The sequence below is a fragment of the Lolium perenne genome, chromosome 3 (assembly GCF_019359855.2).
Source record: "Lolium perenne isolate Kyuss_39 chromosome 3, Kyuss_2.0, whole genome shotgun sequence".
Taxonomy (NCBI): domain Eukaryota; kingdom Viridiplantae; phylum Streptophyta; class Magnoliopsida; order Poales; family Poaceae; genus Lolium; species Lolium perenne.
The window spans coordinates 330,335,253-330,479,099 of record NC_067246.2 but is presented as its reverse complement, the minus strand read 5'-3'; the positions used below and the strand labels follow the sequence as shown (position 1 = coordinate 330,479,099).

Below are 143,847 nucleotides of genomic sequence, written 5' to 3'. Positions count from 1 at the left end.
TGAAAACTCTCATAATATTGATAATGTTTCTGCTGTGCTTGATGATAGTGGTTCTTTGGGATCTTTTCTAGATGCTACAATTGCTAGGTCTAGACAAATTGAAAATACTGAAACTCCTAATGCTACTACACCTGTTAATTCACCTGAACTTGATTATTTTAGTGATGATCCTGATGAAGATTATGTGGAGATTAATGATGATTTTATTGAAAAATGCAATGCTACTACTGATGCAAGAAAAATTAAAAAGTTGCTTGCAGAACATGCTGTTAGATATAAACTGTCTCCTGATCCAAAATTTGCCACATCTCCCATAAACATTAGGGATAAAGATTATGATTTTTCTCTTGATCTATCTCATATAGCTATTGTTGAGAAAACACCCTTTTGTGGTACTGAAAAAGAAAGTGCTGTTGAACACATGACTGAGTTATCTACTCTAAGTAGCTTGTTTTCTGATGATGTCAAGATGCGTACTTACTTTGTTGCTAAAATCTTTCCATTCTCATTAAAGGATGACGCTAAAACTTGGTATAATAATTTGCCACCTAATTCTATTAGAAGTCCAAAAGAATTGCTTGATGTTTTCTTCCGCAAATACTTTCCTGCTAGTGCTCAACATATTGCTTTGTAGAGAATTTATAATTTTGACCAGGGAGATGAAGAGAAATTGCCTGAGGCTTGGGCGAGATTTTGCTCTCTTATTAGAGCTCGGCCTGATCATGATTTGGAAAAGCATGATTTACTTGATATATTTTATAGTGGACTAACCATTGAGTCTAGGGCATACCTGGATAGTTGTGCTGGTTGTGTTTTCAGGAAAAGAACTCCGGATGACGCTGAAGAATTATTGGCTAAAATAAGCCGGAATCATGATGATTGGACTACGCCTGAACCAACTCCAACGCCAATACTGAAGAAGAAGGGGAAGAAGAGGGGTTTAATTAAATTGAATGATGAAGATATGAGGGAAGCCAAGAAGTCTCTCAAGGAGAAAGGTATTAAATCTGAAGATGTGAAGAATCTTCCTCCCATAGAAGATATATGTGAGATAATTCCCCCTTCATCCATGATTGAGGTAAACTCCCTTCAACGCTTTACTAGGGAAGATATTCCGTATTCGAAACCTCCTGCACAATGCTTAGATGAGTTTGATAATTATATTGTTAAGCAAGAAAATTTTAATATGAGAGTAGAGAATCATTTAATGGAAAATTCTCGAGCTATTAGTGAATTGCATGATATTGTGGAGAGAACCTCCAATGATGTTAAGATGCTTGTTAAACATTTTCATATGATTCAAACTCAAATTGATCAACTCACTAAAGTGCAAAATGACTTGTTAGGGAATAATTCTAAAGAGAAACATGCTTATGAAGTAACAACTAGAGGTGGTGTCTCTACCCAGGATCCTCTATATCCTGAAGGGCATCCCAAAAGAATTGAACAAGATTCTCAACACATTGAACCTAGTGCTCATTCTAAGAAGAAAAAGAAGAAGAAACATAAAAATGTTGTAGAATCCTCTGAACCTGTTAATGATCCTAATAGTATTTCTATTTCTGATGCTGAAACTGAAAGTGGTAATGAACATGATAAAGATAATGATAAGAATGATATTCCTGATAAAGAAGAGGTTGAAGAAGAACCCGAAAAGCATGCTAAAAATAAAAAGTACACTAAAGAAGACTTTATTGCTGAGAAACATGGTAATGAAAGAGAACCTTGGGTGCAAAAGCAAATGCCTTTTCCTGCTAAGAAACTAAAATCAAAGGAAGAAGAACACTATAATAAATTTTGCGATTGGATGAAACCTTTATTCTTGCAAATCCCTTTGGTCGATGCTATTAAATTGCCTCCTTATTCAAAGTATATGAAAGATATTGTTACTAACAAAAGGAAAATCCCCAATGAGGAAATTTCCACTATGCTTGCTAATTACTCTTTCAATGGCAAAATTCCAAAGAAGTTGGGCGACCCAGGTATACCTACTATTCCTTGTTCTATTAAGAATAATTATGTTAAAACTGCTCTATGTGACTTGGGAGCCGGTGTTAGTGTTATGCCTTTTTCTCTTTATAAGAGACTTTACTTAGATAAGTTGATACCTACCGATATATCTTTGCAAATGGCTGATAAATCTACTGCTATTCCTGTTGGTATATGTGAGAATGTTCCTGTTCAAGTTACTACTAACTGCTTGATATTAACTGATTTTGTTGTGTTGGAAATGCCTGAAGATGATAATATGTCTATTATTCTTGGGAGACCTTTTCTTAACACCGCAGGGGCTGTTATTGATTGCAATAAAGGAAAGGTTACTTTCAATGTTGATGATAGGGAGCATACCGTTTATTTTCCCAAGAGGATTGAGAAAGCGTGTGGAGTTAATACTATTTCTAATGTGAGAACTATCAAAGTGGGAACTATTGATTGTCCTATATATAAGCCTAAGGAAGAATATCAAACTCTCGTGATTGGATCCATATCAATACAATTCAAGGTAACATGATTGATTTGAGGTTTATTTCTTCTTATGCTATGTAAAAGTTATTTGGTGACAAGACTTGATCAACCTTGTTAACGAATACTTTTTATATGCATAGAGGAGGTAAACAACATATCTTTCTCCCTCCATTTGCTCTAGTTGCTGTAGCATTTTTAATTTGCAAGGTTCCTTAGTTATTTGAAGATTTCAAAATTTTTCCTGGCCAGTAATAATAAACTAAATATCCAGAAATGTGCGTTTTTCAAAGTTTTCAAAAATTCGCAAAAATTATACCGTTGGTCCTATTTTTCAACGAGGCACCTGGGAGCACCAGAGGATGACCTGTGGGGCACCAGAGGGCGCCAAACCACAGGCCGGCGCGGCCAAGGAGGTGGCAGCGCCACCATGTGGTGTGGGCCCCCCTTTGCCCCACTTTGTCATCTCTCTCTCCCAGCACCTTCTCTCTCCCGAAAAAACTCGTACCAAGTTCCTCTCTCTAGCGTTTTTGCTCCAGAGCTCCAGATTTCTCGATCTCTTTGCTCAGCCCAGATTTCCTGCTAAAATTTGGCACATTTGCTCCTTGGTATGTGACTCCTCCACCCATCCAAGTAGAATTTTGTTTGGTTGAGTATATCTTGAATATTTTGTTGCTGTAGGTAACATGTTTAGTGAGCTTGCATGCTTGTTCTAAGTGGTAGAAACTAGTTTTGATGCATGATTAGTACTCTAGCAAGTTCCTATGGTAGTTTCCCCTTGATTATATGTCACCGAATCAAATTTCATATCATTTGTTAAAAATTTCAGAGAAGCTATGAAGAAGTTCAACTTTGGAGAGTTGTTCAAGAAAGGGACAACCAGCACCGGGAGGCCTTCTAGGGCCGCCACCCGGATTAGGCGATCATACAATGAAGACATCATCACGCCTAGCTTCGCGCCCGAAGAGGACAACGGGGCTCCTAATGCTTCGTCTTTTCCATGCTATGATTTTCTTAGGAATGCAGGGATATTGGAGGATTTCTTCACCCTTGTCAACAGGGCAGGGTTAACCACCTATGTGGGAGATGAAAGGGAGCAATACTACATGCTCACCAAAATCTTCGTCGAGAGTTTCCAGTTCAACAACAAACAATATGAGCCGACGGTTGCATTCAGGATCTATGGTAATCCTGTTACTATGAAATTGGAGGATTTTTGTCGTGCATTGGATATTGTCCCTGTAGGTACAGCAAGAAGGATTGATGACAACCCCCGGGACTTGTTGGAGCTCTATCGAGGGATTACCGATGATGATTGTCGCACCATTCAGCGTGGCAAGATAAGGAACATTCAACTCCCCGCCATTAAGTATTTTGCATACTACATTGCTACTAGCATTCTTGGTAGGGAGAACACTAGCAACATTTCTAGTTACCATCTTGCTTTCTTGAATATTGCACTTACTGGTCAGACATCTTATCACCTTGGTGCTCTTATCGCTCGCCGCCTGACTAACAGGGGGCCTATTTTTGGAGGAACTATTGCACCGCGCGTTTTAACATATCTAAATCTTCCTATTGATCCTAATGATGTGCCATTGGCCCCTAGGAGACTCGATATTGCTGCTATGAAGAGTCATCATTTTGTTACCACTGATTCTACTTTAGATAATATGGTCTATAGAATGTTGTTTTCTGACGGGGATGAGAAGGAAATTCCTCTTCCCCAACCAGGTTTGTTCAGTATTGACAGGCAATCATGGTCGTGCACTAAGGAGGAAGTGGATGAACATTTGAAGATAAAAGACTTCCACCAGCAACATGACTCCGAGGACACCGGGGCCTCCTACGACCACACCGTCACGTATCCGGGTGCTTCTTCTAGCACATACCCGGAATACGATCCATCTTCGTCATACTACGGAGACACTACCTCATGGGATCGATGGGATTGAACTCCACTTAGGCCAAAAGCCTAAGCTTGGGGGGAGGTATACCGGCATCACTCATTCTTTGCATATTATGGTTGCTGGATACTTGCACATACTTGTTTTGTTCGTTTGAGTGGTTTTCTAATGAGAGGAAGATGATATTTGGGGAAGTGCTGCCTGAAAACAGATTCTGGAACGTTACCGTAAAAATTCTAAAAAATAGCCAGAGCGTCATTTTGAGCTGCCAATTTTTGAGCAGGTTCCCCAGGTTGTTATCTAACTTTCATTAGTTTAACACTTTTCGATCTGAGCAACGTAAGATTTTTGTAAAAATCGATTTCTGTACTGCTGTCAGGTTGTGGCAGATTTCTGCCATCTCGCTTTTCTGTGTTTCTTTTAGTTTGCTATTTCTTGTTTTTGTTTTGTTTCTTTCCCAAAACACAAAAAGACCAAAAATATTTCTGTTGTTTCTCTTCACCATTTGTTTGCTTTGGTTTCTTGCATTTGTTTCACTTTATTTGCTATTGCCAGTTTGCTATAAGAAAACCCAAAAAGATTTTGCTTTGTTTGTTTGTTTCCTCTTGTTCTTATTTGCAATTTGAAAACACCAAAAATATTTGCTGTTCTTCTTTGGTTTGTAAAGTTCTTTATGAGTTCAATGGTCTTCGGTGGCTGGAGCGTGGTTTTCATTTCATATTATCCAAGCTACACAAGTGAAAAGGCAATAATGACGATCTACGACAATCTGATTGTGGTGAGAGGCTGGTATGAACTCTATTTGTTTTCATTTTTGTACATATACTCATCCATGTGAGCATGCTTAGTTGGTTCATGCGAGGTATATGTTATTTGAGAAAGTCTAGTAGTTTATGATCTCTCATGTTTAGCTCCAATCTATTAATATGAGTAGCATGTCATGGATGTTTGCTTGCATTGTTTTATTCATAAGTAAGTATGGCATTGTGGTATCCTCCTCTGAATAATTCATTTATATCGACTTGGCACATGCTCACGCATGCATATGACTGAACAAAAAGTCAATTAAGCCTCGATGATCTATATTGCTTCAGAGTTCTTGTATCACTTTTATGCCTCCGTTAATTTATTTTGCCGCAAGCATGATTATGACAGTTACTGCTCTCTTGATTTGTCGCTCCCTAGTCTATTGCTAGCCTTCACTTGTACTGAGCGGGAACGCTGCTCGTGCTTCCAAACACCTGAAAACCAAGTTGTTCCAAAAGTGTCCACCATAAATACCTATGCATGGCATTTCAAACCATTCCAAGTAAATTCTCATGCGCTACCTTCAAAACCTTCAAAATGCTTCTCAATTTGTGTTTATGTTTCATAGCTCATGAGGAAGTATGTGGTGTTTAGCTTTCAACCTTGTCATTTACTTTTGACAGACTCTCATATGGACTAGTGGCACATCCGCTTATCCAATAATTTTGCAAAAAGAGCTGGCAATGGGATTCCCAGTCCCGAATTAATTAACTTAAATAGACACTCCTCCATGGTTTGTGATTGTTGGACGGCACCCGAGGGATTCGGTTAGCCATGGCTTGTGTAAGCAAAGGTTGGGGGGAGTGTCATCATCATAATGAAAATAAAATAAAAGGGCACTCCTTCATGGTCTGAGATTGTTGGCAGGCACCCGAGGATTCGGTTAGCCATGGTTTGTGTAAGAAAGGTTGGAAGGAGTGCCAAATAAATATGCAATAATTCATGGGAGCCGCTCTTGAAAGTCCGGTTGGTGAGGTAGTTGGTGTACCCATTACCATTCGTTGACAACAACAAACACCTCTCAAAATAATTTTACTCCTGTCTTTATAAAAATGAAAAGCTCTAGCGCATGTTAATTCCTGCTTCCCTCTGCGAAGGGTCAATCTTTTACTTTTATGTTGTGTCTCCATTATTTCTTTGAGCACTATCTTGAGAGCACAACTGTCATTCTTAGTATAATATGCTTGTCTCAAAATATGATTGATTGTGGTATAACTTTGATGCATTTATCTTTTGACAATCACTACTTCTAGTCTTTCTATGAACTCCAGAGGTGCCCGGGCATTTATGTTTTGCCAACCAAATACAGGCAAGCGAGATACCACTTTATCATACTCTCTTATGAACATTGCAATCCTGCTTATATACATGATTCATGATGCTTATTATTAATTGTTGGTACCTCTCCATGATTGACATAGCTGTTAGATGATCTTATTTACATGTATCTCATTATGAATTGCTTAAGTATTAGCCATAGCATGAGAATATATACATCATATGAGCAAATGTGTTCATTAAAGTTCTTTTATCGCTCAGTTGTTAACTGAATTGCTTGAGGACAAGCAATAAGCTAAGCTTGGGGGGAGTTGATACGTCCAAAACGTATCTACTTTCCCGAACACTTTTGCTATTGTTTTGCCTCTAATTTGTGTATTTTGGATGCAACTAACACGGACTAACGCTGTTTTCAGCAGAACTGTTCTGGTGTCTCGTTTTTGTGCAGAAATCCAACTTTCGGGAAAATCCTCGGAATTTATGCAGAAGGCCCTATTTTCCCAGATTAATGACGGAGCCAGAAGGACAATTAAGGTGGAGGCCCGAGGGCCCCACACCATAGGGCGGCGCGGCCCAGGGGGGGCCCGCGCGGCCCTGTGGTGTGGCCCCCTCGGCCGGCCTCCGACGCCCTCCTTCGGACTATTTATCGGCCTCGACCTAAAAACGCACAGAGAGAAGTCGAAGTCGCCAGAAACCCTCCAGAACGCCGCCACATCGCGAAACTCCGTCGCGGGAGCCAGAAGTCTCCGTTCTGGCACTCCGCCGGGGCGGGGAATTGGAGGAGATCATCGCCGCCATCACCGCCAACGCCTCTACATCAACCAGCCATGTTTCCCCCATCCATGTGTGAGTAATTCCCCCGCTGTAGGCCGAAGGGGATGGTAGGGATTGGATGAGATTGGTCATGTAATAGCATAAGATTGTTAGGGCATAGTGCCTAGTGTCCGTAATTGGTACTTTGATGATATTGTTGCAACTTGTTATGCTTAATGCTTGTCACTAGGGCCCGAGTGCCATGATCTCAGATCTGAACATGTTATTGTTTCATCATGATATTCATTGTTTATGGTCTTACCTATAAGTTGTATACACATGTCGCTGTCCGGAACCGATGGCCCCGAAGTGACAGAAATCGGGACAACCGGAGGGAATGGTAGCGATGTGAGGATCCCATGTGTTCACGGAGTGTTAATGCTTTGCTCCGGTACTCTATTAAAAGGAGTACCTTAATATCCAGTAGTTTCCCTTGAGGCCCGGCTGCCACCGGCTGGTAGGACAAAAGATGTTGTGCAAGTTTCTCATTGCGAGCACGCACGACTATATATGGAACACATGCCTATTGATTGCTTTGTACTTGGACACCGTTTTATTATTATCTGCAAATGCCCTGCTATGATTGTTACATGAGTTTCTCTCATCCATGCAACGCCCATCATCCGTCCCCGTGCCTACAGTATTTTAATCCTGCTGTTTACTAAAATCACTACTGCTGTCTCCGTTATTCTGCTGCTGTTATTTCACTACTGCTACTGCTATAAAACTGTTACTACTGATAAACTCTTGCGAGCAAGTCTGTTTCCAGGTGCAGCTGAATTGACAACTCCGCTGTTAAGGCTTCCAAGTGTTCTTTGTCTCCCCTTGTGTCGAATCAATAAATTGGGTTTTACTTCCCTCGAAGACTGTTGCGATCCCCTATACTTGTGGGTCATCAGCCACCAGCATGACAAAGAAATCGGAAGATGCTTCTGAAGAAGAGAAGAACCCCTTCCTTGATAAAACACTCCCTTAGTTTTTAAATTTTTCCTTTACTTTACACAGGGCCTCTTGTTTTCGCCCTCTAGTTTCGTATTTACCCTATCAATAAGCACTTAAGTTTCGATTCTTGTTAAAGTATTGCAGTAATCTAAAGCATCTATGACCGTGCTGCCGCCAAGTAATGGCATAACGTAATGCACGACAGAAGATAGCGCCCAGGGCAAAAGCCCCTACAAGCACTGCAAAGAAGAATAAGGACATTAATCCTTCCCTTTGCTTCAGATGCCTCTACGAGTGCCGTACAAAGCAAGAGTTTGGGAAACTTACACACAACCCACGCTCGATATTTCACTTATGGAAATATCAGAGAGCAACGGGCTCATCGGCAGAATCATTACACCTGAAATATTTGGGAATGACTGTCGAAATTTACAATCGGTTGAAAGCAAAGTTGCGCATACAACAGGTTTAGCAAAACCTGCAACACGAGCTGATCACTCATAATGATTTGCTGACCAACTAGTACACATACATCCAACGGGCAATTAAGCTTTGCTCCTCTGAATATTTGCCAACGGCATGGTAAAAGTACATATTCATGTATTAACCAGACAAAAAGTTTCGGCTCAACAATCCTAACACTCGGATGGACTAGCCAATATATTTACAAAAGTAACTTTACACCTTCACATCACCCTTGCGGAGTTTCCCTTTCCTCAGGTACCTTTGACTCCTCCTCAAGCCTGTCGACAATTATATGGGCGGGTACTAAAACCTTCGGGTACAGCTCTTCAAAATCACCAGTTGCATTGGCGATAGATAACAAGCAAGCTGAAGGATAACAAGCAAGCACAAGGGCAAGCGTACACTTGGCCCCTGCAAAAAATTGAGATCTTACTAGCTCCCGAACCTTCTTGGCATTTCCAAACTCAGACATCAAAGTCAAAAGAGTAGGAGGAACTGCATTCAAAGGAAACATCGTCTTCCAAACTACCCTCATAGCCTTGTAGCACTTGTCGAAGAACTGGTGGACCTGTTGCACTCGATCCTGAAATTTGACGACAGCCGAGGCCTTCGAGTGTTCCCGCTAGAAAATCTCTTCGGATGAGGAAAGCTGAGTCAGAGCATGCACTCGCTCGTGTATCCGCTTGTTCTCTTCCGCGTGGTTCAAAGCTATGACTGGCAAAAGAATCAGTAAAGACTTAGACAAGAAGTTGCTAGCAAACAGGCAAAGGGATCAGGAAACTTACAATTTAAACTTTCAGTAGCCTTATGAAGCTCGCTGAGAATGTACCGCTCCACGTCGGCTGCAATCTCGCTCTTTTTATTAACGATGGCAGCTAATGCATAAGTGCTGCGTAAGTCCTTTTCCATCTGCGTGACCTGGTCCTTCATACGCTGGATCCGATCACTTTCAGGAAGGGCACCCGACGAGTCGTCAACAAACGAGTGCACTGGGAAAACCTGCAGGAAATACCGTTATAAAAGGATGATGGATATGGTACAGCCGAAAATCCAAAATAACTCCCATCGGGAGAAGTGCAAGAAAGTGATATCATAACAAAAGTATGCTAACAACACTGCTAGCACGGAGTTTATTACAAGCATAAGTTTTGCGGCAGAACAATGTTCCGCATCAGCTCAAGGCACAAGTTTGTTACAAAAATCAAGGGAGTTGGGTCTGACTTGATGAACTGGGTCCAGCCGACGACTTCCTTGATGAAACCAGTTCAAGGAGCTGACGGGCACAAGTAAGAGCGGACGCCTTAAAGGTGCTCAAATCAACAAGCTGCCCGTCTCGCTCTTTCGGAAGCCCCTTAGTCATTTCCTCGATGTCACCCTTAAAGCCGTAACCCATCGTAAGCTGGAAGGCAAGGACAGCACCAAAAGTGCGCGATGTACGCTTGAATACCTAGATGACCTCCTTGGTGTCAACCGCGAAGGTATCGATCAGCTGTCCCAGGGTCTTCTCTTGCTTGATCTTGGGGAAGATCATCGAGTGCATCCGCGTCAGGGAACCCTTCCCCTTCACAAGAAGCTCTTGTGTAAGCTGGTGAGAAGCAAGAATCGTTGATACAGCATTCGCTGGGGAGTTATTTGGAACTCTCTCCAGGGCATCGACAGGGATGTTCGCTGCCTCTGCAGTAAAAAGGAAGGAAAAAATTCAGTCATTGACAAAAAGTTTGAATCCATAAGTACGTCATTCGACAGAAGTATGTTAGAAATTACCAAGCAAGGCCAAAGAAGACTGACGAAGGACTTCATCCTTTTCGGCTGCTCGAGCCTCAGCCACCAGCCTGGATGCTTCCTCCTCCTTCAGCTTCTCTTTCAGCCTGACCAGTTCCTCCTTCAGAGAATCGATCTCTTGGCGAGCCGCAGCAGCTATCTTGACTGCGCCATCCAATTTTGAGGAAGAGGATTCGACTTCCTCTTATAGCCGAGCCTTGTCAGCTTCTAGAGAGGTGAATCGGGAGGCGAAAACCTCCAGAGAAGAGATAACACCTCGCAGGTCCTTAAGAGAGAAAGAAAAACAGTTAAACAAGGCACGCTCCAAGAAATCTGTTTTGCAATCAGAAGAGGACTTACAAAAAAAGGAGCCGCAGTAGCAGCAGTTGGAGAAATATCCTTCCCTTTGGAAAGGGAAGAAGCAGTCGATGCTTGAGCCATGGGGGCAGCCTTCGGAGCCGAAGCTTCGGAAGCCACCACGACCGGCGAGGCAGCATCAGATTTGGCCTTTTTAGGCGGAGGCTCGATAAAGCCCTCGTCGCTGCAAAGGTGAATGGTCGACTATGATTATAAAAGGGGTATGAAAAGTAAAAAGGCACAGTATAACTTTTGGAAAAGAACTACTTACATGTCGAAGAGATCATCTTCATCGGCAAAGCCGCCGGTTGATCTCTTCGCAGGTGAAGCTCTGACCCCTTCCGCAGCTGCATCAACAAAAGTATCACGATCAGTGTCATCATTGCGCACTGATCCATTTGCGACACAAGTGTTATCGGCTGAGGAGGGAAGGTCAGTGTGGGCAACTTTGAGATCCATCAGACCATTATATTCATCCTCTAGACCTGTTTGCTCGGTGGTGTGAAAATCTACGGGGATTGAGGAGCCTCTCCCCTCAGAAGTATCATCCAGTGAATCACGTGTATTTTCAGAAGCCATGGGGATCTGGCAAAGAAAAATGACAAGTAAGAACAAAGGTAATTATGTCGGCTAAGAAAGAAGGCATAGTAGAGATGTGAAGAAAGGAAAATACCCCTGATGGTGGATGATCAACGTCAAGGGGAGCATAAGAAGAGATCAGCGGAATCGAATCTTCCTGGTTGAAGGAAGTAAGGCGACGGACTTCATCAAGCAACTCCTTTTCTGATAGATCGGCAGCATTAATCCTGGTTTCATCCTTTGGACCCGAGTACAACCACATCGGGTGAACTCTGGCCATGACTGGCTGGACTCGGCGCTTCAGGAATACTGCTGCCACCTTTGTACCAATCATAGTTTGGCCGTCGGCCTCTTTGATTCAAAGGAATTTGGCAAATAATTCTTCGGCTGAAGCCCTTTCGTCGGCTGAGAGAATATTCTTCCAAGAGTTCTTGGGCTTGGCTTCAGAGACATCGGCATAACAAGGGAGCCGACCCTCGGGTGACGAAGAGTCCTTGACGTAAAACCATTTCAGCCTCCATCCTTGCACGGACTCTCTCATTGGGAAATTAAAGTAATTGACCTCTGAGCGAGCGACAAAACCTACTCCTCCGGTAACAAAGTACCCATTACTACTGTTGTATCTCTTCACATAAAAGATCTTCTTCCACAGCCCAAAATGAGGTTCAATCCCCAGAAACGCCTCGCAAAGGGTGATGAACACAACAACATGGAGGATTGAGTTGGGGGTAAGTTGCCATAATTGAATTTCGTACGTCCGCAAGAGATGGAGGAGGAATCCGTGAGTGGGGAGCAAAAGGCCTCGGTGAAGGAAAGATAAGAACATCACAGTAAATCCATCAGGAGGATCAGGCCAAGAAATCGCACCTGGAAGGATCACATCTCCCGCATCGGAGGATATCAATCCTAGGCTTCGGGATCTCTTCTCGTCACGCTTGGTGACGGTTGATGCTACCCAGTCCCCAGGTTTGACCATTGAGCTTGGTGGCGCTGGCGGCGCCGGAGCTGGGGGAGGGGCGCCCGGAGCGCTCCCCTTCGGAAGATAAGAGGAGGACTTGGCGGCGGCACCTCCGCTGGTGGAGCTAGCAGCGGCGGCAGGATTCTTCTTCTTCACCATTGTGGGATCTGAGGAAGATTGGAAAAGCTGTGGTGGCGGCACGACAATGACGAAAGAAGGAAGAAGGGGAAGAATGAGGAGATACTGCGGAACCGTGGAGAAGATTAGGAATTTTTCGCCCTTTGGAGATTTTGAGGAGAAGTTAAGAGCTAAGTAAGCACGTGGCGCTTGAGGAAGGGGAGGAACCGACGGCCCACTACGCCCACGATTGCGCGAAAATCGAGGAGCTACCTCGATCGTTACGCGTATAGTGGTCAAGCCCTAAAAAAAACTGATTGCACAGAGCTAGGGCAAGCCCATCAGGTCAGGACCCGTCAGATCAGCTCGCAGCAGTTACACGTCATCAATGATGTCATAAAAAAACTAGAGGCACTCGAAGGAAACATGAAAAGTCATCTGATGAAGGACTTGAGTCTACGCACGGATTACAAGCATCCAAACCTAGACTCGGGGGCTACTCCCATCGGGAGCACTGACGTGCACCCGATAAAAAGAAGGCTCGATAGAATAAGCAGTCGAAGGAAGAAGGTTTGAGTCTGTACCCAGACTCGATAATTACTCCCATCGGGAGGACGTGGTGCACACCCGTTAAAAGTTTTTTGCACTCCAGGATCATGCCCGGGGACTTGATTCTGTGTAGGGTAACGTTGTTTTTCCATTGGCAGTTAACCAACAAAGGTTGGGCACGTTACTCATTATCCTTTGCGTAAAGAAAGTATATCGGATGACCTACGAAGATCTGTGAAAAATTCGGCAGAGGAAAGTATTCGAGTAGAACAACTTGAGTCTACGCACGGATTGCAAGCATCCGTACCTAGACTCGGGGACTACTCCCATCGGGAGCGCTGACGCGTACCCGATAAAAGAAGGTGAAGCAGATTCAAGATGAACAAGGACAATGAAGGAGAAGAATATCAAGAGAAGACATGCATTAAGTCTCTACCCGAATAATCTTCGGCTAGACACTCGGGGGCTACTGACGTGGGCATTACCCTTCGAGTAACCAGTGTTGCCCTATCCAGTATTGACTAATTGGAGGCCCATGAAGATACCTGAAGGCGTGATGGGCCACTAGGTCGGCGCACCAGAAGATTCCTTAACGTGCAAGACAAGGAAGCAAATAAACAAGGAAAGATTGGATCTAAACTACTGTAAATCTAGTCGTATTCGGTTAGACCTCTTGAGACCTGGTCTCCTATATAAAGGCCAGGAGAGGGGCTGCCGAGGGACACGATCAATCTTAGCAATCTTAGCCAGGAAAAGCTTAGAGCTAGGTAACCCTAGCAATAGCAATCTCGACTAGATCTCAGCCGAACTTTTCGGCACCCCATTGTAACCCATTGTCTTCATAATCAAAGAACAGACAGGCAGGACGTAAGGGTTTTACCTCATCGAGGGCCCCGAACCTGGGTAAATTTGAAGGAGATATGCCCTAGAGGCAATAATAAAGTGGTTATTATTTATATCTTTATGTTTATGATAAATGTTTATATATCATGCTATAATTGTATTAACCGAAACATTAGTACATGTGTGATATGTAGACAAACAAGAAGTCCCTAGTATGCCTCTTAAACTAGCTTGTTGATTAATGGATGATTAGTTTCATAATCATGAACATTGGATGTTATTAATAACAAGGTTATATCATTATATGAATGATGTAATGGACACACCCAATTAAGCGTAGCATAAGATCTCGTCATTAAGTTATTTGCTATAAGCTTTCGATACATAGTTACCTAGTCCTTATGACCATGAGATCATGTAAATCACTTATACCAGAAAGGTACTTTGATTACACCAAACACCACTGCGTAAATGGGTGGCTATAAAGGTGGGATTAAGTATCCGGAAAGTATGAGTTGAGGCATATGGATCAACAGTGGGATTTGTCCATCCCGATGACGGATAGATATACTCTGGGCCCTCTCGGTGGAATGTCGTCTAATGTCTTGTAAGCATATGAATGAGTTCATAAGAGACCACATACCACGGTACGAGTAAAGAGTACTTGTCATGAGACGAGGTTGAACAAGGTATAAAGTGATACCGAAGATCAAACCTCGGACAAGTAAAATATCGCGAGACAAAGGGAATTGGTAATGTATGTGAATGGTTCATTCGATCACTAAAGTCATCGTTGAATGTGTGGGAGCCATTATGGATCTCCAGATCCCGCTATTGGTTATTGGTCGGAGTGAGTACTCAACCATGTCCGCATAGTTCTCGAACCGTAGGGTGACACACTTAAAGTTGGATGTTGAAATGGTAGTACTTGAATATGGAATGGAGTTCGAATATTTGTTCGGAGTCCCGGATGAGATCCCGGACATCACGAGGAGTTCCGGAATGGTCCGGAGAATAAGATTCATATATAGGATGTCATTTTATGTGAAATAAAATGTCGCGGAAGGTTCTATGGAAGGTTCTAGAAGGTTCTAGAAAAGTCCGGAAGAAACCACCAAGGAAGGTGGAGTCCACATGGGACTCCACCTCCATGGCCGGCCAGCCCTAGATGGGGTGGAGTCCCAAGTGGACTCCACCATAGGGGGCCGGCCACCCCCCACATGGGAGGTGGAGATCCCACCTTTGGGTGGGAGTCCTAGTTGGGCTAGGTTTCCCCCTCTTATGGAAGGTTTTTGGTTCGGGTCTTATTCGAAGACTTGGACACCAACACTTGGGATCCACCTATATAATGAGGGGCCAAGGGAGGGGGCCGGCCACCCCAAGACCACAAGCTGGCCGCCCCCCTTGAGTGGCCGGCCACCCCCTCCCAAACCCTAGCCGCCCCCCTCTCCTCCATATAGCCCGCGTAGCTTAGCGAAGCTCCACCGGACTTCTTCACCGCCACCGACACCACACCGTCGTGCTGTCGGATTCAAGAGGAGCTACTACTTCTGCTGCCCGCTGGAACGGGGAGGTGGACGTCGTCTTCATCAACAACCGAACGTGTGACCGAGTACGGAGGTGCTGCCCGTTCGTGGCACCGGAACCGATCGTGATCAAGATCTTCTACGCGCTTTTGCAAGCGGCAAGTGATCGTCTACCGCAGCAATAAGAGCCTACTCTTATAGGCTTTGGAATATCTTCAAGGGTTAGTCTTGATCATCCCCTCGTTGCTCCCATCTTCTAGATTGCATCTTGGCTTGGATTGCGTGTTCGCGGTAGGAAATTTTTTGTTTTCTATGCAACGTTATCCTACAGTGGTATCAGAGCCGTGTCTATGCATAGATGGTTGCACGAGTAGAACACAATGGTTTGTGGGCGTTGATGCTCTTGTTATCTTTAGTTTGAGTACTTTGCATCTTTGTGGCATAGTGGGATGAAGCGGCTCGGACTAACTTTACATGACCGCGTTCATGAGACTTGTTCCTCGTTCGACATGCAACTTGTATTGCATAAGAGGCTTTGCGGGTGTCTGTCTCTCCTACTATAGTGAAGATTCAATTTACTCTTCTATTGAAAACATTAGTATCAACGTTGTGGTTCATGTTCGTAGGTAGATTAGATCTCTCTCGAAAACCCTAAACCACGTAAAATATGCAAACCAAATTAGAGACGTCTAACTTGTTTTTGCAGGGTTTGGTGATATGATATGGCCATAATGTGATGATGAATATGTATGAGATGATCATTATTGTATTGTGGCAACCGGCAGGAGCCTTATGGTTGTCTTTAAATTTCATGTTGAGTAGTATTTCAAAGTAGTTGTAATAGTTGCTACATGAGGTGAACAACCATGAAGACGGCGCCATGAACCTTGACGCTACGCCAACGATGATGGAGATCATGCCCGTTAATGATGGAGATCATGTCCGTGCTTTGGAGATGAAGATCGAAGGCGCAACGACAAAAGGGCCATATCATATCACATATGAATTGCATGTGATGTTAATCCTTTATGCATCTTATTTTGCTTAGAACTCGACGGTAGCATTATAAGATGATCCCTCACATTAATATCAAGATAATAAAGTGTTCTCCCCTCGTATGCACCGTTGTAACAGTTCGTCGTTTCGAAACATCTCGTGATGATCGGATGTGATAGATTCAACGATTCACATACAACGGGTGTAAGCCATGTTGCACACGCGGAATACTTGGGTTTGCTTGACGAGCCTAGCATGTACAGACATGGCCTCGGGACAACGGAAACCGAAAGGTTGAACACGAGTCATATGGATGATATGATCAACATGTTGATGTTCACCATTGAAGCTACATCATCTCACGTGATGATCGGTTTTTGGTGTAGTGAATTTGGATCGTGTACCACTTAATAACTATGAGGGATGTTGTATTAAGTGGGAGTTCATTAGTAATTAGATTAAAACATGAACTAATTATCATAAACATAGTCTGAGTAGTATTTTGAATTAATTTTGTAGTATTGGCATCCGTTTACTACTATGCGCTAGTCTTGTTACTGAGATAGAAATACTGTTAAAATCTGATTAGAAACTTTACGGATTGGTACCGTATTGTTAAAGAATCAAGAATTGATTAAGTCCTATTGCAAACTTTTAGTAAACCTCACATTGTTGATTCAAAGAGCTATGGTTTCAATTAGTACCTAAAGTTATCTTGTCTCCGTGAAACTTGAAGTTCAAATTTGTTTGAAAAGTAAGGAGCTGAAAATTTAGTTTTCAGAAATAATCAAGGTATGAGATATAAGTGATATCTAAGACCTTATTGCAAGATGATAGAATATATTTTGGTGAGACTACATGAACTCATAGGTTTTATGGGAATGTACGAAGGTTGAAGACGCAAGGCGTCACAATCCTCCAACTATTGGGGCACTAACGATATTCACATATCCATGAAGTGACCATCCTTAATATGCACCGTTGCTAAGACTCGTCGTTTCGAAGCATCACGTGATGATCGGGTGTGATAGATTCTACGTGTACATACAACGGGTGCAAGCTAGATTTGCACATGCAAATACCAAGGTTAAAACTTTACGAGCCTAGCATGTACAGACATGGTCTCGGAAAGTCGTCATGATATGATGGATAAAACTATGAGTGAAATTGTTCATCATATTACAAAGTTACTAATAGTGAAATCTGAAACACTTGTCATATGATGATCAACTTCAAAGTAAGAACCTCAAGGTTATTGGTATTTGACCAACAAACCTAGAAGTTAATGATATTGAAGTGTTTTTCTGAATAATGAGGAAAGCTAAAAAGAGAAACTACAAGATATTTTGGCAGAAAGAAAAGAAAAGACTAGAAAGTCTAGCTCGGGTGTATATCAATGATATACATGTTATGGATGTATTCCTCGTTTGGTCACACAATGAAATTCTTGGGTATTTGTACCATATTGGTTGGTATGAAGTGTCATACAAAACAACGCAATACAAGAATAAAATGGCCTAAGTGACTGACAAGGAATATGATAGGAATGCACGTCTGGAACGAAAATAAAGTGTTATTATGTTCATCGTTGGCATTCTATCTAGCCCTTAGAATTTATAATAAAGAACTTAATAATTGTTATTTTGCTCTTGTCAAATAAAAACAATGAGTTGTTCAAATTATGACATTACTCCATGAACGATGGATAAGTTATTATAAATTTTAATGGTAAAACACACATACATAACACTGACGCTAAAATGCCGTAAGGCAAATGATTTGAATTCCACTTATTTGTGGAACCGCCATTTAGGTCATGTTGGAAAGGAACGCATGAAGAAACTCCATGCAAATGGATTTTTTGAGTCATTTGATTTTTGAATCATTTGGCGCTTGCAAATCTTTTCTAAAGAGAATGATTAAAATACCGTTCATAGGCCAAAAGTTGAACGGGCAACTAACTTAGTGGAAAAATACATGATGATGTATGTGGTTCACTGAGCATAGTTGTGTGCGGGAGATTCTTCTACTTCATGAAAACTTTCAACAATGAATTGAGTATATATATGTGGATATATTCAATAAGGAAGAAGTTTGAAACATTTGAATGGATTCAAATAAATTTCAGCATGAAGTGGAAATCATCGTAATAGAAAAGTCAAATATCTATGATTGGATCATGGTGGAAATATTTGAATTACGAGTTTTAGCGAACATCTAAGAGAGTTATGAAATTGTTCTACAACTCACATTTCTTGGAGTATTATAATGATGATATAGTATCCAAGATATGTATCCAAACCTTGTTGGATTAATGATGAGATAAAAATATTATGACGCCATTATATTTTTGTGGATTATGCTTTAGTGACTACCGCTTTTTACACTAAATAGAGCATCATCATGATCCGTTGAAATGACACCATACGAGTTATGGCATAGGTAAGAAACCTGATAGTCTTTTCTTAAATTTTGGTATGCATAGCATAAGTAAATAAGTTTACAACCAAAATCGGATGAATGTCTTTGTTGGTTATCCCAGAGATTTGATTGGGAATTCTTCCCACGAGACAAAGACAAAAGTGTTTGTCAATGTTTCTTATTTCCGAGAAATTGTTTCTAGTGAAGTATTTGAGTGGGAGGACAATGTAATTTGATAAGGTTTATGAACCTGAGCATAATGATCAGAGTAGCGCAGCATCGGAATTTGTTTCGGAAGCGGTCACGACGATCATGGCTCTCATGACTACAAAGTGTTTTAGCCATGGAGATCGAAGTACATATTGAACCTTGTAGGTATGGTTTACTTTGTGATCAAATAAATGATTTGTGGACAAAGGATTGATTTTGAACAATGATAAACCAACTACAAAACAAAGAAGTTATGATGGGCCCTAACTCCGTTAAAATGGCCATACGCCATGAAATCCATAATAGATGCATACTTTTTGAAAGTAATTGGATCTATAGACTTGGATGATATATCATTAAAAGAAGCTCGACTTGTCGAAAAATTGTTTACGACAAAGTTCAAAGAGTTGACTACGATAAGATTAGATCTTCCGTAGTAATGCTTATAGTCTATGTGGATTATTCTAGTAATCACTACATATTTCTTTTATGAGATATGCTAGTAGGATGGCAAAATACACTACTTAACAGAAGTATGTATACAAGATACAACCAATTGTTTTGCTAGTCCGTAGAATACTAGATAGGAATACGAACTTCAATTGGATGAAGTGAGTATTACGGAGTTGGAATCTTCACCAGATGAAATAGTCAAAGAGTTTTTGATTTCATCAGAAATGATGAAGAGGCTTGCATTTGCAAGAAATTAAGTGGGAGCGCTGAGACATATTTATAATACTTTATGTAGATGACATATAGTTGGTTATAAATAATGTAATTATATACTTGATTAAAATGTTTCATTGAAAATTAACTTCAATGAAAGGATATGGACTAAAACATATTTAGTGTCAAGATCTATGAAGATAGATTGAAACACATGATAAGTTTAAGTCAAAGTACATAGAATGGATATTGAAATAGTTCAATATAGAAATATTAAGAAAATGTTCTTGTCATGTGAAGTTTTAACAAGACTTGAGTGTATCTGACACTCGATGAGTAAAAACACATGAGTGATTTTAGATCACGAATAAAATGTACAAAATCAGATATCTTGTGCTCTAAAATGTTATGAGCATATACCGGAATGATTCATAAGATGATCATGGGACGACAGTAAGAATATCCTTGAGTACTTTAGAAGAACAAAGGATATATATATATATATATATTTGTATGACGAAATGACAAACAAATCGCTGTAAGGTGTTACACCGATATTGGTTTTGTCACATATAAAATATAATTTCAATCTCAAATTAGACTAAGTGTTGTTTAAAAGGTAGCACAATGAGCTAGAAGTTGTCTATGCTAGATTTAGAAGAGTTCTAAATATTGTGACGGATTCTACAAAAGAAGGCAGAGTATGTCATTGTTTTGACAATGACAAAGGATGTTAAGTCAAGAGGTTCTTTGAGAACATGGTGTAGTTCCGACAGAGTCAGAACTTTGAAGCTATATTGTGTGTGACAATATAAGTGACATATTTCAGACAGCGGAATTAAGGTTCCACCAAGAGATCAAACATATATAATGCCAACTCATTTGGAAATGAGTGATGCGTTGAGACGCAAATGAATTACAAAATACATACGTTTCTGAGCGTGTCAGATCCGATGAATAAAAATCTCTCCCGTGAGCAATACATGATAAAGCACCAGAAGGCCAAGGTGTTATATCTTTACAAATGTAAACTAGATTATTGACTCTAGTGCAAGTGGGAGACTGAAGGAGATATGCCCTAGAGGCAATAATAAAGTGGTTATTATTTATATCTTTATGTTTATGATAAATGTTTATATATCATGCTATAATTGTATTAACCGAAACATTAGTACATGTGTGATATGTAGACAAACAAGAAGTCCCTAGTATGCCTCTTAAACTAGCTTGTTGATTAATGGATGATTAGTTTCATAATCATGAACATTGGATGTTATTAATAACAAGGTTATATCATTATATGAATGATGTAATGGACACACCCAATTAAGCGTAGCATAAGATCTCGTCATTAAGTTATTTGCTATAAGCTTTCGATACATAGTTACCTAGTCCTTATGACCATGAGATCATGTAAATCACTTATACCAGAAAGGTACTTTGATTACACCAAACACCACTGCGTAAATGGGTGGCTATAAAGGTGGGATTAAGTATCCGGAAAGTATGAGTTGAGGCATATGGATCAACAGTGGGATTTGTCCATCCCGATGACGGATAGATATACTCTGGGCCCTCTCGGTGGAATGTCGTCTAATGTCTTGCAAGCATATGAATGAGTTCATAAGAGACCACATACCACGGTACGAGTAAAGAGTACTTGTCATGAGACGAGGTTGAACAAGGTATAAAGTGATACCGAAGATCAAACCTCGGACAAGTAAAATATCGCGAGACAAAGGGAATTGGTAATGTATGTGAATGGTTCATTCGATCACTAAAGTCATCGTTGAATGTGTGGGAGCCATTATGGATCTCCAGATCCCGCTATTGGTTATTGGTCGGAGTGAGTACTCAACCATGTCCGCATAGTTCTCGAACCGTAGGGTGACACACTTAAAGTTGGATGTTGAAATGGTAGTACTTGAATATGGAATGGAGTTCGAATATTTGTTCGGAGTCCCGGATGAGATCCCGGACATCACGAGGAGTTCCGGAATGGTCCGGAGAATAAGATTCATATATAGGATGTCATTTTATGTGAAATAAAATGTCGCGGAAGGTTCTATGGAAGGTTCTAGAAGGTTCTAGAAAAGTCCGGAAGAAACCACCAAGGAAGGTGGAGTCCACATGGGACTCCACCTCCATGGCCGGCCAGCCCTAGATGGGGTGGAGTCCCAAGTGGACTCCACCATAGGGGGCCGGCCACCCCCCACATGGGAGGTGGAGATCCCACCTTTGGGTGGGAGTCCTAGTTGGGCTAGGTTTCCCCCTCTTATGGAAGGTTTTTGGTTCGGGTCTTATTCGAAGACTTGGACACCAACACTTGGGATCCACCTATATAATGAGGGGCCAAGGGAGGGGGCCGGCCACCCCAAGACCACAAGCTGGCCGCCCCCCTTGAGTGGCCGGCCACCCCCTCCCAAACCCTAGCCGCCCCCCTCTCCTCCATATAGCCCGCGTAGCTTAGCGAAGCTCCGCCGGACTTCTTCACCGCCACCGACACCACACCGTCGTGCTGTCGGATTCAAGAGGAGCTACTACTTCCGCTGCCCGCTGGAACGGGGAGGTGGACGTCGTCTTCATCAACAACCGAACGTGTGACCGAGTACGGAGGTGCTGCCCGTTCGTGGCACCGGAACCGATCGTGATCAAGATCTTCTACGCGCTTTTGCAAGCGGCAAGTGATCGTCTACCGCAGCAATAAGAGCCTACTCTTATAGGCTTTGGAATATCTTCAAGGGTTAGTCTTGATCATCCCCTCGTTGCTCCCATCTTCTAGATTGCATCTTGGCTTGGATTGCGTGTTCGCGGTAGGAAAATTTTTGTTTTCTATGCAACGTTATCCTACAAAATTGCTCTCCCCGCTTGTCTGAAAACCGATGTCTCGTGTCAGCCTACAGGGTTCCGTCAACCCTAAGCCCCTATCGGAGGGCATTGGCGAGGAGTACCCTCGACAGGGGAAGGGGAAGGTGAAGAAGAGGCACGTGATGAGCCCGTTGATGATTTGGGCCAAAGGCCTTTAGTCGCGGTTGGCCAGGCCAACCGGGACTAAAGGCCCATTCCTATAAATGCGGCTCAACACACTTCACTCAGCCATTTGGTGCCACTTCTATTCACAATATTCACAAGGGGTGGTGGGTTTGCTTTTGGTTCCTCTTATGCACACAAGATGTTCGATGAAATGCCCGAGAGCATGAAACAAACATGATATGAAGTGTCCAAGCCACACTTGAGCTTTCTCATTTATTTTTCCTCCTCGATCGCGGTTAGCAACTTGAACCTTTCATGTGTCATTGAAAAAATATGCATGTGTGTAGTTCATTGTTTAATTTCTATTATTTCTAGCTAGTTAGTTTAACAAATGCATGATGGTTAATTATATACTTTATATAATAATAATGCAGATGAATCGGCAATGGATGTACGGTAACCGACTCTCCGGCGAGTTCATTACGGGTTTGAAAGATTTCCTCGTAGTGGCTAATGCGAACAAGAAGGGGGTTTTGTTATCTGTCCATGTGCCGCTTGTAAGAATCAGAAGGGTTACTCTTCCTCAAGAGACGTTCACCTGCACCTGCTTCGGCACGGTTTCATGCCAAGCTATAATTCTTGGACCAAGCATGGAGAAAGAGGGGTTATAATGGAAGAAGGTGAAGAAGGGGATGATATCGATGACAACTATCCTGATCATTTCGGTGATACTTTTATGGAGGATGCTGAAGGTGGGGAAGGGGAAGGAGAAGGTGAAGAAGAGGCACGTGATAAGCTCGCTGATGATCTTGGTCGGACCATTGCTGATGCACGGAGACGCTGCGAAAGTGACAAGGAGAGGGAGAATTTGGATCGCATGTTAGAGGATCACAAAAAGTCGCTGTACCCAGGATGCGATAATGGTCTGAAAAAGCTGGGATGCACACTGGATTTGCTGAAATGGAAGGCACGGGAAGGTGTAGCTGACTCAGGATTTGAAAATTTGCTGAAAATGTTGAAAAATATGTTTCCAAAGAATAACGAGTTGTCCGCCAGTACGTACGAATCAAAGAAGGTTGTCTGCCCTCTAGGTTTAGAGGTTCTGAATATATATGCATGCATTAACGACTGCATCCTCTACCGCGGTGAATACGAGAATTTGAATGAATGCCGGTATGCACTGCATTGCGTTATAAGATCAGAGGCGATGACCCTGGTGACGATGTTGAGGGCGAGAAACCCAGGAAGAGGGTTCCCGCCAAGGTGATGTGGTATGCTCCTATAATACCACGGCTGAAACATCTGTTCAGGAACAAAGAGCATGCCAAGTTGTTGCGATGGCACAAAGAGGACCGTAAGTCGAACGGGGAGTTGAGACACCCCGCAGATGGAACACAATGGAGAAAGATCGACAATGTTAGGTTCACCCCGCAGAAAGAACTATATTGTTGTGTACGCTATTATGAAGAATGAAGATTGGATAATGCAAAAAAGGAACATCCATGATGTTGGGTTCATTGACCCACATATCATTAATGGATATGTGTTATAAAGATTCCCCCGCGACGTGGAGAAAGACCTGTGGGATTTTCTTACAAAGCAGCAACTCAAAAGTTAAATTCTATTTCCTTACCATTTTGGGTGAGTGTTTCTGTCTTGAGCACATTCTCTTTTGTTTACTCCATGCATGGTATGTCTAATCGATGAGTTATGCATGACTGTGCATGTATCGTGTCCGTAGGTTCCACTGGATTCTGCTAATAATTGAATTTCACACCTCCAGAGTTCTCATCATGGACCCTCTGAATATGGATTCAAAACTTTGGGTAAACATGCGAAATATGCTGCAAAAGTAATTATTTTCAATCATTTGTGCTCTATATCGGTCGGTCTCTTTCGTTCATTTCCTAATATCAAGTAACTAATAACTCCCTTGTTCATTTAATTTTCTTTGCCCTGTAGGGTTTGGAGACGGTTCTCAGATGAAATGGTCGGTGAATTCAAACATGAGCTAGAATTTAGAAGGTTAGTTAATGTGGGTATTCAGCCACCGGGGACCAATCTATGTGGATACTATGTTTATGAGTTCATCCGGAGACACACCTCTGAGCGGAAGCCGTCGGATAGCAACGTGCGGAGGAATAACTTGCGGAAGATGCTTAGTCCAGAAGCTCACTTCCGACCAATTGAAGAGGAATTAGCAGGATTTTTGATGAGGGAAGTCCTCCATCCTAAAGGAGAACACTATTACGAGGACGAAGAACTTCTGATGCCGTAAATTGTGTATGAAAACTTGTTCGAAGTTGTATATGGTCATCCGAGATTGAATATATATTGTATATTCCTCTTGAATTCTTCTTGTTTCTAATTTCAAACTTGTTTGAAATTGTACATTCATATGCATGTATATAGTAGCGTAGAATATGTGTACTGAAACTTCTTCAAAATTAAAATAAAACACAAAATAAAATATAAAAGAAATAAAACACTAAAAAGAAACCATATTTAGTGGGGGGGGGGGGGGGGCTAAAACCCTAAACCTGCGGAGGCCTTTAGTCGCGGTTGGCCAGGCGAACCGCGACTAAAGGTCCTCCGCCCCGACGGACGCCTGGCACCCACGTGGACGGGCCTTTAGTCGCGGTTCGTAAGCAACCGCGACTAAAGGGGGGGCTTTAGTCGCGCTTAATTGGTCCCGGTTGCGCAACCGTGACTAATGGCAGTTGTGAACCGTGACTAAAGACTGTTTTTCTACCAGTGGGTTGTAGCGTTTGATAGCCTCTAAATAGGCCGATTCACATCTCCAGTCATGCGACAATCTGAGGTCTAAGAACATAATGTACATGTTGTGTAGAGAGAGAATTGCAAGTATAATGGCCATGTCTCATGTTTGGTTAGTCCAACCCCATGTTTATAACATATGTCCACGTCATTAGTTTGATATCTTCATGTCTATGACTTACGAAACATATTCATCAACCAATTGATGTGCTAGTCTAATATTATCCTCACATCAACTCCGACTAGGTACAAATTTAGAAAACCATGCAAGTAAAGTGTCACACCCCGAGACCGGGCCTGGACGAGACAGCCGCTGCGTGCCTATAAACTGAGAGGCTTATACGCGTGCAAGGCTAAAAATGCAGGCAAAAATCATCACAGTAGATCTCGAGAAACTCAAATATATCATTTTACAACTTCGCTTACAATTACAAAGAAATTACAACTAGATTCTCTAATCCGCTGCTATTCTCCAAAATATCATTTTGGACAATATTTTGGAGTCTAGGTGTTGTCACCACCTTTGGTGCTCTTGCTGGATGTGAGCCTCTTGGTTCAACGTGACCTTTGTTTTCATTTTCTTCTTCTTTTGCTTTCATGGTTGTGTGCATTCTTACTATCTATACTTCCTCTAGACACTATGTTGATGAATAGGTTGGGTGTAACTGATATCTTTTTCATATTAATAAACTTTCGTTATCGAAAAAATGAACTATTTGCTTGGTATGAACAAGCTTGTGATATAATCTTTGCTCGCACTGATTGATCACTCTATGCTTGAGTTGTGTGTTTCCATAAATTATTCGCTTATTTTTATCGTTTCGGTACTTTGATGATTGAAAGTATAGAGATGGTAAACCTAGAGGGGGGGTGAATAGGTTTCTACAGATTTTAATTCTCTCCTTGCAATATTAGGCTTTGCGGAATATAAAGGTGAGCCTAATGCAAACTAGGTAAAGCAACCTAGATGAGGATACAACTAACTCGAGCACGAAGGCTCTCTCAGGCAGTTAAATCACAAGTAAGGAGTTCGGTTAGAGATAACCGATAGCACGCGGAGACGAGGATGTATTCACGTGTTCCCTTCCTTTGCAAGAAGGTACGTCACGTTTGGAGGGGTGGAGGTCCCACGAAGGATTCCCCACGCCACGAAGGCTCACCCTATTCTCTGGAGCCTATCCCACGAAGGAATAGCTCACTCACTTGTGGTAGACTTTGAGGTAGCCTCCAAACCTTCACAATCTTGCCCGGAGCAAATCCACAGCCCGGATGCTTCCGGACTCCTCTTGCTCACCTAGGAAACCAAGATCCGATGAGTTCGATACTGCAAAGGAAACCAAGAGGCTGCAGGTGCACCCTACTGATCCGAAGAAAACGGTCAACACCTCGGCTGACCTAGCTGTCGCATAGGAAAGCGCGCTCATCGAGTTCCTCCGTGAGCGCTGGGAGATATTTGCATGGGAGCCATCCGACATGCCAGGTATCCCCAGGGAACTCGCTGAGCACGCCCTAAATGTTGACCCGACGGCCAAGCCAGTACAGCAGTCGATGCGGTGATTCTCCAAACCTAAAAGAAGAGCAATCGGCGAAGAAGTTAATCGACTCCGGAAGGCGGGATTTATCCGAGAGCTTAAGGAATCTGAATGGGTGGCTAATCCAGTCATGGTGCCGAAGAAGGATACATCCGCCCTCTGCATGTGCATCGATTACACTAGCCTTAACAAGCACTGCCCGAAAGATCATTTCCCACTGCCTCGAATAGATCAGATAGTCGATTCTACAGCCGGGTGCGATCGTCTCTCTTTCCTCGATGCGTACTCCGGGTACAACCAGATCAAACTGAAGAAGGAGGACCAGGAGCTAACCGCATTCATCACTCCACACGGTGTTTTCTGTTACAACGTCATGACCTTCGGGTTAAAAAATGCAGGAGCTACCTACCAACGCTGCATGCAAGCCTGCCTCGCGGAGCAGATTGGAAGGAACATTGAAGTCTACATCGACGATATCGTGGTGAAAACAAAGCACGCAGCCACACTCATCGATGACTTGCGGGAGACCTTTGACAATCTGGACAGATACAAAATTAAGCTAAATCCCAAGAAGTGTTTCTTTGGAGTGCCAGGAGGGCAAGTACTCGGGTACTTCATATCAGCCAGAGGAATCGAGGCTAATCCCTTGAAGATCAAAGCCATTCTCGACATGGAGCCGCCAAAGAATCTGCACCAAGTGCAGCAGTTGGCAGGTCGATTGGCAGTACTTAGCAGGTTTATCGCAAAGCTAGGAGAGAAAGCTCTGCCCTTCTACCACTTGATGAAAAAGTCAGAAAAGTTCGAGTGGACAAAGGAAGCACAAGACTCCTTCGACAACTTGAAGAAAATCCTATCGACCTCCCCGGTGCTCGTGACTCCGCATGAAAAGGAGACACTGCTGATGTACATAGCCGCTACAGCTCAAGTCTTCAGCAGCGTTTTGGTTGTCGAACGAGAAGAAGCAGGGAGAATTCATGGTGTGCAGAGGCCCGTTTACTACCTCAGTGAAGTACTCACCCCCGCAAGGCAGAGGTATCCTCATCACCAGAAGTTGGCATATGCGGTATGGAGGTCGGCTCGCAAGCTGAGGCACTACTTCACGGAGCACCCGATTAAAGTTGTGAGCGAAGCACCCCTGAAAAGCATAATGACCAATCCAGAAGCCACGGGTCGAGTATCTCAATGGGCCATTGAGTTAGCGCCACACGACATAACTTACGTCAACTGAACGGCGGTAAAATCCCAAATTCTCCCAGATTTTGTGGCAGATTGGATCCAATCACAAACACCAGCAACACCCGATATGTCAGGGTCATGGGTGATGTACTTTGATGGGTCAAAACGGAGTACAGGCGCGGGGGCAGGAGTGGTACTGATATCACCACAGGGAGATAAGATGAAGTATATACTACGCATGAATTTCCCCCTACCGACAAACAACGAAGCAGAATACGAAGCACTACTACACGGGATGAAAATGGCGAAGGCGTGTGGTGCTACGCGTCTAGAAATCTACGGAGACTCAAACCTGGTGGTCCAGCAGTCGATGAACCTGTGCGATGCAGTAAGCAACAACATGGTTGCCTATCGATAGATGTATCAGAATATGGAGGCTAAATTCGAAGGATGTGAGCTTAAGCATATCGGCAGAGCCAGTAACGAGGAAGCCGACACTCTGGAAAACATCGGGTCCACATGCTCTCCTATTCCAGATGGAGTTTTTTACGAAGTGATCGCCCAAAGATCAATCAAAGAAAAGCCGTCTGCAAAACCATCGGCTGAAGAGAAAAGCTCATTACAAAAGCCTTCGACTGAAGAACCTCCAGGCCTCCCAGCCGAACAAGTTCTCCTCCTCGAGCCATTATGGACCAAACCATTCCTAGCGTACCTGTCAAACCAAGAGCTACCGGAAGACCCTGTGGAAGCTAAGCGAATCATCAGACGATCAAAGGCTTTCACGGTGATAAACGGCGAGCTTTACAAGCGTAGCATCTCAGGAATCTTCCAAAGGTGCATCGCCATTGACGATGGAAAAGCATTGTTGCGCGAGATACATGAAGGAACCTGTGGGCATCATGCAGGAAGCAGAGCCCTTGTGGCGAAAGCCTTTAGGGCAGGATTTTACTGGCCAACGGCAGCATCGGATGCCAGGGATCTAGTCATGAAGTGCGATGCGTGCCAACGTTTCTCGACGAAACCACACGCTCCTGCAACAGATTTAATGACAATACCCTTGGCATGGCCATTCGCTCAATGGGGACTCGATCAAGTTGGACCGTTGCCAAGATCGTCACCCGGAGGACATACGTACTTACTGGTTGCAGTCGACAAATTCACTAAGTGGATCGAGGCAGTACCAGTGCGCAACCAAAAGGCTGAAACGGCGGTTCAATTTTTCAAAGGAATAACTTGTCGATTCGGTATGCCCCACAGCATCGTCACAGACAACGGTTCCAATTTTGATTCCGAGGAGTTCAGGAAATTCTGTGATGATGGAGGAATCAAATTGAAGTTCGCATCAGTCTCTCACCCCCAGACCAATGGCCAGGTAGAAAGGATCAATGGTTTAATAGGGGACGGTTTAAAGAAACGCCTTAAAGGTGCAGCCGGAGCCTGGGTTGAAGAGTTACCATCTGTGCTATGGAGTTTGCGTACCACCCCTAACAGGTCGACTCAATACACTCCATTCTTCTTGGTGTACGGAGCCGAAGCAGTCCTGCCAGCCGACGTCCGATTTGAAGCACCTCGAGTAACAGCGTACACAAAGTCCTCCTCCAATATCGCGCTACAAGATGCCGTCGACCTCCTTGACGAAGCACGAGATATCGCCTTGGCAAGAACAACAGTCTACCAACAAGCGCTGAGAAATTATCACAGCCGACGAATACGCAGTCGAAATTTCAGTGTTGGAGATATGGTACTTCGGTTGAAGCAAAAAAGACCCTTGAAGCTAGAATCCCCATGGGAAGGACCATACATCATCACCGAAGTGATACCAGGAGGAGCCTATCGGCTCAAAAATCCAGCCTCAGGAAAAGATGTCGAAAATCCGTGGAACATCGCGCAATTGCGACGGTTTTATACATAGGATACGATTGTTTTTCATTCAATGGCCTACAAGGTTGCTTTACATTATGAATAAAGATCTAATCAGATTTCTGTTACCCTTTTTTGCTTCAGGCTTTGACACCCGAACGTAACGTTCGGAACCTTTTCCTTCGGCTCTAACTCCCATCGGGAGCATTGGCCCAGAAGAAACGTGTTTACACGATGACATTAATTAAATACTCTCAGTGAGAGCTAAGATTAATGACACATAAAAAACAACCAATCCAAGCCTCGAAAAATACGCGAGTGCTACAGTCGATGGTTACATTAAAATAAGGCTCAAACCGGTGCACCGTGTGATGAAGCCGAGCTTTCGCATAAACTACATATCGACTTCGCAATAACATTGCATAAAATACAACGAAGTCGTCGAGTAAGCAGGTTGAACTGATCACTCAGCCGCACTCGACAACAAAATATCAATCAAAATAACATAAGCGTGCAGCGTACGCAGTAAACAATCTTATGCGAATACAAGGTTATTACATTTATAATCGGGATCCCCGGTCCCAATGGGCCTTTAGTTCCTTTTCGAGGCATGATTCCATCCGAGAAACAATGGTATGAGCAGGACCTCAAGCAACATCATAGTATTGGCCTAAATCCCTTTCAGTGTTTGCCACGGCTCTTAAATCCAAAGATGGATGACATGCCAGTATTGAAGCAAAGGCAAGCTCAGCACCAGCTAGAACCTCTTTCCGTACCAGCAGCCGAATCCTCTCGGGAGACTTGAATCGGGTGAACAAACCAGACAAAGTTTCGGGTGCCTGATCCAGAGGAAACAAGGTGTGCCAAACCATCGTAAGAAGGGCATAGTATTTATCAAAATAGTAATGTGCCTTCATCACCCGGTACTTAAACTTCGCCATGATGACGGCCTTCGGACGATGCAGCCATAAACCATGCGTTGGATGCGCAATTTCGGTCATCGCCTCAACCTCTTCATGAATCTTCCTGTCCTCTTCAGCTGCATCCGAAGCTACGACTGGAAAAGGAACGAATGTTAGAACATTCAAGTTACACCCGGAGTCACAAGATAGGCTAAACACTCACAGCCTAAGCTTTCGGAAGCAACATGAAGACCATCGAGAGCGTATTGTTCGACGGCAGTCGCTATTTCTCCCTTCTTTTTCACCAAGGCAGCCATCGCGCGAAGGGAAGTAATGTCTTTATTCAAACTAGACACCTGGTCGCGTAACTGACGAACAAGGCCTGATTCGTCATTTCCCGAAGAATTCGAAAAAAGCTCGGCACGGGAAGAAGATGAAGGAATCTGCAGTACGTCCTCAGTTCAGACCAAGCATTAATATAAAAACTCCCATCGGGAGTATCGAGTGCATATCATACAGGCAAAAGGATGTTTGGCAACAGAGCCAAATTTAGAAGAGTTACGATAATCTTATGTACAACAAATCAAATAATGGTTCAAGGATTCGCTGACGATGAACCAGGGGCTGACTCAGGGACGGGCTCGGCTTGTGCTTCATCCACCAACTTCAGAAGCCGGTTGGCGCAAGTTATTGCCGATCTCTTGAAAGGCTCAAGGTTGACTAGATGATTTTCATCATCAACAGGCAGCGCCTTAGAGAACTCTTCCAATTCCGATCCCATCCCGTGGCCCATAAGCAACTGGAAAGTAAGAACTGCACCCATCAAGCGGCTGCGATGTTTCAGTACCTCTACAGGCTCGGAAGGATCGACAAGGAAAGCTTCCGCCATCTCGTCAAGAGTTTTGTCCAGCTTCGCCTTTGGGAAGATCATCGAGTATAACTTCGACAGAGCTCCCTTGGACTTCTGCAGTAACCTAAGAATCTGGACATTTGACTCAGCAACAAGTGACAAAGCGTCGGCTGTGGAATCCTCCCGAAGCTCATGGCGTCGGCTGACAGTTAAGTTGGCGGCCTCTGAAAAAGAGATGTATCAGTAATCAATGGGAAAAGCACTAAGAAAGGAGCGGAACACCATAAGGATTTTTACCCAGTAAATCCTTGATGGATTCGCGGAGGACACCCTCCTTCTCGTCAATTGCAGCCGCCGCTGCACGCCTGGCATCTTGATCATCCTTCATCTGACGCTTCAGCCTCTTTACCTCCTCCTTCAACAAGGCGTTCTCGATCTTGGCATCGGCAGCGATCATGTTGGCTTCGACCGCTTGATCAGCCGAACACTTGACGGCCTTCCAAAGTTGGGCGTTTTCGGCCTCTAGGCGAGTAAATTGTTCAGCAAAATCCGCCACAGCATCGACTGTAGCATAAATTGGCTGCAGCCAAGAAAAATCAAGAGGAGTCAGGTGATAGAAATTCAGCAAAGCCAGACAGATTAAGTACTTACGTGATCGCGGCCAGCCGGCGGGGTGGGAGCATCATCAGGAGGAATAACTCTCGATAATGGGACCTTCTCTACACCCGTTCGGGATGGAGGTGTCGACTTGGCAGGAGAAGGGTTCGATTCCTTAGCCGATGCTGCTCTCTCAGAAGCTAGTTTAGCCCTCTTTGCGAGAGGAACATCGTCATCGTCATCGACAGAGCTGTTTAAGTACAGCGCGCAGTTAGTATACAAGGTGACAAGAAATAAAAATAACAAGAGTATAAATGCTCACAGGTCCAGATCATCTTCGTCCACGAAGAAACTTGTTGAACCCTTCTTAGCAGGAGGAGGCGAAGCAGCTTCGTCGGCATCATTATCTCCTCCTTTAGGACTTGATTCAGCCGAAGTGATAAGATCATCATGTACCTGCTTGCGACGTCTGCTCTTGAGAAAGGCGTCATCTTTGGCAGCTTCCTCCTCTTGGACATCGCTGTCCTCAAGGGCGTGCTGAGCATCCTCGGTTCCCTCAGAATCGTCGTCATCATCCTCTAATACCACTCCGCTCTCGGGTGAGGGAGGATAACATTGGGCGACAGCGGGAACCTGTGGAAGGATAGAAAACATGTAAGGCACAAACAGAAAGAAGAAGTAATGACAGTAAACGAAGGACGATAAGGTTACCTCGGACAGAAGATGCTTGAAATCATAAGGAGGGCGCGCCGATGTCAAGACAATTGTGTCCTTGGTGCTGAGGCATGTTAGGCGACGAACTTCGTTCTGGAGCTCATCTGCCGATAGGTCGGCAGAGTTGACCCTCGACTTGTCGTTTTTGCCAGTGAAAAGCCACAGCTGGTGAGGGCGAGACATCAGCGGCTGCACTCGACGTTGTAGGAACACTGAAACTACTTCAGTACCGCACATCGTCATGCCTCCTGAATTCTTCAAAGTGACAATTTGCTTGAATAGCTCATCGGTTGTCGCCTTTTCTTCGGGAGAAAGGGCGTTGTTCCAAGACTTCTTCTTGTGAGCCACCAGGACATCATCAAAAAGAGGGAGATTTGAACGCCGCCCAGGAACAGCAGGGTCCCGAAGGTAGAACCACTTGTTGCGCCAGCCCTGGACGGATTCCTTCATCGGATAGTCGAAGTACTCGACCTCCTTCCTGACAACAAAGCCAACGCCGCCGACAACGTGGGGGGGGGGCGTTGCTATCATTATGACGCTTCACATAGAAAATCTTCCTCCAAAGGCCCCAATGAGGCTCAATGCCGAGGAAGGCTTCACAGACGGTGATAAAAATGGAAAGGTGGAGGATAGAATTTGGGGTCAGCTGCCAGAGCTGAATCCCGTAGAAGAAAAGGAGGGAACGAAGGAACTCGTGCGCCGGAAGAGAAAGGCCACGGAACAGAAAAGCGACAAACATGACGGTGAAGCCCTTTGGGGGACTTGGGCGAGAAACCGAACCTGGGAGACGAATGTCATCCTCAGATGCGGAGATGAAGCCGAGGGCGCGAAGTTTGTTGATGTCGCGGTTGGTAATGGCAGAGGCGTTCCAGTCACGGCTAACTTTGGCCGCCTCCGATGTGCTGCCACTCTTCTTTTTGCCAATGGTGAACGAAGCTTCTGATGGAGAGGAGGAAGAACAGGAGGCTTGAAGGAGAAGATGAGCAGTGAACGGGGTAAAAGGTAAAAAAGAAAGGGCACCTCCTATTTATCCCATAAGAATTTGAGCCCCGACGTGGCCATAACTCCACAATACATCGTGGGGGGAGGAGCAGATCTGACTGTACACGTGGCACTTGAAGGAGTGGAACCGGCGGCCCATTATTCCCACGTCGCGCGAAAATTGAGGAGACGCCTCGATCGCCGCGCGTGCACTAGTCAAGCCCTAAAAACTGCCTGCGCAGAACTAGGGTGGGCCCGTCAGGTCAAGTCCCATCAATCAGCCCGTAGCAGTTACACGTCAACAATGACGTCATAAATTGGAAGCATTCGAATGAAACATAAAAAGTCATCGAATGAAGAACTTGAGTCCACGCACGGATTGCAAGCATCCGAACCTGGACTCGGGGGCTACTCCCATCGGGAGCGCTGACGCGCACTCGATAAAGAAAGACTCGACAGAGTAAGCAGTCGAAGGAATAAAGGCTTGAATCTGTATCCAGACTCGACATTTACTCCCATCGGGAGGACGTGGTGCACACTCGTTAAAAGTTTTTTGCACTCCAGGATCATGCCCGGGGACTTGATTCTGTGTAGGGTAACGTGGTTTTGCCATCGGCAGTTAACCAGCAAAAGGTTGGGCACGTTACTCATTATCCTTTGCGTTAAGAAAATGTATCGGATGACCTATGAAGACTTGCGATAAACTCGGCAGAGGAAAGTATTCGAGTAGTACAACTTGAGTCTACGCACGGATTACAAGCATCCGTACCTAGACTCGGGGGCTACTCCCATCGGGAGCGCTGACGCGCACCCGATAAAAAAAAGAGATGAAGCAGATTCAAGATGAATAAGAACAATGAAGGAGAAGAATATCATGAGAAGACATGCATTAGTCTCTACCCGAATTATCTTCGGCTAGACACTCGGGGGCTACTGACGTGGGAACTACCCTTCGAGTAACCGACGTTACCCTATCCTGTATTGACTAATTGGAGGCCCATGAAGACACCCGAAGGCTAGATGGGCCACCTGGACAGCGTACCGGAGGAAACCTTGGCGGGCAAGACAAGGAAGCGGTCAACAAGGAAAGATTAGATCTAAAAGTACTTGTAAACCTAGTCGTACTCGGTTAGGACCCTTGAGACCTGGCCTCCTATATAAAGGCCAGGAGAGGGGCCGCCGAGGAACACGAACAATCTTAGCAATCTTAGCCAGGAAAAGCTCAGAGCTAGGTAACCCTAGCAATAGCAATCTCGACTAGATCTCAGCCGAACTATTCGGCACCCCATTGTAACCCATTGTCATCATAATCAAAGAACAGACAGGCAGGACGTAAGGGTTTTACCTCATCGAGGGCCCCGAACCTGGGTAAATTGCTCTCCCCGCTTGTCTGTGAACCGATGTCTCGTGTCAGCCTACAGGATTCCATCAACCCTAAGCCCCTATCGGAGGGTATTGGCGAGGAGTACCCTCGACATAGGGTTTCCAAGGAACCCTAGGAAGCAAGCTTCTCGATGAATACAGGGGGAATGAGATTTGGCTTGGTAGAACAGTAGATCGGGTCCTCCTCTAGTGATTTCCCGGAGGGATTTGAGTTTGGGTGGAGGAGGAGGGAGATCGGAGGCTTTTGGTGTTTCTAGTAATGGAGTAAGAGAGAGAGAGCTCAAGAACAGCTTGTAGTGTAGTGCCTAAGTGTTCTGAGGTAGGAGAAGGCCTATTTATAGTGTTCTTCGAAATATGGCCGTTGGTCACTTGCCACCTCAGCTTTTCTCTCGACAAACCCGGTCAACCGAACCCCTGACCGGACTGTCCGGTCTGGAGGCCGGTCAGACCGGACCAGTGACCGGACCAGCCGGTTGTGACCGGATGCTGGGCCGGATCCCTCTTTTCTTCGTCCAGGAGCTCCTCCGGTTGGCGCCCGGTTGGCGCCCGGTTGGCGCCCGGTCGACCGGACCATACGCCGGACTCGCAGGTCTGGAGGCCGGCTGACCGGGCGGCAAACCGGATTCTTTAGGCGTTGGTTTGGAGCCCGGTTTGCGCCCGGTCGACTGGACCGCACGCCGGACCAGCCGGTCTGGAGCCCGGTCCAACCGGGTGGCAGACCGGATTGCTGCTGTAGACCCCTTTTCGATTGTTGTTGAAGTGGGGGGTCTCCTTTAGCCTTCTTGTTCCTTTGATACACCATTTATGCCTCTTTGCCTAATACCTGAGATAATCCTTATAAACGTATTAGGTCAAATACTCTAGCACGGTGTCATTGTTACCAAAATAATGGATAAGGGTAAAATACCCTTATAATCTCCCCCTTTTTGGTAGACGATGACAAACCGAGCTAGAGTCACATATAGATATTATGATAAGCTCTAAACCTTGATTCCATATAAGATATTGCGACAGCTCCCCCATAATGTGTGCACTTGGAGAATTTGCGTTTGAATGCAAAGTGCACCATTTGTGTAATATGAGAAGCTCCCCCAATATCTTTAGGAAATAAGCATGGTATGGACAAGTATATCAAGATATATAAGCATAAAACATGATTATCCTAATAGAGTGAATAAGCATACACATAGTCGTCCATACACGTCCATACACAAATTATTCAAAGTAGCAAATGATTCTCGAGAAATCAAAACAAATAAGCACAAGCCATATAAGATCCAAATAAAGCAACTCCCATGGCTTGTGACAATCAAGGAACCCCGTGGTCCCAGATTCTACTCTCTTCTCCCCCATTGGCATCGGGACACCAAAAAGGCGAAGAAAAGAGGAGAGATGCTATCGCACCCATCAATAGAACTCATGCCCGACGGAGTAGGAGCTCTCGCCATCATCGCGCGTAGCCGCACCACCGTCATCCTCATCATCGTCATCAGCGGGAGGGGAGGGAGCACGCGCAGTCCGAGGAGGAGGGCCACCATGAGCATACATGGAGAAGTCGAAGTTCTGGAGCATCTCATCGGTAATGGGAGGCATCTCCCAAGCTGGTGCAACCACAGACTCCATCTCAGGGCCAGAAGGAGGAACAGGAGCATGTCGTGCAGCCATGAACTCACTCTGTCTCCTCTGTGTCTCCTGGTTCAAGGCAAGACTCTGATGCGCAACATCATTGGTGTTCTTGCACATCTGCCACATGCTGGAGAAGAAGCGAGCGGCACCACGCTGAGGGCGCCGGGAGTAGCTGGAGCTTGCTGCAGGATCATGCTGTTCCTTGGAACGGCGCTCAGCGGTGGTCATCATGGAAGGGACTTCCGGGCGACCGTCCAGAGTAGGGAATCTGAATGGTTCCATGACGACCTTTTCATCAAGAATGTTGAGAGGAGCAGGAACAATGTAGTTGATGAGCCTCTGAACGTACTGAGCATAGTTTGGAGTCATGCGGTCCATAACTGCACGCTTCAGCTCACAGTAGATAAGATCACACCCATCAATCTTCCTTATCTTGGCAGGGTTGCAATAGTACATGAGATTCAGATGATAGTTCCTGACTACACTAGTATCTCCTGACTTGCTGATGAGGCTCTCACGGAATAGCTTGGCAAGGGCAAGGTATGAGTAGTACATCCCGGAGATAGTGGGAGGCCCAGCTGTGGGGTTAGTGGGGTAGCAAAAGGAGATGTCACCTCTAGTCATCTTAGACCGAGTGTGGATTCTGTACCCTGGAGCACGGTCACCACCACAACCCAAAGCCGCACATAACTGTGTGTAGGTGCAGGAGTACTTCTCCCTGCCAGTCATCCAAGTCATGGTGCGGTCTGCATCATCATGGAAGTAGACAGTGCAATGGAACTGACGGACTAGGAGAGGACAATAGGTGGGATCCTCTTGTGTATCATCGGGCTTGAGGCACACAAGGTCATATAGTCCCATACCCTTCAAGGTGTCAACCACAAAGCGGTACTTTGTGGCTTCATGCAAGGCAAGCTCTTGAGGATTGATGGCCTTGGGCATCACAACAGCCCCATTCTTCATACACTCTTGAGTATCATAGAAACCATGCCATAGGGTTGCTTGTGTCTTGGTCCAGAAGAACTTGTCCCCACCCGTGTAAGTGCGGTGCTCATAGCGGTACGGATTTACCAGTCTCACTTCCCGCCAATCACCACGGTGTGCATCCGCAAGATTGAAAGCTGGCACTTCTTCATCATCTTCGTGGGCGGCATGCTTATCCTTTTTCTTACCACCAACTGACTTGGTTCTTCTCCTCTCCGAGCTGCCAGTGTCAGTAGTCTGATGAGCTGCAGGAGGTGCGCGACCACTAGACCGGCGGGGTGGATTCTCAGCAGTCCGGCCTCTCTTGGCAACAGTGCCCCGTGGTTCACCACTCCAACTTCCTGTGAATGAGAGAATAGAGCAAGGATAGCAGTGGGGTAAGTGTACATGTCATCAATAAGAGGGGAACCAAAAAGCATAGCATATATCCAAGTGTATTGATGAGATTGTGCGAAAAAACGGGGCGATCCGGTGCATAGGCCGGTCCAACCGGACGGCAGACCGGACGACACGCCGGGCCGGCCGGTTGAGAGGCCGGTTGACCGGGCGGCAGACCGGATCTGTCGACTTGTGAAGATTTGCCCAGATTTTCTACCACAAATTCATGCAAAAACTCAAAAACTTGAATATAGACTATAGCAATAGAGTGGAGTATGTGCTTTGTGTTGTGAGACACTCTAAAGGCATGAGGACTTGCAAACCCTAACCCTAACCCTAAGATTTCCTCAAATCTTGTCAATAACTTGCAATGTGTGAAGAGGACTAGAAATTAGGGAGGAAGGGAGAGTACATTACCCGAAGACATTGTCCTCCTTGATCAAGAGAGCAAGAAGAACACGAGTTAGGGCTTGAAAACCAAGAACTCCAAAAATTCCCAAACTAGCTTGAGAGGGCTCAAATCCTTTGGTGGAGATGTCCCAAGGAGCCCGATCTATGGTTTGGTGGAGTTTGGGGGGATTCTTGTGGTGGGAATGACCTAGATCGTGGTGGAGGTGATGAGGGCGCCGACCATGGAGGTGTGGGAGTTGGGGGATAATGAGGAAGATGACCCCAAGGGGTATCCCCTCCCAATTTATATCAGGCCACGCGGCCGGTCGGGCGCCCGGTCGACCGGACCTGGCTCCGGCTGATCCGGCCCAGAGCCCGGTTGGCGCCCGGTCGACCGGACCATCCGGTCAGGAGCCCGGTCCAACCGGGCCAGGGACCGGCCAGCCCAGTTTTGTCTAGTTTTGCCTCGTTTTGCCCCTATGCTTTGTGTAAATGTGTGTGAGTGCTCAGATGATGACATGTACATATAGATAGATAGATGATGATGAGATGAGCATAGACATGGGGTTGGAAACACAAAGTTCTCTAGGCATACCCATTGGAGAGAAAATCCAAACAAGATGTAAATAGCAACAATGGGCATGATTTGAAATATATATCAAGAATCATAAGTCATTTGGAAATGATTTTTGCAATAAGATCATTTGGCCTTATATAGTCAAATCAAGGTGTAATGAAGGCTCAATGAGGGGCGGGGGATTACTCCCCCTATGTGAAATCGCAAATGTAATGAGACCTCGAAGAGACATGCTTGGGTCCATATAATGACATTGGGTCTATTTATGTTGCACACATAGGTATGCATCATACCAAGACATGGTAGGATGACTATCCCCATATGTGCTATGCCTCTAAGGTAGATAGAAAGATAAATGCAAGAATATAGTGCAAGAAGTTAATCAATCCAAGTTTTTAGGATCAAGAATACCAAGTTCTCCTCTCAAGTTAACAAAGCGAGCTTCATCCAAAGGCTTAGTGAAAATATCCGCCAATTGGTAGGTTGTTCACACATGAGTGAGATCAATATCTTTATTGGCAACATGATCACGTAGGAAGTGATGGCGAATGTCAATATGTTTGGTGCGACAATGTTGAACCGGGTTGTTGGCGATCTTTATTGCACTTTCTTTGTCACAAAGAAGAGGCACTGTACCAAGAGACACACCATAGTCTTTCAAGGTTTGCTTCATCCATAACAATTGAGTGCAACAAGATGCCGCGGATATGTATTCGGCTTCGGCGGTGGATAGGGCGGTGGAGTTTTGTTTCTTGGATGACCAACTCACTAATGACCGGCCAATAAATTGGCAAGCCCCGGAGGTAGACTTCCGGTCAGCCTTATCACCGGCCCAATCGAAATCCGAATAGCCAATGAGTTCAAAGGTTGACCCCTTTGGATACCATAGCCCGAGAGTAGGAGTGAGAACAAGGTATCTTAGAATCCGTTTGACCGCCATTAAATGGCTCTCCTTGGGAGTGGATTGAAAACGAGCACACATCCCTACACTTAGCATGATATCCGGCCTAGAGGCACAAAGGTAGAGCAAGGATCCTATCATGGAGCGGTATACCTTTATGTCCACATCCTTCTCACCTTCACATGAGCCAAGTTGTCCCTTTACGGGCATGGGTGTCTTCATTGGGCTTGCATTGGTCATGTTGAATTTCTTGAGCATGTCCCTCACATACTTTTCTTGAGAGATGAAGGTGCCTTTTGCAAGTTGCCTCACTTGGAATCCTAGGAAGAACTTCAACTCTCCCATCATGGACATCTCAAATTTCCTAGTCATCAATAGCTCAAAAGCTTTGTTATGATTGGGGTTAGTTCCACCAAAGATAATATCATCAACATATATTTGACATATAAATAGGCCACCCCTTTAACCCGCTTGGTGAAAAGGGTGGAATCGACCGTACCCATGCAAAACCCATCATGTAGCAAGAAATCCCTAAGGAACTCATACCAAGCACGTGGAGCTTGCTTGAGACCGTAGAGTGCCTTATGGAGTAAATACACATGGTTGGGTCAGCATGGGTCTTCGAAACCCGGGGGTTGAGCCACATATGCGGTTTCTTTTAGGGGACCATTCAAAAATGCACTTTTCACATCCATTTGATATAATTTGAAATTGTGAAAAGATGCAAATGCAAGCAAAAGACGAATAGCTTCAAGACGGGCTACCGGCGCAAAGGTATCCTCAAAATCCATACCTTCTATTTGGGCAAACCCTTGCGCCACTAACCTTGCTTTGTTTCGTATGACAATGCCATTCTCATCTTGCTTGTTCTTGAATACCCATTTGGTCCCAATGACATTGATGTGATGATCCTTGGGTCTCTCAACTAGAGACCATACTTCATTACGAGTGAAACACTCCAATTCTTCTTGCATGGCAATTACCCAATCCGGATCGACCAAGGCTTCATGTACCTTAAGTGGTTCAAAACTAGACACAAAAGCATGATGTTGACAATAAGTGATAAGTAATGCATGGTGTCTACGAGTTACCACTCCTCTTGAGATGCTACCAAGGACTTGATCCACTTTCATGTCACTTGCCCTTGTAGCGGCCTTGATCTTCCGAACGGTTCCTTCATGATCAATGAATTCATCTCTTGCTAGTGCTTGATCATGAGGGATCACTTGAGCTTGATCATGAGTTGAGGATGTTTCTTGATCATCATCATGGCCTTGCTCCGTGGAATGAGGATCTTCTTCTTGTTCTTCGGAACGTGACTCATCTTGAGTAGAGGATGGTTCTTGAGTTGCACTTGATGGTTCGGCTTGAGTTGAGCTAGGCTCCACTTGAGGCGTGCTTGATACATCTACTCCATCATCTTGATCATCATTATGAACTTCCATGGGCCGGATGTGTCCAATGCCCATATGCTTGATGGCACTAGATGGATCATCATCATTACCTGCAACACATGGAACAACTTGCTCCACTTGGGAGCCATTATCCTCCAAGAACACCACGTCACAAGATACTTCAATAGTCCCGGTGGACCGGTTGTAGTATCTATAGGCGTGAGAGTTCTCCGCATATCCAACAAATATACCCTCTATGGTTCTAGTTTCAAATTTACCGAGCTTTCCTTTGTTGTTCTTAACAAGACATTTGCATCCAAAAACACGAATGTACATGACATTAGGCTTGTTACCGGTAAGGAGCTCGTATGGAGTTTTGTTGTGGAGGGGACGGAGGAAGAGCCGGTTGGAGTAGTGGACGGCCGTAGAGATGGCTTCTCCCCAAAAGTTGTGGGGTGAGTTGAATTCACTCAACATGGTTCTTGCCATCTCAATGATAGTCCGGTTCTTCCTTTCAACAACACCATTTTGTTGAGGGGTGTATGGCGCCGAAAACTCATGCTTGATGCCCTCATCATCAACAAACTCTTGCATAGTGTAGTTCTTGAACTCGGTGCCATTGTCGGTCCTAATTGCCTTGATCTCGGATTCATACATACGTTGAGCTTTCTTGGCGAAGATGATGAACTCTCTATGGGTCTCGTCCTTAGACTTAAGGAGAAAAACCCAAGAGTATCTTGAGTAATCATCAACAATGACAAGTCCATACTTGCTCCCACCAAGAGTATCATAATGTGATGGCCCAAAGAGATCCAAATGAAGGAGCTCCAAAGGCCTAGATGTGGTAACAATACTCTTGATAGGATGCTTCTTCTTGAGTTGCTTTCCGGCTACACATGCACTACAAACACGATCTTTCTCAAAAGAAATGCCGGTTAGTCCCACAATGTGTTCACCCTTTAGGAGTTGTTTAAGATTTCTCATGTTAACATGACCAAGGCGGCGATGCCACAACCAACCTTCGTCATGCTTGGCCGCCATTAGACATGTGGAGGGAGAGGGGCTCTCTTTCGAGAGGTCAACCACGTAAAGGTTGTTTTCCACATATCCAACAAGGACCAATTTGAGATTGTCACTCCTAAAGACTTTCACACAATAATTAGTGAAATATGAATTGTAACCGGCATCGGCAAGATGATATATAGAAAGTAAGTTATAGCCAAGGGATTCAACAAGCATAACCGTCTCAAGGCACAAGTCCTTAGAGATTGCTACCTTGCCATACCCAAGTACCTTTCCCTTTGAGTTGTCACCAAAGGTGATGCTTGACTTCTTGTTGATATCTTCAATGAATTGATCAAGCACACCTCTTCCTCCGGTCATATGATTGGTGCATCCACTATCAAACACCCATTTTGGACCACCGGAGGAATACCCCTTGGTTTCTCTTGCCATAAGACAAGAGCCAACGATTGTAGATGAGGGAGAGTCATCGGAGTCATCATCTTGAGTTATCCTTGCCATGAAGGAAGATCCAACATCATTCTCCATGGAGTAGTCCTTGGAGTAGTCATATGTGAAGAGTGACCCGGGCTTAGAGAAAGCCAAACCGGCCACCCCAGCCTCCTTCTCCTCATCTTTCTCTTCATCATCGGACAAGTACTCGGCCCCAACAAAGGCTCTTCCCTTGTTCTTCTTGTATCGATCATTGATTGGGTTTGGCTTCAATCTTGGCTTGACCCCTTTGATGAATCTTGGCTTGTCCACCCTTTTCTCATAAGGGCACTCATTTGCAAAGTGGCTATCTTCATCACAATTGTAGCAAGTTCTCTTCTTCTTCTTGTCATTGAGGAGCATAGGGAACTTTGCCTTGTACTTCTTGGCAAAGAAAGCAAAGTCGGTAGCAATGTCACTAGTTGAAGTCATCTCATCATCTTCTTCAATTTCATAGTCTTTTTGCTTCCATGATCGGCCCAAGCTTTGAGAGCAAGGTTGTGTGGCGCTTCATGGTTGTGTGAGGCTTCATCAACACGGTTCATTGCCATGAGCCTCTTTCCCGCTTTGGCCATGTTTTCATTGGCGACCACATAGGAGACTAGATCATCGGAGTTGAGGTCGGCACTCTTGGTCATGATTTGCAAGTTGAGTGCAAGGTTGGTGTCTTCTTGATTGACGGCAATCATAGCAATGACCTTGGACTTTATGAATGCTTCATTCATCTCGAAGCTATCATTGTACTTCTCAACACCAAGTCCCTTGACCCTTACTCTAAGAGCACCAAGTCTTGCATAAGCATCGGCCACGGACTCTCCTTCTCGAATCATGAATTGATGGGCCTCTTGCTTTGCGGTCTCATAAAGAGCTGATTGGATCAAATCGGTTCCCTCTTGGAGTACTATGATTCGATCCCACAACTCTTTAGCGGAGTCTATGTCATTGACTTGATCAAGGAGCTTGCGGTTGATGCCACTCCTAATCTTGTCACGTGCGGAGGCGTTGAATTGACGGTTGTAGAATTCGGTGGAGGTCAACCGAATGGGATCTTGTGGCTCTCGGTATCCATGAACAATGATCTCCCACAACTCCACGTTGCAGCTGCGAATATGAGATTCCATAGAAGATTTCCAAAAAGGAAAGTGAGTTCCATCAAAATGGGGAACATTCCCACTATGGTTTATATGAGGCATGGGTGAAGTGTTTTTGGGATAGTCATGGTTGACTTCGCGATAGCTCCCTAGGGAGGCCGAAGCCGTACTAGGAGGCCCACTAGTCAAGTTCTTAAGCATGGCAGACATCTCTGCCATTTGGCTTTGTAGCTCATCCTCATTTTTCTTCTTCTCGGCATCATATGCCAAGAATCTAGATTTCATCTCTTTAACCGAAAGGTTAGAGTCTTCATCTAGACCCTCGAATAGTTTATCCATCTCACTCTTAAGGCGGTGAAGCCCTTAATAAGAGTCCAAGCTCTGATACCAATTGAAAGTATAGAGATGGTAAACCTAGAGGGGGGGTGAATAGGTTTCTACAGATTTTAATTCTCTCTTTGCAATATTAGGCTTTGCGGAATATAAAGGTGAGCCTAATGAAAACTAGGTGAAGCAACCTAGATGAGGATACAACTAACTCGAGCACGAAGGCTCTCTCAGGTAGTTAAATCACAAGTACGGAGTTCGGTTAGAGATAACCGATAGCACGCGGAGACGAGGATGTATTCCCGTGTTCCCTTCCTTTGCAAGAAGGTACGTCACGTTTGGAGGGTGGAGGTCCCACGAAGGATTCCCCACGCCACGAAGGCTCACCCTATTCTCCGGAGCCTATCCCACGAAGGAATAGCTCACTCACTTGTGGTAGACTCTGAGCTAGCCTCCAAACCTTCACAATCTTGCCCGGAGCAAATCCACAGCCCGGATGCTTCCGGACTCCTCTTGCTCACCTATGGTTTCCAAGGAACCCTAGGAAGCAAGCTTCTCGATGAATACAGGGGGGAATGAGATTTGGCTTGGTAGAACAGTAGATCGGGTCCTCCTCTAGTGATTCCCCGGAGGGATTTGAGTTTGGGTGGAGGAGGAGGGAGATCGGAGGCTTTTGGTGTTTCTAGTAATGGAGTAAGAGAGAGAGAGCTCAAGAACAGCTTGTAGTGTAGTGCCTAAGTGTTCTGAGGTAGGAGAAGAACTATTTATAGTGTTCTTCAAAATATGGCCGTTGGTCACTTGCCACCTCAGCTTTTCTCTCGACAAACCCGGTCAACCGGACCCCTGACCGGATTGTCCGGTCTGGAGGCTGGTTAGACCGGACTAGTGACCGGACCAGCCGGTTGTGACCGGATGCTGGGCCGGATCCCTCTTTTCTTCGTCCAGGAGCTCCTCCGATTGGCGCCCGGTTGGCGCCCGGTCGACCGGACCATACGCCGGACTTGCCGGTCTGGAGGCCGGCTGACCGGGCGGCAAACCGGATTCTTCAGGCGTTGGTTTGGAGCTCGGTTGGCGCCCGGTTGGCGCCCGGTCGACCGGACCGCACGCCGGACCAGCCGGTCTGGAGCCCGGTCCAACCGGGTGGCAGACCGGATTGCTGCTGTAGAGCCCTTTTCGATTGTTGTTGAAGTGGGGGGATCTCCTTTAGCCTTCTTGTTCCTTTGATACACCATTTATGCCTCTTTGCCTAATACTTGAGATAATCCTTATAAACGTATTAGGTCAAATACTCTAGCACGGTGTCATTGTTACCAAAATAATGGATAAGGGTAAAATACCCTTACAATGATGATCGGCCTGGTTTAATTTGATACAAAATGAAAAATATGTATTGATGTTAAATATTTGGTTGATAAAGAAGATTGAAGAAAAATGGACAAAATGTGTCGGTTTGGGGGGTGCCCTTGGCCTTGGGTGCCACGAAATGCTGGTGCGCCCAATCCCACCATTTTGCAGCTATTTGCAACGTCTTGCAAAATTGCAGGTTCCGGTATAATCCAAAGGAAAATGCTTCCGATCCGGCGACCGATCGCTCGCTCCCCGCGCGGCCCATATAGGCCTGGTTTTTCGGCCCAAAACTGGAGTGTTGCATTTTTTTAAAAAAAATGTGCAGTGTTGTTTCCAGATTTGTAACAATTAGATAAAAATTTGTTGTAAACTCACACGAACATAATTTGTAAGATTTTTCTAAGTGATATGTTACGAAAATGTGTGTTTCTTGATATGTTGTAAACGGATGACTTTTTTGTTATAATTATTTGTGATTTTTGGTGGAATCGTTTTAGTCATGGACACTTTTTTTTGTAGAGATGTTGTATAGGTTTATTAGTTTTGTAACTATTACGTATAAAATTTATAAAGAAAGCATGTAAAAGATATTGTAATGTTTACCTGGGCGTTTGCCATAATGTTTTTTGTTGTAATCGCCTATAATTTTTGGTAAAATACTTGGTGATTTTTATTGTAATTAAATATATAGAAAATGTGTTATTGTTTAACCAATTTTTCATAGTCACGAACACATGTTTTTTGTTGTTATAGCTTTTGATATTTTATTGTAATTGTTGTCAATTTTTGTTGTAAACCAACATGTAGAAAAATAGTTGTTAATTATCCATTTTTTATAACATTTACATTTTGAATTTTTGTTGTGAATATTTTGTTGTAATAGTATATTTTTTTTGTACATAGAGAGACTGATTTTGTTGTAATACTCTGTAGCCTCAGGTATGTCCTTCGCTGTAAATATCTTGAAGGTTCGGGACAAAAACGATACATACTTTCGGTCATGTGGAGAAGACTAGGACAGCGGGTTGATTCATCAAAATAGGAAGGGACGAAATGTAAAAGTTCTGCTGTGTCTGATTCTAAACGTCGGATCGCGATCAAACGGTCCGGAGAACGACCGATTTTTGCCAGGAAATCCGGCGACCGACGCCTAGCAGTCGCCTAATCCAAAGTGCCCATGTCTGCATATTTCCATATTTCCATCTTGATTCAGGAATTGATGGCATCTCAATTTTGCAAATGTTTGTACCTTATCTTTTTACAAAAATCTGCATTTCAAATAGGAGCAGGATTTTTTTCCTGCAAAAGTTAAATAAAAAAGATGATCATCTTTTTTATTTAACTTTTGCAGGAAAAAATGATCATCTTTTAACGGCTCTAGGGTAAGCCTCTGGGTTGTGGGCCCAAGGCATCAATTATCGTCCTGCCGGAGCCCAATCCTTCAGAAATTTTGACACAAAGGACCACCTGTCTCAGTGAATTGCCAGAAAAGACCACCTACGAACGAAATTGCCAAAAAGGACCACCCTGTACGTGGCGGCAGGGCCCCCAGGCGACACGTGGCAACATGCCGCCATGGACTGTGGCGGCAAGCCCTGCCGCCAGCGTCGGAGGCGGCACGATAGCGAGCCAGGCGACGCCGTCAGCCACCGTCGTGCGTCGACCGAGGAAGTGGGCCATGCCGCCACCTCCTATGGCGGCAGCTCCACCTGGCCGGGTGCCTCCAATGGCGCTGGCGGCAAGTACCTAGCAGCCCACAGTTTCTAAGCTGCGGCACTGGATTCACATGCAGATGAGATAATAACCCATGCAACCTAATAGTGAATTAGTTAACTAGAAATAAGTCAAATAACCCATGCAGAATAGACTTGGACTTGCATACGGTTGCATTAGGAAGTAATCTATGCATTGTGATGCGCTACTCAAGCTACATGTACATGTGATGTGGAGTATCACTACGGGCATCTCCAACGGGGCGACGCATATCGAACGTCAAAATGGATGCAAAATGTGTTTGCGTTCGGCTGAATGGTTGCAATCGACCGGGCGTTCATTTGCGTCTAGGGGTGTCCCCAGCGGCTGACACATAATATTTTTCCCCATTTAAAAACCATAAATTACATATTTGTAAAAATACATTAAATTGCTCTAGAAAATAAAAAGGGCCAGCAAGACCTGTTAAAACCTAGGTACGGACTACTGCTCGCCGTCGCTGACGTTGGCGTGGCTGGAGGAGTCGTCGGCCTCCCCCGCGCCAGCGAGGACTCACGAAACAGGAAGGCGAGGCCATCCCACATAGCGAGCTGGTCGAGCTCGCTTTTGGCCATTACGATGTCAATGGCCTCCTCCTCGCTAATGTCCAGCGGTTGTGTCTCTGGATCCCACGCCGGGCCATCGTCGTCGTGGCCGTTGGATCCTCCTTGGACATGGCCATCCGACGAGGGCTTGTACCCGGCCTCGGCGGCATCATCGTCCTCAATGCCCTCGTCCTCATCCACGTCGTCGTCGTACTCGCCCTTTTCGTTGTCGTTCTCCTCCGCGGCGAGCTCGCGGACGAAGTAGTCCACGTCACCGAGGTAGCCCGCTCGGCAGCGCGCTTCGAACTCCCACGTCCCATAGGAGATCCAGTTGTAGGAGTTGAGTGCGTACGCCGAATCTTCTCGGAGATCGGCCGGCAGGATTGCTCGGCACCGCCGGCGCTCTCGGCACTCCTTCAGGTAGGTTCTCATCCGGCCATGGCACTGGTCGGTTTTCCTCCCTAAGGTGGCACGCGTACTCGACGCGGACGTACCGCCCTACCCGCGGCTTCTTGCCAGACCGCGAGCCGCTAGCCTCGTGGTCACTCTTCGTCTTGCGGAACGGCCAAACGTTTTCCATGGCGTCGGTCGGGTGGATACGGCGGGCTCTGGTAATGGTGCGGTCGGGAAAATGGGCACCTCCGAGTGGAATTTAAAAAGGCTCGGGGGCCACTTCGCCTTCAATGTCCTATCATTGGGACGCCATCCACCAGCGCACGTGCCGCATATTTGGACCACGTTTGCGTCTAGACGAACGTGTTTGAACACTATGCATCACGTCGCTGGTGAGGTACAGCCACATTTTCTGACTACGCGGTCGCAAACGAACGTTGCGTCGTGCCGCTGAAGATGCACTGATTCTAATTCAGGAAGTAGTTGGAGCTAGAGGCGGATCGACATGCATGGTGCCGTCGTGACTAGCTCCTAATCTACAAACTTGGCAGTGACTCAACCTTGTGCGTGTGTAGGTTGTAGAGCATAAATAGGATCAAGCTGTTTGAATTCAAAGTATGTGCGTGTGTAGGCTTGCCGCCAGCGCCATTGGAGGCACCCGGCCACGTGGAGCTGCCGCCATAGGAGGTGGCGGCATGCCCCACTTCCTCGGTCGACGCACGACGGCGGCTGACGGCGTCGCCTGGCTTGCTACCGTGCCGCCTCCGACGCTGGCGGCAGGGCTTGCCGCCACAGTCCATGACGGCATGTTGCCACGTGTCGCCTGGGGGCCTGCCGCCACGGCAATTTCGTTCGCAGGTGGCCTTTTTTGGCAATTCACTGAGGCAGATAGTCCTTTGTGTCAAAATTTCAATCCTTCATGGTCCGACCTCAGTGCCACGTCCGCCGGCTGCCGGCGGCGCCGTCTCCAGCACGCTTCCTAGTCGTGCGGAGAAGTCACGCACTAGTCAAACACACTACTAGTACAGTACACTGCACACTGCTGCTATCCTGCTCTATCTAGCTCTAGCCTGCTTCTTCCTCGCCTTCCCCGCTCCGGCCACCACCCAAGCCAGCCAGCCATGGACGCCGCCGCAATGGAATCCCTCATCCTGGAGCTGCACGCCGTGGAGGCGTACAAGTTCGGCACCTTCCTGCTCAAGTCCGGGATCACCTCCCCGATCTACCTCGACCTGCGCGTGCTCGTCTCCCACCCGCGCCTCCTCTCCGCGGTCGCCGCCCTGCTCGGCACCCTCGTCCCCGCCACCGCGCGCCCCTACGACCTCCTCTGCGGCGTCCCCTATACCGCGCTCCCCTTCGCCTCCGTGCTCTCCGTCGCCACTAACATCCCCATGATCCTCCGCCGCTACCACGACGCCGACGCCTCCGCCGGCGGCGCCTCCGCCGGCGTGCGCACCCAGGGCACCTTCCGCGCCGGGGACACCGTGCTCATCGTCGAGGACCTCGTCACCAGCGGCGCCTCCGTGCTCGAGATCGTCGCGCCGCTCCGCGCCGAGGGTCTCCTCGTCGCCGACGCCGTCGTCGTCGTCGACCGCCAGCAGGGCGGCCGCGAGAACCTCGCCGCCAACGGGGTCACGCTGCACTCGCTCATGACGCTCACCGAGGTGCTCGCCGTGCTCGTCAGCCACGGCAAGGTGACCCAGGACAAGGCCGACGAGGTCAAGCGCTTCCTCGACGCCAACAGGACGGTGGCCGTGCCACCGGGGACGCCCGTGAAGCCCAAGGTGGCAAGGATGCCGTTTGCGGAGAGGGCGAGGCTGGCTGTGAACCCGATGGGGAGGAGGCTGTTCCAGGTGATGGAGGCCAAGCAGAGCAACCTGTGTGTCGCTGCGGATGTTCAGACAACAAAACAACTGCTCGAGCTCGCCAACAAGGTACTACAAAACTCATAACCAACTTACATTTTGTTAGTGTTCATGACCAGATGGGTTAGTTAGACACTTGGAATCATTTTGGATCGCACTGGCTTATAAATCTTTCTATCGAAAAACCTGCACTAGCATAATGTTGTAAATACTTTGCATGTCCTTTTTGAATCTGAGTTACTATATCTCCATTCTTAAGATGTAATCCAATTATTGTAGGTTGGTCCGGAGATTTGCATGTTAAAGACCCATGTGGATATTTTATCTGATTTCACAACAGATTTTGGTGGCAAGCTCCGATCGGTATGTTCACTTATGATGCAACCAAATTTTCTGTCCACCATCCTTATGATCGATGATTATTTTTCACATTTTTATGCTTGCTAGTATATAAATGGAGTTTGTGTCAGTAATCTGATGTTGGATCGTTCTGGAGAAAAAACATCAGGTGTACGTTCAGTACAGAGTGTCTTTGTCCATATTGTTATATTATGGAGCATGTATCAGTGTCACTTCTGCATTTTGTTAGAATGTGGAACTATGTTTTTTTTTTCCTCATCATTTCTGTACACCCACAATGATGCTTTCTTAGCATTTGAGCACACTAGACCTTTATACCAAGGTAATGTACCCTGGTTGCTAAACCTGTTTCTTACTTCGTTTTGCATGGCTTGTCATTTATTTGATGATTCTTAAATTCTTTTCTGAAGATTGCTGAAGAACACAACTTTTTGATCTTTGAAGACCGCAAATTTGCTGACATTGGAAACACGGTAACCATGCAATATGAAGGGTGAGAATAGGGTATTATAAACCACCTACTGAGTTTTCTTTATCTATATACACAATATAACTAGTGTTCTTTCTCTGACTCAGAGGAATTTTTCGCATATCGGACTGGGCCGATACTGTCAATGCACATGTAGTTCCTGGACCTGGAATTGTTGATGGCTTGAAGTTGAAGGTACATTATGCTCTACATAGTTAATTGCTTTATAACTAGTTTATGCTAAGTTGAAAAGGTGGAAATGTTAATGTTACAGTTCCATAGGTCTGGTGTAATGTAATGCACTAGTGCTCAGAGCATCAGAGTAACTGTTGTATTATTGTCTTGAAGGGTTTGCCAAAAGGAAGAGGGCTACTTCTGCTTGCTGAAATGAGCTCAGCTGGTAACCTTGCTCAGGGAGATTACACTGCAGAAGCTGTAAAGTTTGCTGAGCAACATTCCGATTTTGTAATGGGATTTATATCAGTAAATCCCGCATCTTGGTTAACGACACCATCAAGTCCAGCGTTTATCCATGCCACTCCTGGAGTTCAGACTGTTGCTGGAGGAGATTCCCTTGGTCAACAGTACAACACTCCTTGTTCGGTGAGTTTGTTTAACCTTGCCATTAGAAATTGTTTGTGCGATTACTATAAAAAAATAATCACAATGCTCTATGCTAAGTTCTTACAGAGAATTAGTGGTATCCTTTCACTGTGCTACATGGAACTATAGTTTGTTCTTGCCTACTACCGTATTAGAGATAGTATAAGTCTCAAACTAACCAACAAAAAAAAAAGATAGTAGATATCCACTGTTTGGTACTGCTGTAATGTAATTAGTGCCAGGTGTGTGATATGGTCAATATAAGTAGTGCCGGTGTGCGATATGGTTGATATATATTAAGACAAGTTGGGTTTGTCAGACATGTTTCATAATTACTTGGATATGTTAGTATATAGACCCTCTGGCTCGCAGACTGAATAACTATACGTTTCCTCCTTGAAACCAACTAGAGACTACTTTGAGTAGAATACTGTTGCTTCCTTGCTTAGAGGCTTAGACTATCTAAGTTCTTTGTTCCTCTGTTACCACGTGAGCAGGATAAACAAGCAAACATGATGAATCTCTGAGATGTGGTTGGTATTTGAAAACATACTTAGTAATTAATAGGCTACATTGTACTCAAACTGTACCACATTTGGACTTGGTCCTATTTTTCCTTTCTGTGCACCCTCCAGCAAAAATAGTATGTTTGCAAAAACAGTACTCCCTAGTCCCTCCGGTCAGTATTAGTTATCGCTGATTTAATACTAAATCAGCAACAACTAATATGGATCGGAGGAAGTAGGTGATTTTCTTATTGTAAATGTATTCATTAGGAAAACCATTTGCAAAAACCCTGAACCCTTCTTTTTTCCGTTGCAATCTCTGATTTACCTAGTACTGACATCGAGTCTCACCTGCAACTTCGGCTGCGTAATTTCATCAGGTCATAAACGAGAGAGGCAGTGATATAATCATAGTCGGGCGTGGGATCATAAAGGCGAGCAATCCTGCCGAGGCCGCAAGGGAGTACCGCATCCAGGGATGGCAGGCCTACCAGACCAGCTTGTCATGAGAAAAAGTGCAGTGAGTTTCTGCATTCAGGCCATCGACACAATAAGAGTAGTGAGTACCAAGCTCCCAGTCATTGCTGTGTTCCATGTGTGGACATGCTTAGCATCACGATTCACCAATAATTATGTATCCAAGATGAACCAGGCCGCTCTTTCATTCTGCATCTTTTTTCTTGATTGATTCCTAGTTGACAGTGTCGCCTTCCCTCCACGCGGAGCCCGTTCATCATTCTCAAGGCTACCGTCAGTCCGTCACGGCCACCAGATCTACGCGGTCGCTTCCAGTACCGTCTAGATGGATAGCACCAAAGTCTTTCGAGTCGCTATCCTGCCAATGTCACTCCTTCACAGACTATTGGTGCTCTCCTTGACTTATTATCCCAATCAAACCTCAGAAGTTGTAATATGTGGTCAAAAATGACCCGCAAGACCACATGCATGACACATCCGTGCACTAATCCTCAAACATTCCACCATTAGCTGGTAGAAAATTTTACCATGGCGGAGGTTCTCATCTCGGCGGTCGTCGGCGACATGGTGGGCAGAGTGATATCTCTTCTCGCCAGCCGTTGCAGCAACCAAGAACAGAGCACCGACGACAAGCTACAGAAGATAAGCCGTATGCTTATCAGGATCCACAGTGTGGTGGAGGAGGCGAAAGGGAGGCACATCACGAACGATGTCGCCCTCGACTGGCTCTCGGATCTTGACGATGGCGTGTGGCAAGGCCGGTATCTGCTCGACACGGTCAGACGCAGAGATACAGAGCATGAAGAAGATGAGCATGGTGATGGTGAGGAGGTACAACCTTTCTCCCTGTCCTTGTTCAATCCTGCAAAGCGGGTGCGTGTCGCTGCGAGCACCATGAGGTGCGTACTGTCTGGCCGCAGCGCCAGCCTTGATGAGATCCACAGGGTGCTGGAGAACCTGCAAGGCCTGTCCGGTGATCTCCGGGAGTTCCTGATGCTCCTGCAAGGCTGCAACCGGATCCGCCGGCCTCTGGCAACCAATATCTTCGTCGACAACGGGCAGATGTTCGGCAGGCATGTGGAGCGAGAAAGGATCATCAACTTCTTGCTCCACGACGACTACCGTCCATCTCCATTCAAGGAGAAGCTACCTCTGCTTCCGATCGTCGGCGACATCGGAGTCGGCAAAACCACCTTGGTGCAGCACGTCTGCGACGACGCTAGGCTGCGCAGCCGCTTCCCACTGATCATGTTGTTCGATTTCTCATCGACCTATGCTATTGCGCTGGGTGAGGCGGCCGTTGTTCTGAAATCGAAGCATGTGATCGGAGGGTCCGGAAACCTCAAACACCCACTGCACGTGCTCAATGAAAGCTTCCGCAGCAAGCGGTTCCTAATGGTGTTCGAGGATGTCGACATGCACAAGAAGAAGATGCTGGAGGAGCTCCTGCCGAGCTTGAGACGTCATGGCAAACAGGGGAGCAAAATCATAGTCACCACCAACAACATGCGTGTGGCCGCCAGCATGGGAACCGTGGCGCCGATCAGGCTCAAAGTCTTGCCACACCCGGAGTACTGGTTCTTCTTCAAGGCGCACGCCTTCGCCGCCACGGACGTCGAGGAGAACCCGAGGCTGCTGGCGGTCGGCAGAGCCATTTCGAGGAAGCTCAACAGGTCCTTCTTTGGTGCCAAGATCGTCGGAGGGGTGCTAAGAGCCCATCCGAATCTGCAGCTCTGGTGCAATATCCTGAGAAGGGATATTGGGGGCTTGTCGTTGCTGGGTGATGGCCTTGGGTACATCGCAGATTTGGCAGAGAATCTGCTGCCGAGCCATGTTAGCATGCGCCAGCTGATCATAACCAAGAAACCATTTCGCTCGACTCAGCCTAAATTCGCCATGTTTCATGATATGTTTCTGCCAAGTCCTGATGGCGCCCCAGAAAGCTGTAGCGCAGATGTTGGTAACGCAAAAGTGTTGTTTTTTCGAAATGGGGCATAGCCCAGCCTCTGCATCAGATTGATGCACACGGCTTTCATTTATTTAAAGCAGTTGTAGTTCAAAAGTTTTACATCACTGATCAGTTCTCCCATTCTATTGTGTGTACTATACCATGCTCATTGCACCGTAAATGTGTGAGGTAGTTCATCACACAATTCAGATCTTAGTTACAGAAAACTGTATGTGTTGGGAAATTAAAGCTTGTATATGGGAATTATGTTTATTCGTCCGTGTTTTTGTATCTGGTGGTTATACATACTTTGTTTAGATAAAAATATTGAAATACTTAAAATAGTTTGCCTCAATTTTGTAGTGCCCGATGTTAATTTTCTGATCCTTTTAGAGCATCTCTAGCAGATCTCCTGTAAAAGTTGCAAATTTGCAAAATAAACGATTTTTTACGGTTTTGGATTTATAAAATATGACTCAATCAGATCCCACAAGCTGGGCTGACCTGTAATTTTTTTTCTCTATGGTGAACCTTAGAACGAGCCTCTCATATCTCACATTCCTAATAATCGGGGCTAGTTTCCAATTCACTGCAAAATGAGAAAAAACCCTTGGCGGGAGGGCATATTCAGCATCGAAGCGGCTATATACCGCAACCGAAACCGGCCAATTCCAGCTAGACTTTAGAAAATATATAATTATATAATTACTTAAAATACTTTGTACTGATTTTTGTACTGGCTGGTGTCTAGTTTTATGCTCCTTCTAGAGCATCTCTAGCACATTCTTAAAAGTTGCAAAACTACAAAATAACCCCTTTTTTGTTCTTTTGGATTAAAAAAATGTCCCGAACACATCCCGCAAAGTGGGCCGACCCGTATTTGTTTACATGAACCTTAAAAAGAGCCTCTGGTATCTCATGTTGCAAATAATTGGTGCTAGTTTTCCAGTTCAAGAAAGCGGTTGGTGGGAGGGAATATTCAGCGTCGGAGCTACAATACACTGCCGCTGAATCCAGCCAAATCTTTACAAACCTCGGTCAAATCCCGACTAGAATGAGGTTTGCATCTCATTTCGGCAAACGGAGCGTTGATTAGTAGTGTCTAGCCTTGGCCGGCAACAAAGACCCACTCGGCATGGAGCCCGTAGGTATATGATATAAACTTACTCTTGCAAGATTGCATAGCAAGTTATGATTTTTTTTTTTGAACGGTGCAAAATCACAAGATCACACATATTTGTATCAAGTTTCAATATTTGGAACTTGGCATGGAGCCCAAATACCTCCTTTGGTTTTTTTACAGATCACAATTAGCCAAATATAGTTTTAAAAGGTTGCATGTATATATCCATTTTGTATACGCAATATGTTTTTCAGATTTTTTATAATCTCAGAAATACGATTTTTTCCTCGTTTCTTCGCGCTATGGGCCTAGTAAAATGTTGCGCGATACAAATTATGGAGAACTTTCAGAACCCAGGCACATTTGAACCTGAATCGATAGCCAAGGGAGAGAGCAGTGAGATCCTAAGGGTAAGCAAGTAAACAAGGCGAGGTTTTTCTTATGGCGTAAGAAGATTCTATTTGTAAGTTTAAAAAATCCGAAAAAAAATCTTTGAAGGTAAATAACAAAGACAGATATGTGAGTGTGAAGTTCGAAACTTAGAAATATTTGTTTGTGATATGTATAAAAATGATAAATATACACATTATATGTCAAAATTTTAAAATTTGTGATCAGATGATGATTCTTATACAAATCTAGCGTTAGATCTAGTTCCCCCTCGAGATGCTTCCATATCTTTTAACATCAGGTGTGACTATTTTCTCAGCTGAGAACTAATTTCGTTCTCAGTTAAATGGTGTTATCAAATTTTAGTTGCAACTTATTTTACAACTCATGACTATTACGAATTAAGATGCCAATTAAATGATGTAAAATTTAACTGAGCGTGAAGTTAGATCTCAGCTAGATTCTTGGTGAACATGATGATACCACTTTGATATGATCGATATGTGCAGATCCAAAATTGACAGAATGCAGGCATTCTCTACAGACATTTCCTTGCTGAGTCGTCGTCTTCCCGCCTCCTGATCCGCACGCGCAGCCCGCCCTTCATCCGGAGCGTGACGGCCATCTCGTACGGCGGCGGCGCGTCCATGCTAGCAGGCGCCCGCACCGGCTCCACACGGAACCTGCGGATCACGGCGGCAGCCACGGCCTTCATCTGCACGTACGCCATCTCCTTCCCGAGGCACGCCCGCGGGCCGCCGTGGAACACCGGGTACCTCGCCGCGTCCGCCGCGACGAACTCGCCTTGATCGACGTCGAGCCACCGCTCCGGGAGGAACTCGCGGCACCGTGGCCCCCACAGCCGCGGCATCCTGCCCATCGCGTACGCCGAGTAGTCCGCGAACCAGCCCGCCCGCACCGTCGTGCCATCGGGGAGCACGTCGTCCGCGGCCGCCACCCGCGAGTTGATCGGCACCGGCGGGTACAGCCGCATCGCCTCCGTGATCGCCGCGTGCAGGTAGTGCATCCCCTTCAGCTCCTCGTCATACTCGGCCTCGGAGCAGCGCGCAACCTCCTCGTACACACGCCGCTCGCAGCGCGGGTTGGCGGCGAGGAGCCAGAAGAACCAGGTGAGAGCGGAGGACGTGGTGTCCTTGCCCGCCAGCACGAAGCTCACCACGACGTCCCGCAGGAACCGCCGCTTCGCGTCCGGCGACCCGAACATCTCGCCGAGCTCCCCGCCGAGGGCGGCTTCTTCGTCCATCGCTGCCGCGAACCGCGACAGCAGGTGCTGCTCCTGCTCCTCGGCCCCTCGCGCACGCAGCTGCTCGGCCGCCTCCACCATCCCCATCACGTACTCGTCGATGACTCGGACCGCCTCGCGCATCCGGCGCTCGCAAAATATTCAACTCCTATAAGGCCCATCCTAGCCCGTGAGCACACAACAGCCTGCCCTTCCACCCAACCACAGTCCACGGAGATGTTCCTGCGCTCGACTATCTCTGTCAGTCTGTCTGCATTCCCCTCTCGAAAGAACTCTACACAGGCAGCGGCCATTGGGATGGCGGCCACACGTGTTTAGACAAGGAAATGAGGGGATTTGGGGGGCAATTGGAGGAGGGCAGAGGAGGCAGCAGCGCCGCGTGCAGCTAGCGTGTCCAGGGCACCACTGCTGCAACCTGTAGGTGCGGCCGCATCGCAAGGGTCCGATGCGTCGGCACCGGCCGGAGGTTCAGCAGCCGGCAAGCGACCGAATCAGGCCCTACTCCTTTCCAATTTTCTATCCAGATGTATTACTTCTTTCTTTCCCTGTTTTTTTTTTTTTGGTAAGGAGTAGCAATTTCATAGCATGGGATGGCGGAATGTTTAGGTTTTCTTCAAATTGCAGCAGCCATGAGAAAAACCACTTAGAGAAGAATTGACTTTGTCTTGGAAATAAAAGAAATGAAATCAGTGAAGTTAAAGAAAAAGAGAAGAAGACGATACTTCAGCACTACATTTGCTCGTTAGTCGGTACTCTTCCAGTTTCTCTACAAGCGCTGAACATGTATTTCCTAGTATGAAGATTTTTTTTTGAGGTATCCTAGTATGAAGATTATTAAAGCAAGCCTGCACAACAAGATGGAAGATGTCAATCTTGCTAATAACCCGTTAGTTCACATAGAGTGTGATATTTTGGAGGAATCAACTATGATGATGCCATTTCAGATTTCAAAAGCATCAAAGATTGGGCAGCTGACCTGTAATATGTATCTCCATACTTAAACCCATCTAATATCTAGCTTATTTTGGTATACCTTCTGATTTTATGTAACCAATGGGAACAATGAAATTTGATCAATAACTAGTGAAGCGTTGTGTTTCGCAACAAAAAAATTTGTGTTTATTTTAGCTTGGCCCGCCCATGATTTCTTGTCAAGCTCCGCCACTGGTTAGTAGTACTAATCTGCAGTCTGTACTGTGCCTGGTTTCATGACAGACGCAGACTTTTCTCGTGGAAGGAGAAAGATCGATCCATTATTGGAGCTTGTGATCCAGGCCAAAACGGACGTCGTCGTCGAAGCTCGCGAGCTGGGAGGAGGAGGACGACCGATCAACGCTACATGCATGGTCCCACCGTCACAGTCATCGCTGCGTTCCATACTTCTAGTCTTCTATGCGATGCCAAGTGTTGAGCACTTGAGCCTTTGACCCTTCCTGTTCCCTTCCCATAGAGTTGTTGATTGCCTACGTGTTCCTTTTTTTTTTTTTGCACGCCGTGTTCCCTTTACTACGACTATGGCGGCACAAGCCCGTTGCCAGGAGTGAGTGGATAAATCGATAGCGGAGTCCGCAACCATTTGATTTGCTTGCTAATAACACACATAACTTGTACCATATCCATATGAACCGACTTTTCAAATCTTATACAAAAAAATCACATTTATGAATTTTATTTTTTATTTTAAACAAAAAAAGTACGTATGCATCAAGTACGACCTGAACGATGTATATATTGATGTTACCTTTATGACCCTTTACATGTTGTGGAAAATAATAACTTATACATCTACCCAAGTTTCAAAACTTACCCATGAAATTTTGCATGCGTAGGGTACATAATTTTCCAAAACTTAGAAATATGATGTGCCAAAGATTTTGTAAAGGATTCACATGCACTATGGTTCCATTGTGCATTCGCCCTTGAAACCGTTGTTCTATGCCTTATAACCTAGTGCGCCTGCTATATTGGCCCAATCAGACCCAGCCACACAACAATACATGCTTTAAATAATTCTTGGGCTCTTTCTCATGAAAGATTATCTTGATATGAACGACCATCATCAACTTCTTTGCTAAATTATATTTAGCGAATGTGAGAATTTTAGTCCCGCAGATCAAGCACATCGGGAGCCATCGGATTTTTCTAGTGTATGGTGGACATCAATTATAAAAAAAAGAACTGCCACATGGCCAAGTTGTCGGGGCTCACAACCGATTTTTAGCCAACAACTTTTGCCTCAGCCGCTCTCGCACGCTAGGTCGAAAGTTCTCTCAAAATCCAAGTCCTTTTCTTTTGGGGAGCTAGCTCAACATTTTCATTACTCAAGGAAGGTATAGTGCAACATCGTTCATTCTTATAAGTCTTGCTCTTCCTCCCATTTTAACTAGTGTAAGACTAAACCCAACAAGGTGTGGGCCACGACAAGGATTTGATGATCCAGTCGAGGAAGTTGTGTGGATTGCAAAGGATATATAGTCATGGTGTTGCCGGGGCGGGGTTTCTCGTGAGGGTAGTGGTTGGTGCCGAGGTTAGGGCTCTCGTGAGGGTAGTGGTTGGTGCTCAATGAGGAAGGGCATCGGTGTTGCCGAGACAGAGCTTTTCGTGAGGGTAGTGGTTCGTGCTTGCCATAGCTGCGTGCCACCAGAGGTTCCGTCACTAAGTACCACCAGTTTGTGCATTTAGGGGTGTCTGGCTACCACATAACCACCTTCCTTTGAAAAATCCCGCGCACTTTTGCCTAAGTATCCCTTTAAAGGTTCTGATTCATATTGTACAATCCTAATCTCTTCACCCTCCTCATACTCTAGATCTTGAGCTTTCATAGTTTCCTCCATATCTTTAATGCCCTCGAGCCACCGTGGCACCTACTTCTCGATATGTACTCTGCCCTTCTGACATCTCCCAATCCCGTTGTCGAAGACGCGTACCTACTACATCGTCTTATTCAGCACCGCTGCGGGGACACTTACCATCCCTATACGAGCTATGCTTATCTCGACTCTAACCTCTCAACGTCGCCATCGGCCATCTCCTCCTCGATGTTGCATGTATTGAAAATATTGGAACCCTAGAATTGTGTGTTGTATTCCATGACCCTTTGGGGGTATATATAGAGGTACAAGGGGAGGGGATAGGCTTGTAGTACAAGATGATCAATCCTAGTCTTTCGTATACACCCCTACATATTATACATCTAACATCCCCCCTCAGTCGTAGCGGGAGTGAAGCGGACACTTGCGACTGGATTTGAAGTCTCGCGCTTCCATCCTCTTCTCCTCCTTCTCATCACCGGCGTCCCCTTCTGGTACCTCCTCTTCCCTCCCGCAGTCACAGCGGGAGTGTCGTGGACGCAAATGATGACGCAAACGCTGTTGACGGGAGTTCTTGAGTTGTTGTAGACGTTTTGTTGATGTCGATGTCGAGGTAGCCGATCATGATGTAGCCGTGGTCGAGGTGTGACCGATGTCGTAGTCGTCATATGTGGTGTAGCCGTATTCGCCGAAAGCGCAAAAAATTGCGTGTTTTGGTTGTAGGGTTTTAGGTTTTTGCGCGGCGGCGGCAGCGGTTCTGCGGCGGCGACGGGTTTTTTGTCATAGCGCGGCGGCGGCAGCGGTTCTGTAGCGGCGGTGGGTTTTGTCGTAGTGCGGCGGCGGCAACGGGTCTGCGGCGGCGGGTGCTTGTGACGGTACATCACTCATCCATTGGGAACCCCAAGAGGAAGGTATGATGCGTACAGCAACGAGTTTTCCCTCAGAAAGAAACTAAGGTTATCGAACCAGTAGGAGTCAAGAAGCACGTTGAAGGTTGATGGTGGCGTAGTGTAGTGCGGCGCAACACCAGGGATTCCGGCGCCAACGTGGAACCTGCACAACACAACCAAAATACTTTGCCCCAACTTAACAGTGAGATTGTCAATCTCACCGGCTTGCTGTAACAAAGGATTAGATGTATAGTGTGGATGATGATGTTTCCAGAGAACAGTAGAACAAGTATTGCAGTAGATTGTATTTGATGTAAAAGAATGGACCGGGGTCCACAGTTCACTAGTGGTGTCTCTCCAATAAGAAATAGCATGTTGGGTGAACAAATTACAGTTGGGCAATTGACAAATAGAGATGGCATGACAATGCACATACATGTTATGATGAGTAGTGTGAGATTTAATTGGGCATTACGACAAAGTACATAGACCGCTATCCAGCATGCATCTATGCCTAAAAAGTCCACCTTCAGGTTAGCGTCCGCACCCCTTTCAGTATTAAGTTGCAAACAACAGACAATTGCATTAAGTATGGTGCGTAATGTAATCAACACAAATATTCTTAGATATAGCATTGATTTTTATCCCTAGTGTCAACAGCACATCCACAACCTTAGAACTTTCTGTCACTGTCCCAGATTTAATGGAGGCATGAACCCAATATCGAGCATAAATACTCCCTCTTGGAGTTACAAGTAACGACTTGGCCAGAGCCTCTACTAATAACGGAGAGCATGCAAGATCATAAACAACACATAGATGATAAATTGATAATCAACATAACATAGTATTCTATATTCATCGGATCCCAACAAACGCAACATGTAGAATTACAAATAGATGATCTTGATCATGTTAGGCAGCTCACAAGATCGAACAATGATAGCACATGAGGAGAAGACAACCATCTAGCTACTGCTATGGACCCATAGTCTAGGGGTGAACTACTCACACATCACTCCAGAGGCGACCATGGCGGTGAAGAGTCCTCCAGGAGATGATTCCCCTCTCCGGCAGGGTGCCGGAGGCGATCTCCTGAATCCCCCGAGATGGGATTGGCGGTGGCGGCGTCTCTGGAAGGTTTTCCGTATCGTGGCTCTCGGTACTGGGGTTATTCTCGACGAAGGCTTCTTATAGGCGGAAGGGTAGGTTTAGGGGCGACGCGAGGGCCCCACACGCCAGGGCCGCGCGGACAGGGCCTGGGCCGCGCCGCCCTGTTGTGGCGGTGCCTCGTCGCCCCACTTCGTTTCCCTTTCGGACTTCTAGAAGCTTCGTGGAAAAATAGGACCCTGTGCGTTGATTTCGTCCAATTTCAAGAATATTTGCTTACTAGGATTTCTGAAACCAAAAATAGCAGAAAACAGCAACTCGCTCTTCGGCATCTCGTTAATAGGTTAGTGTCGGAAAATGCATAAATATGACATAAAGTGTGTATAAAACATGTGTGTATCATCAATAAAGTAGCATGGAACATAAGAAATTATAGATACATTTGAGACGTATCAAGCATCCCCAAGCTTAGTTCCTACTCGTCCCCGAGTAGGTAAACGATAACAAAGATAATTTCTGAAGTGACATGCTATCATAATCTTGATCAATACTATTGTAAAGCACATGAGATGAATGCAGCGATTCAAAGCAATGGTAAAGACAATGAGTAAACAATTGAATCATATAGCAAAGACTTTTCATGAATAGTACTTTTGAGACAAGTATTAATAAGTCTTGCATAAGAATTAACCCATAAAGCAATAAATTCATAGTAAAGGCATTGAAGCAACACAAAGGAAGATATAAGTTTCAGCGGTTGCTTTCAACTTCAACATGTATATCTCATGTATATTTGTCAATATAAAGCAATATAACAAGTGCAATAGGTAAACATGTAAGAATCAATGCACAGTTGACACAAGTGTTTGCTTGTGTCAACTGTGCATTGATTCTTACATGTTTACCTATTGCACTTGTTATATTGCTTTATGTTGACAAATATCCATGAGATATACATGTTGAAGTTGAAAGATATGCTTGCACAAATATAAGATATCCTATAAGTTGCATGAGGCTTGCAACTTGTCGGATATAATTTACATAATACATATGCTTTATTACTACCGTTGACAAAATTGTTTCTATGTTTTCAAAATAAAAGCTCTAGCACAAACATAGCAATCAATGCTTCCCTCTGCGAAGGGCCTTTCTTCTACTTTTATGTTGAGTCAGTTTACCCATTTCCTTCCATCTCAAGAAGCAAACACTTGTATTAACTGTGCATTGATTCCTACATACTTGCATATTGCACTTATTATATTACTTTATGTTGACAATATCCATGAGATATACATGTTATAAGTTGAAAGCAACCGCTGAAACTTAATCTTCCTTTGTGTTGCTTCAATGCCTCTACTATGAATTTATTGCTTTATGAGTTAACTCTTATGCAAGACTTATTGATGCTTGTCTTGAAAGTACTATTCATGAAAAGTCTTTGCTATATGATTCAATTGTTTACTCATTGCATTTACATTGCTTCGAATCGCTGCATTCATTACATGTGCTTACAATAGTATTGATCAAGATTATGATGGCATGTCACTTCAGAAATTATCTTTGTTATCGTTTACCTACTCGGGACGAGTAGGAACTAAGCTTGGGGATGCTGATACGTCTCCAACGTATCGATAATTTCTTATGTTCCATGCTACTTTTATGATGATACTCACATGTTTTATACATACTTTATGTCATATTTATGCATTTTCCGGCACTAACCTATTAACGAGATGCCGAAGAGCCGCTTCTTTGTCTGCTGTTTTGGTTTCAGAAATCCTAGTAAGGAAATATTCTCGGAATTGGACGAAATCAACGCCCAGGATCTTATTTTTCCACGAAGCTTCCAGAAGTCCGAAAGGGAAACGAAGTGGGGCGACGAGGCGGCGACACGCCAGGGCGGCGCGGCCCACCCCCTGGCCGCGCGGCCCTGGCGTGTGGGGCCCTCGTGGCGCCCCCTGACCTACCCTTCCGCCTACATAAGCCTTCGTCGATAATAGTTCCAGTACCGGGAGCCACGATACGGAAAACCTTCCAGAGACGCCGCCGCCGCCAATCCCATCTCGGGGGATTCAGGAGATCGCCTCCGGCACCCTGCCGGAGAGGGGAATCATCTCCCGGAGGACTCTTCACCGCCATGGTCGCCTCTGGAGTGATGTGTGAGTAGTTCACCCCTGGACTATGGGTCCATAGCAGTAGCTAGATGGTCATCTTCTCCTAATTGTTCTATCATTGTTGGATCTTGTGAGCTGCCTAACGTGATCAAGATCATCTATCTGTAATGCTACATGTTGCGTTTGTTGGGATCCGATGAATATGGAATACTATGCTATGTTGATTATCAATCTATCTATGTGTTGTTTATGATCTTGCATGCTCTCCGTTATTAGTAGAGGCTCTGGCCAAGTTGATACTTGTAACTCCAAGAGGGAGTATTTATGCTCGATAGTGGGTTCATGTCTTCATTAAATCTGGGGGAGTGACAGCAACCCCTAAGGTTGTGGATGTGCTGTTGCCACTAGGGATAAAACATCAATGCTATGTCTAAGGATGTATTTGTTGATTACATTACGCACCATACTTAATGCAATTGTCTGTTGTTTGCAACTTAATACTGGAGGGGGTTCGGATGATAACCTGAAGGTGGAATTTTTAGGCATAGATGCATGCTGGATAGCGGTCTATGTACTTTGTCGTAATGCCCAATTGAATTTCACACTACTCATCATAACATGTATGTGCATGGTCATGCCCTCTTTATTTGTCAATTGCCCAACTATAATTTATTCACCCAACATGCTATTTATCTTATGGGAGAGACACCACTAGTGAACTGTGGACCCCGGTCCATTCTTTACATCGAATACAATCTACTGCAATACTCATTCTACTGCTTTCTGCAAATATCATCATCCACACTATACATCTAATCCTTTGTTACAGCAAGCCGGTGAGATTGACAACCTCACTGTCACGTTGGGGCAAAGTAATTTGGTTGTGTTGTGCAGGTTCCACGTTGGCGCCGGAATCCCTGGTGTTGCGCCGCACTACACTCCGCCTCCATCAACCTTCGATGTGCTTCTTGACTCCTACTAGTTCGATAAACCTTGGTTTCTTACTGAGGGAAAACTTACTGCTGTACGCATCACACCTTCCTCTTGGGGTTCCCAACGGACGCGTGTTGAACGGAAATACATACGTCAACTACGTGCAGCAAGTAGATTTTCTGGCGCCGTTGCCGGGGAACGAAGAAAAGTTACACCACAAAGATTTTCAACTCCCACGTCAACAGCTAGATTTTCTGGCGCCGTTGCCGGGGAGATCAAGACACGCTGCAAGGGAAGTCTCCACCTCCAATCTCTTTACTTTGTTTTTGTCTTGCTTTACTTTTATTTACTTCTTTGTTTGCTGCACTAAAACAAAACACAAAAAAATTAATTGCTAGTTTTACTTTATTTACTGTCTTGTTCTCCATATTAAAAACACAAAAAAATTTAGTTACTTGCATTTACTTTATTTACTTTTACTTATTTCATCATGTTTCCTCCTAATTTTACTTTAAAAGATATACATGTGGGAGAAGGGTCTATAATTGGAAGAGATAATATAGAAGAATTTTTCACCCATGTTAGCATGGATGAAGATTTTGAAGATATACCATTATTAAAAGCTGCTCCTACTTATGAAAGTGCCTCTGCCTGTTTAGTACACATGTTGGAAACTAGATTTATTAGTCTCAATCCTATGATACAACACATGTTTCTTACACTTTCTGATATGGAGAGGGGAGAAAAGAGGGATTTTGTCTTAAAAGTCCTTGATAGAGAATTTAAAGACATAGCTAAAGAAGCTAGAAAAGTTTTCATTAAGCATAAGAGGCTTGGTATATTCACTGATTTTAAAAGAACACTTGAAAAGATGGACATGGATAGAATAAGGTACACTAATAATGTTAATGATGGTGGGGAGATTAAAGCACCAATACCTTGCAAGCTCCTAGGAATGCATGAAGCTCTAGAAGATAATTATGCTTGGCTTGTCCCTCAAAATTTGTTTGATGAGAATAGCAAGCCTAAGACTAATGAAAGGGGAGCCTCTGAAACTTACATATACAAAATACAATGCATGGTTGAGAAAACTCCAAACCCCGCTGTAGATGCATCATCTCTTGATAACACTTGATACACACCTTCTGCGCATAGCTGAAAGGCGTTAAAGAAAAGCGCTTATGGGAGACAACCCATGATTTTACTACAGCACTTTTGTTTTATGTTTGAGTTTTGGAAGTTGTTACTACTATAGCAACCTCTCCTTATCTTAATTTTGTTGCATTGTTGTGCCAAGTAAAGTCTTTGATAGTAAGGTTCATACTAGATTTGGATTGCTACGCAGAAACGGATTTCTTGCTGTCACGAATTTGTGCAATAGTTTCTATAGGTAACTCAGACAAATTCTACCAATTTACGTGAGTGATCCTCAGATATGTACGCAACTTTCATTCAATTTGAGCATTTTCATTTGAGCAAGTCTGGTGCACCTATAAAATTCGTCTTTACGGACTGTTCTGTTTTGACAGATTCTGCCTTTTATTTCGCATTGCCTGTTTTGCTATGCTTGATGGATTTCTTTATTCTATTAACTTTCAGTAGCTTTGTGCAATGTCCAGAAGTGTTAAGAATGATTATGTCACCTCTGAACATGTGAATTTTGATTATGCACTAACCCTCTAATGAGTTTGTTTTGAGTTTGGTGTGGAGGAAGTTTTCAAGGATCAAGAGAGGAGGATGATACAATATGATCAAGGGGAGTGAAATCTCTAAGCTTGGGGATGCCCAAGGCATCCCCTTCTTCATCGACAACATTATCAGGTTCCTTGATGTCTACGGGAGCGTCTATTCTTGTAGACAGTGTTGGGCCTCCAAGAGCAGAGGTTTGTAGAACAGCAGCAAGTTTCCCTTAAGTGGATCACCCAAGGTTTATCGATCTCAGGGAGGAAGAGGTCAAAGATATCCCTCTCATGCAACCCTGCAACCACAAAGCAAGAAGTCTCTTGTGTCCCCAACACACCTAATAGGTGCACTAGTTCGGCGAAGAGATAGTGAAATACAGGTGGTATGAATAAGTATGAGCAGTAGCAACGACACCAGAAAAGTGCTTGCTGGCGTGTAGTTGATGGTGGTAATATTGCAGGTAGTAGAAACGCAGTAAAACAGTAAACAAGCAGCGATAGCAGTATTTAGGAACAAGGCCTAGGGATCATACTTTCACTAGTGGACACTCTCAACATTGATCACATAACAGAATAAATAGATAGATGCTAGACTCTACACCCTTTTGTTGGATGATGAACACTACTAACTGTGTAGGATTACACGAACCCTCAATGCCGGAGTTAACAAGCTCCACAATATTCAATATTCATATTTAAATAACCTTAGAGTGTATGACAGATCAACATAACCAAACCAAGTACTAACATAGCATGCACACTGTCACCTTCACGCTACGAAAGGAGGCATAGATCACATCAATACTATCATAGCAATAGTTAACTTCATAATCTACAAGAGATCACAATCATAGCCTACGCCAAGTACTAACACGATGCACACACTGTCACCATTACACCGTGCAGGAGGAATAAACTACTTTAATAACATCACTAGAGTAGCACACAGATATATTGTGATACAAAACACATTGCAATCATAAAGAGATATAAATAAGCACTTCACTATGCTCTTCATAACAGTGAATAAGTATTCTGTGAAATATAGCCTAAGAGACCCACACGGTGCAAACACTGTCACCTTTACACACGTGGGACAAGGAGTCTCCGGAGATCACATAAGTAAAATCCACTTGACTAGCATAATGACATCTAGATTACAAGCATCATCATATGAATCTCAATCATGTAAAGCAGCTCATGAGATTATTGTATTGAAGTACATAGGAGAGAGATTAACCACATAGCTACCGGTACAGCCCCGAGCCTCGATGGAGAACTACTCCCTCCTCATGGGAGACAGCAGCGTTGATGAAGATGGCGGTGGTGTCGATGGAGGAGCCTTCCGGGGGCACTTCCCCGTCCCGGCGGCGTGCCGGAACAGAGACTCCTGTCCCCCAGATCTTGGCTTCGCGATGGCGGCGGCTCTGGATGGTTTCTCGTACCGTGGCTTTTTCGTATCGAGGTTTTAGGTCGAGGACCTTTATATAGGCGAAGAGGCGGCGTCAGAGGGTCGAATAGGCGGCGAGGGGGTAAGGCGGCGCGGCTACGGCCTGGGCCGCGCCGGCCACCCTCCTGGGCCCACCAGGCCTCCCCTCTGGCGACTCTCGGGTGTTCTGGAAGCTTCGTGGAAAAATAGGATGCTGGGCGTTGATTTCGTCCGATTCCGAGAATATTTCCTTACTAGGATTTCTGAAACCAAAAACAGCAGAAAACAGGAACTGGCCCTTCGGCATCTCGTCAATAGGTTAGTTCCGGAAAACGCATAAATATGACATAAAATGTGCATAAAACATGTAGATATCATCAATAATGTGGCATGGAACATAAGAAATTATCGATACGTCGGAGACGTATCAGCATCCCCAAGCTTAGTTTCTGCTCGTCCCGAGCAGGTAAACGATAACAAAGATAATTTCTGGAGTGACATGCCATCATAACCTTGATCATACTATTGTAAACATATGTAATGAATGCAGAGATCCAAACAATGTAAATGACATGAGTAAACAACTGAATCATATAGCAAAGACTTTTCATGAATAGTACTTCAAGACAAGCATCAATAAGTCTTGCATAAGAGTTAACTCATAAAGCAATAATTCAAAGTAAAGGCATTGAAGCAACACAAAGGAAGATTAAGTTTCAGCGGTTGCTTTCAACTTATAACATGTATATCTCATGGATAGTTGTCAATGCAAAGTAATATAACAAGTGCAATATGCAAGTATGTAGGAATCAATGCACAGTTCACACAAGTGTTTGCTTCTTGAGATGGAGAGAAATAGGTGAACTGACTCAACATAAAAGTAGAAGAATGGTCCTTCAAAGAGGAAAGCATCGATTGTTATATTTGTGCTAGAGCTTTGATTTTGAAAACAAGAAACAATTTTGTCAACGGTAGTAATAAAGCATATGTGTCATGTAAATTATATCTTACAAGTTGCAAGCCTCATGCATAGTATACTAATAGTGCCCGCACCTTGTCCTAATTAGCTCGGATTACCTGGATTATCATTGCAATGCACATGTTTTAACCAAGTGTCGCAAAGGGGTACCTCTATGCCGCCTGTACAAAGGTCTGAGGAGAAAGCTCGCATTGGATTTCTCGCTATTGATTATTCTCAACTTAGACATCCATACCGGGACAACATAGACAACAGATAATGGACTCCTCTTTTATGCATAAGCATTCAACAACAATTAATTTTCTCATATGAGATTGAGGATATTTGTCCAAAACTGAAACTTCCACCATGGATCATGGCTTTAGTTAGCGGCCCAATGTTCTTCTCTAACATTATGCATGCTCTAACCATTCTAGCGGTAAATCTCCCTTACTTCAGACAAGACGGACATGCATAGCAACTCACATGATATTCAACAAAGAGTAGTTGATGGCGTCCCCAGGAACATGGTTATCGCACAACAAGCAACTTAATAAGAGATAAAGTGCATAAGTACATATTCAATACCACAATAGTTTTTAAGCTATTTGTCCCATGAGCTATATATTGCAAAGGTGAAGAATGGAAATTTTAAAGGTAGCACTCAAGCAATTTACTTTGGAATGGCGGAGAAATACCATGTAGTAGGTAGGTATGGTGGACACAAATGGCATTGTGGTTGGCTCAAGGATTTTGGATGCATGAGAAGTAATCCCTCTCGATACAAGGTTTAGGATAGCAAGGTTATTTGAAACAAACACAAGGATGAACCGGTGCAGCAAAACTCACATAAAAGACATAGTGTAAACATTATAAGACTCTACACCGTCTTCCTTGTTGTTCAAACTCAATATTAGAAATTATCTAGACCTTAGAGAGACCAATTATGCAAACCAAATTTTAGCAAGCTCTATGTATTTCTTCATTAATAGGTGCAAAGTATATGATGCAAGAGCTTAAACATGAGCACAACAATTGCCAAGTATCACATTATCCAAGACATTCTACCAATTACTACATGTAGCATTTTCCTTTTCCAACCATATAACAATTTAACGAAGAAGAAACTTCGCCATGAATATTATGAGTAAAGCCTAAGGACATACTTGTCCATATGCAACAGCGGAGCGTGTCTCTCTCCCACACAAGGAATGCTAGGATCCATTTTATTCAAACAAAACAAAAACAAAAACAAACCGACGCTCCAAGCAAAGCACATAAGATGTGATGGAATAAAAATATAGTTTCAGGGGAGGAACCTGATAATGTTGTCGATGAAGAAGGGGATGCCCAAGGCATCCCCAAGCTTAGACGCTTGAGTCTTCTTGATATATGCAGGGATGAACCACCGGGGCATCCCCAAGCTTAGAGCTTTCACTCTCCTTGATCATAGTATATCATCCTCCTCTCTTGACCCTTGAAAACTTCCTCCACACCAAACTCATTAGAGGGTTAGTGCATAATCAAAAACTCACATGTTCAGAGGTGACACAATCATTCTTAACACTTCTAGACATTGCCCAAAGCTACTGGAAGTTAATGGAACAAAGAAATCCATCCCACATAGCAAAAGAAGCAATGCGAAATAAAAGGCAGAATCTGTCAAAACAGAACAGTTCGTAAAGACGAATTTTATTGAGGCACCAGACTTGCTCAAATGAAAATGCTCAAATTGAATGAAAGTTGCGTACATATCTGAGGATCACTCACGTAAATTGGCATAATTTTCTGAGTTACCTACAGAGAATTTGGCCTAGATTCGTGACAGCAAAGAAATCTGTTTCTGCGCAGTAATCCAAATCTAGTATGAACCTTACTATCAACGACTTTACTTGGCACAACAATGCACAAAACTAAGATAAGGAGAGGTTGCTACAGTAGTAACAACTTCCGAGACACAAATATAAAACAAAGTTACTGTAGCAAAATAAACACATGGGTTATCTCCCAAGAAGTTCTTTCTTTATAGCCATTAAGATGGGCTCAGCAATTTTAATGATGCACTCGCAAGAAATAGTATTTGAAGCAAAAGAGAGCATCAAGAAGCAAGTATGAAACAAATTTAAGCCTAACATGCTTCCTATGAAAAGGAATCTTGTAAATAAACAAGTTCATGAAGAGCAAAGTAACAAGCATAGGAAAACAAGACAAGCTCAACTTCAAGATTTTTAGCATATAGAGAGGTGTTTTAGTAACATGAAAACTTCTACAACCATATTTTCCTCTCTCATAAAAATTTTCAGTAGTATCATGAGCAAACTCAACAATATAACTATCACATAAAGCATTCTTATCATGAGTCTCATGCATAAAATTATTACTCTCCACATAAGCATAATCAATTTTATTAGTTGTAGTGGGAGCAAATTCAACAAAGTAGCTATCAAATATAGGAGGCATATTGTAATCATAATCAAATTTATCCTCCATAACAGGTGGCAACAAAAGACTACTATCATTATAATCATCATAAATAGGAGGCAAAGTATCATCAAAGTAAATTTTCTCCTCAATTCTTGGGGGACTAAAAAGATCATGCTCATCAAAACCAGCTTCCCCAAGCTTAGAATTTTCCATAGCATTAGCAACAATGGTGTTCAAAGCATTCATATTAATAACATTCTCATTAGCATACATATAAAGTTCCATGGGTTTTTAAATTCTCTCTTCAAACACATCATGTCCTAATTCAAGATAAAGAGCATAAAAATCTCTCATATTTTTGTTGTTTTCCATTATGCCTAACTAGTGTAAAACAAGAAACAAAAAGATGCAATTGCAGGATCTAAAGGAAATAGCTTCAAGCACACACACAATGGCGCCAGAAAAGTACTGTTACCTGGAACCGGAGTATGAGTGCCTTTTACCTTTCCTCCCCGGCAACGGCGCCAGAAAAGTGGCTAGTTGCCGGGGTCCGTTGTGTGTGTATGCCGTTTACCTTTCCTCCCCGGCAACGGCGCCAGAAAAGTGATTGATGTCTACGAGAGCTTCTATTCTTGTAGACAGTGTTGGGCCTCCAAGAGCAGAGGTTTGTAGAACAGCAGCAAGTTTCCCTTAAGTGGATCACCCAAGGTTTATCGATCTCAGGGAGGAAGAGGTCAAAGATATCCCTCTCATGCAACCCTGCAACCACAAAGCAAGAAGTCTCTTGTGTCCCCAACACACCTAATAGGTGCACTAGTTCGGCGAAGAGATAGTGAAATACAGGTGGTATGAATAAGTATGAGCAGTAGCAACGACACCAGAAAAGTGCTTGCTGGCGTGTAGTTGATGGTGGTAATATTGCAGGTAGTAGAAACGCAGTAAAACAGTAAACAAGCAGCGATAGCAGTATTTAGGAACAAGGCCTAGGGATCATACTTTCACTAGTGGACACTCTCAACATTGATCACATAACAGAATAAATAGATAGATGCTAGACTCTACACCCTTTTGTTGGATGATGAACACTACTAACTGTGTAGGATTACACGAACCCTCAATGCCGGAGTTAACAAGCTCCACAATATTCAATGTTCATATTTAAATAACCTTAGAGTGTATGACAGATCAACATAACCAAACCAAGTACTAACATAGCATGCACACTGTCACCTTCACGCTACGAAAGGAGGCATAGATCACATCAATACTATCATAGCAATAGTTAACTTCATAATCTACAAGAGATCACAATCATAGCCTACGCCAAGTACTAACACGATGCACACACTGTCACCATTACACCGTGCAGGAGAAATAAACTACTTTAATAACATCACTAGAGTAGCACACAGATATATTGTGATACAAAACACATTGCAATCATAAAGAGATATAAATAAGCACTTCACTATGCTCTTCATAACAGTGAATAAGTATTCTGTGAAATATAGCCTAAGAGACCCACACGGTGCACACACTGTCACCTTTACACACGTGGGACAAGGAGTCTCCGGAGATCACATACGTAAAATCCACTTGACTAGCATAATGACATCTAGATTACAAGCATCATCATATGAATCTCAATCATGTAAAGCAGCTCATGAGATTATTGTATTGAAGTACATAGGAGAGAGATTAACCACATAGCTACCGGTACAGCCCCGAGCCTCGATGGAGAACTACTCCCTCCTCATGGGAGACAGCAGCGTTGATGAAGATGGCGGTGGTGTCGATGGAGGAGCCTTCGGGGGGCACTTCCCCGTCCCGGCGGCGTGCCGGAACAGAGACTCCTGTCCCCCAGATCTTGGCTTCGCGATAGCGGCGGCTCCGGATGGTTTCTCGTACCGTGGCTTTTTCGTATCGAGGTTTTAGGTCGAGGACCTTTATATAGGCGAAGAGGTGGCGTCAGAGGGTCGAAGAGGCGGCGAGGGGGTAAGGCGGCGCGGCCAGGGCCTGGGCCGCACCGGCCACCCTCCTGGGCCCTGATACGTCTCCGACGTATCGATAATTTCTTATGTTCCATGCCACATTATTGATGATATCTACATGTTTTATGCACACTTTATGTCATATTCATGCATTTTCTGGAACTAACTTATTAACAAGATGCCGAAGTGCCGATTCTTTGTTCTGCTGTTTTTGGTTTCGAAATCCTAGTAAGGAAATATTCTCGGAATTGGACGAAATCAACGCCCAGGGTCCTATTTTGCCACGAAGCTTCCAGAAGACCGAAGAGGAGACGAAGTGGGGCCACGAGGTGGCCATACTATAGGGCGGCGCGGCCCAGGTCTTGGCCGCGCCGACCTGTAGTGTGGGCCCCTCGTGACGCCCCTTGACCTGCCCTTCCGCCTACAAATAGCCTTCGTCGCGAAACCCCCAGTACCGAGAGCCACGATACGGAAAACCTTCCAGAGACGCCGCCGCCGCCAATCCCATCTCGGGGGATTCATGAGATCGCCTCCGGCACCCTACCGGAGAGGGGAATCATCTCCCGGAGGACTCTACGCCGCCATGGTCGCCTCCGGAGTGATGTGTGAGTAGTCTACCCCTGGACTATGGGTCCATAGCAGTAGCTAGATGGTTGTCTTCTCCCCATTGTGCTTAATTGTCGGGTCTTGTGAGCTGCCGAACATGATCAAGATCATCTATCTGTAATTCTATATGTTGCGTTTGTTGGGATCCGATGAATAGAGAATACCATGTTATGTTGATTATCAATTTATATCTATGTGTTGTTTATGATCTTGCATGCTCTCCGTTACTAGTAGATGCTCTGGCCAAGTAGATGCTTGTAACTCCAAGAGGGAGTATTTATGCTCGATAGTGGGTTCATGTCTCCGTGAATCTGGGGAAGTGACCGAAATCTCTAAGATTATGGATGTGCTGTTGCCACTAGGGATAAAACATTGGTGCTATGTTCGAGGATGTAGTTACTGATTACATTACGCGCAATACTTAATGCAATTGTCTGTTGTTAGCAACTTAATACTGGAGGGGGTTCGGATGATAACCTGAAGGTGGACTTTTTAGGCATAGATGCATGCTGGATAGCGGTCTATGTACTTTGTCGTAATGCCCAATTAAATCTCACTATACTCATCATAATATTTATGTGCATGGTCATGCCCTCTTTATTTGTCAATTGCCCAACTGTAATTTGTTCACCCAACATGCTGTTTATCTTATGGGAGAGACACCTCTAGTGAACTGTGGACCCCGGTCCAATTCTCTATACTGAAATACAATCTACTGCAATATTGTTCTACTGTTTTCTGCAAACAATCATCATCCACACTATACATCTAATCCTTTGTTACAGCAAGCCGGTGAGATTGACAACCTCGCTGTTTCGTTGGGGCAAAGTACTTGGTTTGTGTTGTGCAGGTTCCACGTTGGCGCCGGAATCCCTGGTGTTGCGCCGCACTACATCTCGCCGCCATCAACCTTCAACGTGCTTCTTGGCTCCTACTGGTTCGATAAACCTTGGTTTTATACTGAGGGAAAACTTGCCGCTGTACGCATCACACCTTCCTCTTGGGGTTCCCAACGGACGCGTGCTGTACGCGTATCAAGCACTTTTTCTAGCGCCGTTGCCGGGGAGATCAAGACACGCTGCAAGGGGAGTCTCCACATCCCAATCTCTTTACTTTGTTTTTGTCTTGCTTAGTTTTATTTACTACTTTGTTTGCTGCACTAAATCGAAATATAAAAAAATTAGTTGCTAGTTTTACTTTATTTATTATCTTGTTTGCTATATCAAAAACACATAAAAATTAGTTACTTGCATTTAGTTTATCTAGTTTGCTTTATTTACTGTTGCTAAAATGGGTACTCCTAAAAATACTAAGTTGTGTGACTTCACAACCACAAATAATAATGATTTCTTATGCACACCCATTGCTCCACCTGCTACTACAGCAGAATTCTTTGAAATAAAACTTGCTTTACTAAATCTTGTTATGCGAGAGCAATTTTCTGGTGTTAGTTCTGATGATGCTGCTGCCCATCTCAATAATTTTGTTGAATTGTGTGAAATGCAAAAGTATAAAGATGTAGATGGTGACATTATAAAATTAAAATTGTTCCCTTTCTCATTAAGAGGAAGAGCTAAAGATTGGTTGCTATCTCTGCCTAAGAATAGTATTGATTCATGGACTAAATGCAAGGATGTTTTTATTGGTAGATATTATCCCCATGCTAAAATTATATCTTTAAGGAGTAGCATAATGAATTTTAAACAAGGGATTTCTATTTTCGTGCCCCTGCTTCGTTAGTTGTACTCAGTTTTCCCCAGCTCGTTAGTTTTTCCTCAGCTTTCCCCTCCCTCTAGTTTGAAACCCCTCGAAGACGCGGGTTGCCGTCAGGTCAGAGGCCTTACCGTTACCGTTAATCTGACGGGTGGGGCTGCATAGAGGGCAGTTCCTCTCTGACCGTCTCGTGCTGACGCGTGGATCGTTTTATTTCCTGATTGTATACACGGTGCTGCCAATGACAAATGGGGCCGCTCTATGGGGCTGCCGCAGCCAATGACCAGTGGGTCGTCTATTTATTTATAGAAAATTATATTGCCGCTCTGTGGGGCCTCCGCAGCCAATGACCGCTGTGGCAGGTGACTATTTTCGCAGCTAAATCTAAAGTGACTCTTATGCTAAACATTGTGCATCCCGACGTTGACCTAGCAGTGGCGGCGAGCATAGCCGTTCTGACCATGCCGATATCGGCATCGGCATCGGCATCGTTTGGAGGATGTGGTGCTCGAATAATAGTGGAAATGCGACATTATCTTTTACATGTGCATAATATATAGAAAATAGTTAGATCTCTAAATCGATGCATATGAAGCTACATATATATTCTTGGTCATAATCCCCTTATCTAAAGGGGATGGATGCATGGCTTCACGTCGTCGTCGCTTTCATCGTCAGTATCTTCGTCGTCCGAGTAGTAGTACTTCCTGCACATTGTTCCGTCGAACACCTTCACTGTGAGCACATCATCGCCTTCATATTTGAAGTGTACGAAGCAGCCGAAATCCACACCGTGCGCGATGGCGAATTTCTCCCAGCCCTTGTCGAGGTACATCCGGCCTTGACCGTCAAATAGGACCTCCACGGTCCAGAGACGAGGACCACGATCTGCTCATGAGATACACCTTAGCTGCCTCCTGGCCGTCAAGATAGTCCGCAAACTTTTTTGGGAGAGCCTGCAAAGAGATCGAGCGCTGATCGTTTGAAATTAAAGGTTTTTTAGAACATGCCCATAATTAATCACATGCATCATATATGTGGGAACGCGTACGTACCTTCTTGATCAAAGGGTCTTCATAAACGACGATGAAGAACTCCTCTATGATCAATGGCAGTGTTGACGGTGGTGGTGGCAATGATGATGATCCACTTCCCCTTCCCCTTCCCCTTCCGGTCCGCGTCCGAGACGTGGAAGCCATGGCAATGGATCAAGTGTATGTGAACGAAGAAAAGAGAGGCAGAACCTATTGACACAAGGGATGGCCGTGTGGGTGTTTATAAGGGAGAGATGACCGTTGTAGGGGTTTACACAATAAAATAAGGAGGAGGTGAACGTTGGTGGGGGTTTACACAATAAATTAAGGAGGAGATGACCGTTGTGGGGGTTTACACAATAAATTAAGGAGGAGACGACCGTTGTGGGGGTATATATCTCAACAAAATTAAAAAGTAATGCGGACTATCTTGATGAAAATGGAACTTCGTGATATAGTTTATCATTTTACCGTGAAAAATAATGCCTAAAAGAAATGGTAATTTGTGATAGTTTATCATTTACCGTAATGGCTACAACAAATCGTTGATGGTTTATCATTTTTTGCGTGAAAAGTAATGGCTACAAGTATGTTTTCATTGCTACGGTGAAGTAGTCGTGGTACGCACATTGCTGCAATCACATGTATGTTTTCATATGAAACTGGTTCATAGTAGGGTTCGAACCGCCTTTTCACGCATATTGTATGGTATAAGTTTCACCCTCTTCTATATATAATGGGGGCATCTCCAGATACCCAACGCAAACTGATCAAATGTGTTTGTTCCAGTTCCCGCCAGGAGTGGCGCGGGCGGCGGCGGCTCAGCTTCTGTGGCGTCATCAATGGCATGTGCTTTGAAGTCCTGCGCTGCAATTAATATCCGCCGCTCCCATTCCTTTTTAAGGGAACTGCCATTCCCTTGCCATCGTCTCTTACCTTGCCACCATTTCCTAGGGCATCCCATGCGAGGAACCCGGGGATGACACCGACAACGACGGAGGCTATCTTGCATACATGGCGGAAAAGGCCAAGGCGGAGGGCACACTGCACCAGCTCATTGCCCAGCCGGACGATCTAGACAAAGAGGAGGTGACGAGGCTCATCATATTGATCTCATAGCAGCCGGAGCCGCTGCAGCTCCGGTATGTTAATGAACACATGTCGGCAGGCTTCTCTAGGAGTAGGCGGTTAGGCGTCAACCGCACCTCCCCCACCCTCGACGTGGGATTAGTGGCCGCTTTGACGCCGAACTAGCCATGGGAGATGTTGGTTATCGCCGATCTGACCAAGTGCCGAGGACGACGGATAGTGGGCTAGGATTTGGGTTGCTCTTGCTCGCTCGTGTGGGGGGGGCAAGGCGGGAGCGAGGCGAGATGGGGGGATGTAGGGCCCGGTGGTGGCAGGGTGTTTCGCGAGCCGCTCCCACCGCTTCGATATGAGTACAATTACCAAGGGAAAAAAATAGTGTGTTATAGCATGCTATTAGCGACGCATTGTATATTGATTAATTTAGTGTGGGGCCTTCAAATATGGTATAGCGCGTTATTTTTTCCCATGATACTGACGGCCTCCTTTGGTGAAATTCATCTCTCAAAAGAAGTACTATTTGCGTCGGGCTGCTAGGCAGAATTCGGGTCAAATGAACAAGCGGTAAGGGCATCTCTAACGGATATCCAAAATGCGTAAGATGCGCTAACAAAACAGCCGTTTATGTCACGTGGAACTCGCACCGCTCACGGTGCCGTATATATCGTCGCTGCCCCTGCCCGGGGGCATGCGCACGCAGACGCTTGCAGCATGCATCGAGAGGGCAGCATGCATGGCATGGCTGGGCCCCATCAGCACGTCTTTAGACGTGAAGCTGATGGTAAATTCTTTATTTATTTATTTTTGAATTAGGAAATATGCTCGATCTTGATTCTTCCGTACGTACACAGCAGCGTGTAAATAAATAGAGAAGGAGGGTAGCAGCCGTGTTTGTTGGTTTTTTTTTTTTTTTTTGAGATAAGCCGTGTTTGTTGGTTTAATTAGACGCCAGCTGTCTAGCACGTATCAATAGAGCAGGTCGATATTTTGTTTTTTTTTTTTTCCTTTTCTTATTATCGATCCAGCCACAAGGTGGATTCTATCCGCCCGCTATCCACGGCACCGTGAGATCGTTTTGATCGCGATCCCCGCGCGGGCAAGCCAGCCCGGATTAATTAGCGATAGAGAAAAAAAAAGGAAGCAAGGAAGCCCGGAGGCCGGAGGAGGTAGGCGCGCGCGGGCCAGCTGGATTAATTAGCCCGCGTGGCGTGAGATTTGGACTCGATTCAGCCCGCCCGCGTGGCGCATTCCTTTTTCTCCTTGGCAGGTACGCTCGGCGCGGACGGGAGGAGAGAGGGAGATGCGTTATTCGACAATGTCTCGCCACGCCGGTTCGCAGGTACGCAAGGCCTTTACGCCAGAAAAAAAAAAAAAAAAAAAAAACACGGGGGGGGGGGGCAAGATGCTGGAGGAGCTCCTGCCGAGCCTGAGACGTCATGGCCAAATCATAGTCACCACCAACAACATGCGTGTGGCCGCCAGCATGGGAACCGTGGCGCCGATCAGGCTCAAAGTCTTGCCACACACGGAGTACTGGTTCTTCTTCAAGGCGCACGCCTTCGCCGCCACCGACGTCGAGGAGAACCCGAGGCTGCTGGCGGTCGGCACAGCCATTGCGAGGAAGCTCAACGGGTCCTTCTTCGGTGCCAAGATCGTCGGAGGGGTGCTGAGAGCCCATCCGAATCTGCAGCTCTGGTCTTAGTTACAGAAAACTGTATGTGTTGGGAAATTAAAGCTTGTATATGGGAATTATGTTTATTCGTCCGTGTTTTTGTATCTAGTGGTTATACATACTTTGTTTAGATAAAAATATTGAAATACTTAAAATAGTTTGCCTCAATTTTGTAGTGCCCGATGTTAATTTTCTGATCCTTTTAGAGCATCTCTAGCAGATCTCCTGTAAAAGTTGCAAATTTGCAAAATAAACGATTTTTTACGGTTTTGGATTTATAAAATACGACTCAATCAGATCCCACAAGCTGGGCTGACCTGTAATTTTTTTTCTCTATGGTGAACCTTAGAACGAGCCTCTCATATCTCACATTCCTAATAATCGGGGCTAGTTTCCAATTCACTGCAAAATGAGAAAAAACCCTTGGCGGGAGGGCATATTCAGCATCGAAGCGGCTATATACCGCAACCGAAACCGGCCAATTCCAGCTAGACTTTAGAAAATATATAATTATATAATTACTTAAAATACTTTGTACTGATTTTTGTACTGGCTGGTGTCTAGTTTTATGCTCCTTCTAGAGCATCTCTAGCACATTCTTAAAAGTTGCAAAACTACAAAATAACCCCTTTTTTGTTCTTTTGGATTAAAAAAATGTCCCGAACACATCCCGCAAAGTGGGCCGACCCGTATTTGTTTACATGAACCTTAAAAAGAGCCTCTGGTATCTCATGTTGCAAATAATTGGTGCTAGTTTTCCAGTTCAAGAAAGCGGTTGGTGGGAGGGAATATTCAGCGTCGGAGCTACAATACACTGCCGCTGAATCCAGCCAAATCTTTACAAACCTCGGTCAAATCCCGACTAGAATGAGGTTTGCATCTCATTTCGGCAAACGGAGCGTTGATTAGTAGTGTCTAGCCTTGGCCGGCAACAAAGACCCACTCGGCATGGAGCCCGTAGGTATATGATATAAACTTACTCTTGCAAGATTGCATAGCAAGTTATGATTTTTTTGAACGGTGCAAAATCACAAGATCACACATATTTGTATCAAGTTTCAATATTTGGAACTTGGCATGGAGCCCAAATACCTCCTTTGGTTTTTTTACAGATCACAATTAGCCAAATATAGTTTTAAAAGGTTGCATGTATATATCCATTTTGTATACGCAATATGTTTTTCAGATTTTTTATAATCTCAGAAATACGATTTTTTCCTCGTTTCTTCGCGCTATGGGCCTAGTAAAATGTTGCGCGATACAAATTATGGAGAACTTTCAGAACCCAGGCACATTTGAACCTGAATCGATAGCCAAGGGAGAGAGCAGTGAGATCCTAAGGGTAAGCAAGTAAACAAGGCGAGGTTTTTCTTATGGCGTAAGAAGATTCTATTTGTAAGTTTAAAAAATCCGAAAAAAAATCTTTGAAGGTAAATAACAAAGACAGATATGTGAGTGTGAAGTTCGAAACTTAGAAATATTTGTTTGTGATATGTATAAAAATGATAAATATACACATTATATGTCAAAATTTTAAAATTTGTGATCAGATGATGATTCTTATACAAATCTAGCGTTAGATCTAGTTCCCCCTCGAGATGCTTCCATATCTTTTAACATCAGGTGTGACTATTTTCTCAGCTGAGAACTAATTTCGTTCTCAGTTAAATGGTGTTATCAAATTTTAGTTGCAACTTATTTTACAACTCATGACTATTACGAATTAAGATGCCAATTAAATGATGTAAAATTTAACTGAGCGTGAAGTTAGATCTCAGCTAGATTCTTGGTGAACATGATGATACCACTTTGATATGATCGATATGTGCAGATCCAAAATTGACAGAATGCAGGCATTCTCTACAGACATTTCCTTGCTGAGTCGTCGTCTTCCCGCCTCCTGATCCGCACGCGCAGCCCGCCCTTCATCCGGAGCGTGACGGCCATCTCGTACAGCGGCGGCGCGTCCATGCTCACAGGCGCCGGCACCGGCTCCACCCGGAACCTGCGGATCACGGCGGCAGCCACGGCCTTCATCTGCACGTACGCCATCTCCTTCCCGAGGCACGCCCGCGGGCCGCCGTGGAACACCGGGTATCTCGCCGCGTCCGCCGCGACGAATAAGTCGCCTTGATCGACGTCGAGCCACCGCTCCGGGAGGAACTCGCGGCACCGTGGCCCCCACAGCCGCGGCATCCTGCCCATCGCGTACGCCGAGTAGTCCGCGAACCAGCCCGCCCGCACCGTCGTGCCGTCGGGGAGGACGTCGTCCGCGGCCGCCACCCGCGAGTTTATCGGCACCGGCGGGTACAGCCGCATCGCCTCCGTGATCGCCGCGTGCAGGTACTGCATCCCCTTCAGCTCCTCCTGATACTCGGCCTCGGCGTTGTCATTCTCGGCGCCGGCGGCGTCCGAGTAGCGCGTGACCTCCTCGTACACGCGCCGCTCGCAGCGCGGGTTGGCGGCGAGGAGCCAGAAGAACCAGGTGAGGGCGGACGACGTGGTGTCCTTCCCCGCCAGCACGAAGCTCACCACCACGTCCCGCAGGAACCGCCGCTTCGCGTCCGGCGACCCGAACATCTCGCCGAGCTCGCCGCCGACGCCGAGGGCGGTTTCTTCGTCCATCGCCGCCGCGAACCGCGACAGCAGGTGCTGCTCCTGCTCCTCGGCCCCTCCTCGTGCACGCAGCTGCTCCACCATCCCCATCACGTACTCGTCGATGACACCGATCGCCTCGCGCATCCGGCGCTCGCTGCCGACGTTGGCGAGCCTCATCGCCCGCCACACCAGGGTCGTCGGGTGGAGGATCCGCGCGAAGGTGATCTCCACGGCGTCGTCGAACGCCGCGAAGAACGCCTCATGCTGCTGGCGCCCGCCATCCTCGAGCTCGAGCAGCGTGGAGCAGTCGACCCCGAACGCGACGCCACAGATGTTATCGAACGCGAAACGCTTGAGCACGTCCTGCAGGTCAACGGCCTCGCCGGACCCCGCGGCGGCGTCGAGGAAGGGCAGGAGGCGGCCGCGGAGGTGCGCCCGGAGGACGCGGCCCGAGAAGCGGCGGAGCGAGCGGGAGGAGAAGGAGTAGGAGGCGAGCTTGCGCTGGAGGCTCCAGAGGCGGCCGTCGGCGAGGAACATGCCGCTGCCGAGGAGGTCGGCGAAGGGGACGGCGAAGCGCGCGCCCTTGACGTAGTTGGGGAAGTTGCCGCGCAGGAAGTGGTCGACGACCTCCGGGCTGGCGGTGGCGACGCCGCTGCCGAGGCCGAGCGCGCCGCGGACCTCGATGGTGGACGCCGGGGACGCGGCGAGGAGGTCCGTGGCCCAGTCGAGGAAGCGGTGCAGGTTCAGGAGGAACGGCACGGTGTTACCTAGGATGCGGTTTGGGTGCGGGCAGTGGTTCGCGCTCGCCGCGGCGGCTGGGCCACGGCGCCATCGGAGGTAGACGGCGACAAGGACGGGTAGGAACAAGAGAAGCAGCAGGGCGATGTTCACGTCCATGAGCACCATGCTTGAATTGGTGGTTTTAAAATGGTGGTTAGTAGTACTAATCTGCAGTCTGTACTGTGCCTGATTTCATGACAGACGCAGACTTTTCTCGTGGAAAGAGAAAGATCGATCCATTATTATTCGACCTTGTGATCCAGGCCAAAACGGACGTCGTGGTCGAAGCTCGCGAGCTGGGAGGAGGAGGACGACCGATCAACGCTACATGCATGGTCCCACCGTCACAGTCATCGCTGTGTTCCATACTTCTAGTCTTCTATGCGATGCCAAGTGTTGAGCACTTGAGCCTTTTCCCTTCCTGTTCCCTTCCTATAGAGTTGTTGATTGCCTACGTGTTCCATTTTTTTTTTCGCACGCCGTGTTCCCTTTTTTACGACTATATGGCGGCATAAGCCGAAAACCTGTTTTTAAAGGCAAGCATCTACGTCAGTAGTGGTGTCACCCATGTGGTGAATAATTTTTTAAATTAAAATTATGAAAATGCTTCAGATCCTCCGGAGGCTCGCAACCTCCGGTTCCAGCGCGGACGCGTGTATCCCTCCCAGTGGAAACAGCGATGGTGTGAGGGCCCACCACGTTGGTCTTATCCTTTCCCGACTATTTTCCTTCGCACATACTCTTTCCCTTCGCTCCGTGCCGCTCCTCTGCCTCCACAGCGCCGCCGTCTCAACCAAGCGCCGCCCAACGCCGAGGCTAGATGGACGTCGTGCGCCGCCGAGGCACAGCCCGCGCCGCCGCTTCATGTGGTCGCATGGCCGGCCGCCACCAAGTAGTGCGCCGCCTGGGAAGGGCGCGGCGGCCGCGACTCTCCGCTGTCGCCGGAGATCGAGGCGGCGCCTGGCTCCCACGAATCCCGCCGTCGATGGAGTTGGTGGCCGCGGCGAAGGCCCGAAGTCCTCCTCATCAACTCCTGCAACCGAAACGACCTCGTCGCCGGCCGTCCCTACGGAGCGCCATGGCCGTTCCTCACGATGGTGTTGCTGCAAGAGGATCATGCGCACGTGGTGCTGCGAGGCTCAGGTGGTGACGGCGTGACCGGTGTGCAACGAAGATTCATATGGTGTTTGTCGTTACTGCTTTGTGGGCTGTGGTGGTGCTACCGGCCATGTCCGGCGGTGCTACCAGCCATATTGGTGGAGCTGGAGAGTCATGTTGCTACAAACGGTTGACGTCGTTGCTACATAGGTCTCCGTGCGGAGCTGCAAATGCTTCCGGTGGAGCTGCGTCGATGCTATTGGTGCCATAAAAAGCAAGTATAAAAACCGCCGACAATTTTGCTACAAAGGCCACCGGGTGGATCTGCAAAGGCTTTTGGATAAAGCTACAAAGCTAGCCGTCGGATGCTCGATGTTATAATAGACAGTGACCGGAGCTGCGAACGGGTGTCGTCGATGTTGCAAAGCAATGTTACTGGGCTACCATGGAATAGGTTGGTGCTGCCGCCGTTGCAGCGAGGATCTCACTGGAGATATCGTAAAAAAAAATTGCGATGCTACAATAGTATATCTTCTTTGCTACAATTGTTCTGCGTTGTTGCTACTTTAGTATAAAATTGTGCTGCGAGGTCTCCGGCAGGTCTCCGGCGAATAGTGGACGATGCTACGATAGTATAAACTTATTGCTTTAAATGTTTTGCTGGTTTGCTACTTTAGTATAAAATTGTTGCTACCAAGGCTCCGGCGATGTCTCCGGCGAGATCTGCCTCCAACAAATTTTTTTTCTTTTTATTTCTAAGCGAACCGCTTTTTGCTTCAATGAAGCAAAAGCGGGCTTTTTTTTGCTACAACGAAGCAATGCCTGAATTTCTGCCTTCTGATGAGTCTTTTCATTTTTGTCTCTAGGCGAACCGTTTTCTGCTTCGATGATTATTTTTCACATTTTTATGCTTGCTAGTATATAAATGGAGTTTGTGTCAGTAATCTGATGTTGGATCGTTCTGGAAAAAAAACATCAGGTGTACGTTCAGTACAGAGTGTCTTTGTCCATATTGTTATATTATGGAGCATGTATCAGTGTCACTTCTGCATTTTGTTAGAATGTGGAACTATGCTTTTTTTTTCCTCATCATTTCTGTACACCCACAATGATGCTTTCTTAGCATTTGAGCACAGTAGACCTTTATACCAAGGTAATGTACCCTGGTTGCTAAACCTGTTTCTTACTTCGTTTTGCATGGCTTGTCATTTATTTGATGATTCTTAAATTCTTTTCTGAAGATTGCTGAAGAACACAACTTTTTGATCTTTGAAGACCGCAAATTTGCTGACATTGGAAACACGGTAACCATGCAATATGAAGGGTGAGAATAGGGTATTATAAACCACCTACTGAGTTTTCTTTATCTATATACACAATATAACTAGTGTTCTTTCTCTGACTCAGAGGAATTTTTCGCATATCGGACTGGGCCGATATTGTCAATGCACATGTAGTTCCTGGACCTGGAATTGTTGATGGCTTGAAGTTGAAGGTACATTATGCTCTACATAGTTAATTGCTTTATAACTAGTTTATGCTAAGTTGAAAAGGTGGAAATGTTAATGTTACAGTTCCATAGGTCTGGTGTAATGTAATGCACTAGTGCTCAGAGCATCAGAGTAACTGTTGTATTATTGTCTTGAAGGGTTTGCCAAAAGGAAGAGGGCTACTTCTGCTTGCTGAAATGAGCTCAGCTGGTAACCTTGCTCAGGGAGATTACACTGCAGAAGCTGTAAAGTTTGCTGAGCAACATTCCGATTTTGTAATGGGATTTATATCAGTAAATCCCGCATCTTGGTTAACGACACCATCAAGTCCAGCGTTTATCCATGCCACTCCTGGAGTTCAGACTGTTGCTGGAGGAGATTCCCTTGGTCAACAGTACAATACTCCTTGTTCGGTGAGTTTGTTTAACCTTGCCATTAGAAATTGTTTGTGCGATTACTATAAAAAAATAATCACAATGCTCTATGCTAAGTTCTTAAAGAGAATTAGTGGTATATATCCTTTCACTGTGCTACATGGAACTATAGTTTGTTGTTGCCTACTACCGTATTAGAGATAGTATAAGTCTCAAACTAACCAACAACAAAAAAAGATAGTAGATATCCACTGTTTGGTACTGCTGTAATGTAATTAGTGCCAGGTGTGTGATATGGTCAATATAAGTAGTGCCGGTGTGCGATATGGTTGATATATATTAAGACAAGTTGGGTTTGTCAGACATGTTTCATAATTACTTGGATATGTTAGTATATAGACCCTCTGGCTCGCAGACTGAATAACTATACGTTTCCTCCTTGAAACCAACTAGAGACTACTTTGAGTAGAATACTGTTGCTTCCTTGCTTAGAGGCTTAGACTATCTAAGTTCTTTGTTCCTCTGTTACCACGTGAGCAGGATAAACAAGCAAACATGATGAATCTCTGGGATGTGGTTGGTATTTGAAAACATACTTAGGAGTTAATAGGCTACATTGTACTCAAACTGTACCACATTTGGACTTGGTCCTATTTTTCCTTTCCGTGCACCCTCCAGCAAAAACAGTATGTTTGCAAAAACAGTATGTTTGCAAAAACAGTACTCCCTAGTCCCTCCGATCAGTATTAGTTATCGCTGATTTAATACTAAATCAGCAACAACTAATATGGATCGGAGGAAGTAGGTGATTTTCTTATTGTAAATGTATTCATTAGGAAAACCATTTGCAAAAACCCTGAACCCTTCTTTTTTCCGTTGCAATCTCTGATTTACCTAGTACTGACATCGAGTCTCACCTGCAACTTCGGCTGCGTAATTTCATCAGGTCATAAACGAGAGAGGCAGTGATATAATCATAGTCGGGTGTGGGATCATAAAGGCGAGCAATCCTGCTGAGGCCGCAAGGGAGTACCGCATCCAGGGATGGCAGGCCTACCACACCAGCTTGTCATGAGAAAAAGTGCAGTGAGTTTCTGCATTCAGGCCATCGACACAATAAGAGTAGTGAGTACCAAGCTCCCAGTCATTGCTGTGTTCCATGTGTGGACATGCTTAGCATCACGATTCACCAATAATTATGTATCCAATATGAACCAGGCCGCTCTTTCATTCTGCATCTTTTTTCTTGATTGATTCCTAGTTGACAGTGTCGCCTTCCCTCCACGCGGAGCCCGTTCATCATTCTCAAGGCTACCGTCAGTCCGTCACGGCCATCAGATCTATGCGGTCGCTTCCAGTACCTTCTAGATGGATAGCAACAAAGTCTTTCGAGTCGCTATCCTGCCAATGTCACTCCTTCACAGACTATTGGTGCTCTCCTTGACTTATTATCCCAATCAAATTTCAGAAGTTGTAATATGTGGTCAAAAATGACCCGCAAGACCACATGCATGACACATCCGTGCACTAATCCTCAAACATTCCACCATTAGCTGGTAGAAAATTTTACCATGGCGGAGGTCCTCATCTCGGCGGTCGTCGGCGACATGGTGGGCAGAGTGATATCTCTTCTCGCCAGCCGTTGCAGCAACCAAGAACAGAGCACCGACGACAAGCTACAGAAGATAAGCCGTATGCTTATCAGGATCCACAGTGTGGTGGAGGAGGCGAAAGGGAGGCACATCACGAACGATGTCGCCCTCGACTGGCTCTCGGATCTTGACGATGGCGTGTGGCAAGGCCGGTATCTGCTCGACACGGTCAGACGCAGAGATACAGAGCATGAAGAAGATGAGCATGGTGATGGTGAGGAGGTACAACCTTTCTCCCTGTCCTTGTTCAATCCTGCAAAGCGTGTGCGTGTCGCTGCGAGCACCATGAGGTGCGTACTGTCTGGCCGCAGCGCCAGCCTTGATGAGATCCACAGGGTGCTGGAGAACCTGCAAGGCCTGTCCGGTGATCTCCGGGAGTTCCTGATGCTCCTGCAAGGCTGCAACCGGATCCGCCGGCCTCTGGCAACCAATATCTTCGTCGACAACGGGCAGATGTTCGGCAGGCATGTGGAGCGAGAAAGGATCATCAACTTCTTGCTCCACGACGACTACCGTCCATCTCCATCCAAGGAGAAGCTACCTCTGCTTCCGATCGTCGGCGACATCGGAGTCGGCAAAACCACCTTGGTGCAGCACGTCTGCGACGACGCTAGGCTGCGCAGCCGCTTCCCACTGATCATGTTGTTCGATTTCTCGTCGACCTATGCTATTGCGCTGGGTGAGGCGGCCGTTGTTCTGAAATCGAAGCATGTGATCGGAGGGTCCGGAAACCTCAAACACCCACTGCACGTGCTCAATGAAAGCTTCCGCAGCAAGCGGTTCCTAATGGTGTTCGAGGATGTCGACATGCACAAGAAGAAGATGCTGGAGGAGCTCCTGCCGAGCTTGAGACGTCATGGCAAACAGGGGAGCAAAATCATAGTCACCACCAACAACATGCGTGTGGCCGCCAGCATGGGAACCGTGGCGCCGATCAGGCTCAAAGTTCTGCCACACCCGGAGTACTGGTTCTTCTTCAAAGGGCACGCCTTTGCTTCCACGGACGTCGAGGAGAACCCGAGGCTGCTCGCGGTCGGCCGAGCCATCGCCATGAAGCTCAACGGGTCCTTCTTCGGCGCCAAGATCGTCGGAGGGGTGCTGAGAGCCCATCCGGATCTGCGGTTCTGGTGCAAGATCCTGAGGAGCGATATTGGGGGCTTGTCGTTGCTGGGTGATGGCCTTGGGTACATCGCAGATTTGGCAGAGAATCTGCTGCCGAGCCATGTTAGCATGCGCCAGCTGATCATAACCAAGAAACCATTTCGCTCGACTCAGCCTAAATTCGCCATGTTTCATGATATGTTTCTGCCAAGTCCTGATGGCGCCCCAGAAAGCTGTAGCGCAGATGTTGGTAACGCAAAAGTGTTGTTGTGCAGATCAGTTCTCCCATTCTATTGTGTGTACTATACCATGCTCATTGCACCGTAAATGTGTGAGGTAGTTCATCACACAATTCAGATCTTAGTTACAGAAAACTGTATGTGTTGGGAAATTAAAGCTTGTATATGGGAATTATGTTTATTCGTCCGTGTTTTTGTATCTAGTGGTTATACATACTTTGTTTAGATAAAAATATTGAAATACTTAAAATAGTTTGCCTCAATTTTGTAGTGCCCGATGTTAATTTTCTGATCCTTTTAGAGCATCTCTAGCAGATCTCCTGTAAAAGTTGCAAATTTGCAAAATAAACGATTTTTTACGGTTTTGGATTTATAAAATACGACTCAATCAGATCCCACAAGCTGGGCTGACCTGTAATTTTTTTTCTCTATGGTGAACCTTAGAACGAGCCTCTCATATCTCACATTCCTAATAATCGGGGCTAGTTTCCAATTCACTGCAAAATGAGAAAAAACCCTTGGCGGGAGGGCATATTCAGCATCGAAGCGGCTATATACCGCAACCGAAACCGGCCAATTCCAGCTAGACTTTAGAAAATATATAATTATATAATTACTTAAAATACTTTGTACTGATTTTTGTACTGGCTGGTGTCTAGTTTTATGCTCCTTCTAGAGCATCTCTAGCACATTCTTAAAAGTTGCAAAACTACAAAATAACCCCTTTTTTGTTCTTTTGGATTAAAAAAATGTCCCGAACACATCCCGCAAAGTGGGCCGACCCGTATTTGTTTACATGAACCTTAAAAAGAGCCTCTGGTATCTCATGTTGCAAATAATTGGTGCTAGTTTTCCAGTTCAAGAAAGCGGTTGGTGGGAGGGAATATTCAGCGTCGGAGCTACAATACACTGCCGCTGAATCCAGCCAAATCTTTACAAACCTCGGTCAAATCCCGACTAGAATGAGGTTTGCATCTCATTTCGGCAAACGGAGCGTTGATTAGTAGTGTCTAGCCTTGGCCGGCAACAAAGACCCACTCGGCATGGAGCCCGTAGGTATATGATATAAACTTACTCTTGCAAGATTGCATAGCAAGTTATGATTTTTTTTTTGAACGGTGCAAAATCACAAGATCACACATATTTGTATCAAGTTTCAATATTTGGAACTTGGCATGGAGCCCAAATACCTCCTTTGGTTTTTTTACAGATCACAATTAGCCAAATATAGTTTTAAAAGGTTGCATGTATATATCCATTTTGTATACGCAATATGTTTTTCAGATTTTTTATAATCTCAGAAATACGATTTTTTCCTCGTTTCTTCGCGCTATGGGCCTAGTAAAATGTTGCGCGATACAAATTATGGAGAACTTTCAGAACCCAGGCACATTTGAACCTGAATCGATAGCCAAGGGAGAGAGCAGTGAGATCCTAAGGGTAAGCAAGTAAACAAGGCGAGGTTTTTCTTATGGCGTAAGAAGATTCTATTTGTAAGTTTAAAAAATCCGAAAAAAAATCTTTGAAGGTAAATAACAAAGACAGATATGTGAGTGTGAAGTTCGAAACTTAGAAATATTTGTTTGTGATATGTATAAAAATGATAAATATACACATTATATGTCAAAATTTTAAAATTTGTGATCAGATGATGATTCTTATACAAATCTAGCGTTAGATCTAGTTCCCCCTCGAGATGCTTCCATATCTTTTAACATCAGGTGTGACTATTTTCTCAGCTGAGAACTAATTTCGTTCTCAGTTAAATGGTGTTATCAAATTTTAGTTGCAACTTATTTTACAACTCATGACTATTACGAATTAAGATGCCAATTAAATGATGTAAAATTTAACTGAGCGTGAAGTTAGATCTCAGCTAGATTCTTGGTGAACATGATGATACCACTTTGATATGATCGATATGTGCAGATCCAAAATTGACAGAATGCAGGCATTCTCTACAGACATTTCCTTGTTGAGTCGTCATCTTCCCGCCTCCTGATCCGCACGCGCAGCCCGCCCTTCATCCGAGCGTGACGGCCATCTCGTACGGCGGCGGCGCGTCCATGCAAGCAGGCGCCTGCACCGGCTCCACCCGGAACCTGCGGATCACGGCGGCAGCCACGGGCTTCATCTGCACGTACGCCATCTCCTTCCCGAGGCACGCCCGCGGGCCGCCGTGGAACACCGGGTACCTCGCCGCGTCCACAGCCACGAAGTCGCCTTGATCGACGTCGAGCCACCGCTCCGGGAGGAACTCGCGGCACCGTGGCCCCCACAGCCGCGGCATCCTGCCCATCGCGTACGCCGAGTAGTCCGCGAACCAGCCCGCCCGCACCGTCGTGCCGTCGGGGAGCACGTCGTCCGCGGCCGCCACCCGCGAGTTGATCGGCACCGGCGGGTACAGCCGCATCGCCTCCGTGATCGCCGCGTGCAGGTAGTACATCCCCTTCAGCTCCTCGTACCCGCCGTCTTCGCTCTCGGCATCGGCGTCCCAGCAGCGCACGAGCATGACCTCCTCGTGCACACGCCGCTCGCAGCGCGGGTTGGCGGCAAGGAGCCAGAAGAACCAGGTGAGAGCGGATGACGTGGTGTCCTTCCCCGCCAGCACGAAGCTCACCACCACGTCCCGCAGGAACCGCCGCTTCGCGTCCGGCGACCCGAACATCTCGCCCAGCTCCCCGCCGAGGGCGGCTTCTTCGTCCATGGCCGCCGCGAACCGCGACAGCAGGTGCTGCTCCTCCTGCTCCTCGGCTCCTCCTCGTGCACGCAGCTGCTCCACCATCCCCATCACGTACTCGTCGATGACTCGGACCGCCTCGCGCATCCGGCGCTCGCTGCCGACGTTGGCGAGCCTCATCGCCCTCCACACCAGGGTCGTCGGCTGGAGGATCCGCGCGAAGGTGATCTCCACGGCGTCGTCGAACGCCGCGAAGAATGCCTCGTGTTGCCGTTGACCAGCCCCCGCCTCGAGCTCGAGCAGCGTGGAGCAGTCGACCCCGAACGCGACACCACAGATGTTGTCGAACGCGAAGCGCTTGAGCACGTCCTGCAGGTCAACGGCCTCGCCGGACCGCGCGGCGGCGTCGAGGAAGGGCAGCAGGCGGCAGCGGAGGTGCGCCCGGAGGACGCGGCCCGAGAAGCGGCGGAGCGAGCGGGAGGAGAAGGAGTAGGAGGCGAGCTTGCGCTGGAGGCTCCAGAGGCGGCCGTCGGCGAGGAACATGCCGCTGCCGAGGAGGTCGGCGAAGGGGACGGCGAAGCGCGCGCCCTTGACGTAGTTGGGGAAGTTGCCGCGCAGGAAGTGGTCGACGACCTCCGGGCTGGCGGTGGCGACGCCGCTGCCGAGGCCGAGCATGCCGCGGACCTCGATGGTGGAGGCCGGGGACGCGGCGAGGAGGTCCGTGGCCCAGTCGAGGATGTTGGATAATTAGGCACAATTTCCATGATTAATTCCAGAATATTAAGCATGACGACAGTAACTACTAACATGTGAAACTCGAACATACTAGATGTAGTGATCAACATGAACAGTAGCATAGCAAACAGTACAACATCCATCGCTAAACAGATCGAGATATGTCGCACGTACCGATCTGGTGGAGGTGGCGGTGGAGGTGTAGCAGATGATGTCGCTGCAGTAACGTTGTTGATGACAACGTTGTTGACGACGGGGAAGACGGGTCGAAGTAGATGGCGTTGAAGACGACGGTAGGCAGCACCGCCCGACTTGGACGGAAGGCGACCCGTGATGAAGAACTTGAGCAGTCGCGCAGAGCGCTTCCCAAAAACCTAATTCGCCCTCTCCCGTACAGGATCGCAAGGACGAGTGGTTCCGGAGACCTGCTCTCCCGTTCGCCGATGCACGTCGGCGCGCGGGATGGAGTAGGCTACGATGGCAGCGCAAGCAGAGAGAGGTGGAAACCCTAACTCGTGTATTAGATGATGTTTCTGCGGTAGCCGGGCAGGAGATTATATAGGCTCGGGAAACCCTAGGCAACGTGGGCCACGCCCACGTCGCACGAACGTTTCGAGTCGGTTAGACTCTGTTCGTTTTCCTGAGCTGCAAAAAGTAAGGAAAGTCTCGGCTCGAGGCTCAATCCACTCACCACGAGCGCGGCGCGCGTCGTGACGTGTCGAGTCGAGTCGAGTCGAGTCGAGACGAGCGAGCGAGGAGGAGGAGGAGCGCGCGTGTAGCACTCCTATTCTCACTCACTTACTAGTGGTGGAACAACCCACCTTATAAGGTGGTCTAACTTCCTCCCAACTTTCCATGTGGGACTAAACTTCCCACCTCTTGCCACTCCCTAGTGAGCTGCCACCAACTTGGGCTCAAACTCACAAGGCTGCCACTATGTGGGCTTTGAGATTTATAGGAAAAACTGAAATCTAATTTGGGCCACTAAAAGTGGGCCCAATATTTCAACAATCCCCCACCAGATCTCAAATTCCCATTTAGAGATTTACCAATACTCGCTGCTTGTTTATATACCAGTGTTTCAGCGGAGACTGTTAAGTTGAACTTCCGCCTAGAACCTTAAGCTACATCCACTCACACTTGAACAATGGACTAAGCCTTGAATTGCAAGTTTTGCGTGAACAGGGTTTCACTCAAAGTCATGACCAGTACATGGCTGCCAGTAGCCTACCCCGCGGGTGAAGCATATGCGTCATACTTCATGGTCTCTTCATGAGTTTACTAGAGATCACCCAAATCTCATAGATTGCGACGTTTAACAATCGGACTCATATAGGTGTGTTATTTCAAGAATGCTCTGTAGGACAGCACCTTTGCTAAAATAGCCAACATAAACACATTAAGGCTTGTTGCCAACCTGCCTTACAGCAATTGAGAGTTGTGCATCTTCACATAGAGAGGGTTTCATAATACTCTCCTCAATTAAACCACTAGTTTGTTCTTCCCAGGTCCTAATTCACGGGATCTCCGATCACAAAGGGTGGGGGACCACTATGGCATAACATCCACGGGTCTCACACCCATCTACCTCGATTGACTATCTCTCACATTACGGGATAGCGCCTGTGGAAAGTGATCTGCCACGTTTTTGTCTGTTTGAATATATGTAACAGTTATTACTCCGGAGTTTCGCAATTTCCTGACAGACTTCAAACGTCTCTTGACGTGTCTTGATGACTTCGCGTTATCCTTAGAATTGTTCACTTTGACAATTACAGTTTGATTGTCACAATTCAAAAGGATTGCCGGAACAGGTTTTTCAACCACAGGCAAGTCCATCAAGAGCTCACGCAACCATTCTGATTCAACAGTGGTTGTGTCTAAAGCAGTAAGTTCTGCTTCCATAGTTGACCTCGTCAATATGGTTTGCTTGCAAGATCTCCATGACACTGCGCCACCACCAAAGGTAAATACATACCCACTTGTGGCATACAGATCAGCTACATCTGAGATCCAATTCGAATCACTATATCCTTCAAGCACAGCTGGGTGCCCTGAATAGTGAATCCCATAACTCATTGTACCACATAGGTAGCGCATGACCCTATCAAGTGCATGCCAATGATCAGTACCCGGGTTTGACATGAACCTACTCAACTTGCTAACAGCAAAAGAGATGTCAGGTCTAGTCGCGCTTGCTAAGTACATGAGTGAGCCAACGATCTGAGAATATCTCAATTGATCTATGGCAATCCTCCGGTTCTTGTGTAGTGTCACACTGGGATCATAAGATGTTGAAGAAGGCTTGCTATCAATATAGCCGAACCGGCTCAAGATCTTCTCAACATAATGGGATTGCGTTAGAGTAATCCCACTCTCGTTCTTAATCAGCTTGATATTCAGAATCACATCAGCTTCTCCCAGATCTTTCATATCAAAACTCTTTGACAAGAAAGACTTGACCTCGTGTATTACTCTCATGTTTGTACCAAAGATCAGAATATCATCCACATACAAACATAGTATAACACCTTCGCCCCCACCATAGCGATAGTAAACACACTTGTCAGCCTCATTGACAACAAAGCCTACAGAAGTTAAAGTTCTGTCAAACTTCTCATGCCATTGCTTAGGTGCTTGTTTCAGGCCATATAAGGATTTCAGCAACTTGCACACCTTTCTTTCTTCACCTTTTACTACAAACCCATCAGGCTGATCCATATAGATTTCCTCTTCCAACTCTCCATTAAGGAAAGCTGTCTTTACATCCATTTGATGAACGATAAGACCATAGGAGGCAGCCATGGATAGTAGTACTCGAATGGTGGTAAGTCTAGCGACAGGTGAATAGGTGTCGAAGAAATCTTCGCCTTCTCTCTGTGTGTAGCCTTTCGCTACAAGCCGCGCCTTGTACTTTTCAATAGTACCATCAGGTCTTAGCTTCTTCTTGAACACCCATTTGCAGCCCACAGGCTTGCATCCATGGGGTCGTTCTGACAACTCCCAAGTTCCATTAGAAAGAATCGAGTCCATCTCATTATGGATGTTTTCTTTCCGATCATCTCGCATCCGGAGATGCATATGCCTCTCGCAATGGACGTGGGAGTATCATCCACAAGGTACACAATGAAATCATCACCAAAGGATTTTTCAATCCTCCGTCTCTTGCTCCGTTTAGGAGCTTCATTGTCATCCTTCTCAATGACAATCTCATGTGATTGTTCAAAATACTCATTAGATGTACTAGATTCAGAACTATCTCAAAAGAGAAATTCTAGCAATGCTATGCATATCTTTCATAGGAAACATATTCTCAAAGAATGTTGCATCACGAGATTCCATAATAGTATCAACATGCATATCAGTACTTCAGATTGAACTACTAAAAATCTATAGCCTACACTCCCGCGGAGCATAACCTAGAAAGATACAATCCATCGTCTTTGGTCCGAGTTTGCGCTTCTTAGTAATTGGAATATTGACTTTCGCCAAACATCCCCATGTGCGCAAATACGAAAGTGATGGTTTTCTCCCTGACCACTCCTCGTAAGGGGTTTTATCTTTATTCTTGTTAGGAACTCTATTCAGGACATGACATGAAGTCAATAAAGCCTCCCCCCACCATGCCTTTGATAAACCAGCGGTGGCTAACATGGAATTCACCAAGTCGGTCGGCGTGCGGTTTTCCTCTCGGCAACCCCGTTTGATTGGGGCGAATAGGGAGGCGTCCTCTCATGAATAATGCCATGTTCCTCACGAGAATTCATCAAAGATTTTAGGAAAATATTCGCCACCACGATCCGACCTAAGACGCTTGATCTTTCTCTCTAGTTGATTTTCAACTTCAGCCTTATAAATTTTAAAGTAGTCTAAAGCTTCATCTTTAGTTCGCAACAAATAAACATAGCAAAATCTAGTCGCATCATCAATCAATGTCATGAAATATCTCTTTCCACCTTTTGTCAACACACCATTCATCTCGCATAGATCGTAATGTATGAGTTCTAGAGGTGCTAGGTTTCTCTCCTCGGCCGCCTTGTGAGGCTTCCGAGGTTGCTTTGATTGCACACAACTATGGCACTTAGAACCTTTGGCAATGGTGAAATTGAATTAAACTTAAACTGGATAGCCGAGACATTAAACCAAAATTAATGTGACATAAGCGAGAATGCCAAACACTGGTATCATCACTAACATTGCCACATATATGGTTCACAGACTTATTACTGAAATCGAGAAGCGAAAAGCGGAACAAGCCTCCGCACTCATAGCCTTTACCAATAAATTGTCCAAACTTGGAAACAACTACTTTATTCGACTCTAAAACAACCTTAAACCCATCTCTGCATAGAAGGGAGCCGCTAACGAGATTCTTGTTCATAGTAGGGACATGCTGCACGTTCCTCTGCTAGACGATCTTCACCGAAGGGAACTTCAGGAGTACCGTGCCACCACCACGAACAGAAGCATGTGACCCAGTCCCCATGCAGACGGAAGTATCCCGGGCGACCTGGTAAGAAGTGAACATGGATATGTCAGCACACACATGAACATTAGCACCTGTATCAATCCACCAACATGGAGATTGAAGTACCGAAAGAACAAGAAAGAGATTACCGTACCCATCGGCATTGCTAGCGGTCACCGTGTTGACTTGCCTCGCCTTTATCTTGCGTTCTGCCCTCTGGACAGTCCTTAGAAAAGTGGCCAGTCTCTCCACATGTAAAGCAGCTCAGATCTGCTTTGTTTATCATCTTCTTCTTCTTGAAGGTTGTAGTCTTCATAGGCTTATTGCAGGAGGGCTTGTTATTCCCTTTGTTCTTGCTTTGTAGGGTTTCTTACGCACCATGTTGGCGCTAGACTGACCCTCTCCTTTCTCGCATTATCCTTAGCCCGAGCTTTCTCCTCAACATCAAGAGATGCTATCAGATTTTCAACTGATATCTCCTGTCTCTTGTGTTTGAGAGTTGTGGCAAAGTTCCTCCATGAAGGGGGCAACTTAGCGATGATGCATCCAGCCACAAACTTGTCAGGTAAGGCACACTTAAGGAGCTCAAGCTCTTTCGCAATGCACTGTATCTCATGAGCTTGTTCAACTACAGAACGGTTGTTAACCATCCTGATGTCATGGAAGTTCTCCATGATGTACGGTTCATCGCTGCATCGGTTGCACCGAACTTAGCATTCAAAGCCTCCCAGAGCTCTTTACCATCCGTTATGTGCATGTACACATCACACGTACGATCAACAAGAATGCTCGTAACGCATCCGACAAAGAGAGTATTGTTTTCCTTGAACTTGTTCGATCTTGATCGTATATAGTTCCTTCGTGTAAACCATCGGTAACATCGAACACTTTCGTATGAGTAAGCGAGCATGGCCTTATACTGCCATCTCTTAAAGTGCACACCGGTAAACTTATCCGGCCTCAGTGCATCGGAAAAACCAGCCATTGTTAACTCAGGAAATTGCCTACAATTAGGTTTTTGGATTGTTGGATAATTAGGCACAATTTCCATGATTAATTCCAGAATATTAAGCATGACGACAGTAACTACTAACATGTGAAACTCGAACATACTAGATGTAGTGATCAACATGAACAGTAGCATAGCAAACAGTACAACATCCATCGCTAAACAGATCGAGATATGTCGCACGTACCGATCTGGTGGAGGTGGCGGTGGAGGTGTAGCAGATGATGTCGCTGCAGTAACGTTGTTGATGACAACGTTGTTGACGACGGGGAAGACGGGTCGAAGTAGATGGCGTTGAAGACGACGGTAGGCAGCACCGCCCGACTTGGACGGAAGGCGACCCGTGATGAAGAACTTGAGCAGTCGCGCAGAGCGCTTCCCAAAAACCTAATTCGCCCTCTCCCGTACAGGATCGCAAGGACGAGTGGTTCCGGAGACCTGCTCTCCCGTTCGCCGATGCACGTCGGCGCGTGATGACCCACAAGTATAGGGGATCGCAACAGTCTTCGAGGGAAGTAAAACCCAATTCATTGATTCGACACAAGGGGAGACAAAGAACACTTGGAAGCCTTAACAACGGAGTTGTCAATTCAGTTGCACCTGGAAACAGACTTGCTCGCAAGATTTTATCGATAATGCAGTTTTATAGCAAAGAGATAGTGAAATAACAACGTGCAGAGTAACAGAGACAGCAGTAGTGATTATAGTAAACAGCAGGATTAAAATACTGTAGGCACGGGGACGGATGACGGGCGTTGCATGGATGAGAGAAACTCATGTAACAATCATAGCAGGGCATTTGCAGATAATAATAAAACGGTGTCCAAGTACAAAGCAATCAATAGGCATGTGTTCCATATATAGTCGTGCGTGCTCGCAATGAGAAACTTGCACAACATCTTTTGTCCTACCAGCCGGTGGCAGCCGGGCCTCAAGGGAAACTACTGGATATTAAGGTACTCCTTTTAATAGAGTACCGGAGCAAAGCATTAACACTCCGTGAACACATGTGATCCTCACATCGCTACCATTCCCTCCGGTTGTCCCGATTTCTGTCACTTCGGGGCCATCGGTTCCGGACAGCGACATGTGTATACAACTTATAGATAAGACCATAAACAATGATTATCTTCATGAAACAATAACATGTTTAGATCTGAGATCATGGCACTCGGGCCCTAGTGACAAGCATTAAGCATAACAAGTTGCAACAATATCATCAAAGTACCAATAACGGACACTAGGCACTATGCCCTAACAATCTTATGCTATTACATGACCAATCTCATCCAATCCCTACCATCCCCTTCGGCCTACAGCGGGGGAATTACTCACACATGGATGGGGGAAACATGGCTGGTTGATGTAGAGGTGATGGCGGTGATGGCGGCGATGATCTCCTCCAATTCCCCGTCCGGCGGAGTGCCGAACGGAGACTTACGGCTCCCGCGACGGAGTTTCACGATGTGGCGGCGTTACGGAGGGTTTCTGCGACTTCGACTTCTCCCCGGTGTTTTTAGGTCGAGGCGAATAAGTAGTCCGAAAGAGGGCGTCGGAGGCCGGCCGAGGGGGCCACACCACAGGCCGCGCGGGCCCCCCGGGCCGCGCCGCCCCATGGTGTGGGGCCCTCGGGCCTCCACTTCAATTGCCCTTCTGCTCCGTTAGTTTCCTGGGAAAATAGGGCCTTCGCATAAATTCCGAGGTTTTTCCCGAAAGTTGGATTTCTGCACAAAAACGAGACACCGTAGCGGTTCATGAAAACAGCGTTAGTCCGTGTTAGTTGCATCCAAAATACACAAATTAGAGGCAAAAGAATAGCAAAGTGTTCGGGAAAGTAGATACGTTTTGGACGTATCAACTCCCCCAAGCTTAGCTTATTGCTTGTCCTCAAGCAATTCAGTTAACAAATCGAGCGATAAAAGAACTTTCACGAACACATTTGCTCATATGATGTATATATTCTCATGGTATGGCTAATACTTAAGCAGTTCATAATGAGATACATGCAAATAAGATCATCTAACAGCTATGTCAATCATGGAGAAGCACCAACAATTAATAATAAGCATCATGAATCATGTATATAAGCAGAATTGTAATGTTCATAAGAGAGCATGATAAAGTGGTATCTCGCTTGCCTGTATTTGGTTGGCAAAACATAAATGCCCGGGCACCTCTGGAGTTCATAGAAAGACTAGAAGTAGTGATTGTCAAAAGATAAATGCATCAAAGTTATACCACAATCAATCATATTTTGAGACAAGCATATTATACTAAGAATGACAGTTGTGCTCTCAAGATAGTGCTCAAAGAAATAATGGAGACACAACATAAAAGTAAAAGATTGACCCTTCGCAGAGGGAAGCAGGGATTAACATGCGCTAGAGCTTTTCATTTTTATAAAGTCAGGAGTAAAATTATTTTGAGAGGTGTTTGTTGTTGTCAACGAATGGTAATGGGTACACTAACTACCTCGCCAACCAGACTTTCAAGAGCGGCTCCCATAAATTATTGCATATTTATTTGGCACTCCTTCCAACCTTTCTTTCACAAACCATGGCTAACCGAATCCTCGGGTGCCTGCCAACAATCTCATACCATGAAGGAGTGCCTTTTTATTTTAGTTTTACTATGATGATGACACTCCCCCCAACCTTTGCTTACACAAGCCATGGCTAACCGAATCCTTCGGGTGCCGTCCAACAATCACAAACCATGGAGGAGTGTCTATTTAAGTTAATTAATTCGGACTGGAATCCCATTGCCAGCTCTTTTTGCAAAATTATTAGATAAGCGGATGTGCCACTAGTCCATATGAGAGTCCGTCAAAAGTAAATGACAAGGTTGAAAGCTAAACACCACATACTTCCTCATGAGCTATGAAACATAAACACAAATTGAGAAGCATTTTGAAGGTTTTAAAGGTAGCGCATGAGAATTTACTTGGAATGGTTTGAAATGCCATGCATAGGTATTTATGGTGGACACTCTGGAATAACTTGGTTTTCATGTGTTTGGAAGCACGAGCAGCGTTCCCGCTCAGTACAAGTGAAGGCTAGCAAAAGACTAGGGAGCGACAAATAAAGAGAGCAAAGAATCGTCATAATCATGCTTGCGGCAAAATAAATTAACGGAGGCATAAAAGTGATACAAGAACTCTGAAGCAATATAGATCATCGAGGCTTAATTGACTTTTTGTTCAGTCATATGCATGCGTGAGCATGTGCCAAGTCGATATAAATGAATTATTCAGAGGAGGATACCACAATGACATACTTACTTATGAATAAAACAATGCAGACAAACATACATGACATGCTACTCATATTAATAAATTGAAGCTAAACATGAGAGATCATGAACTACTAGACTTTCTCAAATAACATATACCTCACATGAACCAGCTAAGCATGCTCACATGGATGAGTATATGTACAAAAATGAAAACAAATAGAGTTCATACCAGCCTCTCACCACAATCAGATTGTCGTAGATCGTCATTATTGCCTTTTCACTTGTGCAGCTTGGATAATATGAAATGAAAACCACGCTCCAGCCACCGAAGACCATTGAACTCAAAAAGAACTTTACAAACCAAAGAAGAACAGTAAATATTTTTGGTGTTTTCAATTTGCAAATAAGAACAAGAGGAAACAAACAAACAAAGCAAAATCTTTTTGGGTTTTCTTATAGCAAACTAGCAATAGCAAATAAAGTGAAACAAATGCAAGAAACCAAAGCAAACAAATGGTGAAGAGAAACAACAGAAATATTTTTGGTCTTTTTGTGTTTTGGGAAGGAAACAAAGCGAAATCAAGAAATAGCAAACTAAAAGAAACACAGAAAAGCGAAATGGCAGAAATCTGCCAAAACCTGACAGCAGTACAGAAATCGATTTTAACAAAAATCTTACGTTGCTCAGATCGAAAAGTGTTCAACTAATGAAAGTTAGATAACAACCTGGGGAACCTACACAAAAATTTGCAGCTCAAAATGACGCTCTGGCTATTTTTGACGATTTTTACAGTAACGTTCCAGAATCTGTTTTCAGGCAGCATTTCCCCAAATATCATCTTCCTCTCATTAGAAAACCACTCAAACGAACAAAACAAGTATGTGCGAGTATCCAGCAACCATAATATGCAAAGAATGAGTGATGCCGGTATACCTCCCCCCAAGCTTAGGCTTTTGGCCTAAGTGGAGTTCAATCCCATCGATCCCATGAAGTAGTGTCTCCGTAATATGAAGATGGGTCGTATTCCGGGTATGTGCTAGAAGAAGCACCCGGATATGTGACGGTGTGGTCGTAGGAGGTCCCGACGTCCTTGGAGTCATGTTGCTGGTGGAAGTCTCTTATCTTCAAATGTTCATCCACCTCCTCCTTAGTACACGACCATGACTGCCTGTCAATACTCAACAAACTAGGTTGGGGAAGAGGGATTTCCTTCTCCTCCCCGTCAGAAAACAACATTCTATACACCATACTATCTAAAGTAGAGTCAGTAGTAACAAAATGATGACTCTTCATAGCAGTAATATCAAGTCTCCTAGGGGCCAATGGCACATCATTAGGATCAATAGGAAGATTAAGATATGTTAAAACGCGTTAAAGGCAATGGTTCCTCCAAAAATAGGCCCCCTGGTAGTCAGGCGGCGAGCAATAAGAGCACCAAGGTGATAGGAGGTTTGACCAGTAAGTGCAATATTCAGGAAAGCAAGATGGTAGCTAGAGATATTACTAGCGTTCTCCCTACCAAGAATGCTAGTAGCAATGTAGTATGCAAAATATTTAATGGCGGGGAGTTGAATGTTCCTTATCTTGCCCCGCTGAATGGTGCGACAATCATCGTCGGTGATCCCACGGTAGAGCTCCAGCAAGTCCCGGGGTTGTCATCAATCCTACTTGCTGTACCTACAGGGCAATATCCAAGGCACAACAAAAATCCTTCAATGGCATAGTTACAGTATTACCATAAATCCTGAACGCAACTGTTGGCTCATAGTGTTTGTTGTTGAACTGGAAACTCACGACGAAGATTTTGGTGAGCAAGTAGTATTGCTCCCTTTCATCGCCCATATAAGTGGTTAACCCTGCCCTGTTGACAAGGGTTAAGAAATCCTCCAGTATCCCTGCATTCCTTAGAAAATCATAACATGGAAAAGTAGAAGCATTAGGAGGACCGTTGTCCTCTTCAGGCGCGAAGCTAGGCGCGAGGATATCTTCATTATATGATTGCCTAATCCGGGTGGCGGCCCTAGAAGGCCTCCCGGTGCTGGTTGTCCCCTTCTTGAACAACTCTCCAAAGCTAAACTTCTTCATAGCTTCTCTGAAATTTTCAACAAATGACATAAATTTTTTTGATTTGGTGACATATAATTGAGGGAAACTACCATAGGAACTTGCTAGAGTACTAATCATGCATCAAAACTAGTTTCTACCACTTAGAACAAGCATGCAAGCTCACTAAATATGTTACCTACAGCAGCAAAATATTCAAGATGTACTCAACCAAACGAAATTCCACTTGGATGGGTGGAGGAGTCACATACCGAAGAGCAAATGTGCCAAATTTCAGACAGAAATCTGGGCTGAGCAAAGAGATCGAAAAATCCGGAGCTCTGGAGCAAAAACGCGAGTGAGAGGAACTTGGTACGAGTTTTTTCGGGAGAGAGACTGCTCAGGCGAAAGAGATGACAAAGTGGGGCGAGAGGGGGCCCACACCACATGGTGGCGCGGCCACCTCCTTGGCCGCGCCGGCTTTGTGGTCCGCGCCCTCGGTGCCCCACAGGTCATCCTCTCGGTGTTCCCAGTGCCTCGTCGAAAAATAGGACCAACGGTATAATTTTTGTGAATTTTTGAAAACTTTGAAAAACGCACATTTTTGGGTATTTAGTTTATTATTACTGGCCAGGAAAAATTTCGAAATCTTCAAATAACTAAAGAACTTTGCAAATTAAAAGTGCTACAGCAACTAGAGCAAGTGGAGGAAGAAAGATATGTTGTTTACCTCCTCTATGCATATAAAAAGTATCCGTTAACAAGGTTGATCAAGTCTTGTCACCAAATAAATTTTACATAGCATAAGAAGAAATAAACCTCAAATCAATCATGTTACCTTGAATTGTATTGATATGGATCCAATCACGAGAATTTGATATTCTTCCTTAGGCTCATATATAGGACAATCAATAGTTCCCACTTTGATAGTTCTCACATTAGAAATAGTATTAACTCCACACGCTTTCTCAATCTTCTTAGGAAAATAAACGGTATGCTCCCTATCATCAACATTGAAAGTAACCTTTCCTTTATTGCAATCAATAACAGCCCTGCGGTGTTAAGAAAAGGTCTCCCAAGAATAATAGACATATTATCATCTTCGAGCATTTCCAACACAACAAAATCAGTTAATATTAAGCAGTTAGTAGTAACTTGAACAGGAACATTCTCACATATACCAACAGGAATAGCAGTAGATTTATCAGCCATTTGCAAAGATATATCAGTAGGTATCAACTTATCTAAGTAAAGTCTCTTATAAAGAGAAAAAGGCATAACACTGATACCGGCTCCCAAGTCACATAGAGCAGTTTTAACATAATTATTCTTAATAGAACAAGGAATAGTAGGTATACCTGGGTCGCCCAACTTCTTTGGAATTTTGCCATTGAAAGAGTAATTAGCAAGCATAGTGGAAATTTCCTCATTGGGGATTTTCCTTTTGTTAGTAACAATATCTTTCATATACTTTGAATAAGGTGGCAATTTAATAGCATCAGTCAAAGGGATTTGCAAGAATAAAGGTTTCATCCAATCGCAAAATTTATTATAGTGTTCTTCTTCCTTTGATTTTAATTTCTTAGCAGGAAAAGGCATTTGCTTTTGCACCCATGGTTCTCTTTCATTACCATGTTTCTCAGCAATAAAATCTTCTTTAGTGTACTTTTTATTTTTAGCATGCTTTTCAGGTTCTTCTTCAACCTCTTCTTTATCAGGAGTATCATTCTTATCATTATCATTATCATTATCATGTTCATTACCACTTTCGGTTTCAAAGATCGAAATAGAAATACTATTAGGATCATTAACGGGTTCAGAGGATTCTACAACATTTTTATGTTTCTTCTTCTTTTTCTTCCTAGAATGAGCACTAGGTTCAATGCGTTGAGAATCTTGTTCAACTCTTTTGGGATGCCCTTCGGGATATAGAGGATCCTGGTAGAGACACCACCTCTAGTTGTTACTTCATAAGCATGTTTCTCTTTAGAATTATTCCCTAACAAGTCATTTTGCACTTTAGTGAGTTGATCAATTTGAGTTTGAATCATTTGAAAATGTTTAACAAGCATCTTAACATCATTGGAGGTTCTCTCCACAATACCATGCAATTCACTAATAGCTTGAGAATTTTCCATTAAATGATTCTCTACCCTCATATTAAAATTTTCTTGCTTAACAATATAATTATCAAACTCATCTAAGCATTGTGCAGGAGGTTTCGAATACGGAATATCTTCCCTAGTAAAGCGTTGAAGGGAGTTTACCTCAATCATGGACGAAAGGGGAATTATCTCACATATATCTTCTATAGGAGGTAGATTCTTCACATCTTCAGATTTAATACCTTTCTCCTTGAGAGACTTCTTGGCTTCCCTTATATCTTCATCATTCAATTTAATTAAACCCCTCTTCTTCACTATTGGCGTTGGAGTTGGTTCAGGCGTATTCCAATCATCATAATTCCGGCCTATTTTAGCCAATAATTCTTCAAATTGCCCTGGAGTTCTTTTCCGAAAACACAACCAAGACAACTATCCGTATGCCCTAGAATCAATGGTTAGTCCACTATAAAATATATCAAGTAATTCATGCTTTTCTAAATCATGGTCGTGCAAAGCTCTAATAAGAGAGCAAAATCTCGCCCAAGCCTCGTGCAATTTCTCTTCATCTCCCGATCAAAACTATAAACTCTCTGCAAAGCAAGATGTTGAGCACTAGCAGAAAATATTTCCGAAAGAAAACAGCAAGCAATTCTTTTGGACTTTTAATAGAACTAGGTGGCAAATTATTATACCAAGTTTTAGCGTCATCCTTCAATGAGAATGGAAATATTTTAGCAACAAAGTAAGTACGCTTCTTAACGTCATCGAGAAAACAAGCTACTCAAAGTAGATAACTCAGTCATGTGTTCAACAAAGACTTTCTTTTTCGGTACCACGAAAGGTGTTTTCTCAACAATAGCTATATGAGATAGATCAAGAGAAAAATCATAATCTTTATCCCTAATGTTTATAGGAGATGTGGCAAATTTAGGATCAGGAGACAGCTTTATATCTAACGGTATGTTCTGCAAGCAACTTTTTAATTTTTCTTGCATCAGTAGTAGCATTGCATTTTTCAATAAAATCATCATCAAGCTCCACATAATCTTCCTCAGATCATCACTAAAATAACCAAGTTCAGGTGAACTAACGGGTGTAGTAGCATTAGGAGTTTCAAGATTTTCAATTTGTCTAGACCTAGCAATTGTAGCATCTAGAAAGGATCCCAATGAACCACTATCATCAAGCACGGCAGAAACATTATCAATATTATGAGAGTGTTCAGATTCAGCAGATGTACCCACATGCGAAGCATGTGGCGGTGAAACAAGTTTATCAATCACGAGATGGTGAATCAAGTGTAGCGGAGGTACTTAATTGTACCTTTTCTTGTAGTGGATGGTAATATGGCGATCTTAGTATCGCGAGGTTTACCCATGATGGAGAATTTGCAGCGAACAATATTAATCCAAGTGAACTTCCAAATAAAGCTATGCTCCCCGGCAACGGCGCCTTAAAATAGTCTTGATGACCCACAAGTATAGGGGATCGCAACGAGTCTTCGAGGGAAGTAAAACCCAATTTATTGATTCGACACAAGGGGAGACAAAGAACACTTGGAAGCCTTAACAACGGAGTTGTCAATTCAGTTGCACTGGAAACAGACTTGCTCGCAAGATTTTATCGATAGTAACAGCTTTATAGCAAGAGCGATAGTGAAATAACGTGCAGAGTAACAAGAGACAGCAGAGTGATTATAGTAAACAGCAGGATTAAAATACCGTAGGCACGGGGACGGATGACGGGCGTTGCATGGATGAGAGAAACTCATGTAACAATCATAGCAGGGCATTTGCGAGATAATAATAAAACGGTGTCCAAGTACAAAGCAATCAATAGGCATGTGTTCCATATATAGTCGTGCGTGCTCGCAATGAGAAAGTTGCACAACATCTTTTGTCCTACCACGGTGGCAGCCGGGCCTCAAGGGAAACTCTTTGGATATTAAGGTACTCCTTTTAATAGAGTACCGAGCAAAGCATTAACACTCCGTGAACACATGTGATCCTCACATCGCTACCATTCCCTCCGGTTGTCCCGATTTCTGTCACTTCGGGGCCATCGGTTCCGGACAATGTACATGTGTATACAACTTATAGATAAGACCATAAACAATGATTATCTTCATGAAACAATAACATGTTCAGATCTGAGATCATGGCACTCGGGCCCTAGTGACAAGCATTAAGCATAACAAGTTGCAACAATATCATCAAAGTACCAATAACGGACACTAGGCACTATGCCCTAACAATCTTATGCTATTACATGACCAATCTCATCCAATCCCTACCATCCCCTTCGGCCTACAGCGGGGGAATTACTCACACATGGATGGGGGAAACATGGCTGGGTGATGTAGAGGTGATGGCGGTGATGGCGGCGATGATCTCCTCCAATTCCCGTCCGGCGGAGTGCCGTAACGGAGACTTCGGCTCCCGCGACGGAGTTTCGCGATGTGGCGGCGTTCTGGAGGGTTTACGGCGACTTCGACTTCTCCCCTGGTGTTTTTAGGTCGAGGCGAATAAGTAGTCCGAAAGAGGGCGTCGGAGGCCGGCGAGGGGCCACACCACGGGCCGCGCGGGCCCCCCCGGGCCGCGCCGCCCCATGGTGTGGGGCCCTCGGGCCTCCACTTCAATTGCCCTTCTCGGCTCCGTTAGTTTCCTGGGAAAATAGGGCCTTCGCATAAATTCCGAGGTTTTTCCCGAAAGTTGGATTTCTCGCACAAAAACGAGACACTGAGATTCTGCAAAACAGCGTTAGTCCGTGTTAGTTGCATCCAAAATACACAAATTAGAGGCAAAAGAATAGCAAAAGTGTTCGGGAAAGTAGATACGTTTTGGACGTATCAGCGCGCGGGATGGAGTAGGCTACGATGGCGGCGCAAGCAGAGAGAGGTGGAAACCCTAACTCGTGTATTAGATGATGTTTCTGCGGTAGCCGGGCAGGAGATTATATAGGCTCGGGAAACCCTAGGCAACGTGGGCCACGCCCACTAAGGAAAGTCTCGGCTCGAGGCTCAATCCACTCACCACGAGCGCGGCGCGGCGCGGCGCGGCGCGGCGCGCGTCGTGACGTGTCGTGTCGAGTCGAGACGAGGCGAGCGAGGAGGAGGAGGAGCGCGCGTGTAGCACTCCTATTCTCACTCACTTACTAGTGGTGGAACAACCCACCTTATAAGGTGGTCTAACTTCCTCCCAACTTTCCATGTGGGACTAAACTTCCCACCTCTTGCCACTCCCTAGTGAGCTGCCACCAACTTGGGCTCAAACTCACAAGGCTGCCACTATGTGGGCTTTGAGATTTATAGGAAAAACTGAAATCTAATTTGGGCCACTAAAAGTGGGCCCAATATTTCAACAGAGGAAGCGGTGCAGGTTCAGGAGGAACGGCACCGTGTTGCCCAGCACGCGGTTTGGGTGCGGGCAGTGGTTCGCGCTCGCCGCGGCGGCTGAGCCACGGCGCCATCGGAGGTAGACGGCGAGAAGGACTGGGAGGAGCAGCAGCAGCGCGATGTTGCCGTCCATGAGCACCATGCTTGAATTGGTAGTTGGAAAATGGTGGTTAGTACTAGTACTAAACTACTAATCCATAGTCTGCACTGTGCTGGTTTCATGACAGACGCAGACTTTTCTCCTGGAAGAAGAGGGAGAGCGCGCGATCAAGCATTGGAGCTTGTGATCCAGGCCAAAACGGACGTCGTCGTCGAAGCGCGTCACCGGGAAGATGAGTGAGCTGGGAGGAGGAGGATGACCGATCGGCGCTACCTGGTCCCACTGTCGCAGTCATCGCTACGAGTTCCATGCGATATCCAGCGTTGAGACGCTGATCCGTACTGTTCCCTTCACATAGAGTTTTTTTTTTTTTTTTGCGAAACCCCTTCACATAGAGCTACTGCTTGCTAATAACACACATATCCCATATTCATATGAACCGGCTTTTCAAAACTTATACAAAAAAATCACATTTATGATTTTTAATTTTAATTTTAAACAAAAACAAGTAAGTATGCACCGAGTAGGACTTGAACCATGTATATTTTGATGTTACCTTTATGACCCTTTACATGCTGTGGATAATAATAAATTATACATCTACCCAAGTTTCAAAACTTACCCATGAAATTTTGCATGCGGAGGGTACATAATTTTCTGAAACTTAGAAATATGATTTGCCAAAGATTTTGAAAAGGATAGATTCACATGTTTTTTTTAGGGTACTCGCATGTAGTCTGGTTTCATTGTGCATTTGCCCTTCAAAACGTTGTTCTAGGCCTTATAACCTAGTGGGCCTGCTATCTTGGCCCAATCAGACCCAACCACACAACAATACATGCTTTAAATAATTCTTGGGCTCTTTCTCATGAAAGATTATCTTGATATGAATGACCATCATAATTTTCTTTGTTAAATTATTATATTTAGCGAATGTGAGAATTTTAGTCCTGCATCAGATTTTACAGCGTATGGTGGACGCCAATTATCAAAAAAACTGCCACTTGGCAAAGTTGTCGGGGGCCTCGGGGCCCACAACTGATTTTTAACCTGCAACTTTTGCCTTAGCCATTCTCGCACGCCAGGTCGAAAGTTCGCTCAAAATCCAAGTCCTTTTCTTTTGTGGGACTACCTCAACATTTCATTACTCAAATAAGGTATAGTGCAACATCATTCATTCTTACAGGTCATGCTCTTCCTCCTATTGTAACTAGTGTAAGACTAAACCCAACAAGGTGAGGGACACGACAAGGAATTTGATGGTCCAGTCGAGGAAGTAGTGCGGATTGAAAATGATATATAGTCACGGTGTTGCCATGGTAGGGGTTCTGGGGTAGTGGTTGGTGCCGAGGACGGGGCTCTCGTGAGGGTAGTGGTTGGTGCTCAAAGAGGAAGGGCCGAGACGAAGGTTCTCGTGTGGGTACTGGTTGGTGCAGAGGCCAGGGCTATCGTGAGGGTTGCGGTTGCTGCTCAATGAGGAAGGGCACCGGTGTTACCGAGACGGAGGTTCTCGTGAAGTCGTGAGGGTAGTGGTTCGTGCTTGCCATAGCTGCGTGCCACCGGAGGTTCCATCACTAAGTACCACCGGTTTGTGCATTGGGGGTGCTACCACATAGGCGCCTTCCTTTGAAAAATCCCGCCCACTTTTAGCCTAAGTATCCTTTTAAAGGTTCGGATTCATATTGTACTATCCTAATCTCTTCGCCTTCCTCATACTCTAGATCTCGATCTTTCACGCTTTCCTCCATATCTTTATTGCCCTCGAGCTACCGTGAGCCCGTGACACCTACTTCTCGACATGTACCCTGTCCTTCTGACATCTCCCAAGCCCGTTGTCGAAGACGCTTACCTACTACGGCGTCTTATTTAGCACTGTTGCGGGGGTACTTGCCATCACTATACGAGCTATGCTTATCGTGACGCTACCTCTCACCACCGACATGCATCGGCCATCTCCTCCTTGATGTTGCATGCTGCCGCCTAGGTTTATTTCAGACTTCTTCTAGCACGAACATCGATATATCAGGATTTCGATGCTAACACCGGGAAGATAGATGGAGAGACGAGTAGTAAGAGCAATACCACCATGCATGTCCACCGTCGCCATGCTCGAAGATGTGAAACCTCGACGTTTCAGATTTAACATTCCTTGTTGCCTTGTGAGTAATGTTTCACTACGAATGCACAGTGTTGAGCTGACGGATAGTTGATGACTTGATGGCGCTGTCCAAAGGACGGACGCCATCACGTTCTCGTGCGTGCATGGTCCTTCTCTCCACCTATGGTAGGCTGTTTGGTACGTGGAAAGCTTGGTGAGCTCATGCATGGACCATGAAACGAAATAATTAGGCCCACCCATGCACACGTTGCAGAGGCAGATGTCTGAATTAATCCTCCTTGCAGTTGCAGTTAACCAGGTACGTACACACAGGCTTAACTCCATGACCACATGGTGATCGATACTAATTAACATCCAGCTGTGTAATGCTGGATTTTCTTAGTTATAGTATATTTTTTAAAAAGCAAGAAAGCAAGGAATTCAATGCAAAGTATTTGGAAAATCTCTGCGTATCAAGCCGCAACTCAACTCGGCATCCACAGCAGGATGGACACGGTGTGGAACGGGCAAGGTCACGTGCCTCCAAATCTAATCATGGAGCTGGGTCTTAAACCATGGGTCGATCGTGCCGTTCCCAACCGACGACAGGAGCCGCGCGCCTCAATTATGGAGATCTTTCCGGGCTGATCAAGCTGATGATACTCTGCCCAGTGCCAGTGCAGCGCTCCAGAGTGTTCCGCCGCACTGCGTGCGGTGGCTTGAAAAGCAGGCCGCCAGTCGGCCCGTCCGCCGTGGCGCGCGCGTGCACATGGCGTGCCGGCCGGCGACGCCGCGTGAGGGCAGAGTCAAGTGACATCTTCTACCGTTTCCTGTTCTCGGATGCGCCACTTCGCCTCTGAAAATTAAGGGTCAACTCCTGCCTTCCCAATTCGAAGTACTCCATCCGTCCCACCAAAAGTATCTCAATTCTATCAAAATTTGGATATATCTAGTATTGAACTAAAAGTGTCTAGTTTTTTTTTACTTCTTATCCCTTTATGTTCTTAATTTCTCCTATCTACGACACTGTCACTGGTGGAAAAACAGGCTTCGGGTGAGCCCCATAAGTCGCGATGCTGCAGGAACCGCGACTAATGGTACCTTTAGTCGCGGTTCGGGAGGAGAACCGCGACCAAAGGCCTGGGCCCAGGGCGCTCGGTGGCCAGCCGGTGCACGTGGGGGGTCTTTAGTCGCGGTTGGCCTGGCCAACCGCGGCCAACCGCGACTAAAGCCCCTCCCCTATATATACCCATCCAGCAGCCAACACTTAGCCATTTGGTGCCATTCTCTTCACAAGCTTCACAAGTGGGTGTTAGGTTTGCTTTTGGTTCCTCTTATGCACATAAGGTGTTTGATGAAATGCCCCAAGAGCATGAAACAAACATGATATGAAGTGTTGGAGCCACACTTGAGCTTTCTCATTTATTTTTTCCTCCTCGATCGCGGTTAGCAACTTGAACCTTTGATGTGTCGTTGATAAAATGTGCATGTGTGTGTAGTTCATTGTTTAATTTATATTGTTTGTAGCTAGTTAGTTTAACAAATGCATGATGGTTAATTATATATTTTATATTATAATAATGCAGATGAATCGACAATGGATGTACGGTAACCGACTCTCCGGCGAGTTCAGTGCGGGTTTGAAAGATTTCCTCGTAGTGGCTAATGCGAACAAGCAGGGGGGTTTTGTTATCTGTCCATGTGTTAAATGTAAGAATCAGAAGGGTTACTCTTCCTCAAGAGATGTTCACATGCACCGCCCGGCACGGTTTCATGCCAAGCTATAATTGTTGGACCAAGCATGGAGAAAGAGGGGTTATAATGGAAGAAGATGAAGAAGGGGATGATTTCATCGATGAAAGCTATCTTGCTCATTTCGGTGATACTTTCATGGAGGATGCTTTGAAGGTGAAGGGGAAGGTGAAGGGGAAGGTGAAGAAGAGGCACGTGATGATCCCGTTGATGATCTTGGTCGGACCATTGTCGATGCACGGAGACGTCACAACCGAAAAAGAGAGGGAGAATTTGGATCGCATGTTAGAGGATCACAGAAGGCGCCGTACCCGGATGCGATGATGGTCCGAAAAAGCCTGGTCGCACACCTGGATTTGCCGAGATGGAAGGCACGGGCAGTGTAGCTGACTCGGCATTTGAAAACTTGCTGAAAATGTTGAAGAATATGTTTCCAAAGAATAACGAGTTGCCCGCCACTACGTACGAAGCAAAGAAGGTTGTCCGCCTCTAGGTTTAGAGGTTCGAAGATACATGCATGCATCAACGATCGCATCCTCTACCGCGGTGAATACGAGAATTTGAATGAATGCCCTGATGCACCGCATTGCGTTATAAGATCGAGGCGATGACCCCCGGTGACGATGTTGAGGGCCGTAAACCCGGGAAGAGGGTTCCCGCCAAGGTGATGTGGTATGCTCCTATAATACCACGGTTGAAACGTCTGTTCGGGAACAAAGAGCATGCCAAGTTGTTGCGATGGCACAAAGAGGACCGTAAGTCGGACGGGGAGTTGAGACACCCCGCGGATGGAACGCAATGGAGAAAGATCGACGAGAGAGTTCAAAGATTTTGCGGTGACGCAAGGAACATAAGATTTGGTCTAAGTACGGATGGCATGAATCCTTTTGGCGAGCAGAGCTCCAGCCATAGCACTGGCCCGTGACTCTATGCATCTACAACCTTCCTCCTTGGTTGTGCATGAAGCGGAAGTTCATTATGATGCCGGTGCTCATCCAAGGTCCGAAGCAACCCGGCAACGACATCGATGTGTACCTAAGGCCATTAGTTGATGAACTTTTACACTGTGGGGGCCGACCTGGTGTCCGTGTGTGGGATGAGCCCATAGAAGTGGATTTTGACCTTCGAGCGTTGCTTTTCGTAACCATCAACGATTGGCCTGCTCTTAGTAACCTTTCGGGACTGTCAAATAAGGGATACAATGCATGCACGCACCGCTTACATGAGACCGAAAGTGTACATTTGCCAAATTGTAAGAAGAACGTGTACCTTGGGCATCGTCGATTTCTTCCGAAAGGTCATCCAAGAAGAAAGAAAGGCAAGCATTACAACGGCAAGGCAGATCACCGACCGAAGCTGCGGAACACACCGGTGCCGAGGTATTTGATATGGTCAAGGATTTGAGAGTCATCTTTGGAAAGGATCCTGGCGGACAATCGGTTCCGAAGGGAGCCGACGGGCACGTAGCCATGTGGAAGAAGAAATCGATATTCGGGGAGCTAGAATATTGGAAAGTCCGAGAAGTCCGCTCTGCAATCGACGTGATGCACGTTACGAAGAATATTTGCGTGAACATCCTAAGCTTCTTGGGCGTGTATGGGAAGTCAAATGATACAAAGCAAGCACGGCAGACCAGCAAAGTTTGAAAGACCCCGATGACCGGCATCCGGAACGGTTTCAAGGTCGTGCCGGCTACGCTACGACCAAAGAAGAGAAGGTCATCTTTTTGAATGCCCGAGCAAGCGGTATGAAGGTCCCGTCAGATTCTCGTCCAATATAAAGGGAATAATCAACATGGCGGAGAAAAAGTTCCAAAACTCTGAAGTCTCACGACCGCCACGTGATTATGACGCAATTGCTTCCGATTGCTTTGAGGGGGCTCTGCCGGAAAATGTTCGAGTAGCCATTGTGAAGCTATGTGCATTCCTCAATGCAATCTCTCGTAAGGTAATCAATCCGTAAGTTCTACCACGGTTACGTAACGATGTGATCCAATGTCTTGTCGCTTCGAGTTGGTGTTCCCGCCATCCTTCTTCAATATTATGACGCACCTCCTGGTTCACCTAGTCGATGAGATTTCCATTCTCGGTCCGTATTTCTACACAATATGTTCCCCTTCGAGAGGTTCATGGGAGTATTAAAGAAATATGTTCGTAACCGTGCTAGGCCGAAGGAAGCATCGCCAAGGGCTATGGAAATGAGGAGGTAATTGAGTTTTGTGTTGACTTTGTTCCCGACCTTAAGCCGATTGGTCTTCCTCGATCGCGGCACGAGGGAGACTAAGTGGAAAAGGCACGATCGGAAGGAAATCAATGATATGTATGGACGGCCATTCTCTCGATCAAGCACACCACACGCTTCCGACCAATTCCAGCTTGGTGGCTCCGTACTTTGAGAAACACAAGAATATTTTACGCTCGGACAACTCTGGGAAGCCCTGAATCCTGGATTAGGAAGGCCCACATGGAGACTTTCGGCGTTGGTTGAGAAAACATTTAATGAGTGACAATAAGGTTGTAGATCAATTTGTACATGTTGGCCAAGACACCATCTTCGACTATAACGACTTTCCAAGGGTACGAGATAAATGGGAATACATTTTACACGATCGCCCAAGATAAAAAGAGCACCAACCAAAACAGTGGTGTCCGCTTTGATGCAAAGAACCGAGAATGGGCAAAAGGTCACATATTATGGTTACATAGAGGAGATATGGGAACTTGACTATGGACCCTCCTTTAGGGTCCCTTTGTTCCGGTGCAAATGGTTCAAGCTAACAGGAGGTGGGGTAAAGGTGGACCGGCAATACGGAATGACAATGGTGGATTTCAACAATCTTGGTTACCTTGACGAACCATTCGTCCTAGCGAAAGATGTCGCTCGGGTTTTCTATGTGAAGGACATGAGTAGCAAACCGAGGAAACGGAAAGATAAGAAAACGATCAAGACATCATGCGATGATTCAAAGCGCCACATTGTTCTTTCGGGGAAAAGAAACATCGTGGGAGTGGAGGAGAAGACAGACATGTCGAAGATTATAATATGTTTGCTGAAATTCTGCCCTTCAAAGTGAACACCGACCCAAGCATTAAGTTAAATGATGAGGATGCTCCATGGATACGGCACAATCGTAAGCAAGCAGGGACACAAGGAAAGAAATGATGTGTAATAATTTATTGTACCAAACTTTGTTGAATGGATCATGTGAATTATATTACCCGTGATGTGTTTGGTGTCCATTTTCGAATGATTCAATTGACTCGAGATAGCACTGATGATACATGAAATTTGGAGTGACTAAGTCATACTCCTGCATACAAGAAATTTGGAGTGACTAAGTCATACTCCTGCATACATGAAATTTGGAGTGATTTAGTCATACTCCTGCCTAGGCGTATAATATGCATACTCGTAGTCTTCATAGCCGCCGCCGTTGTACTGGTAGTCGTCGCCTTCTAAGTTGCCGGCGTCGTCGTCGCTCTTGTCGTCGGCTGTCGTCGGGCGGCGCTCGTGGCTCGAATCGAGGGTAGCGCAGCGGGGGATATCGCCGGCCGTGATGTAGTCCATGACGCTCTGCAGAGTCCGGCCGTACCACCATAGCCGACGGCCGGCCTCGTGGAAGTTTCCAGAGGCGGACCGTCCTCCTCATACAGCGAGCGCCCTCTCACGCCGATTGATGAAGAAGGCGTCCCAAGTATGTCGGTTATCGGGATGCCGGCGGGATTCATCCGCTGCTCGGCGTGAGGTCGAGGTAGTAGTGGTTCGTGATGGCCGCCCGACGCGCGGTACTCGAGGGACGGGAGGGACCGGCACGCCGCCGGCGCTTAGGCTCCGGCCCGGAAGGACGCAGTAGCCGGTGGGCAAGGGTAGTTCGAGGCGCAAAGCTCCTCCACCCGCCGGTAGGTTAGAGTGGGTGCGGTGGAAGCCATGAGAGAGTGATGAGAGATTGTAGAGATGTGATAATGCTGGCCAAGCCGGGCTACCTATACGTAGTGACAAATGGCGGGAAAAATGGGAGCGGGAAGACAGGAGGCGGGAAGAAAGTGGCGGGAAGAAAGAGGCGGAAAGAAAGTGGCGGGAAGAAAGTGGCGGGAAGAAAGAGGCGGGAAGAAAGTGGCGGGAAGAAAGTGGCGGGAAGAATTTTTCTGATTTTTTTGATATATTATTTGTATTTTTAAGAATTTGAATTGAATTAGTTTTACTTTTTGATTTTTTGATATATAATTTGTATTTTTAACATTTTGAATTGAATTAGTTTTATTTTTCTGAATTTATTGATGTATTATTTGTATTTTTAAAATTTTGAATTGAATTAGTTTTATTTTTCTGAATTTATTGATGTATTATTTGTATTTTTAAAATTTTGAATTGAATTAGTTTTATTTTTATGAATTTTTTGATATATTATATGTATTGTAAACATTTTTGAAATGAATTAGTTTTATTTTTCTTAATTTTTTGATATATAATTTGTATTTTTAACATTTTGAATTGAATTAGTTTTATTTTTCTGAATTTATTGATGTATTATTTGTATTTTTAAAATTTTGAATTGAATTAGTTTTATTTTTATGAATTTTTTGATATATTATATGTATTCTAAACATTTTTGAAATGAATTAGTTTTATTTTTCTTAATTTTTTGATATATAATTTGTATTTTTAACATTTTGAATTGAATTAGTTTTATTTTTATGAATTTTTTGATATATTATATGTACTCTCAACATTTTTGAAACGAAATAATTTCGAAAAAAGCCTTTAGTCGCGGTTGGCCAGGCCAACCGCGACTAAAGGTCGCTTTCATGAGAACCGCAAAGGTGCGAAAAAAGGCTTTAGTCGCGGTTGGGGTTACCAACCGCGACTAAAGGGTACCTTTAATCGCGGTTGGTGACCCCAACCGCGACTAAAGCCCCGACGGTATAAATACCGCGCTCCGCGGACGGCGGTTCGATCTTCGTCTTCTCCGTCGATCCGTGAAGCTTCGCACGTCGCCGCCCTCGCTCGCGCTCGGCCCGACGCGTCAGGCTGCCCCGCGCTCTGCACGTCGCCGCCCTCGCCGCCGCCATCAACGGCCGCAGCCGCGCCGCCCTCGGCGACCTCGCGCCCCGACCGGCGCCCCGTACGTACGTCGTCGACTCGCCGCGCCGCGCGAACTCTCCGGCCGCACACGCGCTGCACACACGCCCGCCGCCGCGATGCCACGACCACCGCGCGCGTCGCCGGCCGCCTCTCGAACCGCCGCCGCCCACCGCCGCGCGGGAGAGAGAGGGCGCGCGGGGCGCGCCAGTACACACGTACGGCGCCCCGATCTCATTTTTTTTTGTTTTTTTTTGTTTTTGCTAACTAAAATTGTAAACTAAAATTTGACTTCAAAAGATTTTGTAAAAAAAACTAAAAATTGACTTAAACGAATTAACTTGTTGTTAATTAAAATTGTAAACTATAATTTGACTAAAAACTAAAATTTGACTAAAGTGGGCCGGTGAACCAAATAAACTTGTTGTTAATTAAAATTGTAAACTACAATTTGACTAAAAAACTAAAATTTGACTAAAGTGGGCCGGTGAACCAAATAAACTTGTTGTTTCATCACAATATGTAACTTGTTGTTTCATCACAATATGTAACTAAAGTGGGTGAACCAAATAAACATGTTTGATGAACCAACAAAAAACGAATTACATGTTAGAGGAGACGGGCAATCCCATGACACGAAAGAAGTCCGTGGGTTGCATCATGCATATATATGCTAACGACGGACTAGTCGGCCAATCCCACCACCGCACAGCCACAAAGAAACGGGGATGGGGTAATGGGGACAGAGAACACACGGCACCGCCATCGCGCTTTTGCCACCGCCGCCCTTTCGCCACCGCCACCGCGCGCCGACCTTCCGCCGCCCCCCTTTCGCCACCGCGACCCCGCATATACCGCGACACCCTCTCCCACCCTTTCCTCGCCCCCTCCTTTTGCCACCGCCCTTTCGCCACCGCCACCGCCCCCTTCTTCACTTAATTAATTTGTTTTTACTACATGTTTTCAGGGATCGACATATGGCGGACGATAGAGCTGACCCGATTCTCGGACAACTATGATCCGGACGCTCGAAGACCATATGTTCGGCATCATAAAAGGCGATATTCCATATGTGTCGACCGGAGAAGAAGAAGATGATATCTCTTCTTATCTCGAACCTTGAGTGTGAAGATGAAGGGCGCCGTCGACAAGCGAGATGATGCCGAAGAAACGTCGATAAACGACGATCTTCAATTGGAAGTAGCAACCACCTCCGGCGCCGAGGTATATATATATACATATTGAGCGTCCGGTGATACAAACTAACCGATTTGAATAAATGTGTGTGTACTAACGCGCGCGACTCTCTTTCTTATTTTAGCCCTCGGCCGGATCGTCGAAAAATCGAGTACGTCGTCAAAGCGTGGCGCAACCAAGACGATGAAAGCGGGAGAAACATGCACCATCGATGTTGTCGACGAAGCAACCGGCGAGGCCGGAGCCCAAAGCAAGAACGCCACCAAGTTTGTCGGCCAATGCGGAGCCGTTGTTAGAGACAACGTCTCGATCACCCGCCAGAGTGGAATGAGCCAAAGAAGGCACGTGTTGGTTTCACTTTTGTCGATAAGAGAGAAAAAGATTGCTTCAACAAGCTTATGGAACATTTCTTTCTACCTCCTAATACCGCAAATACGATGAGGAGGGTAACAAGATTGCGGAAAACAAGAAGAGGCGCAAGCTAGTCAAACAGTTCGCTTCTTTCTAGGATGGCCAACGCATTCCGGAAATACAAGCAAAATCTAGCCCATGACTTTGTCAACCAGGGCAAGACTCCGGATTTCAAAGGACAATATGAGAAACTGCAACATGATTGGCCGTAATTTGTGAAGCAAAAGAAATCGGAGCAGTTCCTTGAACTATCGAAAAAATAAGGAAAATGCGGCCAAGAAGGAGTACAATCATAAAATGGGGCCAGGAGGGTATCGCTTTTGGCAGCCTAAGTGGGAGAAGATGGAGAACGAGCTGAGGGCGCGAGGAACTCCGTCAGTGCAGGAGGGATGGGACCCAAGGGCCAAAAGTCGGTGGTACGGGCATGGGGGATCGCTGAACCCGGAGACAGGGGAGTGTGTTTATCGGGGCAAAATAATTACACCCACCCAAAAGCTTATTGAGGCAATGAGGGAGGCTCAAGAGGGGAGGATCAGGTTCAACAGAGAGAACGACGCCCGACAAAAGCCCTCGGGAATCCCGAACACGGAGGACGTATACGAGGCATGGGGCCCATTCCGTGGAAAGTAGGGTTCCCCCAGAACGATGACCCGTACGGTTACAGAAGCCGTAAGAGAAAGATGGATCGGGATGCAGATGTTATGGCGAAGTTGGTAACGGAAATGGATGTGATGAAGAAAACCGTGAGTGTACTAGTCGCCGAAAGAGATGCAGCTCGGGCGCGACATGTGAAGATCATCCAATGGATCTCGGAAGCCGCCAGCGGAGAAGAAGCAGCGTGGCTTCCACGGAGGCCTCACCGGGTGGTGCACCGACGATAGAAATTACTGCGCACCGGAGCCTCCGGTGGTCGAAATTATCGCACCGGAGCCTCCTCGCTACCCCGTGGACGATATAAAGGAGATGAAAGCATGTCATCTCGTATTATCCTATCGGGAACATGTCCATGAAGGTAGCCATCGGCAATGCTTTACCACTGGAGCACTCCACCACAACAACCCCATTCAAGATGGCTATGCTCGTGTCACGGTGGAGGAGATAGTCCAAGGGTTTGAGGACCTGGACATTGACATTGCTACACCTGAAGGGGTGAAAAGACTTGGAGATGTCAAGCGCCAGTTCATTCTATGGCAGAAGAAATTTATCAAGTTTCCAGGCGAGGCGCCAACAAGTCCACCCCCGTACGGTGGTGGTGGTGGCGGTGGCGGTGACGGTGGCGGTGGCGGTGACGGTGGCGGTGGCGGTGACGGTGGCGGTGGTGCTTCACCTAATACACCTCATTCACGTCAGCCGACGCCGCCCCCCAGTCCTTGTCCGGCGGGTGATCAGACACCGGTACCGCCCCCCAATCCACCTCCGGCGAAGAAGCGACAGTCCTGGGTTATTAACCGGACCCTTATGTACCTAGAACCACAAAGATACCAGAGCCATCACTGAAGCCTCTCATCCCGAGGCCTTGGGAACTTAGTGTCGAGGAAAATGCAGCGGCCGTGGCTGCTCAGCATGAGAAATGGAAGGAGGAGTGCAAGAAGAAAAGAGAGGGCGAGCCCAAGCCAGTATTTTCTGATGAGCAAAAGAAGTGGGCTAAGTCATTTTTGAACACACCGTCCCAAGCCGCGAAGAATCTGCCTGACGACTATTTACGTGAACTTCGTAGGCAAGCACTCGAGTTCAAGAGGAACAAAGAGTTGGCGGAGAAGAAAGCCTTGGAGGACGAGGCCGAGACAAAATTAGAAAGGGGGAAAGAAGTTGCCCAGCTCGGGGAACAAAGTAAACAATCGATCGCCCCGCTCATAGTGCAAGCCGCCGGTCCGGATGCCCCCAATATCATAGCAATGCGGCAAGACATGGATTGACCGTAACGAGTGCCGAGAGAACAAGCGGCCGAGTTAGGTATCACTCTTCGTGCCTTTATTAGGCCTTGATGAGGCGCCAATGAAGGACGTAGTATTTACATATGTGAAGAATGGCCCTCTCATCGAGCTGCGCAGAAGAGGATCTACCTCGACAAATGAAAGGTCTGCTAAATTGGTACAAGGGTTACATAAAACATAAAAACGCCAAAGACTATATCTATGCGGAAGTTAAATATGAGCATCACTTCAAACATTACTGGGTACAAATTCCTCTGAGTGAATTGTTCCAGCTGTTCAATCTGCGCGACCTCGACAAATCTATCATCAGTTGCTACGTTCTGTAAGTGATTTATTAATTTCTACCCCATCTCGTTCATTGCCGGCCTGCACTATATATATATATATTGTCCTAACTATCTTGTTGTGTACGCTATATATTATGCAGAATGAAGAAGCGGGAAATGCGAATAAGGAACATCCATGATGTTGGGTTCATTGACCCACACATCGTTAATTCACATGTGTTAGAACACCACCCCGCCGACGTGGAGGATGACCTGTGGCGGTTTATTAGAAAACAGCAACAGAAAAGTGATATTCTATTTCCTTACCATTTTGGGTGAGTGTTTCTGTCTTGAGCACATTGTCTTTTGTTTACTCCATGCATGGTATGTGGCTAATCGATGAGTTATGCATGACTGTGCATGTATCGTGTCCGCAGGTTCCACTGGATTCTTATGGTAATTAAAGTTCAGACCTCCTCAGTTCTCGTCCACGACTCTCTGAATATGGATCCGGCGCTTTGGGGCGACATGAGAAAAATGATGCAAAAGTAATTATTTTCATTCATTTGCGCTCTATATCGATCGGCCTATTTCGTTCATCATTTCCTAATATCAAGTAACTAATTAATAACTCTCTTGTTTATTTAATTTTCTTTGCCTCGTAGGGTTTGGAGACGGTTCGTAGATACCAAGGTCGGTGAATTCAAAAAAGAGCTACATTTTAAAATGGCAGTGCGGACGACTGGGGATATTCAGCCACCGGGGACCAATCTATGTGGATACTATGTTTGTGAGAGGATCCGGAGATACTGCAATGAGCGGGACCAGACGTGTGAGAACAACATCCTGAGGAATAACCTCCGGAAGACGCTTAGTCCAGAAGCTCGCTTCCGACCACTTCAAGAGAAACTAGCTGGATGGTTGGCGAGGGAAGTCATCGATCCTAGAGGAGAATACTATTACGATGACGTAGAACTTTATATGCACCAGAATTTGTAACTAACTTGTTCAAAATTGTATATGGTCATCCGATATTGAATATATATTGTATATGGTCATCCGATATTGAATATATATTGTATATTCCTCTTGAATTCTTTTTGTTTCTAATTTCAAATTTGTTTGAAATTGTACATTCATATGCATGTATGTATACAGTACCGTAGAATATGTGAAACTCCTTCAAAATTAAAACCCAAAAGAAATAAAACAATACAAATTAAAAAGAAACCAGATTTAGGGGGAGGGGGGCTAAAACCCTAAACCCTGCGGAGGCCTTTAGTCGCGGTTGGCCAGAAGAACCGCGACTAACGGTCCTCCGCCCGGCGCCGCTGCGGCCCACGTGGACGGGCCTTTAGTCGCGGTTCTTAAGGAACCGCGACTAAAGGGGGGGCCTTTAGTCGCGCTGCTTTGGTCGCGGTTGCGCCACCGCGACTAATGGCAGTTGCCAACCGCGACCAAAGCCCTTTTTTCCACCAGTGTGTTCAAAAGCTAGACCGAATCCGTGATTAGTAGGCCGATTAATCCGCTACTAGGGGCCTAACTGTGTCGATTACCTCTAATCGTTTGTATTAATCATTTAACCCGATTAATTGCTTTGACATCTCGGTTACTAGGAATGTTCCCGCTTAATTAGTCCACATTGGTCAAAAGAGTTGCAAAATTTTCGGCGGAGGTCGCCCGTCCAGCCGCTACCTCGTCCAAATCAAGTAAGTTTGTGAAGCTTCAACTCGATTCTCGTCTCCAGGAGCTCGATTCCAGTCATCGATGAACAATTGCTTATTGTTGCAAACCTTGGATACAAGATCTCGACCGCCTCGAGGAGCTTGTCGAAGAGCTCTAGGACGTGGTTGAGGTGCAAAAGGGCAATACCTTGAATAGGTGGTGGGAGAAGAGAAACTTCAGAGGTAAAGAAGGAGAAGCGGAACGAAAGAAGATGGTGGCGGCTCGTGGCTCCTTTGTCGCTCATGACCTATAAGTTTACGCCATATAGGAGAAACATACATGTTTTAATGGGATTTTGAGCTCTAGAAAACTAGGGAAGGCATATAGAGACCCATATAATATTTCTTTCTTTCTTATATAGACTTGTTTTGGGTGCTAATTTCTGTAGGTTGCACCAATTAATAACCGACCGATTAAATCAGTTAATCGTCCAATTTCGAATTATTGACTACTCGCAGGCCGACCGAGCAGTTAACGATTGCCGATTTTATTACCATTGATCTACGGTACCCGAGAGAAGCTTTGATAGAGCAGATGCGAGCGATCCGGTGGCCGCTGTAGGTTTTCCTCTTCATAGTCCTTGAGGGGGTGGTTGTTGATGTTCTGGTAGTGATTGTTGCTCTCTCCTTCTGCCAGGCGTGATGGCAAGAGGAGGTGAGGATCCATCGATATGCTGTTTTGATCTCCTGGCCTAACGAGCTTATCTCCTCCGGTTCTTGTGCACGATGCCGACTGGCCGTCCAAGCAGCTCGTTTCCTCTTTTGGATCTTCTCGCTCAGTGAGGTGCGGCTCCTTCTTGCCGGCCGTGGTGGCGGAGGAAAGGAGGGCGCTGAGGTTGTGTTCCACAGATCTGGGAGTGGGTGTCTTAACATCGCCCTTATGCTGGTTTTCAAGCTTTCTTCTTCCTCCCGACCAATCGTGGAGGCTAGGTAGATGACGACGTTTGCTCGGTGTCGGCTTGTCTGTGGCGATATTCTTGGGAGTTTCTGCTCCCTTTGCCGGTCCCCAAGCGACGACGATGTCTACTCGCTCTTATCTCTAGCCAAAGAGCTAAACCCGCCAAGCTGGCATCGATGAAGTGGCGTCTTCCTCTAGACGAGGATCTTCTCTAGCCTTGGTTCACCCTCTCAAGCTCTTGCTCAACCAACTGGCCTAGTCCCCGGTTTGGGTAGGAGTGGCTACGCCTGGAGGCCGCTGAACACCGACGATACACAATGATTGGATCACTTTTTTGCGGCCATTTTTATGGTGCTCTATGTTAACATGCATGACCTTGTTGTAATTTATCCTTTCGTGCAGGTCCTTTATGTAAACGTTAACCCATCGCCGATGAAATGAAACTTCAGGTCCTTGAAAACCGTATCTGTTAAAGAATCAAGAAAAAATAAATGCTAGCGTATCGCTTTACCTAATTTGAACACCGACGCGATCTGATAAAATAAACGTGTACTGTATTGCCGTATAGGCCGGCCAAAGGACATGACGCGTTCGTAGCCGTATTTTTGTTTGCGACTTGAGACGCAAACCCAAACGTGGAGGAAATCGTCAACCAGGGAAGAAGAAAATGTAGGCAAACCAAATGTCCTTCTCCTACCGAACACGACGGGAGACGATAGAAAAATACTAGAAGAGAAGCAGAAGAATAATATCCGTTGGTCACCACCGGGCAGCAAGTATTTGTACTGGGCAGCGTGCGCCATGTGGCACTTATTGTGTGGCGGTAAGTTCGGCCAGTGTGCGGGCGGGCGGGCGACGATGAGTGATGATGGCCGCCACCGGTGGGGCCCCACCGACCGACCGACCGGAACGGAACCAGAGCTGGCTGGCTGGAGCACGAGCAGGGCCATTATTACCCCCGCTGCGCCGCGGTGGCACCCCCAGCCTTGCCGACCCCAAACACCCCGAACCTCTCTCTCGCTCACTCTCCCGGCGACGAACCACTCCGGCTGCCCCCGGCGACCCCGTCCTCCACCCTCGCTGCCGGATCACCCGCCGCCCCGCTCCCCTACTCGTGCGGATCTGCACCGGCGGCCGGCGCGGCGCGGGGACGGAACGCTCCTCGTCGGCGGCCCCACCGCGCGCGCGCGGCGGGTACTCCCTCCCTGGCCAAGGGTGAGTTCCGACCTCCCTGCCCTCTCCACCATCTAGATCCTCCCCTCGCCCGCGTCCCATCTCCGCCCAACTCAACCACCAGTCACTGTTGGCCCGCGACGCAGAGAGTCGCCAGGGCCGGGATCGTCGGTAGGATCGCGGATCACGCGGCCGGATCTCGGGAATATCGCGCCTCCAAACTTGATCGTCGTCAGATCCGGGCCATTATTACTTCCTGATCTCCGCCCGCCGGTAACGTAGGAGCACGTCTAAACTAATTCGGAGCGTCTTCAACGATACGCTAGGTTGCTCAATTCTAGACTGTCAGTCTCCTTCCTCTACACTAGATATTTTTTTTTCCATTATTGTCGGCCTGCTTTGCTCCAGCCGATCCAGTTCAAGTTGCATTCTCCACGTGTGAAGAACTGGAGCTAACCACTATCATGTCAGCCCATACGAATGAACTCGACCAACACCTACACACACCAGGATACAATGATCTGGACCAGCAATCTAGCAACTGCTAGGCACCAGAATACGCCGGCCGGCTCACGGGGTTTGGAGGGAGGGAGTCTTACAAAAGAAAATGCTCACACCAACATATATCTCAGTGCACAGCTCGTTTTTTCTTACAGCGTATATGATTTTTAAAAATGAAAATTAGGCATTCATGGGTATCTGCTGTCCAAGAGAGACCACATCAATGCTGATTACTCTAGGCATCTGCCTAGACGAGGGTCCAATGCTGATTCATGAGCATTCTACTCTTAGCATCTGGGGCTTTAGTTTTTATTTATTTATGTGCAGTTGATTGGAGTTATTTCTCTGTTGTGTTGGTGGATTAATTGAATGGTTTTTTGTAATACGATTGCTTGTTTATTTGTTTTAACCAAATGCTCCTCAGTTTCAGTTGCCCTTGCTGCGTAGTGGAGCCATCAGCTGCTATTTCCTTTGCTTCAGAGGGAGCCCTGCTAAAGTTGCTTCCAAATGTCAACCGCCAAAGTGCTGGATCCTGCTTTTCAGGGAGCTGGCCAAAAAGTGTATCCTTCCGCACGGCTATCAGCCTGTTATTTCCTTTTTCTGTTTAGTTTTTTTTTTTGATTGAATTATTTTTGTTCTTTGAGAATCTGAATCGTACTTGTTTTTGAATATATGCGTGCCCTTGACATCTCTTAGTGGGACAGAAATTTGGCGAATTGAAGATTTTAAGCCAGTTCAGTTGCAAAAATCTGACTATGGAAAATTCTACTCTGGAGATTCATATGTGATTTTACAGGTGATTGGTTTTGCCCCTTGCGTTCCTCGAATGTGCCCTTGATCTTCCTATTTTTCTGTGGTATAAAATTTACTAAGCTATTTCCTTGCATTTTCTAGACAACCTGTCCTAAGGGTGGTGCATATCTGTATGACATCCACTTCTGGATTGGGAAAGACTCAAGCCAAGTACACACTTGTTAACTTCCATTTCATTTTCAGTCAGAAATACATTTTCAACCTATTGACTACGTGCCATTGTGCAGGATGAAGCTGGCACTGCAGCAATCAAGACGGTCGAGCTCGATTCTATACTTGGGGGGCGCGCAGTCCAGTATAGGGAACTCCAAGGCTATGAATCTGACAAGTTCCTGTCATACTTCAAACCTTGCATTATACCTATGGAGGGTGGTTTTGCCTCTGGGTTCAAGACGCCTGAAGAGGACAAGTTTGAAACACGGTTGTATATCTGCAAAGGGAAGAGAGCTATTAGAATTAAGCAGGTATGACATATTTACCCTCTTCCTGCATATTCTTTTCCAATTTCAGTTTATCATTTCTGTATGCTACATAAATATGATGCCTACTTTTTCCAGGTCCCCTTTGCACGTTCATCATTAAACCATGATGATGTATTCATCTTAGATACTGAAAAGAAAATTTATCAATTCAATGGCGCTAACTCCAATATCCAAGAAAGGGCTAAATCATTGGAAGTGATACAACATTTAAAGGAGAAGTACCATGGGGGTGTGTGTGATGTGGCAATTGTTGGTAAGGGAAAATCTGAAGTTGACATCGGTATCTTTGTTTACTGATGCACCCTTTTCTTCGCTCATGTGGTTTTACTCTAATAATGTCAGATGATGGAAAACTACAAGCAGAATCTGACTCTGGTGAATTCTGGGTTCTTTTTGGAGGTTTTGCACCAATTGGCAAAAAAATTGTTAGTGATGATGATGTTGTACTTGAAACAACAGCACCCAAGCTCTACAGGTATTTCTTTTACTGAACTGATTTTGTTGATTGTTACTGGTAGCAACCAATCAAAATGAAATAAGAGATCCCATTGTAATTAGTATACTGCTGCTACTGGCAGGGGGCATGGCCATGGCATTATATCGTTTAGTCTCACACTGTAAAAAATGCATGCATAAATTACTAAATATTTTGCGAAAATGCAGGAACTCATATGAGCCTCTGGTTGACATTTATTTATTGAAATCATCATTACCTTTGGACGAGTCAGCTGAATGATTAGTTTTAGCTTGTTAGTTGCATCAGTTGCAATTGCACCTCACACATTTAGACATGCCTCTAGCTAGTCCCTAATGCCTACTGCTACATATTTTTTCACATTGCATACTATACCCTAGTTTAGCATTACTGTGCCGTACAACACTGTTTATCGTTCTAGTTTTCAAGACTAACCACATGATCATACTAGAATTGGTAAAGATTGGTACAACAGTTAATAGTCCACAACACAGCACAATCAGAAACTGCATATTGGCCTACCTTGCCGGCTTGCTGGCAGTGCTTGTGTCCCCCTTCTCTCAATTTTTGTGTGGCAAACAACCTTGACCACGTGCGCAGACTCTTGAATGACTGTTCAGTGCTAAAAGGAGTTCTGCATAGAAGCGACCACCTATCAAATTGTTTTACTTGTAGTATGGGCTGTCCATTTATCTTGGAAAGCAAACTCTTGCTTTAGGTTTATTCCCTACTTTTTCTCTATTTTATTGTTTAGGTCATCAATTGTTCTCCTTGCAGTATAAATGATGGTCAATTAAAGTTGGAAGATATTACTCTTACAAAAGCAGTCCTTGAGAACACAAGATGTTTCTTACTTGACTGTGGGGCTGAAATGTTTGTATGGGTTGGTCGGGTAACACAGCTGGAGGATAGGAAAGCTGCCACTAAAGCAGTTGAGGTGAGCTCTCAAACAGTCTCTCATTGTTTCATATTTTTGGTCGCCGAATCAGATTTGTAACACTATCATGGTTTTGCCTCGTGTAGGAATTCATCATTAGTCAGAAAAGGCCAAAGACAACAAGAGTGACTCAAGTGATTCAAGGTTATGAGAGTCATGCATTCAAGTCGAAATTTGAATCATGGCCAGCTGGCAATGTAGCAGCGAGCACAGGTGCAGAGGATGGGCGGGGAAAAGTTGCAGGTAGTTTATTCAATTACTAAGGGATAACAAAAAAATGTTCGGTTGATTATTGTTGATGACCTTTGGTGTTTCTTCTAGCTTTACTGAAGCAACAAGGTGTGGATGTAAAGGGAGCTGCAAAAAGCACCACTCCAGTAAACGAGGAAGTTCCTCCTTTGCTTGAAGGCGGTGGAAAACTTGAGGTTCTGCTGATCCTGTGTCCTAATTTAGGAGTTGGTACTTTAATAATAATTATCCATATAAGGCAGCAACGGAAATGTCTTTACATAATGAATTGTATGCATTTCAGGTCTGGTGCGTTGATGGAAATGCTAAGACCCCGCTGCGAAAAGAGGACAATGGAAAATTTTACAGTGGAGACTGTTATATCATTCTTTATACATATCATTCGGGTGACAAGAAAGAAGAATATTATCTCAACTACTGGATTGGGAAGGATAGCACGGCGGTAATAATAGTTGCATGTCGAAAGCTACTGCCAAATTGTTTCTTCATGTTATCCCAATTGTTGATACTCTTTATCAATAACTATTTTGTGGTGTAGTATATGCTTTGTTTTAAATAAAGCCTACTATATTAACTAGTTAGTACACAGGTCGAACCCATGTTGTCTAATTAGATTAGGAATGTTATTCATTGAATATCACGACGCAAGCTGCAATAAAACAGATGTATTGCTGCAATTACTCTGAATGTTTGTGGGGAAGGCCGGAACCGTTCGACTTTGAGCTGCAGCTATCTCATATGCTGAACAGATGGCCAGGATCCCCTGCCTGGCAAAATCTTTAAATATATAGCTTATGTGTATGTATGCCGAAATTTGTTGCACCTGAGCGCTAGTGCTTTTCAAAAAATGGAAAATGGTATTTCTGGGTATCAAAAAATACTGAAAAAGTATACATGTACATATACATATATACTATATGTGCCACAAGTTTCTTTAATTTTTATTTTATTTTATGCTAGACAAAAAACACAAATTTGGTGTTAGGATAAGAGTTTTTTTTTATTCCTTTATACAACCATCAATTTGTTTGTTTGCAGCCCAAAATAGAATTCCTTTTTATACCGAAACTTTGCACCATTATACATAACATGTGTACGTATTCATGGAGTTCTGTTTGGAGGTTTTTGAAACTTCAAATTACGAGTTTAAATTTTTTCAAAAACTGAGCTCTAGTGTTCTCGGGTGCCACTAATCCTTTTTCAATGTGTGCCTTTTATATAGTATAGATTTGTCGTTAGGGTCTGAATTCTCCGGCAGTCATGTTTTTTTTCCCGGTTTTAACATGATGTGAATTGTGATGCGCTAGTAAAAGTGAGGCAGGATCTATCCTTAGCCTTTTTTATGTATTCTATGCAGGATGATAAACTGGTGGCAGCAGAATTAGCCAATACGATGTGGAATTCACTGAAAGGAAGGCCTGTTATGGTGCTGATGTTTATTTCATAAGTGCCTTATATATTTGTGCGTTGGAGAAGAGTTTGACTTATTAGTAGTGATTTTGTAGGGCCGCATTTATCAAGGGAAGGAACCACCACAGTTTGTTGCTCTTTTCCAACCCATGGTTATCTTGAAGGTACGACTCTTGCTAAAATTTACCTTTTATTTTGATAATTTCCCACTTGACTGGTTTCTTATTTTTAACTGTTATTCTGGAAGGAATATATAGTTCAACAGTGAGATCTAAGTACAATACTTTCTAAGTATCTTCTTTTACAAATCATGTAGGGTGGAATCAGTTCTGGATACAAGACGATCGCAGACGAAAAGGGTGTGGGCAGTGGGACTTACTCTGCTGAAGGCATAGCTCTATTTCGAATATCTGGAACCGCAATCCACAGTAATAAAACGCTTCAAGTTGACTCGGTATCACCTATGTCCCTGCTATTCTTGACGATATCATTCTGAGTATGGGTCTTTTTTAATTGAATTGAATTGTATAACTGAGATTTCTGGTTCTCGAGATATCAACATTCTTCTTCTTCCAAAGAAATAAATGTGTACCTCTGATGTTGCAGTGTCCTTGTAAACTCTGCTTGATATCGTCCATATTCTTGTTATTTTTTCCCTTCAACTAATCAGTTATTATTTTACAGCTAGCTACATCTTTAAGCTCAACAGATTGTTTTGTATTGCAATCTGGAAATGCTATGTTTACATGGCATGGTAATTCTAGCACTTATGAGCAACAGCAGTGGGCTGCAAAAGTTGCTGAATTCTTAAAGGTACATGGCCACCTTTAAACCGATCTAAGACACCGTTTCAAAGTTCTATGCACCCTTTGGAGATGTCTTCATAATTTGACAATTTTATCCTGAGTTCGTTGAAGATGAAACTGATCAGCTGTTCAGCACTAGTTACTAATTGGCTAATTGCTGGCTTTTGACAACAAACACGGACAATTGGAAATTTGAACAATTTTATCATGTTAAGATTCAACCAAACTTTTTTGAACACGAAATTAGATATATGCCACTGTAAAATGGTCATAGTTGTGAAATCTACTAAAACATTCTGCCTTCGAGATATGTCTCAGCGAGTTGGCTATTTATTTCAATCTCAAATTTGTTGATTTCATGGATATGCTAGGATGGCACCATCTACCCCCGTTTCCTTCATTTCTGCACCCCACACCACCCATACCTTTCCAATGCTCCTCCACCCCATTCCATAGTGTTCTCCATGGACAGACTTGGTAGCTCCTTGGAGATATGGCAGTGCAAGTTGGCTATTTGTTTTAATCTCAAATATTTTGAGTTTAAGGATATGCTAGTATGGCCACATCTACCCTTTTTTCCTTCATTTCTCCAACTCCATACCTTTCCAAACCTCCTTCACCCCATTCCATATTCTCCATGCACAATGTAATATGCCTAAAATCAGTCATGCTGTAGGGCCATGTCCTGAAGAGGGATCTTCTTAGTAGCACATCTCAGATACGGCCGCTCGGCTGTGGCATATAACTAAATTTAATTCAAATCTTACAAGTCGGCACATTCTTTCTTGACACTTGCCCTGGTTATTTATGAAAGAAATGAGGTGTTTCAGTAGAGATTACTGTTTACTGTAGCATGATGAATGGCCATGTGAGTCTGAATCAAATTCATGGATTTACCATGGATGGTTGGCTCATTGAATTCTTGTGTTCAAGTCACTGACAACCTCACAGTTAGTAAAATATCATGTGGATCTGGACGAACATGGTTATGGATTTTGCTGTGAAGTTGCTCGAGAACTGTTTGTTAGTACTTTCCCAGTTAACCATTTCTAAGATTTCTGTATCCGATCATGCAGCCTGGTGTAGCAGCGAAACATTGCAAGGAGGGAACAGAGAGTTCCGCTTTCTGGTTTGCTCTTGATGGAAAACAGAGCTATACAAACAAAAGTACCGCACAAGATGCTATTGTTAGAGAGCCTCATTTGTATGCCTTCTCACTTAGGAAAGGTTAGTTCTTCTAAAGTTTCTGGCACATTTTTTTTTCTGTCACATATTTTTTCTCACTGAGTTTAGTTTCTATATTTTGTACAAGTCGCCTAATTATATTTATGTTGTTTTGGTCAATTATGGTAATTTGATAACCGGTTCACCATTGATCAGGGAGACTGGAGGTAGTTCTCTTACCCATGATTTCCTTAATAGACTTGCTTATAGCAGTTCAGGATATGTGATTTCTATGTGCTTCGGCAGGTTACTGAGATCTTCAACTTCTCTCAAGATGACATGTTGACTGAAGATATGATGATTCTTGATACGCACGGTGAAGTCTTTATTTGGATTGGTCAGTGTGTGGAATCAAAAGAGAAACTTAAAGCATTCGATATTGGCCAGGTGTCCTGAATCTTTGACCTCGTTGTTTTTGTTCGCTGTTGTGTCACAATTATGCGATGCCTGATGATTGCTGTTTACCCCAGAAATACATAGAGCATGCGATGTCTATTGAAGATCTTTCTCCATATGTACCGCTTTATAAAGTCTCTGAAGGAAACGAGCCGTGCTTCTTCAAGACATACTTCTCTTGGGACAACACAAAATCTGTGGTATGTCTTCTACATCTTTTACTGCGGCATCTTCTCTTCGTGTTTTACTTATCAATAGTTCGTAGTGGCGTTGTGTTTTGCTTCAGTTAATAGAAAATGGAAATGCACTGCATTTTTGGGCTTAATTTACTTTCCAGAGCAGTTGTCATTATATTTCTGTGTTGGCTAATACTTGCGTATGCTATTCATGTTGCTGTTTACTTTACCACTGCTACAAGCTGGTAATGCGTTTCTTGGTTTGTACAGGCTCATGGAAATTCGTTCCAAAAGAAACTTTCACTTCTTTTTGGATTACGCTCGGAGGTAATTTTGTTGTTCGAGTTCTTAAAGATACAAACATTACTAAAATATATCTATGTTATGCTTGTAAACAATTGCTCATGATAGGAACTTCATAAATTCGTTGGAAATGCAAATGAAAGAGATTTTATTATCACAATATTTACATCATAATCACTTTGTAGGGCACATCAAGGAGCTCTGGTAATGGTGGACCCACTCAAAGGGCGTCTGCATTAGCAGCTCTATCATCTGCATTTAATCCATCTTCGCAGCAGAAGCAGGTAAATCTTCAAATATTTTCTCTTACCAAAATATTATCAGTGATGTGACAAACTACTCGATCCTTTTTCAGGCTAATGATCGGCCTGCAAGCTCGGGTGATTCTGGACCCACACAGCGTGCCTCAGCGTTAGCTGCCTTATCCAATGCATTTAATCCATCCTCAAAAACAAAAACTCCACTCCCTTCTCGTTCAGGTCAAGGTTCACAAAGAGCAGCTGCGGTTGCTGCACTGTCCTCTGTTCTGACTGCTGAGCAGTCTGGATCATCTGACAATCTACGAGCTAGCAAGACAAGCACAACGGCGCCCACAACAACGCCCACAATAGCGCCCACAACAGTGGAAAAGACTGGTACAGCTGTACTTTCTTTTTCATTATTTATCTTTTAGAGAACAATAATGAAAAAAGCATAATGAATTGTTTTGTTAAACGGGAGCATGCTGACTGTTGAATTCTCCAATTTGTGTTTCTATGAAATGTTCCATCAAAGTCTTCCAAGATAATTAGTGCATCTGTCTGCGAATAACATTGGAACAGTGGATCCATGCCTGCAATGCTGTGTATTCAGTAGTTGATAATACAATGGAGTAGCTTAGCATGTGCACCGCATTAATAGGGAGTCATAGATGTAGTGGTCCCTTATACACTTGCTGGTATTGTGTTCTTGAAATCTAAGACCTTTAATCATTGCAGATGCCGAGGTTGTCGTAATAACTCCATCTGAGGCATCTCCTCGCTCTGAAGCTGGGGAGTCTTCTGAATTTCAGTCAGAGAAAGATGCTGTAGTAGAAGGGAAAGATGCTGTAGTAGAAGAGGTGCCATCCGAGGGAGATGGAGCAGAGCCTGCGACAGCACAGGAACAAACGACCGAGCATGTTGGTGAAGCAACATTTAGCTACGACCGCTTGATATCTAAATCTACCAATCCAATTCGTGGGATAGACTACAAACGCAGAGAGGTTTGTTATCAAGAAACTGGGAAGACACATTGTTTTGTTGGTTTTGTGCATCTTCTATGGTTAGGCCAAGCCTTTTGCTGATGTTTCTTGGTTGTTGCTTCTTTCAGGCATACTTATCGGAGAGCGAATTCCAGACTGTTTTTGGTATCTCCAAGGACGCATTCTACAAACAGCCAGGATGGAAGCAAGAGTTGCAGAAACGGAAAACTGATCTCTTCTGAATAAACTGCTGTTTTTGGTTCTCCTGCAGAATGAGATCAATCACATGTGCTTGTTTTTATCTCTCATGATTGATTGCCAAGATCGTGAGTACGTCTGCCCCCATTGTTGGTCATTTTGTGTGGACAGCTACCGGGTCAGTTGGTTTTGCGATTTTTGTAGGCCATTCTTTCATTTGTACATGGACTGTATTGTGCTTTGCATTGGTCCTAATATGCTCTATCTTGTTTTGTGATTGTGCATATGTGTATATTATCCTTGGGTTGTTTGGTTTGTTTACGAATACATATGGGATTAACTCTAGGTTTTGGAAGGTCATTTTGTACTGTCATTCAGATGTACCTCGGACATTTGTGTTGCCTATATATGTAGTTGTGCTGTTGAAGATTTGTTATCGTCTCACTGTAGATGGAGACCCATTTAATAAGTGTTTTTGTTGTCTGTATTAGAAACATAATACTGTATATTTCTTATCGTCTCTAGAGCTTATTAGAAACGTCATGTATTTGCTCAGTTATACAAAGTTGCCCTTGACCTTAAGAAAATCGTTTGTTTTGCAGAATTATTTGGAAAACGATACAAATAGTATAAGAAAAATGGATATTCATTCACCTTTGGAAACAGTGGGTAAGTTGCTAGTAAACAAAATTTATGGGCATGTAGTTTTGAATGCTACATTTTTTTTGGATTTGTCGTTCGGGGGGGGGGAGGGGGGGGGGGGGGGGGGGGGGGGTTTTCTCTTTTTAAGTCCATTTATATAGAGATTAATTTTGTTTCCAAATTGGTCTCAATCCATGCTTCCATAACAATTCAGCAAAGATGAACTGATACTGGTCAATAATGAATGCCTTAACGACATGCAGATGCTTTTGAAAGGATAGGAGTAGAGATTGGCATATAGCAGGCGCTGGTAGTCGTCTAGAATTCCAGGCTCTGTAGACACGAGGATGCGCACCACTGCCACGCTATTGCCCGGCGTGGTGCATCACCACTGGCTTCCCCCACTTGGAATCCGCACTTCAGCATGATGTCTGGAGGCAGAGCTGGGCTGCTGGCCATCTCGAAGTAGTCGATCGTCCAGCACCAGCGGGGAGGCCATTGCTTTGGAGCTGATGTCTTGCATATTGCAGGCAGTGCCTACAATGATATTCGCGTTGCCGAAGTAGAAGTCATGCTCCAGCGTGCTGCATGGGGGTCGGCTGACATGGGGTGGGGGGGGGGGGTTGCTGCTTTCTACCCCAAAGCCTGGTGGTGGCCAGCACCCCTCTTCTTCAATGGTGAGGCTGGTGCTGCTTGTCTCTATTGGTGGTTCAACCCGGTGACTACATCCTCGTTCCTCATCCCAAGTCAACTGGTTCCGACAATGGGGAAGGATCTGAGCGAAATCCCTTCAAGGTGTCATCTGATGCAGACCACAACGATGCCTGTGGGTACTACTTTTGTTCCCGGAACGTGATGTTGGTCCCAATCGTGCTTTCATTTCCTCACCGCTTTCTTCCCAGAGATGTGGTCTTGGTCCCAATCGTGCTTTCATTTGCTCCGATGCCATGGGAAACCCTAGGTTGGGTTCGCCGACCAGGCAGCAGCGGCACTGCACCATCGTTCTTTTCTTCAAGATGTGGTCTTGGCTATCTGGGGAGTGGCCAATGTGACAATGAGTGATGTTTGCCGGTGATCTGATGCACTGTTGTTCATGCGTAGGACGTGGGCTTCCCGGGCACAACGTACATCATGGTGGATGCTACTTAGTTGGCACCTTCAATCGGTCTGGCCAGATCCCACCTTCTACTCGCTAACTCTCAGGCTCATTTAGAAAGGCGCACCAGTCTTGGTTACCTTGTAATCGGTGATGTCTTGATTGGAACGTGATGCGGTCATGTAGCTTCATGCGCCAACTGCACACCATTATTTGAAGGAGGTTGTGCAAGGCTCTATCCTGGGTCGTTGGTTGAGGGTGCGTTGTAGGTCGCTTGGCGGGAGGTATGGGTGAAGTTGTAGCCTTCTATGGTGAATTGATGATGTGTGGGCTGTCTTGGCCTTTCTTCTACTATTAAATATGATACATCGGTCAGAGCATATTGTAGAGCAAAAATAAGCAAAATTAATCACCGCATTGGCACTAGTCACACTACAAATCTGTGTGATCCATGGGGGTCTTTGCCCCTGCTCGCTCTACGGACATCTGATATTTATATTTCCCAACACTGTATTTTTACCAAGTGTTGCAGAATACACTGGGCACTGGCAGGTACATCTTTACCAAGTGTCAGCTAAAAAACACTCGGAAAACATGTATTTACAAAGTATACAATTGAGTCCGGTAGTATTTTGTTGGTAAATGGGTGGTTAACTGATGGAGATGAGCTTGAAGTTTTAACACATATACGTACCGCCTGTACTGACATTCTCTATGTTAGTGAAGAGTAGTGGAGTAAGGAGACATTTGAGAAGTGGAAATAGCTGATTTCTGAGGATCGAATGGTCATCACTGAGTGTGCGTTTGCGCGTGGGGAATGTGCACAATGGTGCGCAATATATGCAGAGTTTGGTGCGAAAGTCAGAAATAAGAAAGCAAAGAGCAGAGAACATGCGTCATCGCTAGCTAATTAACGCGAATATTACGTTCGCACGCAAAGGCCAGGTCGATCGGGTACCTGGGTAGAACATTTTGCTGGACACGCAAAGCACATCCAGGCTCCTGGGAAGTGGTGGCCGTGCGTGTACCGTGTACATATGTTGATATGTACATGTCATGTGGACTTTATCTTTTAGCATTATTCTCTAGATCTTTCAGTCTTTGAGAAACAATAAGAATGCAAGTAGGCTGCAGGTGATTGTTGTGGTAAACAATTACACACATAGGGATACGCGAGGTGTGCGTGTGTGTGTGTGTGTGGAGAAGAAGAACTGGAGATGCATAATATTTGGAGGATTCTGCAATGGTGGGACGACTGGCAGCTGCGCATCCTCGTCCTCGGCAGCCTGGGCCTCCAGTGGTTCCTCCTTCTGGCTGCCCCCATGCGCAAGTTCACCATCCCGCATTTCTGCCGGACATGCATCTGGCTGGCCTACATTTGCAGCGACGCACTGGCCATCTACGCGCTCGCCACCCTCTTCAATCGCCACGCAAGGGCCAGCAGCAACCTGTGTGGCGCTGCGGAGGCTGCTGCTGCGAAGCAGTCGAGCAGAATCCTGGAGGTCCTATGGGCTCCCATCCTCCTCATCCACCTGGGTGGGCAGAAGGAGATGACCGGCTACGAGATTGAAGACAACGAGCTGTGGACGAGGCACACCGTGACCCTGGTGTCCCAGGTCGCGGTCGCCCTCTACGCCTTCTGCAAGTCGTGGCCCAGCGCCAGCGACTGGAAGCTGCTGGCGGCCGCGGTCCTCCTTTTCGTCGTCGGGGTCGCCAGCTTCAGCGAGAAGCCGTTCGCTCTCAACAGAGCTAAGATCAAGAGGCTGGCGGCTGTGTCGGCCTGGGTGCAAGGAACCAAGAAGCCTTCCAAGTGGACGGAGCGCATCAACCAGTTCTTCTTGTTCGAGGAGAGCAGCTGCTTCAGTCTCTCAACACCGAGCAGCCGCTCAACAACCGACCTGCCGTCTCAACCTCAACATCAGGAGATGGCCAAGGGAAGGATGATGCAGCGACGAGGATGGTGCGGGAGGAAGAAGGACGACAAGACCAAACCGGTGGCCTTGTCGGAGGCAGACAAAGTCTTGATGGTGCTTTCGGACATGTCACTGCTAGCTGCTGCCAATGACCTGGTGGCACGAAACAAAGCTCTCAGGGTGGAGGACGTTCTACCACCTCTCACCGTCGCCGAGAAAGCATTGCCGCGCTGGTTGCGCAATGCGTTCGCCTTCATCTACACCCGAGCTACCGTGGTTGTCACTCCTCTTTACCTGTTCTATCATCTGCTGGTGGTCCCGGTCCTGCATATGGCAGCCCTGACACTGTTCGCAACGAGCGACAAGCACCCGTACAAGCGCGCCGACGTGAAGATCACATACATCATCCTGTGCCTCACCGCTGCGCTGGACGTCTTCGCCGTCTTCATCCGCCAGCTGCTATACCGGCTCATGTCCATGACAAGAGTTCCAGCGCTGTGCGAGACGGTACCTGGATATAACCTCATAGACACTGCTCTCTGGGAAGGCGACAAGAGCATCGGGTGGATGTACAAATTCACTGACCGCATGGGATTGAGAGACTTCAACTGCTTTTGCATTTGCAGGCCTCGATTCGGTGAACTGTATGGAAAAGTCACGCAAATCGTGATTACAGATTTGGTGGATGCGCGAGATCGAGACCTTGCCAGTTACAGAATCTTCGATGATGATTCAAATACCTATGAGGACTCCAAAAACTGGGCTCTAAGCAAGGACCTGCAACGGCACTGTGGTGCTGAGATAAGGAAAAGCTTGCTTAAAGTCTCATTCGACCGAAGCGTCCTCCTATGGCACATCGCCACTGATCTTTGCGACCGCTGCAGCATTGCCGTTGAAGCTGATGATGGTGCTGGTCCTGGTCCTGGTCCTCATGGAGGTGAAGATGAAGCAGCAGCAGAAGAAGGAGCAGCAGGAATAGAAGAGCCAGAAGCGCAACAACGACACAGGTGGGTGGACCCAACATTACGGCTTCATAGGGACTGCACAATTGCAATATCCAACTACATGGTGCACCTGCTCAACGTCAACCCCGAGATGCTGCTGACTGGCAGCAGGCACCATCTCATCTCCGAAGCCGTCAAGGAAGTCAACAAATTTCTTTTGTCCAACAAGAAGAAGGGGGACACGTTGAGCCAACAAGACATAGACCGCATTCTCCGCATGAAGCACAAGCCAGTCGAGGTCGATGGTGAGGATAATAACCAGGTTTTCCACATCAAAGAGGCATGCAAGATTGCGAAGGAGTTGTTGCAGCTGCAGCCCAAAACGCAGTGGATGCTAATGTACCGGGTGTGGTTGGGCATGCTCTGCTACTCTGCCAGCATGTGCAGGGGCTACCTGCATGCCAAGAGCTTGGGTGAAGGTGGAGAGTTCCTCTCTTTCGTCTGGCTTATGCTCGCCCTCAAGGGGGCAAAGAGTTTGGCCGACAAGCTTCAGATGCCGCCTGAGACATAAGATTTGATTTACTCTAGACCCTGTAGGTATGCCGTCTCGTATGTGTACCTGCAGTTTGCTTGGTTTTTGTTTGTTTGTTTGTTAAGCTTTTTGTCATAGAATTCGATGTATCGGGTGTGTTATTTTGCTCTTCTCGCCCCTTGAGATTGTATGAAAAATACTTCTACATTTACATTTACGGCACTCAGCATGTCCAGTACTTCTCACCGTCACCCACCTCATACAACCCTCCCTAGTATATATTATGTAAAGGACCCGCGAAAGAGACATGGGACATGATGATGTGAGAAACCCCAAACCACCTTAGGGCATCTCCAGCGCGTGACGCATTTTAATGTCCGCGAGCGTCCGTTTGCGTCGCACTGCGGACGCTAAAATGATCGTTTTTGTCCGCGCGTCCGTTTGCGTCTGGGGGCTGCTCCAGCGGGGCAACGCATTTTTTCCCACTTCTCCATTTAAACATAGTTTCAAATATTATATATTGAAACATGATTTTACACAAACTAACACATAGTTTGGAACATGGTTTACACAAACTAACACATAGTTTGAACCATGGTTGACACAAATATAATTTTTTTTTAAAAAGAAACCAGTTGTGTTAATTTCCGTATGTTCGCTGCCAAGAAAGAACATTCGAGGGCACACCCAATCACCCAAACTGGAAAATCCAGCGGGAGGAGACGGTGCCCTTGTTGGTTCTACCGAGGAAGAACAGACAGAGACCTCCACTACTGGCTTCGACTGGCCCGTAGCCAGATTCGCTGCAAAGAAAGAACATTCTAAGTTCTAACTATCGGTGTCCGAGCCGGATTCGCCGGTGTGGTAGTGCCTGCGGCAGGTTGTATCGTCGAACACCTTGACGATCATCTCGCCGTCCCCCTCGTAGAGGAAGGTGAGCTGGCAGCGGGGCTCGAGCGCGAGGTCACGAGCGAACTTGTCCCACCCTGTCTGCAGGTACATTTTGTCCTGCCCGTCGAACAGGACCTCCACGGTCCAGCGACAGAAGTTGCAGCTGGCCTCCCGTAGCTGCAACTGCGCCGGCTCGACGCCGTCGAAGAACTCGGCGAACTTGTCCGGGAGCCGCTTGATGCCGAGTGGGTCGTCGTCGATGCGGAGGAGGAACTCGAAGCAGCGCTCCTCCTGCGAGGACGAGGAGGGAGCAGGCGACGGCGAGCATGGGGCCGTAGCTGCTCCAGCACGGCGGCCCCTTCCCCGGCCACACGGGCGCCCAGGGCCGCGGCCTCGACCGCCTCGCCGGCCACCAGGACCGGCCATGGACTTCCTCACGGGTCTGGCTGCGTCGCAGGAACACCTAGGCGGCGCTACGGTCGAGCTTTGTGGCGGCTAGGGTTTCTTTGGAGGAGTGGATGAGGAAGAAGAACGCGCGCCCCCTTTATATAGGCCGACGGCATGCGGTAGCCGCGGGACGCGTGGCGTCGCCATTAACGTGGTTGGCGGAGGTGGGCGGCCGCTCGGCAGCCGAGGCATCACCATTAACGTGGCGCAGACTGCCGAAGCGACGCAGCGGCGCCAGTCGCTGGCGCGTTTGAGAAGACGCATCGACGCAGGGTCGCTGCCAGGCGGGCCCGACGAAACGTCCGCCAGACGCGAACGGACACTTTCCGCATCCGCCGAACGTCCGCCAGAGACGCATCCGAGACGCATATTTGGGCCAGATTTGCGTCTCCACAGACGGCCCGGTCACTTTGCGTCGCTCCGCTAGAGGTGGTGCCAGACGCATTTCCGATCACGGCGGACGAAAACGGTCACTGAGCGACCGTTTGCGTCGCGCCGCTGGAGATGCCCTTAGCAGAACAACAACTGAAAAATAGTTGCTCAAAAGTTCAAATGTTACCACGAAAAGATCATTTAGGAGATCCCAATTAGTTCATTTTCCTCATATTTTATCTGGATAGGAAAGCATTTTGATAAAGCTGCCATAAGAAGATTTTTTTTAAGGAACTTAGGTTTCCAAATCCCCTTATTATGTGCTCCAGAAATATTATTCGCCAACATTTGATAAATAGACTTACTGACTAACAAACTTTTAGAAGTGAAACACCGAATGACACCATCATGAATAGAAGATCTAGGGATTTGCAGAACAAGGTTCTTCTCCCATTGAAACAGAAGATCAAGTAACAATCTTCTTCTAAAAGGTATATGAAGTCCTATTCGAAACTTACCCAAAAGTGTAATATTGTGCCTAAAAAATATGACACAAGTTGGGCTAGAAGGAATATGAGTATCATTGAGCCAAGGATCTAGCCAAAACCTTATCAGACTGGCACTATTCAGGATAACTATCGTAGCTACCACAGAAGTAAGTATCTTTTACTTGCAACAAAGCTTTCCAGGAAGGGAAATCACTTAGTCTAGCTTCCACAGAAGCTACAAATTTGTTTCTCAGATACTTAGCTTTAAAGATGTTTTCCAAAAGATTGTCCTGATTATCTAAGTTCCACCACCACTTACAAGCAAGGGCATTTTTCTTTCTTAAATCCTTGACCCCCAAGCTTCTTTTGGACTTGGACTACACACCTGGGCCCATTTAACCATATAATAGGCACTTTTATTCTTCTTACCAGCCAAAAAACCCCTCATACCCCGCAAAAAAAACCCTCATTATGTGTTTATCTTATTACTCCACAGTTTTCTTATTAAGCAAAAACATCGACATATAGTATGATGGGATACTAGATAATCAGGAATCCAGAATAGTTAGCCTAGCACCAGAGGAGGCATAGCTACAAATCCAAGCATCAAGGAATTTTAGCATTCTAGTTCCAAGGAAATCCAAGTCACTATTTTTAAGAGCTCTGAAAGTGCACCTGAGCTGAGCCCCAAATTAGAATAAGGGTAGCACACCAACTTAAGGAAACAGTTAAACAACTATTTTGCACCGTGACGTACACCACGAGCAGGTCCCTAGAATGCCGCCGTGTCATGTGGAAGGCATTATGGGGGTGTCATGCCCCTCCGAAGGTGAGTCTTTGGTTGGAAGTTTGCTTCAAGCTTGCTTCGAAAAATAAGAAGAAAAGAAAAGGTATCAGAGTATGATGTTTGTGTTTATGGGGTGGAACGAGAGGACACATTTCATGCCTTTTGCACATGCCCGGTGGCTAACAATATGAATCAATTTGATGTAGGCAACTAGGCATGCAAACAGAAGCTCAGATAAATAAAATTAAGACAAGCCATTTACGAACATGACAGCGAATATGATCAAGAAATGAGGTAAAGAATGCTTGAAAGTAAGTTGGTGGCGCAAGTAAACCCGAAGCTAGGAAGAACATAAAAGGAATCCGCAAATGAAAGGAGCGTAAGTGGAGTTGGAATCCTTTTTCTTAAAGGAGTGGCCGGGTTTGGAATAATTTGTAGAGGTGACCTGCCCAGCCTTTGCTTCTCTTTCCAAGATGCCCACTGCCTGCCTGATATATATTCTCTTACTCTTTCGGTCTAGCTAAGTTCGAGTTTGCACTCGTCGCCAAGTAGTTTGAGCATCTATTCCTTCCCATCCAAGGAGGCCTCAGGTACAAGTATATATTGCCATCATAGCGCCCTGCCTGCCTTTTAATTTCCCACACGCCGTGAAAGCAAGCACGCAAGGCAGCAGCATGTCATTGACCACCGATGGTATGCCTACTACGTCCTTAATTCTCCCTCCCTCTGTTAAGTTGTACTGTTTTTAATTTTTTTTGCTGATGGGTAATTAATTTTGTGTTCTGGCCTAGTGTTTACGTACAATAGACCCGGATATTACCGGGTGTATTACATCGTTACCAAGTCTCAA

The 143,847-nt window shown here is 45.5% G+C and overlaps 9 protein-coding genes and 1 pseudogene across 9 annotated transcripts in view; 7 read left to right on the top strand and 3 right to left on the bottom strand.

Moving 5' to 3' along the window:
* Positions 1–49,622: 49,622 nt before the first annotated feature.
* LOC127345811 (uridine 5'-monophosphate synthase) lies at positions 49,623–53,077 on the top strand. The gene is made up of 6 exons (XM_051372341.2): positions 49,623–50,537; positions 50,748–50,831; positions 51,239–51,321; positions 51,405–51,492; positions 51,646–51,900; positions 52,787–53,077. Exons 1-6 carry the CDS (start codon positions 49,725–49,727, stop codon positions 52,913–52,915), a joined length of 1,452 nt encoding a protein of 483 aa, XP_051228301.1. The 5' UTR covers positions 49,623–49,724; the 3' UTR covers positions 52,916–53,077.
* Positions 53,078–53,221: 144 nt separating this feature from the next.
* Positions 53,222–55,110, top strand: LOC127345810 (putative disease resistance protein RGA1). Its single transcript, XM_051372340.1, has one exon. The coding sequence runs from the start codon at positions 53,412–53,414 to the stop codon at positions 54,879–54,881; it is 1,470 nt and encodes a 489-aa protein (XP_051228300.1). The 5' UTR covers positions 53,222–53,411; the 3' UTR covers positions 54,882–55,110.
* A 1,628-nt stretch (positions 55,111–56,738) lies between these two features.
* Positions 56,739–57,823, bottom strand: LOC139829974 (cytochrome P450-like). Its single transcript, XM_051372338.2, has one exon. It carries the CDS (start codon positions 57,729–57,731, stop codon positions 56,883–56,885), a length of 849 nt encoding a protein of 282 aa, XP_051228298.2. The 5' UTR covers positions 57,732–57,823; the 3' UTR covers positions 56,739–56,882.
* Positions 57,824–81,776: 23,953 nt separating this feature from the next.
* LOC127345808 (cytochrome P450 CYP94D108-like) lies at positions 81,777–83,607 on the bottom strand. The gene has a single exon (XM_051372336.2). The coding sequence runs from the start codon at positions 83,562–83,564 to the stop codon at positions 81,921–81,923; it is 1,644 nt and encodes a 547-aa protein (XP_051228296.2). The 5' UTR covers positions 83,565–83,607; the 3' UTR covers positions 81,777–81,920.
* A 1,890-nt stretch (positions 83,608–85,497) lies between these two features.
* LOC127345814 (uridine 5'-monophosphate synthase-like) lies at positions 85,498–87,608 on the top strand. Its single transcript, XM_051372344.2, has 5 exons — positions 85,498–85,689; positions 85,778–85,860; positions 85,944–86,031; positions 86,185–86,439; positions 87,347–87,608. Exons 2-5 carry the CDS (start codon positions 85,847–85,849, stop codon positions 87,473–87,475), a joined length of 486 nt encoding a protein of 161 aa, XP_051228304.1. The 5' UTR covers positions 85,498–85,689; positions 85,778–85,846; the 3' UTR covers positions 87,476–87,608.
* A 251-nt stretch (positions 87,609–87,859) lies between these two features.
* LOC127345809 (putative disease resistance protein RGA1) lies at positions 87,860–89,576 on the top strand. The gene has a single exon (XM_051372339.2). It carries the CDS (start codon positions 87,972–87,974, stop codon positions 89,478–89,480), a length of 1,509 nt encoding a protein of 502 aa, XP_051228299.1. The 5' UTR covers positions 87,860–87,971; the 3' UTR covers positions 89,481–89,576.
* A 1,442-nt stretch (positions 89,577–91,018) lies between these two features.
* Positions 91,019–92,803, bottom strand: LOC139838650 (cytochrome P450 94A2-like; annotated as a pseudogene).
* Positions 92,804–125,540: 32,737 nt separating this feature from the next.
* On the top strand, positions 125,541–135,212 carry LOC127345806 (villin-2). The gene is made up of 24 exons (XM_051372332.2): positions 125,541–125,735; positions 126,619–126,754; positions 126,891–126,990; positions 127,089–127,157; positions 127,235–127,471; positions 127,565–127,742; positions 127,832–127,964; positions 128,742–128,901; positions 128,988–129,144; positions 129,223–129,326; positions 129,434–129,592; positions 130,508–130,576; positions 130,656–130,724; positions 130,877–131,014; positions 131,245–131,373; positions 132,443–132,593; positions 132,747–132,757; positions 132,837–132,977; positions 133,061–133,186; positions 133,433–133,489; positions 133,651–133,749; positions 133,821–134,100; positions 134,443–134,708; positions 134,816–135,212. The coding sequence occupies exons 2-24, from the start codon at positions 126,702–126,704 to the stop codon at positions 134,927–134,929; spliced, it is 3,000 nt and encodes a 999-aa protein (XP_051228292.1). The 5' UTR covers positions 125,541–125,735; positions 126,619–126,701; the 3' UTR covers positions 134,930–135,212.
* A 130-nt stretch (positions 135,213–135,342) lies between these two features.
* Positions 135,343–140,234, top strand: LOC127345807 (uncharacterized). The gene is made up of 2 exons (XM_051372334.2): positions 135,343–135,554; positions 136,629–140,234. The coding sequence occupies exon 2, from the start codon at positions 137,841–137,843 to the stop codon at positions 140,049–140,051; it is 2,211 nt and encodes a 736-aa protein (XP_051228294.1). The 5' UTR covers positions 135,343–135,554; positions 136,629–137,840; the 3' UTR covers positions 140,052–140,234.
* Positions 140,235–143,521: 3,287 nt separating this feature from the next.
* LOC127345805 (thioredoxin H-type) overlaps positions 143,522–143,847 on the top strand; it is a 1,055-nt gene continuing 729 nt past the window's right edge. Inside the window, exons 1-2 of the mRNA XM_051372331.2 lie at positions 143,522–143,690; positions 143,789–143,847. The exon at positions 143,789–143,847 is cut by the window's right edge and continues 33 nt beyond it. Of these exons, the coding sequence (XP_051228291.1) occupies positions 143,672–143,690; positions 143,789–143,847 (78 nt within the window). The 5' untranslated portion in view covers positions 143,522–143,671. The remainder of the gene's footprint in view (positions 143,691–143,788) is intronic.

What these genes read in the sequence shown, in the direction of transcription:
- LOC127345811 (XM_051372341.2), top strand. Translation starts at nt 49,725, where the DNA reads ATGGACGCCGCCGCAATGGAATCCCTCATCCTGGAGCTGCACGCCGTG. An exon ending in TTGGTGGCAAGCTCCGATCG is followed by an intron (nt 50,832 to 51,238) that starts GTATGTTCACTT and finishes TCTTTTCTGAAG; the next exon opens with ATTGCTGAAGAACACAACTT. An exon ending in AGTACAACACTCCTTGTTCG is followed by an intron (nt 51,901 to 52,786) that starts GTGAGTTTGTTT and finishes TAATTTCATCAG; the next exon opens with GTCATAAACGAGAGAGGCAG.
- LOC127345814 (XM_051372344.2), top strand. An exon ending in TTGATGGCTTGAAGTTGAAG is followed by an intron (nt 86,032 to 86,184) that starts GTACATTATGCT and finishes ATTGTCTTGAAG; the next exon opens with GGTTTGCCAAAAGGAAGAGG. An exon ending in AGTACAATACTCCTTGTTCG is followed by an intron (nt 86,440 to 87,346) that starts GTGAGTTTGTTT and finishes TAATTTCATCAG; the next exon opens with GTCATAAACGAGAGAGGCAG.
- LOC139829974 (XM_051372338.2), bottom strand. Translation starts at nt 57,731, where the DNA reads ATGCGCGAGGCGGTCCGAGTCATCGACGAGTACGTGATGGGGATGGTG.
- LOC127345808 (XM_051372336.2), bottom strand. Translation starts at nt 83,564, where the DNA reads ATGGTGCTCATGGACGTGAACATCGCCCTGCTGCTTCTCTTGTTCCTA.
- LOC127345809 (XM_051372339.2), top strand. Translation starts at nt 87,972, where the DNA reads ATGGCGGAGGTCCTCATCTCGGCGGTCGTCGGCGACATGGTGGGCAGA.
- LOC127345810 (XM_051372340.1), top strand. Translation starts at nt 53,412, where the DNA reads ATGGCGGAGGTTCTCATCTCGGCGGTCGTCGGCGACATGGTGGGCAGA.
- LOC127345806 (XM_051372332.2), top strand. Translation starts at nt 126,702, where the DNA reads ATGTCAACCGCCAAAGTGCTGGATCCTGCTTTTCAGGGAGCTGGCCAA. An exon ending in CTGCCACTAAAGCAGTTGAG is followed by an intron (nt 128,902 to 128,987) that starts GTGAGCTCTCAA and finishes TGCCTCGTGTAG; the next exon opens with GAATTCATCATTAGTCAGAA. An exon ending in TGAAAGGAAGGCCTGTTATG is followed by an intron (nt 130,577 to 130,655) that starts GTGCTGATGTTT and finishes GTGATTTTGTAG; the next exon opens with GGCCGCATTTATCAAGGGAA.
- LOC127345807 (XM_051372334.2), top strand. Translation starts at nt 137,841, where the DNA reads ATGCATAATATTTGGAGGATTCTGCAATGGTGGGACGACTGGCAGCTG.